Source organism: Homalodisca vitripennis, chromosome 1, assembly GCF_021130785.1.
Source record: "Homalodisca vitripennis isolate AUS2020 chromosome 1, UT_GWSS_2.1, whole genome shotgun sequence".
NCBI classification, from domain to species: Eukaryota; Metazoa; Arthropoda; class Insecta; order Hemiptera; family Cicadellidae; genus Homalodisca; species Homalodisca vitripennis.
Genome location: NC_060207.1, coordinates 55,527,140 through 55,671,318, shown reverse-complemented (window position 1 = coordinate 55,671,318; position 144,179 = coordinate 55,527,140). Strand labels below are relative to the sequence as shown.

Genomic DNA, 144,179 nt, shown 5'->3' with positions numbered 1-144,179 from the left:
TCTAATAATTCTCTTTTACACCAGACCGAAAAACTATTAAAAGCTCTGCAATTGTGGTGTGGTTTCAATGGCGAAACTGAAGTGATATTGGTTTTGTAACAGACAGATAAAATTTCATCTAAAAATTTATATTTCTAAAAATATATCATAACAATTTTCCTGTTCAAACTGCGTCGAAAAACCTCTTTCACAATTCAAATCTTGAAATATTCGGCCTCGCAGTGGAGTGCCCTCTTCAGTCATCAAATGTTGGATTCTCCTGAAAAGCCTAAGAATTAGCAAAAACCGTTTCATCATAACATGTAACACGATAAAGTTCATCGTTATGACTCGCCTGGGATTTTTCTAACACCTGTCCTGCAGTTTAAATACATTTAAGCGCAAATATTATTATAGAGCTTATTATAACAAATACATATTCAATTTGAAGGTATTGGAACAACATTATTGTTCGTGTTTATATTATTATGTGTGGCTTAAAAAGTTTGCTACTAATATTGCCATTCTTATCTTAAGTATCCTTTCCATATAACAAGTCCACAAGTAATATGCATTTTAAAAGCACGTTTGTTGATAATTCCAAAATTGGATGGATGAAAATATAGAGTTTATTGGTTTATGTTAAGTATAGCTCATATGTTTCGTAAAATCAATGCATCTAAACTGTTAAAAATCTAATGCTACATTAATGTAGCATCCACCGAATAAATGTCCGGCTGAATTTTATGGACAGTTAAAACTTTAAAAGAATCAACTTAGCTCTTAGGAAATGTCTAGGAATACTATTTAAACCAATATATTTTATTTGACAAAATTTCTTGTAATAAACTCGTAATAGGATATGTTGGGTGAACAAGCATGGTAAACGTCACATAATGATTACATTTGGAAAGAAACAACAAATTTTTCAATATCAGGTTTTATATTGTCAGCAACATTAATAAAATAACTGTTGAAAATCTCTTCTGAGATTTACTTTTGTTCCCCATACTTAACTTGTCTTCATATCCTGTCAGTATAGACCTTCCAGTTTCTCTTTTAACAATATTCCACATTGCTCTGGGTTTACCTTCCTCCTCCAAGATATACCACCATATCCAAGAAATTCACCATTTTTTGCAGCTTGAAAAACATTCTTCTATATTTTATAATATTTCTTATAAAATGCGAAGAGCGCAGAGACACATGTAGTTGACATTTATGTTTATATGCTTTTATTACAACCTGGGAAACACACATGCTTTTATGTTCACATGAAACTAAAGGAAATGATGCGTTAAAACTATAATAAAACGATATAGGAAATAATTCAAAATTGTAGTTTATTTCGCTGTTGTTATCAAGTTTGGCTAAGGTAAAAACTGTCATAAGGTTGGCTATTATTTCTTCAACTTTAGGAGTAAAGTCCAGATAATTACTGTCAGGTGGTCTGTAAATTGAGACAACTAAAAAGATTTATAACTGCATTCTTGGTTTCACGTGCAGTGTACTCAGAATATTTGACATGCTTCAGTTGTGCAGTAATTTCACTTGTCAATGATGATTTTACAGTATCGCCACTCCTCCACTCAATGTACTTCTACACGAAGAGAGAGATGCCAGAACAAACTCATTACAAGTGTTCAGAACGGCCTCTGTAATTTAATTCGTCCAAGTCTCTTGCAAACAAATCACATCTGGTGAATAAGGGCGTAGAATTTAGAAACCAACAAGTTCCGACATTTGTTTCTTACGCTTCTGATATTATTACTCGATAACAGGCAATGTTCAGGGTGTGTGCTGGGATGTCAGGGAGGATATCCGCTATGGCGTGCCCTGCACACGTTTCCCGGATCCAGCTCCTGACTCACTAGAGCTGCAACCAGCTGAATCAGGTCACTCGTTTAGTCCGTTCGACAGTTCAAAACCATTTTTTTTTTTTATTAAATTGTCTTGGGGATCAACATTTAGACAGTTTAGATGGAAAAATGGAATTTGAGAATGCTGATCTTGGAGCTTGTCTAGTTGATGGTGACATTGAGAATCGCGAACGAAGCAAAATAGGCATTGTCGTGTACTTTTTTATTTCATGATAAATCTAATTATAGCCGGTCTACAGACCGGTTATTATTGGACTATGTTGGACTTATTGATTGCCAATTCCAGCATCTCATCAAATTGCCTCCTCTCTCCATTATTTGATGAGCCTGCTTGATCCTGTTCACTTTCAGACAAGCATTTCTCAAGCTATGCTCAGGTCTCTTAACTTTCCTAGACTTCCTGTTATCCACAACAATCTTCAATTATATTTCAAGCAAAATTTTAAATCACTTATTAAAGATATAGACCAAATCTAACACTATAGGTTTAACATTCAGATTCAAACTATCAAGATTGATTAGTAAATCAACGCCCCTTGTCACATAATTTAGATTTAATGATCCAGTTTTTACAGTATGGTAATAACAGGGAGCAGTGTCATATAATTATTTTAATACGAATAACTATACAAATAATAAAACTAACAACACATACGACAAAGATAACTATAAGAAGAAATATATAGAGTAAAATATAGTTAATACGGCCACAAACACTGAATAAATTAACAGGAGTTAAAATTGAAAACAAACGATTTATTTAAAATTACAATAAATTTAGTATAAAAAATAATATATTAATAAATATTATATTAATAATAAATTATATATTAATAACATTTATATTCTATGGTGAATAAATAACAAATAAAACAGGAATTGGAGACGTTTACAAGAAAAACAAATAGTAAAACAACTAAACTTAAATTTAAATTTGTACGTAAAAAAACAAAACCGTAACTAAACAATCGAAAAAATAGAACACTTCATTGAAATCCCTAAGACCAATCCTTAAGGTGCAATCTGATATGATCATAGCTGTAACAAACACCCTATGCAGTGCCTGGAAAATGTAGCTGGCAAAATATAGCCGTGGCGTGAGAATGCTGATTTAAAATTGACGGTGTCTTTGAATCGGTTGGGAAGGACGCTCAAGAAAATAGGTCGTGGGAGTGGGACAGTTAGGTAAAGTAAAGTAAGATTATTTTTAAATTTACTACCCTTGTATTCTAAATTTTTAGCCATTAAATAAATGTTAACATGTAATTAGTAAAGTTATTCCTTTTATAAAAAAAAAACTTCTACAAAATTACACAATATTCACACTTACAGACTCTTATTTTTTATTTTTAGCAGATATTATTATATTAAAATATATTAATACAAATAATTAAATTACTTTTGAAATGAAAAGATTCATTTTACAGGCAAAATATTCTATTAACTCAGAGTACGCCATAACCAGAAACTCCTCACCAGACAAACTGAGAGATATGTTCTATTAATCTGGTTCATATAACTATTAAAATATATTTAACTTATATTCTAAGTGTGTGTGTGTGTGCGCGCGCGTGTGTGCGTGTGTGTGTGTGTGCGTGTGCGTGCGTGTGTGTGCGTGCGTGTGTGCGTGCGTGCGTGTGCGTGTGCGTGTGTGCGTGTGTGTGTGTGTGTGTGTGTGTGTGTGTGTGTGTGTGTGTGTGTGTGTGTGTGTGTGTGTGTGTGTGTGTGTGTGTGTGTGTGTGTGTTGTGTGTGTGTGTGTGTGTGTGTGTGTGTGTGTGTGTGTGTGTGTGTGTGTGTGTGTGTGTGTGTGTGTGTGTGTGTGTGTGTGTGTGTGTGTGTGTGTGGTGTGTGTGTGTGTGTGTGTGTGTGTGTGTGTGTGTGTGTGTGTGTGTGTGTGTGTGTGTGTGTGTGTGTGTGTGTGTGTGTGTGTGTGTGTGTGTGTAAAATACATATCATGAATATTAACATACTGGTTAACTATAATGTCTAACCACTGCATGATGCCGAGCGTCTGGGACTGTTGTAGCCAGCACTTTGTGCCGTGGTTGGCTGTTAGGAATTTACTTTTCGACACTAATCTGATTCGATAGGCTACTATTCCGACACGAAAATACGATTTCTATAACTTTTCGACAGTTATCACGTTTGACGGTTTAAAAACAGATATTTTTAAATTCTATAATTTGTTATGTTAAAACACGAAAAATGCGTTTCGACACTAATATGATTTGACTCTATTATGCATTCCCCTTTAATTTGTCCTACCAAAAAACAACTTTAATCCAGCTACTTTTTCTTATTGTTTACCTTTTAGGCTAAGCGTTTAACAATGGCTCCTACACCAGTTGCTGATGACGAAATCCGACTTATGTCTGTATAACGGACTAGTATGCATACCATCGCATGTGTTGGACGAACGAGTATGCATACCATCGCATGTGTTGGACGAACGAGTATGCATACCATCGCATGTGTTGGACGAACGAGTATGCATACCATCGCATGTGTTGGACGAACGAGTATGCATACCATCGCATGTGTTGGACGAACGAGTATGCATACCATCGCATGTGTTTAAACGAACGAGTATGCATACCATCGCATGTGTTGGACGAACGAGTATGCATACCATCGCATGTGTTGGACGAACGAGTATGCATACCATCGCATGTGTTGGACGAACGAGTATGCATACCATCGCATGTGTTGGACGAACGAGTATGCATACCATCGTATGTGTTGGATTGATTGATTTCGTACAAAGCTTAAACATTTCAGCTTAATCTATAATGACAATTGCAAAGTAAAAGGTTTATTTTTTGGCTGATATTACTGATGAAAATTAAATGGACAGAGTGTGGTTGTCATTTATAGTAGATCGAAAGGTTCTATTAGCTCACTTTCTTGTCTGTGTGTTAAGTACAAATATTTGGTTGATTTCAACGCGACATTTGCAAAAACCTTAACTCTTGAAGTTTGGAACATAGCTCAAAAAGTTGATAACAATTCTATCTTGTATAACATGCAATTATATTCTAATAGTCTGGCATACCTTTACCTTGCCATTATTGATTCACCTGAAGTTATAGATGAGGTAACTACATCTATAACTTTCTTGCTGTTTTTTGTTTTACCTATAAATTCTCGTAACCCACAATTTATACCAAAATTCGACAAGACTAAGCAAGATCTGCATTTTCTCCAGTTTAAACTGAAGTAGCTGGGTAGAACAAGAAATGCTCATCGTCAACAATTGCATACTTATTGTTTTGAAAATGACCAAAGTTTTGAAGTAGATTAACAGTGGCGTCAGCATGGATCTCGTGTAGAACTCTCGGTATAGGTTCGATCGCTGCCAACTCCACCAGCTGGTTGAAGTAGATCCTGTCCTCGTCAGCCCAGGTACGAAATAAAGCCTTCTTCGGAGCCCCGTCCACCAACTTCCTATCTATATTCTCTTTAATATCCTCTAACATCTCTTTATGTCCTGGCAAAATGTTGTTGGATAGTGTTTTCATGAAGAAGCGAACCTTCCACATAAAAACATTCTGTGAGTTCCATCCGCTCAATTTCTCTTATCAGCTAAGAATTTATTACTATCTTTATTTGGATTATGTCTATTTTATTAAGAGTAACATGGTTTTTAATTTTGCCCTTCTTTTTCTTTTTGGGTGACAGTACTTCTCAAAGGGCTCAAATCTAGTGAGTGTGAGTTCAACTTTAATTTGTTACATGTTATTACATCTCATATTCTAAACGAATGATCTGTATGAGAAAAAGAGAGCTTTACCTGTTATTTACATTTGTCATTGAACAGTTTATCCTACTAGAAGAGTATAAGGTCAAGAGTAACATATGGAAAGATAATATTTGTTATATAAAAAAAAGGTATTCAAGAAGTAAAGTATTTAGAAAATACGCAAACGGGCGAAAGCCCAAATTTTGTAATCTTTTAAATGTTTGATGTTAAATTCTGAAACGCTTAAACTAAATGCTTAAACAGTGAACTCGTTTTAGAACAGTGCTATTTCAAACTATTATATTATAATTGTTGAATTTACGTTGATTTACATAATTAATGGATATTATCAATCATACACTGACAGAACACTGATTAAATGTATAAAAGCCTCAAAGAAAGAATTATGTTACAGTCACCTGTATGTCAAAAGTAGGAAACTGCATGCTGTACACCAGGTTTCCCAAGACACACATGGAAGGATGGTTGGCGTTGATGCAATGCTTTTACAGAGGATAAACGAGTCCTTGGTCCTCTGTGATCTCACATGACTCGTCCAGGAATTTATAGTTCTTACTGAACCCTGAGAATCCCATGTGTAAGTGCATGTAAAGGAAAAGATCTTCCATATTATATTAGATACCAATAAATATAAATCTACAGTTTTTTATTTCATCATCAATAAATAGTATTAAATATAAATTGTTCACATGGTCCAATTCCACTTTCTAGTCCCCTAGTAACGGTTTTATTATGCTCTGTTTAAATTTAGAACTGCTTTATAGTAACAAGAAACCTTTGCCTGAGACGTATCAATCAATTGATAAAAATAATTAAACGATTTTGGGTTTGGAAATTGTTTTTTTTTATTTTAAATTCCATAGCCCGTTAAAATAACCTTTAGTGTGGAATATAAATTAAATAAAGTATTCCATTTCGTCTCTGGTAACTAAGAAGAGGAATAAGGACACGAAAAAGTGCTTTATTTGTACAATAAGCAAAAAAATATTACCCTCACTAACCTAGGAACTAGCATTATTTCTCTAGAAGTAAATTACTATTAATTTAGTCCAAAGTAAGGAACAAGTATTAATACTTAAGCACTAAATACAATGGCCATTTCGACCGTCTGTCTGGTTAGCAATTCTGCAGACTTCTTGTAACTACAATTAATACAAATCATGTAATTAAAAATAACTCATTTTAACTTTGGCAATTTAAATAAGCTTCAAAATATTACTTGCAATCAGAAAAAAGAGAAGGAAAAAGTAATATTTCGTAAGTCCAATAGATGTATATATATATATATCCAGATACATACATACGCGTATACACATACACAGACAGGCAGACACACACGCCCACACGCCCACACACACACACACACACACACACACACACACACACACACACACACACACACACACACACACACACACACACACACACACACACACACATATGTATATTTGTTTTTATTTTTGTTTTGGGCTCCTTTATACTGTTATCTCAAAGTTTTTCATTTATATTTTAAAATTTACAAATTAAATTCCCATCGCATTCTCCGTGCATCTCTCACAAATTGAAGCCAATCCTTTCCAACAAGGTAGTAAAAAATGTCTTCTTCGCTTAGTATGATACTCCCAAACTATTTTATCCGAATCTTTGCCAGAATAGGACAAATACTCACAAAGTGAAAGACCGTCTCATATTCATTCCGGTTACACAAAGAACAAACATGACTTTTATCAGGAAACCAAGGTTTGTATGTAATTCAAACCAACCAGGCCTGCCCGCGCCTTAATTGCTCAAGACATAATATCTTTCAGGAATGCCTTATCTCCAAAGTCAAGTTTGATTATTAGATAATGTGGATGATAGATAGACGTACATGCACGGCCTGTTTGCATCGCCTCAATCACTCTTGTCAACTCGCCCACCAACTCAACGCTGTTATCAACATTAAAATTTACCTCGATTCCACACTTACTTCCTAAGCTCTTCCACTCCCTGAACCACAATACATTTTTTAATACAATCTCTTTTGCTAATATATTTGGCGTCATACTCCAGATTCTTCCGAGGTAATTTACTCGTAGATTTAATTTAAGGATAAAGTAGTATAAGGTTTATAAGCCGGTTTCGATGAAAAGTGTGGAATTTGATGTGTTAAAGGGCAGTCTAAAAAGTTTTTTTTTTTCAAATCATTCTTTGAAATCCCTCAAATGCGTTGAATTCTCTGTATCCCCATACTTGGGCTCCGTAGCACAAAACTGTCCTGACAAAAGCATTAAATAGTGTGAATTTTGCTAACCGAGGCATATTCTTATCTTTTAAAAGACCTTTCCAGATTTTATTTATAATTAAATTTGATACTCTTGATTTTTTTAATATTGTGATGTAAATATGACACCCAAGTATTTGTATTTCCCTTGGTACCGCCACCTCTCATTTTACTCAGTTTTCCCCCTTTTCTGAACACCATTATTTTTTATTTATTCAAATTTACAATTAGATTCCAGTTTTAACAGTAATTTTCTAAATTATTAATCATAAATTGCAAGCTTGTTGCTGTAGGTGCGAGTAGAAATATCATCCGAGTAAAGCAACATAATCATCCTGGTTTTCCCGAAAATCTCTGATCTCTGGTAACAAATTTATTTGTGTTCCGATCAAAAGCCTTGCTCATAAGACGTAAACTCTAACAACCCATCTAACAGCGTATGATAGTATTCCAAAATATCATGTGACCTATAGCTATGAATGTCAAAGAGACCAGTCCATGTCGTCTCTAGTAACCAAGTGATGTGTCTTGCTCAACGGTCTTGATATGCTCATTTGACGTAAACTCTAACAACCCACCTAACAGCGTATGATAGTATTCCAAAATATCATGTGACCTATAGCAATGAATGTCAAAGAGACCAGTCCATGTCGTCTCTAGTAACCATGTGATGTGTCTTGCTCAACGGTCTTGATATGCTCATTTGACGTGAACTCTAACAACCCACCTAACAGCGTATGATAGTATTCCAAAATATCATGTGACCTATAGCAATGAATTTCAAAGAGACCAGACCATGTCGTCTCTAGTAACCATTTGATGTGTCTTGCTCAACGGTCTTGATATGCTCATTTGACGTAAACTCTAAAAACCCACCTAACAGCGTATGATAGTATTCCAAAATATCATGTGACCTATAGCAATGAATGTCAAAGAGACCAGTCCATGTCGTTTCTAGTAACCATTTGATGTGTCTTGCTCAACGGTCTTGATATGCTCATTTGACGTAAACTCTAACAACCCACCTAACAGCGTATGATAGTATTCCAAAATATCATGTGACCTATAGCAATGAATTTCAAAGAGACCAGTCCATGTCGTCTCTAGTAACCATGTGATGTGTCTTGCTCAACGGTCTTGATATGCTCATTTGACGTAAACTCTATTCTATCAGGTTATTTATCCTCAATTTCTTTCATTACTAAACATTTAAGGTATATTGAGTTTTATGACTTTTTTTAATTTGCGGGGTTAATTAATTAACATCAATAGTCCAATCATGCGAGTGCGTTGGTAGATGGCACGAGCCTGCTTTATCTGATTTGAGTGCGTCCATGTTTTCTTTAGTCATTCCTACTAAACATTTAAACTTATTGCTAGAGCTTTCTTATACCACACCTAAAATAAGTTGGCTCGTGAGTGACTTATAATTAATCAACGTTTTCTGATATTGTATCTCGGCTTATAATTATATCATTCAAACCCGGTTCGGAAATGACTTTTCTTTCTGCTGCAAATAATCCTCTCAACCATCCGTAAAATGATGTGAAACACTGTTTCAGGCATAATATGAAATCTACAAAAACAAACAATAACTACATTTTGAAAAGCATTCCCACTCTTAAAAAGTCACACAATTTACGATCAATGATCACTACATACCCTACCTGTGCAGTACACCAAAGTGTCTATGTCCTCGACCGAGTCATCTGTGAACTCTACAGAATGCTCCAACAAACGCCGGACATCGGGTTTTATCTCCACATTGGATCGAAAGCGAAGGTTCTTTATAGTCTTGCTGTGATGTGACATGAATACCTGTAATTTTATAACCCATACATTGTTAGGTAGTTCCTAAATACCTAAATATTAGGCCTTATCCAGTAACATTTTTTATTTCAAATTCTTATCTAGGACTCGGAATAGGTAGAAAAAGTGCGAGTTCGTATAATGATTATGCCATGAACAACATCTCTGAACAATACTTGTCTCTTCTATCCAAGTAAATTATAATGTCATACATTTTTTTCTTTCAAGGTACAAAAATGTTTTTGTAGAAAAAAGTGTAGACAATGTTCTAATACAATCCATAACACTACTTTTGTCTAGGTCCATAAATAGCAAAGCACATAATAAACAGTGGAACGAGGGCAGTTTTGGGATATGGCACCCAAGCTCGGTGAATTTATGCAGAAACAATTAGTAGGCCTAATAATTCTCTACAATTAGGTTACATTAGTATATGGCGATTAATATTACATGTTTAATATAGACCTGACATTATTAACCTATTAATAATAATTTAAATATTTGTTTAATGAAATTCCGAATAGTCGTGCTAATCAGTTAATTATAAATAAACTTATTTTTTATATAAATTAAAAAATAAGGTAATAATACCTGATTGAGGTTTGAAACTTTCCTTGTGGGTATTTATAGGATGCTTCCTATATTATTTAATTATTTATAGGAATCTTTATATTTTTATTAAGAGAATTGTAAATTAATATAATAAGTGAATTGTAAGATTGTGAGCCTTCCAGCAGTGCTGAATTTCTTGTCAATTCGGGTTCGAGGAATGCTAGAAGCTTCCTTTTGTATCTAGGTATTGAGCATAGGTTACAGGTCTGGGTTGGATAGGTACCATCCAATTCAGACATTGTGTTTGCTCAACTTTGATTGGCTAATGTTAGGTTGATTAGATGGTGGGAGGGACTTCTAGATCCTTCCGGTGGCTTCAACCACGTTTTTCAGGAGATTCTTTGCTGTGTGCTCAGAGAGAGAAGTACGTGTAGAAGTGATAGCCTACTCTTGTCGTATTGATTTTTCGGGAAGGAGGTTGAGTTTAAGATTAAAATTTCTTTTCAAAATTTAAAGTCTCAAGTTTAAATTAATTAATCTATAATAGTCATTTTGGTTACTTGGTGAAGTCTTCAGCAGATGTGTGAGATACTGTGAAAGTTACAATTTAATATTGAAATAGAAAATTACTTGATGATATTTTCCTGTTCAATTTGGTTTAATCAGGAATAGCCTACTAAAAAAGAAAATTCATTTAATGTTCTGAGATTCTATAGATATTTTAACAAGTTCCTAAATTTAACCTTCAAAGCCAAGCGGATAATTCTGGATAATTCAATAATTTGTAATTGGAAATTTACAGAAAATAAGTAGTTTGAAATTTATACAATTTTGAGTTAACTGGTTGGACATTGTCTTTGTTCATTTATTAAATATTAATATTACCTTAATTTGTTTGATTTTTATTTTGAGAAGAAGTATTATTTTATTATTTGTTTCATTTTATATTTGAAGAAGATTATTTTATTTTGAAGTTTAATGAAGATTTTGATTTTGAGTTTGTGTTAAAAAAAAATTAGCACTGAGAACTTGAAGGACACAATTATTGAATGATTGATTGATTGTTAATTTTAAGACTGGACTTGTGAACTTTTGATGGGTTATAATTAAGATTTAATTGAGAATAAATTCAAAGTAAAAGAAAGATAGCTTGGCGTTGCTGTATTATTGATTTCATATTTTTATTAAAATTACAGTTAATTTTATACTGAGTTTAATTATTGAATTCCATTGGAACTTGTGCATTCTTAGAATAAAGGGTTATTAGTTCAGAACACAATTGATCGCTCTTATACTAAAACAAAAATAGTTGTAATTGGTTTATAGAAGATAACCCTACTATAGACACGTTACAGTATTGATCTTTTTATTAGCGTCATATTAAGAAATAAATATTCACCATTTCGAATAGACAGTATCCATTCTTATTCGTTGTCTATACAGCATATCAGTCTTGGCTAAACACTGTTGACTGGGGAACGGATGGCCGACCTTTACTTTTATCTTGAAAATCGATTAAAAACTAGAAAATCAGCTACTTTAGTTTTACCTAAGACTGCATTAAAACTTATTCGGCCACTCAAAACTCAATTAGGAACGTAGAAAATTACTACTATAATCTTTGCAAATTAACGGAACACGGACACGTTCACGGATTACCCAAGAAATTTAGTTAACATATACGGTTTTTGCCAATATTAGTGTTTGAACTTGCGTTTAAAACTAACCACAGGTACATACAAATTAAACCACTAGTATGGTAATGCTACGCTGGTAATGTAGCAAGTAGTGTTTATTTGACTGACGTTCACACGACATTGTAAGACTTTTCGCATTGCTAATGACGAGATTTTTCTATCAAAATATCTGATGTTTGCAAATAATATGTTCCAGCTCCAATTTCAACAATTGCTTGAATGTCTTACTATCAGTCTCAATTACATATAGCCTATCACACGAATTACATCCTGTTCAATACGTAAATATTATACAGCTATTACTAACACCAAATTAGGATAAAATCATCCGTCATTCACCTTACAAAAAGTACATCAAGTATTTGAAACCAAATGTGCCATGCACAAATAAACTGTACCAGCTACTATAGTCGTACCAAACCTTGTCTGCACAGCGTGATATATGCTCGGTGAGGTCCATGCCCGAGGGTCCGCCACCTACAACAAGCACCCGCTGGCCAAGAAATGACTCCGACTTCCTGTACTCGTGACTGTGCATACTACAACCCCTGAAGTGTTCCACTCCCTCTATGTGGGCTGTGAAAGGCGTATTGTTTACCCTAATAAACATTCCACAAACACAAATCGTTTATTTAAAATAGCCAGGTTTATCATAATGTTGGGATAAAATAAAGCTAAAATGTTAAACTGATCACATTTTTAGAGAAATATATAATACTAGCGGACCCGGCGCGCTTCGCTGCGCATTTCAATAAGTTACCCACGGCTTCGCACGCAAATCTTAAGAACCGAAGTCCTTATATTACTTAGTAATTTTTTTTTTTACTATAATAAATTTTAGATTAAATTAGTTATATCTCCGATGCCACGATTGAGCTTGCTTTGTTGTCTCGATCGAGAGAATATGTACACACGGAGTTTTGACAACCATACTTCTGTCAAAAAAAAACAACTAAGGTTGATTTTATAACATTCTTTATATTTGTAGCCAACGTAAGATAGTAATTATGATATCTGCAATGCTCTTCTGATCAAGCATGAGCATGGTTTATATTAAATAAATATTGCAGTTAAAGGTGAATTTTTACGTCAAATTTGAATTGTATTATCTGGATAGTAAAGTCTATGTTTAACAGTGATTGCAGAAACAGTTTAAACAAAATTTGTCGTTTCTCTTAAGCTTACTCTATGCTTTAAAACTATAAGTGTAATATATGTTTACAAAGAACAGCTGATTAAAAATTTGAAAAGACTCTTTCACTTAATAACATATGTTTGCTGCAATGCATTTCTTACGGGTATTTCTGTAACCAGTGGGGCGGAATCCTGAATCGGGAAAGGGATAAAAAGTATCCTATAACCTTCTACAGATCAAGACGAACAAATTTTAAAAAAAATTAGGCGAATCCGTCCAGCCGTTTGTGAGTGATGCTGTTACACACGAACAGTTTCATTTTTATATTATAGATCTCATGAGTTATTTTTAGCAAAAAACATAATAATCACATAAAAAAGAATGAGCCTAATATAACTACCACTTCGGGATTTGGAAATGTGCTACAGTTCTAGTTCAGTAAACTGTATAAATACGTCAGTTTTTTAAAAAGTCTGAAGCTAATCAGTAAATCGATTCTCTTTATACTGGAATATTGATTTTTATATCAAAGCTAATTAAAATACTATAATTCTGTACGGTTAACGATCGTTTTACGATCAGTATCTTACACCAACTGTTTTCGTATAGAGAGTGTTCCAACACAATTACTACAAGCTTTAGGATATTTCTCTTTGGATTAATTAAGAAAGGCCAAAAACTAAATACTAAATGTAAAAGCAATAGTATCCCTCTCAGTCTATCTGTATGTGTTATACTTAAGAAAATCGTAATTTTAAAACTAATCATTTTTACCAAACAGTAGAACAAACTATATGTTGACAGGTTTGATCAATGAAGTTTCGTTCAATATTCGAATAGCAAAAATTTCAAATATTTAAACTTAAATGGATAAAAACGTATAATTGTAACATTACTAATTAACATTTACAAAAGTTAATTTTTGTAGAAAATGTATCTAAAAATAAAACACTTTAAGTGTTGCCATCGGATAACAAATAACAGACTTATTGCAAGTTTAGTCCGATCATGAATGTGCAATCTCAGTTTCTTCACAATAAGATAAAATGGAATATTGTAAGTAAATTAACACGATCAAAATAAGTTTTAGCTGTTATTTATTCCATTAACTAAACTAATAACTTATTGTGCACAACATGGCTCGAACGATCAACAAAATAATAGGTAGCATACAGTTTTATATAATCCAACATATCGTTTCATTTTTCATTTCTGTGTGAGGCTTTAAAGGCTACGATTGCTAAATGACATGTGTATTAAACTATTATCTGTCCCTAACTGCTAAAATGCGTTGTTAATACGTTCACTATTTCCACAGTGGCATTCATAACCTCAAACTTTATGAACAATAATTCATGCTTCATTTACAATAGGTAACCTATGCAAATTATTACAACTCACCCGTTACAGATGAACAAAATATCAAAATAATAGGTGCAAGACGCCTTGTTTTGTAGATCCTCTACTGTCACTTCCCATTCCGATTCTCTCCGGCTGATCTTCGTGACGAGATGATGGAACTGTGATATAACACATTCATTGTCTCAAAAACAGTTGAATTAACTTGTTTTTAGTAGTTTAATCTAAAATGATAACCATTCTTCTTATTAAAACATGGGACATTTCGGATAGAGAAATGGCGTATCCAATGGGCTATTAGTTGGTCTGGAACCTTCTCCGAAATTTATTTTATCACATGTGTATTTTCAGTCAGATACAACTAAAACCATTAAAATGGCTAACAATATGCTAACGCAGACATCTACACAAAGTCGTTTTCACAAAATTATCATTTTAACATAGTTGCAAATATTTTTGTCATCTTCTTTTTTCTAACATACTGTATTTACGTACACTATTAAACGCCTAAACATTGTCTTTATAAAACGCCCATATCTAGTAATAATGCCCAGTGTTTTGTCTCAACCATTCACTTGTTAACATTTCTTCAAGAACTTCAGATTTAGATATTCTTGTAAAGTGTGGAGAGCTTTTACATAGAGTAATGTGAACAAAAGCAAGCTTTGCTTCTTTGCCACGCAGTTTGATTAGAATAAACAATGGTCCTGCTGTACCTGTACATCACAGATATGCCAACGCCTTTATATACACGATTCAGTTTTCGTCAGAATATTGTTAAATATTTGCTACCTTTAGCAAATATTGAAACAAATCACTTGCTGAAAACAAACACGTTTTTAGCAAATGTTTGTTTTGCTATTCACTTTATTCACTTTTATTCAACTTAGTTGGATGAAGTTTTGTTTCATCAAAATTATTGTGAAAGGGTTGTAAAAATTGATCGCATTTTCTATTATAGAAAAATGTTTTACATAACACAAGAGCGATTTAATATATTTTTAATAGTTTAACTTACATAAACATAATATACATACAATTAACGATGTTTTCTATTTAAATTTAACTACGGCACGAGATTAGAATGCTAAATACTTGATGGTAGGTAATATGACTGTATATAAATGTTTACCTTGCACAAACTTCGAAGTTGGAATTTGTCGGCATAATCATTTATATATTCCAAGACTTCTTCTGATGTCAAATATGAATCCTTTTCGTTCTTGTATGGTATGCCGGGAAACATCATAACTTCTTTCGGCAAATTAGTTCTGCAAACAGAAATAATCAAGGATAATTTGGATTATTCCACCAGAGTTCTGATAAAATTATTCTATTCGCAGTACTGAAGCGGTTAATTAATATAAATGGCAAACATATATTTACTCTTTGTAAACGCGTATTGGCTTCTGGACAACCAGACTGTGGAAAGTAGCACAATTTGTACAGTGTTTAGGTTTTTTCTTCTCTGGCTATGAGCGCTAATTTGGTAGAACATCAGAAGGAGCAGTTTCCAAGCCTAAACGTGAGAGATATATCTCTCCTGGTCGCTTGGCCTGATAGATATGGAACAGAGTCTGTCCTTCTTCCAATGTAGACCTTGCAAAGTAACACAATTAGTACTAAATAAATTCTCGTTAAAATCATTTACTATCAAGAATTATTAAATAATAACTAATAAAAATTAGAAGTCAATAATAGAATGACAGTCATACTTACAAATAAACAGAAGACAGATAAATGTTTTAATATCGTCGCATGCCAGTGTTGGTTTTACCAAATCAGTGAATATATATATCAATCAATTTGGATATAGATCAATCAATGTTTATATATATATGTATATATATATATATATATATATATATATATATATATATATATATATATATATATATATAAGCGACGCGGCGCGGCGCGCTCTAGTGTGCGCACTCCCATTTGAACACATGCAAACTATTAAGCCGGAATTATTTCCAAAAGGCGGCGGCGCGGTTCGGCGCGGCGCGGCGCGTCTACAGTGTGCGCCATGCTTTAAAGTCGATCTAAAATGTATGCTAAATTATTGAACGATATCTTCTGTACACTCTAAATGTTCAGTTATTAAATGTAAGTGAATATTTATAAATGTAGAATAGTATGAAACCCTCAAGTCATCACAATTCAAAGGAAGAATCAGATAAGAGTTCTTGGATACAGATGAGTTTAAAAAGTTGTTTAAAAAATGTCTAAATACCCCATGTGAAAACCTATTGTATCACCTCTGATGTCCTGATTCCAATTTATATCACAGGAAATACAAGTCCAGTCTTGAGAGGAAAACAGAACATAACGTTATCTATGTTAACTCACTTGAGATTGCTGTACATGCTCGTGTGGATGGGAGCTCCATACTCGTCAGTGCGTGTACAGTCTGTGTACCGCCAAGTGCCACCGAGATACCCGGATTGCTCGAACACGGTACAGTCAAAGCTCGCGTCTCGGCAGTGTTTAGCGGCACACAGACCTGCCGGTCCGGCACCCACCACCGCAACTCGCTTTGACTCTGTAGCTGCTGCCATCGCCGTGCACTATTCCCTGATCTATGACAGACAGGCTATCCTTCGCCGTAGTTAACTGAACTCTGGCTCCTGCTAATCTTATAAATGTGCCAAGGTTCTCGGCATCTTGTACGCGCAAGCGCACCACTCCCCTTTCCACACTAGCAGAGACTGTACACTATACAGTCTAGTCTGGTCTGTATTCCGCTAAACGATAGTAAATGTTTTTTTTTTTTCGGAGAAGTAAAGTGCACAACGCAATGTATTTGATTTTTATCCAAACTTCACTATTTCCGATGATTTCGGAAATAAAGAAAATGCAATTACTGGCACTGCCCAAAATAAAATACCAAGAACACGTATATACATACTGCATGATTTTGTTCAGTAGGAATAAATTGCTACAGTGAAAAATTTATAAAAATTATATTTTTTTGTCAATATGTACTTCGAATAAATAAAAATTACACAAAAAGTTATTGTTTACGTTCAGACACAAGTGCACTACTAATTGCATCCTGAATCTAATGAGCTCACTTCACTGCAGAAACGTTGTTTCTATTAACATTTCGATGTATGCTAGTGCACTTTTAACGCCATGAGTTGTTATTGTTGGTATAGTAATAATAATAATACAGTGTTTACATAATTTGGACTGAATGTCACAACAGTGATATAATGTTGTTACTCAATGGTAGCGCTGTGTGTATCTAGCTTAATTCCCCCCACTCAATACTTATTCTATTTTCTGTTATCTTAGAAGCTGTAACACCTTTTCCTTATCTTGAAACTTGTATACTCCTTATCAGTAACTCTAAATTCAATTTTACTACGCATTTAGTAACTGAAACACTGTTTATATTATTAGAAAAAGTGTTTCGACTAATTAAATCCAGAGGAATTCGTTTAAAAGATATAACTGAGTAGGTAAAATAGTTTTGTTCAAACAGTTTTTTATTGTCATAGTCTTTTAAAAAAATAAGCAAATTTAAATATTTTCTGGCACATAAAAATGACAATTTTATGTTGTTTGTATTTCCATCTTCTGCATGTAGGTTTATTTCATAGGACGAATTATATTTTTAATATTCTTAATAAATGTTAGAGGATTCTGCTATCTAACTTGTTCAAGAATTGTATAATATAGAACAGGTAACAGAGTTAGGACAGTAGGAGGAGTAGACAGTATCCTCTGACCGTAAGTTACAAGAAAACAGTAGGCTATATAGTAATTAACAGTAATAATGAAAAATCACACATAGGATTCAAATCTGCCCCACAATATCTTTAACTCAGGCCATAAGGAAGTCTTTATTTTAACTTCAATAAAGAAATTTGATATTTTTATACAGAGGGATATAATAACTCATAATCAAGGATTGAATTTCCCGTTTAAAATTCCAAATACAGATTGTCTGGATTTTCATATTAAAATTAAATATCATCCAACAAGGCAGTTGTCCAATACTCAGCTGTTGTCATGGCCCATATGCGAAAAGAACTGCCAAGCACTTCTTTTATAGTCTAATATGTTTTTGCACAATTCTTTTGATTTTACAAAAGGATATAGTTGTATATAAGGATTGTGTAATACAAATTTTATGCAGTACAGCCAGTTCCATACAGCAATGTGTAGATAGGCCTAATTAATATTTAGTAATCTATTTATAGTTACCATACCGTTTTTTTTTTTTTTTTTTTTGTTTTTTTTGTTTTTTTAGATAGCTATGCAACCAGAATTTTTCAAGCGGAAAAAGATTTTAATATTGGATAACATAAATCTTTTAATAATTAGACTATTAAATAATTGAAGGTTTATTCTTACTATTGACCAAGTAAGTGGCAATCCTAGTTTTTTTTATCAAGTAAATTTATAAACTCTTAAGGTACGACAGTATCTTGTTATGTGGCTGAATTATCATTCCATTGTTTCTCTGGTACAGGAGTTCTACAATTCTAACGAGATTATCATTAGCACATGGTCTGCAAAATGTCCAACACTTTTATATTTGGTTGTATAATTATGAAAGTTGTCTTATTACAAATACATAATATGTATTACATATATTATATGATTCATGATCATCCAAAAGCTTGGAGTCATCCAAACATTTTAAATAATTATTGTTATTTGGTTTTCAGAAAAATGTTGAGTTAATTTTTACATATTCAACGGGTAAGCACTGTACATGAAAGGCTTAGATGCTTGTGTATGCTTCATATCTTTAAAATCCTTTTTTACAATTTTATTACAAAAAATGTAGAGTGAAACATTTTTTGAAGATTAACATTGATTTTACGGACTAAAATCTGTTTCAGTACAGCCAGCTCTGAGTACTCTTATAGCAAGGGAAACAATTAGAGACATTTTACCATGGCATGGATGATATGCCAGTTATTGAGTACGGTAGGAGTTATAAAAAGTTGCACTAGTATTATGACTAATATCTGTTTCAGTACAGCCAGCTCTGAGTACTCTTTATCAAGGGAAACAATTAGAGAAATTTTACCATGGCATGGATGATATGCCAGTTATTGAGTACGGTAGGAGTTATAAAGAGTTGCACTAGCATTATGACTAATATCTATAAAAAGTTAAGCATATTTCTATTAGTAAACATGAGCAAATTTATAGAATATGCAGACAATTTGAGATTTCCTTAAAACTAAAAAAAAAAAAAAACAGTTTAGTTAATTTTTAAAGCATTTAGTTTACAATACTTTTAAAATTTGACAAAAAATTCTAAACCAATTTTTAATAGTACCCAATATTTTAAAATGTTTAATTTGCTGAATTAAAATTTTTTATGTTTTGTTATATTTTAAAATCAAAATTATCATTAATAAGCAAGCATTCCAAATCATCACTGTTCTAATTTTTCCTAAACGTTTTGTTGGAGTTTATAATCTATATCTATAGTTTAACATACATTGTGTCAAATTTTCATTTATAGTCAAAAATGTTTAAAAAAATAGTGCTCTCATGTCGCAAAAGAAAACAGTATAAGTTACTGCTGGTCTACTTTAATTTTATGTAAGTATTTCTTATAAAATCATGAGTGTTAGACTCTTGATTAATCAGTAATCAAGTAATCTTGCACTACTCAAACCAATCAAACAATGTATTCTCTAATATACCTATTTATTTATCAAGCTAAATTAAAACACCCTGTACAATACAATAACTTTTTAAGACTTGCCACTTTTCTGACTAAGATATTTATTATCCTGTCTTATATTTTTGTAACAAATCCCAAACAAGGACTTCTTTGCCCCTGAACATTGAATATACATTATTTTGTTATTTAAATTTTATATATTATGAAAACTACCAATACTGAATGTACTTTTGATGTTCTTATTTTTAGAACATAACACCCTGCAGCTTATATAACAATGGTATTATTGGCAACCTAGATTAAAATGTTTGTATAGAGCCAAATATTTGGGAGGTTATCACTAGAAGATAACCCTACTTTGCTAACCACTGAATATTCAGAGACCTTACCGATGACTTGGTGGGGACTTATTCTACAATACGGATGTTTATACAAATTACATAATATTTGTTTTAGAATTGTATAAGATTACAGCATTTGTAAACTTTAAGATCCTAGAGGCTACAGGGTTTGGAAATCCATTCCTAAGAGAACACAATTAAACATCAAGAACTTTCATTTCATTGTATTTTGGTTTATTAGAACCAGTTGGTGGTCAACTAGAATTTTGTTCTTCAGACGATTAATCTACATTTTGTTTGAATAAAATACCACTAGTGACAGTCAAATAACTTGCTGCACTTATTTAATCTTGAACATTTAACAAAATTAGTGCTTAGTGTTACACAGCCAGTGTCATTACTATTGAAGTTTTCTGGTTCACACATCTTCAAAACATTGCTTACAAAATTATATTCTTGAAATATTCCAGCCATGATGTGGAGAGCCATCTCAGTTAACATATATTAAACCTAAACATGTTAGTCATGTCTTTGTTTAAAGTCTGTTATTGATGAAGGAAGGTTTGAAAGGATGTCAAGATTTCGGACATTTGCCATCCTTGTATGTTAGATATAATACGACGTTTTGAGGGTTGGAATCTATCCTCTTTAGCAAGTAGAGAGAGGTATTAATACATACAAAAATAAAGAACAGAAAGAAGAAAAACAGGAAAGAAAAGGATTCAAACGTACACAAGAGCTGCTTGGAGTCCAGCATAGGCATTGTCACTGCACAGAATGCAAGTCCCAAGCACAAGTCACGTGTACGAGTATCACAATCACACATCAGACCAGCACAGGCAAAAGGGGGTTACTGCACGAAACTCAATGTCGGTTCTTTCTTCAGCACCGTATCGTGTCATCTGAAACAATGAACAGGAAGGGGGCAGAGATAAAGGCAAGCCACTTCTGCCCTATTTTTTGGTCCTAGAACTTACTGCTGACAGGTGTTAATCATTGTTGACTAATAATGGCTCTCCTCAGTGAGGATGAAATATTCCAAGAATGTAATAACATTTTGAAATCAATGTTTCGATGCGTTGTGAAACAGTACCTTATATGTTAGGTACAACATGAACAAATCAAAATTTGTCCCTTTGTTTATTCACTATTCATTACTATGTTAGTTTTGTAATTCAGCACATTAATCAAATCAACCTTTGGTACTTTGGGATTATACCGACCACACCCAGACATGAATCGTTATTTGAAATTTTGCTTCTACTGATTACTAGATTAGCGTAGAACAATATTTCGTCAATATAAAACAGGAATTGTCTTATCGCAAACCCCTCCCCATCCTCAGACAGAGGTCAAAGTCGAGCGGTCTAGTAGATAACGTGATTGCAGAGTACCGCCGCCCGTTCAGCTGGTGCGTCGCTTTGTTGTACTTCCGTGTTTTATCCCTACATTTCTCTTAACACAAAAATTCAACAAAAACAAACAAACTTGCTTTTATTCTTGATCACACTCCACCACCTAAAATGCGAGTGCCTCCGGCCCCGCGCTGATGTCAACCAGTAGCGTAGCCAGAAATTTCGTTCGGGGGGGGGGTCCGAAAATTTGAGTCCGAAACCGGGGGATCCGGGGGACGTTTTGTGTGTTATTTGCCAATGAGTTCACTGGTAAAAGGTAAATACCAGAAATATGGAGCCTTAGTAACTACGCCTTATAGAAAGTGGAAAGATGTAATAGGCAAATTCAACACTCACAGCGACTCTAGTACCACATATTTTCTTGTATAGCTACAGAAACTTTACGAAGTTCGATAATGGCCGAGTAGAACGCACTAAAGTGATGTTGGATTCACTGGATAAGAAAGAAAAAGGTCAAAACAGAGCTTCACTCAAGCGTATAATTGACACAGCTATATTCTGTGGAGAAAATGAAATATCCCTTCGGGGACATTGGCCCACTGACGGCCGAAAACCCTTTAGAAAAGAAGGGCAATTTTCGAGCATTGCTCGGGTACAGATCAAACTAACAGTCGTAAAATGCACCGGAAAACTCTACTGATTAGAAGTTCGGCCACTTTGGATTTCACTGATTGAGGTATTTATGAAAGAGTTATAATGAAGATTTTTTTGTATCATTACACTGTAGACGAGTATATATTATCGGAAAAAAATCAAAAAAATCACTTTCGGTCGGAAATAAAATACACCTGAAAAACTCTAATGATTAGAACTTCAACTACTTTGGACTTCAGTTATTGAGGTAAACGTGGTATTTTTGATTGAGTTTGGACGACGATTTTTTGTTATCATTAAACTGTACTCGACTACCTATATAATTATCGAGAAAAATATCACTTTCGGTTGGTAAATACCGAGGAAAAGCTCTACTAATTCATATTTTGACGATTTTGGATTTCACTGGTTGAGTGGTTGAGGTAAAAGTGGTACTTATAATTATGTTAGGACATTGATTTTAGGTATTAATTCAAAGCCGACTAATAAATTTATTTATAATTATCGAGAGTAAAAAATCACTTCCGATCAGAATATAGGTACTAAGGAAAATGAAATAATACCTCCAAAGTAGTTGGAACTTCTTATCAGTAGAGTTTTTCCGGTGTATTATCTGACCGGAAGTGATTTTTTTCAATTTTTCTTCGAGAATTATATAGGTATTAGTCGACGTTGAATTAATACCTAAAATAAACGTCCTAACATAATTATAAGTACCACTTTTACCTCAACCACTCAACCAGTGAAATCCAAAATCGTCAAAACTTGAATCTGTAGAGAGCTTTTCTTCGGTATTTACCGACCGACAGTTATTTGTTTCTCGATAATTATATAGGTAGTCGAGTACAGTTTAATGATAACAAAAATCGTCGTCCTAACTCAATTGAAAACACCACGTTTACCTCAAACACTGAAGTCCAAATTAGTTGAAGTTCTAATCAGTAGAGTTTTTCAAGTGTATTTTCCGACCGAAAGTGACTATCTATATTTTTTTCGATAATTATATACACGTCTACAGTTTAATGACACCTAAAATCAACGTCATAACTTAATTCTAAGCTGTCATTTTACGTCCCCAAGACGAATTTGAACGAAGTGGTCGCTAATTTAAACTGTTCGCCGTGTTACGGTTCAGGTTACTTTGCGATTTATACTTTTACTCGTTTGATACTTTATGATTTAAACGAAAGGACGATTATATTTTTAACAGCGGTCAATTTAATCAATTAAATCAATCAATTTAATCTTTATAGACAAGAGTAATGATAACTCTCCTTTTTTTCTCCTGCTCTATGCTTTATTTTTTAAAGTCTTAAAATTTCGGGGGGGGGGGGTCCGGACCCCCTGGACCCCCCCCTCGCTACGACACTGAGAGCAACTGATATAGTAATTCATTTAATTCACATGTATACCTATATTATCCCTTACAGTCATGGAGACTAGTGGTAAAAAACAAACTACACAATTAAATATAACAGATAGTTCCGTATGTGTTATTAGTTTCAATGCAACATTAATATTTTTGCGTAATGAGGGTAATAGAAATTGTATTTTTATAACTAAAATGAGTTGTTTCCAAAATTTGAAGAAAGATGTTAGAGACATTTAATTCATTTTGCATCTAATCCAGTATACAGGGTGAGTGGCTCTTGGTGTGTGACAACATTTTTTGGGTTATAATGCAGTGTAAATGTGATACAATGGTGGTTATAAAAAGTCTAACTCCAAAAATTAGGTCTGAAATGAATTATTTTCAGTTTTTCTAAAAAAAACCCGCGTTTTTGTACGTAAATCTGATATTTCTCAGCAAAGTATGTGAGCAAACTGCAACATTTTTAGATTTTCCGTTAAATTTTCAATTTGAAAAAGTTATCGGTTCAAACGGTAAGAAAAGAAAATTAAGCTTCAGGTCGATTCAAATGGCACAGTTGCTAAGTTTAAGAAAAACTAAAATATCATTGAACCCCATCTTTTTACCACACTCTGTACACAAGAATGTGTCAAGCCATATTAAAAACTTTGCCATTTAATAGGCTTTAATGGTATGCCATATGACCATAGTTAAGTATTCTGTTATCTACTTTTATCGGTTTGAATATTAAAAACGCGCAAACTACAAAAAGATTAAAACAATTTAATAACAACTGTACTTAATTTTTATGTTTTATAAAATGCCTCATAAAACAAGGAATTGAAGATTACAAAAAAGTAAAGCAGTTTAAAATAATTTTGTGGATACTAGTTACAGATTAATGGTCACATCCTTTATCAATGTTTTAATTCCTTATCTGATCACTTTATACAGTATTGTACATTCATTCCTTATCTTGTTTTGTAAGACCAGTGTCCGCATGAATTACTTCTACCTCCAATAAACAATTTTCTGCTCAATTTAGTCAAGTGTAGGCTGCCATGGAGTTCCCTAATGGAGAATACGCTGATATGCACTTTATTTACGGGTTTTGTGATGGAAATGCGCATTGAACTCCATGACAGATTTACGTACAAAAACACGGGTTTTTTAGAAAAACTGAAAATAATTCATTTTAGACCTAATTTTTGGAGTTATACTTTTTTATAACCACCATTGTATCACATTTACATTGCATTATAACCCAAAAAATGCTGTCACACCAAGAGCCACTCATCCTGTATATACTCAGTGTAATATACTCAGGTAAATTTTTATCCTATACAATTTGCTAAGTAAAAACTGTAATTTCTCTCATGTTGGTCTTGTGATATTTTGCTTGATTGTAATTTTAATGTCTTGTTGTGACTTTGTTTTTTGTTGCTGAATTTTGTTATGTTACTATTGTTCAATTCTGTAAAGTTTATTGTTGTTACAAAGTTATAATTACATTCTAATTTGGCAGACGCACAGAGAGTGACATGTAGCTGTGTGTATTAAGTCGTAAATATATGAACTGAGCTCATAAAATATGTAATTTTTTAATATACTGTTGCTGGTAGCGTGGTTAGTTAGTCTTAAAAATCTTATGTGATCTGATAATTCTAAAAACATGAAAGAATGATTGTATTTACAAGAAAATGTGTGGGTTTACATTATGTATCAAAGAATTAATAAAATTATGTTAGGTTTGTTGATAACATTACAATTATTTAAATTTTCTATGGTTTTCATAACAATTCCTGCCTTGCCCAGTTTTTCCACGTATTCCAGATCGGTAGACACTCTGATCTGACAATATCACTGGAATGATTACGTTTCTGTTCGTTTTCAAATATTTCAGTAGACCGAATTTAAATTAACAAAAATTAAATATATTTTACTAAAACGTTTTATTGCATAATAATAAAAGTATGTTGTACCAACGAGTAACGGTAGGAAAAGTACCGGTTACAGTTTCATACTGATTTAGCCGATCTCCACACTACGTGGCGCGAGTGCGTTGTTACGAGCCGAACGCATTTTCTTTCGGCAAATAACTGAGATGCTTCGTACAGTAGTCCCGATACTCGGGTCCCTCGCTCGGCAAATGTCGGAGGCGCTCGGTAAGTTCCGATCCCTTCCACAGCAACTACTCATTGCCCTCCCTACAACCGATTTTGCCAGCAGCGCTCCAAGCGGATTTTTGAAACATCGTACTGCGATTTCTGGCCTGTGGTAGAGCGCACCCTTAATTCTAAGCAGTCATTTTACGTCCTCAAGACGAATTTGAACGAAGTGGTCGCTAATTTAAACTGTTCGCCGTGTTACAGTTCAGGTTACATTGCGACGTCACGTGACTGCGCCCTATAGAAAGAAATACCGTGATTACACTACACTATCCGAAAGGCCGAGCCCAAAAGTATCGTTTGTTACTTTATGATTTAAACGAAAGGACAATTATATTTTTAACAACGGTCTCTTTAATCAATTAAATCAATCAATTTAATGTTTGTAGACAAGAGTAATGATAACTCTCCTTTTTTCTCCTGCTCCATGCTTTATTTTTTAATATGTCTTTCCGGACCCCCTGGACCCCCCCTTCGCTACGCCACTAATGTCAACGAAAGAAAAACATCCCTCGAGATAGTACCTATCAGTAAAATATCAAATTCTAGAGGGGCTGATCAGAAATATAAATTGAATTGTAATGGAAAGGCAGTACTGCCGTAATCGCCGTAATCGGGATTCTCGAGAAAGATAAGATAACAGCGACAACAATACAGATCACAATACCTGGAAATGCTTGTTGATTGATGGAATGTTAGTTCTGATACTCAACTACATCCTTTATAACGTTCTAAGTTCATTGAAAAAAGTTAAAGCGTTGGGGGCATATAACGGAATCTGACCCCATTAACAATTGATAATCGTTGTAAGTTTGTAATTCTGTAATTAAAGAGTTGTTTTTTCGTTCTATCAAATTTGTTTCTATAAATTTATATTTTTGTGTTCTTCATACTGGTGTGGTCGGTATAATCCCAAAGTACCCAAACTTTAAAATAAGAGTACTTATAAACTACCGGTACCTAAATTGTTATTTAACGCTTGTTTAGGACTGTAGTCACATAAAACAAAATACTTGAATCAAAATTCGGTTAATAATAACAATACTGTATTTATCTACTCAATATACATGATCACAATATTAAAATTGCCCAGTCATGTAATGAAAAATATTGAAATAATTTATATTTCATAAAAAAACTGATAAACCAGGACAGTGAGATGACTTTAGGGTGGTTTTAAATTTAAATGCATAAGTTTATTTTATAATCTTAAATATTTTATATCCCACTCATTTAACGTTAGATGGTGTATTGGGTAATGTAGTTTGCCATGTCTTAGCCACTAGTAATGAGTGACTTAGTTCTTGTGAGGAGAGTATAGTACTCCTCACAACAGCTTGTTTATATAATACAGGTCGATATTATCAGTAGATAATATCAAACAATATTATGTAAACTGTAAAATAATGACAGTTCATAAATATAAATAAAAGGCAGTGTTAAAGGTGCATAAGTGTTCATTGTGGGTCTACAGAGATGCCCCATATATCAGATAAGAGTAATACAGCCTTTAGCATATTTAAGTTAACAACTAGACTTAAAGCCCTCAAAGTAAAAGAGTTGAGATTAATTTAACTGCAAGGAAATAATGAGAGGTTTCCAGTCAATACGTCTTTTGACTAAAACACACAAAAACTTTCACAGACACTAATTCTGTACCTTTACATTGAAAGTTTTCATAAGAGTTTAGTCTGGTAGAAAAATGTATAATTGACCTTTTGATCTATTTTATTTGACACCATTTTAAAAAACCAAAAGTTTGCTTCATTTTAAGTTAGTGCCAATGAATTTTTGAGGTCTACTACTTATGAATCTGTAACTGTTAGTGCGGTGTTATATGCATTATTTTAAGTTTGATGGCAAGACAGTAATAAGGTTGTTAAGGACCTTTCCACAAGGTGTTTCAGTTTAAATGGACAGATACTTTACCTCGGAAGATCTCCTAGACTTGCTCCACTCGGAGTGTGGAGCGTCAGGAACAGGAACACTCCAAAAGCAAAGAATCCCTCTCAATTCAAAGTTGAAAGAAGACAAGGAAATGAGAAAAGAAGGAAGAGGAACACAAAGTGTAAGGTCAGATGGGCAGATAAGTGTTATAAATGGTTTGATAACAAAGCTGTTCTGTTAATTTCAAGTAAAGACGGTGTAGAACCTGTCGACAAATGCAGGAGGTGGTGTAGGGTAACAAGAACATTTCTTGATGTTGACAGGCCTTTTGCTGTAAAATGCTACAACACCTACATGGGAGGAGTAGACTTTCAGGATCAGACAGACTGATCAGTTACTCAGGCCCGGCGACAGGATTCTCGGGCCCCTATGCAATCATGAAGACCGGGGGCCCCCCCCCCAAAGATTCAACAGGCAACCAACCTAATTACATTTAAAATTTCACCCCCCCCCCAACGTTAGAACAAAATTCCCATATTGGTTATATTAACATAGCAAGCATTATTTTATTCCAAAACTTACTACTCCATTACTTGATTTACTTATTTGTTAAATGATTCACTTCTTCAAAATTATGCCAAATCCGTGATTTTTCCTGTATTTACTTCAATTTAAGTTATATAAATAAATGTTGCTAAACAAATGGAAAGAATTGAGGTTTATAATTATGTAGTGATTATTTTTTTACTATTAAATCAATACAAAACAAAACTCACTGAACTTAATTAAAAAATCAAAAACACCATCCTTAAAAAATATACACTTAATGAACTAAATGGACAAAACATAATTAACAAAGAATAAAATCATTAAAATTAAAGTTCAACTCGTGTCGCTCTCCTTTTTAGTAGAAAACAAAACTTAATGATAGGTTCCTGGAAAACCTAATGAAACAAAAACTAAATATCATTGAACAATCACTTAACGAACAAAACTAAAAAAAATTAAATGAACAAAACCTAATGAAACATTGTACAAAACATAAATTGAAAATTAATAAAGAAACATTGGGCTATGTTACTCACTAACATTAAAACATGACTAAAACACAACTCGTCGGGCCTTCTTCCAGCAAAGTCTTCTTAAATGTCGTCATATTTTCAAACTACGTGCCAAATCTGACTCCATGGCTAGAATACTCAGGTCATTCATGCGGTCTTGCGTCATCGTAGAAACGATTTGCACTTTTAATTCTTTCATCAAACTGAAGCTCCTCTCCCCTTGGCTGACAGATACAGGTATGCAACAGAACAACCGGATCGCTGTAGTGATATTTGGAAATAACTATCTAGTTTGTTCTTCCTTAGAGCGTTTATTAGACTTAATGGTTGAAGAGTTTGTTCCCCCAAGTTAGTGCGATGAATCGATTTCAAATGTTTAAATTCATTTTAAAATTTTCCATCTCAATATCCTCTTTGTATGTTTGACACAGACTCAAACATTGCTGCTCAATAAAACTGTCGTCTTCCTCAATATATTTCCAAAGACATTGGAAAAAGGTTGCTGATTTTTCCAGCAAACTCGAATCTCTGAGACAGTCCCCCTAAGACTGAGTCTAAGATCTTGAAGAAGACATCAATCCTAAAACGTTCCTCTTCGTTTTTTAATTGATGTTCCGTGCCGTCCCTTGTTTCGTCATGAAAAATCTTTCTTTTCTTTAATCTTTTTTCCTTAAAATCAGTTTCGCAATCTACACTCTCAGCCATGTTGCCTGCCACTAGCTTGGCCTCAGTGTAGAGATTGCTCCATCTGTCTCTCAGTACTTTTAGTTCCTCTATTAAATCATTCAGATTTTTTGTTTCAAACGTCTAGAGTTGTTGATCGGGCTTGTAATACTTTATTTTTGTTGTCTATTGCAACAAGCACCTTTAGCCATATTGTCGACATCATGATACATTCGAACGATTGTAGATATTTCAATAGCCCTTTCAGATCTGTCTTGCATTCTGCAGATAGATTCAGTTCTTTACAATCATTGAGGGCATTGATGATGAGAGGCAAATGCTTTACGAAAGGGCGCACACTATCTACTCGGGCTGACCATCTCGTTTGAGAAATACTGTGCAGAGAAGAGCCTATTCTGTTTTCTAAGTACTCCCATCTTTGAGGGCTTCTAGAAAAGAAGTTATACGTCTTTTTGCAGCCATGCCAAAAAATGTTGTAGCTTCCCTCGCAGCATTCAGCAGCATTAACCCCACACAGGTTGAGGCTATGTGCGGCACAGTTATTATAAAAAGCCAAATTGTTGGTCTCCATTATGATGGCTTGGGCACCTTTGTATATTCCAGCCATATTGGATCCATTGTCGTACCCCTGGCCTCTGCATTCCTTCAACGGAATTGAGTGTTTGTTGAGCTCGCTAATAATCAAACTTAGCCACATCCATTCCAGTTTTTTTGTTACAGTCAACAAAATTTTAAAAATCGTTCGCAAATTTTAAATTCTGATTCACAATCTAAGAGATATCTCAAGATCAACGTTGTTTGCTCAGTATGTGAGGCATCGGGGGTAGAGTCAGCAAATAATAGCATAATATTTTTGATTTCTTCCTTTCTTCCAATACCTTCTGTCGAACTCTTTCCCCCACAAACTTGAATGAATTCATTTTGAGAGTCTTTAGACAGATAATGAGCTTGAACACGTTTCCCTCTTCTTGGGCCTTTTTTACTTTTGCAATATGTTCTCTTAGTAAAGGGTCATATTCCGCTAACAGCTCTATCAGACCCAGAAAGTTTTCCATTGTTGGGATCCCCAATTTTTCAGAGGTCCCTCTGAGAGCTAATCCTCGCTCTCCAAGGAACATGACCACGGAGAGCAATCTTTGAAATATAATCCCTCCAATATTTGGTTCTTGAAGCCAGTTCTGAGTCGAGTTGAGAATGTATGTCTGATCCATCACTTAGCCTCCTTTCTAACTCTCTCCATTGGATGTAGCAATTTTTGTGGGAAGCGCTGGTTTCATGCAAAGGTAGCTTGTTGTAAAGCTTCCGCCATCCATATTCCTTTTTCCATCCATCGTTACTTAACAAAACTGACTTATTTGAATCGTGTTTTTTCACCCCAACTATTATTATTGAAAAGTCTACATGGAAAACAAAATAAGGACTCAGCAGTCTCACTCCATACAAGCCAATCTCTTCTGACGCCTCTCTCCGTTCGGCCTTTTTGAAAAAAGAACCGTTTTTGGAAACGCTCTTTTTCCATCACTTGGCAGATCTGACGGCATCAAAGATGGACCCATTTTCACTAAAGTCTCAATCACACTGTCAGTCACCACCTTGTTTTTCAGAAGTCCCAAATCTGAACTGGTAATTATAGTTCCTAACCCCCGAATCTACATTAGCATTTAGAATGTCACGATTGTGATCTTCCAAAAACAATATCATCTTTAGGATCAGGTTCTGAGGTAAAGCTATCTACCATTGTTTCTCCTTCATCAGCATTAGGCCTACAGCTTTCAAGATCTTCGCTGTCTTCAGTATTAGGGTGTTCATGAAAACTGTGAGAAACTTCGCAAAGTTTCTCCCTGGCGGCGCCAGGGTCGTTAGGCCGCTGTTAGAACTAGTTGTAGCTACGTCTACTTTGATTCCAACGTCAAATAATGTCCTGGATCCTTTATTTGAACTTTCAATTTTCTTTTGCCTTTCTTTACGTTTTTGAGCACCAGATTTATGTTTGTAAGTGTCCATTTTGAGATATAACGGTGTTTTTTATGCGAAAGTATGATAAAATAACTGTGAATGGACCTAAAAATAATATCTTGGGATTAGTCAAGAATAATAAATTGATGTGGGCAGATCATAAAATAATATTTGAAATAGAATTTTAGAAACCTAAATATCAAAATACAAATTTTAAAAATGTATCAAATTGATCATAAAACACTATTAGACAATTAAAAATTAGTATTGATTACTAGGCCTAAACCGAGCAGTTGCTAAAATAAATACGGAATGTAAATTATCAAACGCTGCGTTTAAAGTAGTAATGTATCTCAAACTGGGCTAAACTAATCAAAAACCGACAGGTGCAATCACAGGACACGTGAGGGGATGTGATGAGTCATTGAGCTATTTTCGGATACTGTATCGCTTGCTGCGCTCTCACTCAGATTTCCAAGGTCAAGTTTTTTAAGACGTTCACACCCAGCGATCTCTATTGTTTACCTGTCTTGCCAACATATTGGGGGTTTACTTCCTGTTTCTCTCTCTGTTTATCCTGTCCTCACTCCCCATTCCCTCTCGTAAACTGCGCAACTAGTGATGCGATGCGTCGCCTCAAGTTGGTTGTCATAACAACCAATTATATCAGCCAACGAGCCAACCACGAAAACAATACCAAACTATGTCGTCATTGAATAATATTTTCTACGTGCTAACGTGCATACTGCATACAAGCATGTGAACAACCACAAAAGAGTGAGCGATGAGCCGTCGTTCTCTCTGATTTAATAGGATAAACTTGATTAATTGAAACTTAAAACGACGTTCAGTAGCAGTAGCAAACCGAATTTATGTGTTGTTTTTTTAATTTTTAACCATCCTACTCCTCATATGTTTTAGTTTAGATTTAGATACACAGTAACGTCAGTAACATTTATAATTTCACGTCTTATTACATAGGTACGTTTATAAGGACGATTACAACGTCTCAAATTTGCAGCCCAGTAATAATTAAGTTTATTTGTATTTTTTGCTGTTATGGAACCTTGTTGATCGTCTTAAAGGTTAACCAGCCCCTTGGATAATCGGGAGTTAACTGTAGCCTAATTTATTTTATGAAACTGATTACTGTATAATTCAAATTTTATAATGAGGGGTAAAAAATCATGGCTCCACATGGGTTGGGCTGGTGGACCCCTGGTCCCAGGCCTGGGCCCCTGGGGCCGGCTCTGTCCCTAATTTTATATATTTTACAATTTTTATTTTATTATGTTTATATTATAATCATCAGTTAAAATAAAAATCTGCGTTACATTAAAATTAAAAAATCTCATGTTTTAATTATGCCCTACAGCATGACAAGTGAACAGAAGGAGCGGGCCCTGAGCCTGATCCTGGTAACAGGGCCCGCAATCAAAATGTGGGATCCATGGTAAAATTTATTCAGTTTTTTTAATTTTTTCGGAAATTTGGAACTTATTTTCTAAAATTAAATGATAAAAATATTTTACTAACTCACCTGTATGTTTCTTTAATTCACGGTTTAAATCAATCTCAATCTCCTTACAAACAACAACAACAACAACAAACCTAATTAAGCACGACAACAAACTAAAACTAGAAGTGTACAAAACAACCAATCACGATAACTTAATAAAACCATTACCACCAGCAACCAGCATAGAAATGCAAGATTGAAAGAAACATTAGTTTATTATCGTGTCGGTATCACTGTCATCCGACGCTCAGGTTGCAACTTGTAGTGAGCAAGGAGGGGAGGGGCCGGGAGGGGAGGGGGTGGAGAAGAGTCACTGCCTTCGCGTCTGGGCGATGCGGACCCCGGGCCCGACGTCTGACAGCCACAACCACAACGGTTTCGCGCCACCTCAGTGTTTACAATTTTATTGGTTTAAATCGGAGCAAAGAAAGTAGTTTAAATTAACATTGCATGTTATTTTCCTGAATATTTTCACCGCACAGGCCCTGGGCCGATGGTAATGGGCAATGATAAAAAAAAATAAAAATACATATTTTTAGTCGTCGGCCGGGCCCCCTGTGGCCCCGGGCCCCTATGCATTTGCCCCCCTTGCCCCCCCCTGTCGCCGGGCCTGGCTCTCACTCAGATTTCCAAGGTCAAGTTTTTTAAGACGTTCCACCCAGCGATCTCTATTGTTTACCTGTCTTGCCAACATATTGGGGGTTTACTTCCTGTTTCTCTCTCTCTGTTTATCCTGTCCTCACTCCCCATTCCCTCTCGTAAACTGCGCAACTAGTGATGCGATGCGTCGCCTCAAGTTGGTTGTCATAACAACCAATATATCAGCCAACGAGCCAACCACGAAACAATACCAAACTATGTCGTCATTGAATAATATTTTCTACGTGCTAACGTGCATACTGCATACAAGCATGTGAACAACCACAAAAGAGTGAGCGATGAGCCGTCGTTCTCTCTGATTTAATAGGATAAACTTGATTAATTGAAACTTAAAACGACGTTCAGTAGCAGTAGCAAACCGAATTTATGTGTTGTTTTTTTAATTTTTAACCATCCTACTCCTCATATGTTTTAGTTTAGATTTAGATACACAGTAACGTCAGTAACATTTATAATTTCACGTCTTATTACATAGGTACGTTTATAAGACGATTACAACGTCTCAAATTTTGCAGCCCAGTAAATAATTAAGTTTATTTGTATTTTTTTTATTGCTGTTATGGAACCTTGTTGATCGTCTTAAAGGTTAACCAGCCCTTGGATAATCGGGAGTTAACTGTAGCCTAATTTATTTTATGAAACTGATTACTGTATAATTCAAATTTATAATGAGGGGTAAAAATCATGGCTCCACATGGGTTGGGCTGGTGGACCCCTGGTCCCAGGCCTGGGCCCCTGGGGGCCCGGCTCTGTCCCTAATTTTTATATATTTTACAATTTTTATTTTATTATGTTTATATTATAATCATCAGTTAAAATAAAAATCTGCGTTACATTAAAATTAGAAAATCTCATGTTTTAATTATGCCCTACAGCATGACAAGTGAACAGAAGGAGCGGGCCCTGAGCCTGATCCTGGTAACAGGGCCCGCAATCAAATGTGGGATCCATGGTAAAATTTATTCAGTTTTTTAATTTTTTCGGAAAATTTTGGAACTTATTTTCTAAAATTAAATGATAAAAAATATTTACTAACTCACCTGTATGTTTCTTTAATTCACGGTTAAATCAATCTCAATCTCCTTACAACAACAACAACAACAACAAACCTAATTAAGCACGACAACAAACTAAAACTAGAAGTGTACAAAACAACCAATCACGATAACTTAATAAAACCATTACCACCAGCAACCAGCATAGAAATGCAAGATTGAAAGAAACATTAGTTTATTATCGTGTCGGTATCACTGTCATCCGACGCTCAGGTTGCAACTTGTAGTGAGCAAGGAGGGGAGGGGCCGGGAGGGGAGGGGGTGGAGAAGAGTCACTGCCTTCGCGTCTGGGCGATGCGGACCCCCGGGCCCGACGTCTGACAGCCACAACCACAACGGTTCGCGCCACCTCAGTGTTTACAATTTTATTGGTTTAAATCGGAGCAAAGAAAGTAGTTTAAATTAACATTGCATGTTATTTCCTGAATATTTTCACCGCACAGGCCCTGGGCCGATGGTAATGGGCAATGATAAAAAAAAATAAAAATACATATTTTAGTCGGCACCCGGGCCCCCTGTGGCCCCGGGCCCCTATGCATTTGCCCCCCTTGCCCCCCCCCTGTCGCCGGGCCCTGCAGTTACTATAGAATTTCAGTAAGAACAAGAAAATGGACAGTTCGTGTGATAATGCACTTTTTTGATTTTGCAATTGCGGCAGGTTGGATCGAGTACAGAAGAGATCAACGAGCCTTGGGAACACAAAAAAGGATATTCTCGACTCGATGAAGTTTAAAGACAAGTATTCCTAGTTCTTGATCCACGGTCATCGTAATGAAGACAGTGATTACACCTGTGTAATGCCCAAACCGAGAAAACAACCAAGAATTGCCCATCCACCTGATGTTTTGCGAACAAAAAATACCCTCCATCTGCCAGAAATTCCATCACCTTCTTCAAAAAAACCGTATGGAGCACACATACGGTGTGCTACGTGCAAAGTATTTTTGTGCATACAAGAAACCAGGAATTGCTTCAAGCTCTATCACAAACTTTGAAATTTACAGGTTTTATTGTAAAAATTAGTTTTGTATTAACAATATTTTCATTTTGAAACTAATTTATAAATCAATAAATCTGTCTGTACATGATTTATTGTCCTTATTATCCTTTTCTACTCTAAAACTTGACAGAAATCACAATACAAATATAAATCACCTGCAGGGGTCTTAGTCCAAATGTCTACTATACTCGACGTTAGTTTTTTCCATGGTATTGCTGAAATAATTTTTTGAGCATTTTTGGGAACTATTACAACTCCTAGTACCACACAAAAATAACAACATTTCAAAAATCAAAAAGAAAAATTTTCATTTGGAATGAGGAGGTTAAGCTGTTAAAGTACAACACAGTTGCTACTTATGTATAAAAACTGTATAATTCTGAGAACACTTAAACAGAAACTGGAAATTAGACATACTGCTAAACACAGTACATTTAAATAATTTAATACAAAACAATTAAATCGTTTCTATTACCACAAACAATTGCATTTGTAAGTCTACATCAATAAAAAGTTTTCTTTTTACTGTAATGACATATAATTTTAGCAATATGGTATGGATTACTATTGATTAAAAATTACTTTAAATCAACTATAGTATAAGATTTTAAAACCTGAAAATAACTAATGGTTTTACTTACAATTTTTTATTTAAATTCTTAAAGTTACCACAAAACATAAAAATATTACAAAAGTTGTTGAACTAAAGGATAGAAAACATATACCGGTAGATACTTGTAAAAATTATTCTTCCGAACATTTTTTTTTTTTTCAAATGTTTGAGTTTCAGATAACCATAGTTTGAGCAAAGAACAATGCTTCTGGATAGAATTTGTAATTAGTTTTTAACTGAGAATTGCAAACAAAGCGCAATGGGCATTGTCTGTTCTTTTTTATTGAAACACTGAAATCTAATTTTAGCCGGCCTACTTCAGAAGACAATTCTATGTTGGATTTTTCTTTATTGATTGTGAATTCCAGCATCTCATCAAATTTCCTCCTCTCTCCATTAAGTGATGAGAACCTGTCTCTATTGCTCACTTTCAGACAAGAATTTCTCAAGAGTTTAACGCTCTTGTCACTTAACATTCCTAAACTTTCTGTTATCAAGAGCACCACATCTTCAACTACATTATAACCAAAATGTGAAATCACCTCTTAGAGATATGAACAAAATCTAATAATATAGGATTAACGTTTAGATACAAAGAATCAAGATGAATTAGTGGATAAACGTCCCTGGTCGCATCATTTAGTTTTGCTGATCCAGTTTTTACTATGCTGATAATAGGGAATCGGGCCACTTATGATAAATATTTTAATACGAACAACTATACAAATAATAAAACTATCAACTTATAATAACATTTATATTCTATGGTGAATAAATAGCAATTAAAACATGAACTAAAGGCCTTAAAACAAAAACAAATTGTCAAACAACCAAAATTATATTTCTAAATACATATCGTTGAAATTAACTTGCTGATTAATTATAATACTAAACCACTGAATGATGCCAAACATCAGGTATTGTTGTCCTGTGAAGACTACTTTTTGACAGTAATTCAAGTCGATACTATTCTGACGCGAAAATAAGGTTTATATAACTTTTCAACACTATTCAAATTTGCCACTTTCAAACATATATTTTTAATGCAATAATTTTCAACACTAAAACAAAAAATATATTTTGTCACTAATATGACTTGACACTACTGCACATTCCCCTTCAATTTGTCCTTCCAAAAAATAAACTTTAATTCAGCTATTTTCTCTTATTATTCTTTTTGGCTGAGCAATTATTAAAGGTTCTCGCGCTAGCTGCTCATGACGAAATCCGATTTCTGTTTGTATAATGAACAAGTTGGTGTAGAGGGTTAAAATTTGCGGTTACACTCTTCCTCTAATAGATCTATCTATATCGGCACTGGAAATGGTACACATCAGTTCATTGCGATTCTCAAAATATATCTATCAAAAAGTGAATGGTTATGGCATTGGATACATACAGGTGGATATTGGCAATGGACTGCCGTCACATATGTTGGATTGGTTCATTTCGTACAGAGTTTTAACATTTTAGTTTAACCTGCAATGATAGGCTATAATTGCAAGCTAGTTGATTAATTATTTTTTGTAGACTGATGTCACTGATAAAAATAATACAAATAGAGCATGGATGTATGAATGTACAAATGGTAGTTCGAAAGGTTCTATTAACTTGCTTTCTTGTTTGTATATTACGTACAAATATTGAGTCGATTTAAACTAACTTTGCAAAGCCCTAATCTTGTAATTTGGAACATAGCTCAACTTTATTGATAATTAGTACTACTTATACAATATGCAATTATATTATAATAGTCACATCAATTTACCTTGTCATAATTGGTTCATTTAATTAAATGAGGTTCACAGTAGAAAAGTGACAATATTTTAACTACAAATATAACTTTCTATCTATTTTTGTGTTTTATCTATAATTCTTGAATCCACAATTTATACGAAAATTCAACAATATTAAGCAAGAGCTACACATTCTCCAGTTTAAACTGAAGTAGCTGGGTAGAACAAGAAATTTTCATCATCAACGATTTCGTACTTATTGTTGCGGAACTGGCCAAAGTTTTGAAGTAGTTGAACAACAGCGTCAGCATGGATGTTGGTTAGGACTCTCGGTATAGGTTCTATCTTTGTCAACTCCACCAGCTGGTTGAAGTAGATCCTGTCTTCGTCAGTCCGAGTACGAAAGAAAGCCTTCTTCGAAGCTCCATCCGCCAGCTTCCTATCCATATTCTCTTTTATGTCCTCCAACATCTCTTTATGTCCTGGCAAAATGTTGTTGGATAGTGTTTTCATGAAGAAGCGAACCTTTCACAGAGAAACATTCTGTGAGTTCCATCCACACAATTTCTTTTATTATTATTTAGTATTGTATATTACTATTTTAATTGGTGTACTCGTATACCTAGTTTATAAAGACTGGCATTTTGTTTAACTTTGGCGTTGGGTGAGAACTAAAATTCTAATGAGTCAGACTTCAATAGTGATTTCAATTTTAATTTGTTACATATTATGAAAAAAACATCTTGTAGTGAATATGAATAGTCTGAGTAACTAATAGAGAGCTGTGTTTCTTATTTGATTTTGTCATTAAACAATTTACCCTACAAGAAAACTAATCAGAGACTTAGAGAACCCAATAATTGAGTGTATGAATAACTCAATACTAGAACTATTTTAGTCACCTGTATGTCAAAAGTAGGAAACTGCATGCTGTACACCAGGTTTCCCAAGACACACATGGAAGGATGGTTGGCGTTGATGCAATGCTTGTACAGAGGATAAACGAGTCCTTGGTCCTCTGTGATCCCACATGATTCGTCCAGGAATTTATAGTTCTTACTGAACCCTGAGAATCCAATGTGTAAATGCACATAATGGAAAGGATTTTCCGTGTTTTTTTAGATACCAATAAAAGTATATCCAAAGTGTTTTATTTCATCAGCAATAAATAATATTAAATATGAATTGTTCATATGGTTCAATTCCACTTTCTGGACCCCTAGTAACGATTTTATTATACTCTGTATAAATTAAGAACTGTTTTACAGTGACAAGACACTGTTATCTTAGACATTGGTTAAAAGTGTGATCAATTGATGTATTTGGACATTTTTTTATATTAAATTCCATAGCCCATTAAGAAGACTTTAAAATAATGAAAATAATTATTTATTCCAATAATTGTATACACATGGTTAACAAAACTTAAAAAACTCTGGAATGACTGACCACTTTTACAAGTAATGTGTCTTGAGCCCAGGTGTAATGTTCATGTTGCTGCCAGTTGAGCAGCACTCTGTGGCGTCTGTCAGACTTAGCTGACTCTATTCCAGCAAATAAGACTTATACAAAACATAATTGCTTAATAACTAAAATTACAGTATAAAAATTATGTATTATTTGGAGTACAAAATATGAAGGCACAGCTAATTGTAATAAAAACAAAAAAGTTCTTAAAATATTTTTTTACATTAAAAAGAACAAAAATAGTTAAGCATTTAGGCCTACATCTGTTTTAAAAACGCAATATCGTGATAACAAAACAACCAAAATGTTACTTTCAGACAAAAATGCTTTATATTATTAGTTTCTTTAATATGTTGAGGTAATCTATTAAAAAAGGTGGTCCACTATACATATAAAAGAATTTTGTTAAATGATTTATTAACTTTATGAATTCTGAAATTTCTTCTACTTCCCTGAAAAACTCCATGTAAAATTGCAAGTATTTAAATTATGCAATTTAGGCCATTTTGTAATCAGGCTCAAATAAAAACTACAAACAATAAAAATGTGAAATATCTGAAAATATGTACAAGAGATTGCTTCAGAGAGTGACATGTTTTTCATTCATTTGTTACTTAAGGAAATTATATTTTACTTATCACATATAATTTAAGAAAATGGTGTGTTTTAAACATTTCTGTATGAATAAAAAATCATGTTTTAAAAGCCTAGAAATTTAATATCCTAATAATATAAATGCGAAAGTGTCTTTGTTTGTTTGTTTGCTTCCAAGCGTAAAATATTCAATTGATTGTACTGAAATTTTATATGAACATTCATACGTTTCCAGGGATAAATATAAGTCTATTCTTATTTCAAAAATCTCTCTGGGCTACGCCCCACTGGTCCTTAAAGTGGCGAAAATCCCATCTGGGTCTCTAAAGTTGTGAATTATTAATTGAAAACCCCTGTCAAATGCAATCAACTGTTCTATGAAAACGTTGTTTTATGACAGCACAACCATGTTTAATTCATTCAATCATTATATTCAATATGTTACATTTATAGTGTGTAAATTCAATAAAGAGTAATAATTAGTTTCCACACCGTTTTTGTATTTCAACGATTATGTTAGGTTTAACTCATGTACGTTAAAAAATGTCCTAAAACATAAGATGGTTATAGAATTTGACTTCGAAAACTCCCTTTGAAGCAGTCGGCAAGAACTATGCAAGATGACAGTTCGCTGGATTGTGCTTTAGAACTAATGTACCAATTCCAGCTCTAAATGTTCTAAAACCCTAAAATTTATTTTTCAGTTTATAAAAAAACAAACAGGTAAATAGTGTCATTGTTAATGTTCTTTTAAGCATACATCCTTAGCAAATATTAAGTATTAGATCTTAAAGACAAAGTTACTCTCTAACTTTTACTATACATTTAAAGACTGTTACAAATCCCAACTTAGTTGTCTTTTGAAAGAAGCAGGCTCTTCTGATCTGTGATACGTATTTTCTTAATCAGGAAAAAGGCAGAATTAACAATAGAAACAAGTACTAAAATCTAACTAAGTTATAAAGGTCATAAATGTATGTAGACTTTTTAACATAATATTGTCTTGATCGTGGAAAAAATTCAAACTCAACATTGGCGTTGTAAATATAATTCACTTGAACCAGAAGTGCGCATACAGGTGTAAAACGTACGAAATTGCTTATGAAACCGAGGATAACTGCTTGTACAATTTTTTCCGAACGTAAAATTGATTGCACCACCTTAAGCTTAGTCTTGAAACTGTAATTACCTAACGGAAAAGTCCGAAGAACTAGCTTGCACTAATACTATTTTACAAATCTCTAATATTTAGAAACCAATTAAAATTATTTAAATGTGAAGAATTTTCGTCTTTTAATGGTCTTATCGGGAATGTTGTTACTTTCCTCAGCGGAATAATGAATGGTACAGTTAGTCTGTCTGTTTATCACTGCGAACACTTTCCTCTCCAGCTCTTATCATGTAATGTATCAGATAATAATTGAAGTCGTTATACACCTACGATGTAGCGTTGGGTTAAGGTGACTATCACAACTAGGATAAAGTACAGGTTACGTATGATCAGTTGTACGGAGTAGGCCTTTGGCTTCTCTAGTGATGATAAAACTTTCCTGAATGAGATCGAAGCAAGACAAGGCAGGCGAAATCACGTTTCTCAATTAAACAACCGGAAGCTTTTCAACTGCCATAAGCTCCTGAGATATCAGAAATCCGCTAACAAACACAGTGTTCCACGACTCATGGCTATTCCCCTCCGTATTCATTAGATAGGTATAACAGACGTATCGTTCAGCACTTTTTACCCGTTTCCTACAGCTCTTCTGGCTTCAGGATATCGAAGTGTACTCGGGAAATTTCTCTATGAGACTCTCCTTAACCTAGAAGATAATAAAATAGTTTAATCATAACATGTATGCCCATTCATAAATAATAATTATAACGAAGCTCAATATCTCGCTAACATGCGCTAGGCTATTTATTAACTTAGCAATAGCATTGTGTAAGTTTACAATTTTGTTGTAAAAGGAAACCTAAATCTCCCTTACTGAATATTCTATTTTAAAAATAAGTTTTCCAGAACATTTATTAGGTTATTATAACTCTCAGAAACATTATGTTTAATGAGAGAGCCCCAGGACACACCTATCAGCCTAGTTGAGTTTAGCTCCAGTTCACCTTCCTCTGTGTGAAGCATCTGAAATCTTTTGCTGTTGCAGACTTCACTCCTGAAATCTGGAGTCATGTTTATTTTAAGGGATAAAAAACAATGCGGGGGGGTTCGTTTTTTGCTTCATCCAAAAATAGTCGTTGACAATGAACGAAGAAGCTAATAACGAACCCCCCCCGCATTGTTTTTTTATCCCTTCAAATAAACATGACTCCAGATTTCAGGAGTTAAGTCTGCAACAGCAAAAGATTTCAGATGTTCCACTTAAGAGGAAGGGGAACTGGAGCTAAACTCAACATTCGCATTGAATCAGCCCAACCCACCATAGCTGCGTTATGTGTGTCAGCGTAGGATTGAATTCCAAAACGCGTGTGACATACAGCGTCAAATCTCAAAGAGACCTGTCCGTGTTGCATCTGGTATCTACTAGATTAATGTCTTGGTAAAAGAACTTGATATCCTCATAAGACGTAAATTGTATTCTACCAGGTTATTCATTCTCGATTTCGTTTATTACTAGACATCACAGTGAAGGATATTAAAGTTTATGAAATTGTTTGTGAAATTGCAGATGTTTATCAACTTCAATCGTCCAACTAAGAACTGGGAGTGCGTGTCATGGATGTAAATGTTTACTTTAATCATCAATCCTAAAATCGTCAGCTTTTACACCTCATTTAAATAAATTGTCTCCTGGGTGTTTGACGATTAATCAACGGTATCTGATCAAGTCTATCCGCTTTTATTATTCTATAACTTAAATCCTGGTTGATAAATGACTTCTTTCTGTTTGCAAATAACCTTCTCAGGCAAGCATGAAATGGTGTGAAAAACTGTTTCAGATATAATATGAAATCATCTACAAAAACAAACAAAAATTACATTTTGAAAAGCATTCCCACTCTTAAAAAGTCACACAATTTTCGATCAATGATCACAACATACCCTACCTGTGCAGTACACCAAAGTGTCTATGTCCTCGACCGAGTCATCTGTGAACTCTACAGAATGCTCCAACAAACGCCGGACATCGGGTTTTATCTCCACATTGGATCGAAAGCGAAGGTTCTTTATAGTCTTGCTGTGATGTGACATGAATACCTGTAATTTTAAAACCCATACATTGTTAAGTAGTTACTAAATAACTAAATATTAGGCCTGCTCCTGTAAAATGTTTTGTTTCAAATTTTATCTAGAACCCGGAATTAGTAGAAAAAGTTCGAGTTCGTGTAATGATTATGCCATGTACAATATCACTGAATAATACTGCCCATCTATCTAAATAAAGGTTAATGTTATATAATGTTTTCCTACCAGATATAAACTTGTTTTGTGGAAAAAACTATGAAACATTTTTTATGAATTCTAAAATACCATTTTTGTTTGTCTAGGTCCATATAAATAACAAAGTTATGACGTTTTATCAGCGACGTATGAAATATATGTATATACATATATAGGGTCGTTTTGGTGTCTAGCGACCACGTTCAGTGGTTATGCAGAAATAATCAATACCGTAGACTAACACTCCAAACAATTAGGTAACATTACCATATTGCAGTTCACATTGCTTCTTTAATAGAGAGCTTTGATTATTAATCTATTAATGAAACCCTAAATAATCAGTTCATGAAATTTTGAATAGTCGTGCTAATCAATTAATTACACATAAACAGTTTTAACTTGATTTTTTCATTTATTACCTGATTGAGGTTTGAAACTTTCTCTTTGGGTATAATTTTTAATAAGGTGTTTTAATGAAGTAATAAATATCCCTTTTTGAATAGACAGTATTCAAACAAGCTCGTTCGTTGTCTATACAGGCAAACAATATTGGTTGGTGAATAGTTGACCGACATATCCTTTTATCTTGGAAATCAACGATAAAGGAAGAAAAACAGCTACTTCAGTTTGACCTACGAATACATAACTCATGAACAAATAATTAACATATCAGTTTTATATTCTGCCATTTAAAGTCAAATTAGGAATACAGACAATTAATACTATAATCTTCGTAATTTAACGGAGCACAGACACGACGTGTAGGGATTACCCACTCACGTTATCTAATCCCAGTCGCAGGGCTTTTGAAGGCGATTTAAAAGAAAATTAGCTAACATATCAGGTTTCAGCCAATATTGGTGTTTGATCTTGCATTTAAAACAAACAACGTCTTAATTAAACCGGCAGAACCCCATAAATAAAGTAATGCTGCTCTACTAATGTAGTAAGTGTCGTTACTTTGACTGACGACGACAAGGAATTGTAAGTGTTTCCGCTTTGAAAATGTCGAGACTTTTCTATAAAAATGCTATCTAAGATTTGCAAATAATATGTTCCAGCTTCAATTTCAACTATTGCACAAGTTTTCTACTATCAATCTTAATTACATGTAGCCTATCATACGAATTACATCCTGTTGTATACGTAAATATTATACAGTGCCACTAACACCAAATTAGGATAAAATCATCCGGCTTGTGATTGGCCCAGCTGGATTGACTCTTGACCTTACACAAAGTACAAAGAATGACATCAAGTATTTTAAACCAAATGTGTCATGCACAAATAAACTGTACCAGCTACTATAGTCGTACCAAACCTTGTCTGCACAGCGTGATATATGCTCGGTGAGGTCCATGCCTGAGGGTCCGCCACCTACAACAAGCACCCGCTGGCCAAGAAATGACTCCGACTTCCTGTACTCGTGACTGTGCATACTACAACCCCTGAAGTGTTCCACTCCCTCTATGTGGGCTGTGAAAGGCGTATTGTTTACCCTAATAAACATTCCACAAACACAAATCGTTTATTTAAAATAGCCAGGTTTATCGTGTTGTTGGGATAAAAAAAAAACTTAAATATGAAGTTGATAGAGTTGTTACAGAAATGTGGAATATCTCATGAGTTATTTACAACAAAAAATATAACAATCACATAAAAATTCTAAGCCTAATGTAAATACTGCTTCGGGTTTTGTAAATATACCACAGTTCTGTTCTAGTTTAGTAAAATATACAAATATAACAGTTTTTTTAAAGTCTGAAACTAATCTGTAAATCGATTCTCTTTATACTGGAATATTTATTTTTATACCCAAGTAATTGAATTACTGTAATCCTGTACGGTTAACGATCATATTAAGATCCAATCGTATTTTATACAATCGATATCCTACACCAACACGTTTTCGTAAACAGAGTGTATCAAAACACTAACTATAAACTTTAGGATATTGTTCCTTGAATTAAGAGAAGGCGGCAACTAATTGCAACCAATAGTATATCTTTTTTGTTCCTTGTTTGTCTGACTGTACGCGTTTCTTCTTAAAAAAATCATAATTTTAAAACTAATCAAATGTTTTAACCAACCCGTAACAACATATGTATGTTGACAGAATCTTTTTTGTATGATAAAGAAAGTTTGGTTCAATATGCAAATAGCAACCATTTCAAATATATAAACTAAAATGTATAGAAAAAACATACTAATTATTTACGAAAATCAATTTTTTAGAATTTGTATCTAAAAATAAAACACTTTAAAAGTTATAATCGGATAACAAATAACATAGTTATTGTACGTTTAGTCCGATCATGCATATACAATCTCAGTTTCTTCGCAATAAGATAAAAGGGTACTTTGGGATTATACCGACCACACCCAGACATGAATCGTTATTTGACATTTTGCTTCTACTGATTACTAGATTAGCGTAAAACAATATTTCGTCAATATAAAACAGGAATTGTCTTATCGCAAACCCCTCTCCATCCTCAGACAGAGGTCAAAGTCGAGCGGTCTAGTAGATAACGTGATTGCAGAGTCTCGCCGCCCGTTCAGCTGGTTCGTCGCTTTGTTGTACTTCCGTGTTTTACCTCTACATTTCTCCAAACACAAAAATTCAACAAAAACAAACATTACCAAACTAAAACTAAACTCTTTATTGAAAAAACACTCAAAACTTGTTTTTATTCTTGATCACATTCCGCCACCCAAAATGCGAGTGCCTCCGGCTAAGGTGCTGCCGAAGCCCGCGCTGATGTCAAGGAAAGAAAAACATCCCTCGAGATAGTAGGCTACCTATCAGTAAAATATCAAATTCTAGAGGGGCTGATCAGAAATATAAATTGAATTGCAATGGAAAGGCAATTATGTACAGTGCAAATCATGTGATGCCGCGCGGCCTGCCGTAATCGGGATTCTCGAGAAAGATAAGGTAACAGCGACAAAAATACCGATCACAATACCTGGAAATGCTTGTAAGTTTGTAATTTTGCAATTAAAGAGTTGTTTTTTCTTTCTATCATGTCTATTTCTATAAATTTATATTTTTGTGTTCTTCATACTGGTGTGGTCGGTATAATCCCAAAGTACCGATAAAAGTTCCGAAATGGAAAAGTTGAAGTAAATTAACACGTTCAAAATATGTTTTACCTGTTGTTGCTAAACTGGTAACTTATTGCGCACTACATCGCTCGAACGATTAACAATATAAGAAGTAACCTACAGTTTTATATACTCTAACACATCGTTTCATTTTTCATTTCTGTATTAAAGACTGCGATTTAAATGCCACTGCTCATGGACATGCACACTAAACTATGATATGTCCCTAATTGCAAAAATAAGTTGTTAATACATTCACTATTACCACAGTGGCATTCATAACCTGAAACTTCATGAAGAATAATTCATGCTTCATTTACAATAGGTAACCTATGCAAATTATTACAACTCACCCGTTACAGATGAACAAAATATCGAAATAATAGGTGCAAGACGCCTTGTTTTGTAGATCTTCTACTGTCATTTCCCATTCCGATTCTCTCCGGCAGATCTTCGTCACAAGATGATGGAACTGTGATATAACACGTTCAGTTGTCTTAAATTCAGTACGTCATTTATAATACGAGTATGTATACAATCTTAAGGGGATCCGCCACCTTTAGGGCATTTTTTTTTTTTTTTTTTTATTTCACATTTTAGACTGTTTTTATATTGTCAAACACAACTAGAAAGAAGGTTATTGAGTGTTTAAAAAAAATATAAAAAATTCCATGAGGTAGCAAAATTTAAAATTCGCTTAATTTTTCGTCTTTTTCGCGTTTTTTTTTGATTTTTTAATAACTTTTTTAATTTTTAACCAATTTTGTTCTTTGTTTTTTTAATTTGTTCCTTATAAGATAAAGAAACTTTTTGGGTATGCATTTGACATTAGCATCAAAATTAAAAAAACTGTACGCTAATAAAATTTTAGATTTAAAGTTTTTTTTCATCGTAAATGTATGAACATATGAAAAAATATTAATTATTGTAGGAAATGGATTTCCATACCCAAAAATCTTTATTATAATATTAAGAATAAGGTGTAAAAATTAGAAAGCTCTAAGACAATTATTTTAGATTTTATTCAAACATTGATGTATAAAAAAATGAAAAATCAATTTACGGGAAATAGCCGCTAAAGATAAAAGTTCTATCCTTACTACTAAAACTGTCCAGCACCATATGTAGTATCTTCATTTTCTTTTTTCTTCTCCTCCTCAGCAAGTTGGGCAGATTTTAGGAGTTTTCTGTACCTCTTATACTTCTCTGAGGCTACACTAAAATAATATTGTCTGTAAATAACGCGTTGCCTTTTTACTAAGAATTGAAGTAAATCAGGATCAACTGTAAAACATGAAAGTGAAACCTAGGTTATACACATGTGCACATAACCTAAAGTGACAATTACTAGGCATCAACAAATCAATCTCAAACATCTGATTGATCAGCTGGGAAACAATGCAGACTCAGTGCAGCCAACCTCCGGAAACTAAATAAAAATAAAAGTAGGTCAATATATGATTATAATAATATAAAATGAGTGTTATAAATACTTTACCATTCTTATAAGCATATAAATAAGTTAGTCTACTATTTATAAATAAAAAATATTCAAGATAGCTGGTGAATAAACCATTGTAAGCCACTAAAATTTAATATTATGGTAAAGTAGGCAAAATTACGATTTGCGAATATTTTGTTATTTGCATTTTTTTTAGAAAAAAATGTCAGAATGGCTTAAAAATTAGTAAAAATGTTCAGAATAGTATGTACAACAAGAAAATATGATTTTCAGAAAAAGTCAAAAATTTCAAAAAAAAATGCCGTGGCGGATCCCCTTAAAAGAGTAACAACTGCAAATATTCTTTTCATTTCAGACCCACCTCTTCCCTGCTGTCTTGCCTCTATAGAGACAAGGGCGTCCTTTTCTAATACTACTAAGCTTATGAAAGAATGTAACTTATTTAAATTAAATTACCTACCCTTTTCCGATTTTTTTAAATGTTATGTGTTTCGAAATTGTTCCATTTTCCTAAAACGAGTGGGCGGAGATAAGTGTAAACTCACTTAGTAGAATCTTCCGAAAGGATCCATCCTTAACACATATGATTTAGCATGATTAGGAAAAAACCAACGAACATATTAAAGTACATTCTATCGACTATGTCCCAAGTTATAGCCATTTTATTCCTTAGGTCGGAATCAAAGTTGATAAATGACAACACTTTTTCGTAGCATTAAAACGTACCGAAATACCACAAATAAAAAATCCAATGCCAACAACATAAAACTGGCTATAGTGAGACGATTACGATTTTTCCTCCCATAAGATCAATGGGGGTTTTAGTATTTTTAGTTTATTAATGTGTATACTGTTTGTATGTTTGAAAGATGGATTGCAAAAATAAAAATATTTTTTATAAATATCCCTTACAAATATCGAAATAAATTTGAAAAGGATGCGTATTAATTATATATTTTTAATCAACTCCTATAATTCTAAGACAAAAATAAGGTTGTAAAAGTGCATGAGATTTAACATTATTCTTATGGGATAAAACTGAAGATGGTTGCCAGTTCAGTCGGTTCTAAATACTTAATTACAGTAGTGTAATCTAAATCGATAATCATTCTTCATATTCAAACATGGGACATTTCGGAAAAAGAAACGGCGTATCTAATGGAATATGGGGTATGTATCCCTTCCCCGAATTTCTTTTTACCTCATGTGTTTTTTACTCAGTCTAACTAAAACTATTTAAATTATTAACAATATGCTAACACAGACATATCGTTTAGACAGAATGATCATTTTAACATAGTTACAAATATTTTTGTGATCTTATTTCTAATATATTTACATACACAATTAAACGCCTAAATATTAAGTTACTTTATATAAAACGCCCAAATCATGCCGTGTTTTGTCACAACGTTGTTAACGTTTCTTCACGAACTTAAAATTTAGACATTCTTGTACAATTTGGTGTTGGTGTGTGTTGTTTATTGTGTAATGTGTGTATTTTAGCTGGAGTAATGTGAATAAAAACAAGCTATGCTTCTTCCACCTGTAGGCAGTTTGACAAGAAAAACAATGGTCCTGCTGTACCTCTACATCACAGATATGCCAACGCCTTTATACGTATACTTTATACGCTCGTATACACGAATTAGTTTTCGTCCGAATATTGTTAAGTATTTGATATCCTGAGGAAATATTGAAACAAAGCACTTGCTAACAACATACACGTTTAAGGCAAATGCTTGTTTTTATTCAAACTACCCCAACTTGAACAAGTTGCTTAACATTTTTGTTTCATCAAAATTATTATGGAGGGGTGTTAAAAATTGATCACAGTTTTTATTATAGAAAAATGTTTTACACAACGTAGGAGCGATTTAATATATTTTTAATAGTTTAACTTACATAAAACAAATGTACGTAAAATTAACTATGTTTTCTATTTAAATTTAACTACGGCACGAGATTATAATGCTAAATACTTGATGGTAGGTAATATGACTGTATACATGTTTACCTTGCACAAACTTCGAAGTTGGAATTTGTCGGCATAATCATTTATATATTCCAAGACTTCTTCTGATGTCAAATATGAATCTTTTTCGTTCTTGTATGGTATGCCGGGAAACATCATAACTTCTTTCGGCAAATTAGTTCTGCAAACAGAAATAACCAAGCAAAGTTAATGAATCATTCTTCCAGAATTCCGATAAAATTATTCAATTCGCACCACTGAAGCGGTGAATTAATTAAATGGCAAACATATATTTACTCTCTGTAAACACGTATTGACTTCTGGACAACCAAACTGTGGAAAGTAGCACAATTTGTACCGTGTCTATGAGTTTTCTTCTCGGGCTTTGGACGTTAATGTAGTACCTACCACATCAAAAGGAGCAGTTTTCAAGCCTAAACGTGAGAGCGATATCTCTTCTGGCCGCTTTGGCTGATAGATAATGAAACAGAGCCTGTCCTTCTTCCAGTAGACCTTAGAAAGTAACACAATTTGTACTACATAATATCATGTTAAAATAATTTACCATCGAGAATTGTTAAATAATTAGTGAGTTATAGAAATGTATTTTAGCAAAAGTTATACAATTTAGAAATTGGGTGTCATGAGTTGTTAACCTAGTGATGATAAAAAAAGCATAGTGGGTGAATTGACAAAATACGAATTTTAGGATGGAACGAAATTCCAAAATTATAATGCTTGTAGGATTATTAAATTCAATGTAAAGTTTATGGTAAATTATTAAGCGATATCTTATACACACTCTAAATTTTAAATTATTAAATTTAAGTGAGGAGTTATATTGTAGAATAGTGTGAGACTCACGAGTCGGCACAGTTCAAAAACAAAGAAAGAGACATGTCAGGGTTCTTGGGTACAATTGAAAGTAAAAAGTTGTTTAATATTTAAACAATTACACCATTCGAAAACCTATTGCATCACCTTTGATGACCTAATTCTAAATTTATATCACAGGAAATACAAATCCAGCCTTGAGAGGATAACAGAACATAACGTTATCTATGTCAACTCACTTGAGATTGCTGTACATGCTCGTGTGGATGGGAGCTCCATACTCGTCAGTGCGTGTACAGTCTGTGTACAGCCAAGTGCCACCGAGATACCCGGATTGCTCGAACACGGTACAGTCAAAGCTTGCGTCTCGGCAGTGTTTAGCGGCACACAGACCCGCCGGTCCGGCACCCACCACCGCAACTCGCTTTGACTCTGTAGCTGCTGCCATCACCGTGCACTCTTTCCTGATCTGTCCTTCGCTGTAGTTAACTCAACTCTGGCTCCTGCTAATCTTATAAACGTGCCAAGGTTCTCCGCGTCTTGTACGCGCATGCGCACCACTCCCCTTCCCACACTAGCAGAGACTGTACACTGTACAGTCTAGTTTGAGCTGCATACCACTAAACGATAGCAAATGATTTTTTTTCGCAGAAGGAAATTGCACATCTCAATGTATTTGATTTTTACCCAATCTTCAATATTTCCGATGATTTCGGATTTAAAGAAAATGCAATTACTGGCACTGCCCGAAATAAAATACCCAGAACACGTTGTACATACTACATGATTTTGTTCAGTAGGAAAATTGCTATTGTGAATAAAATGTATACATATTATATCGTTTTGTCAATATATACCTCGAACAAATAAAAATTTTACAGGAAGTTATTGTTTACGTTCAGACACAAGTGCACTACTTCTTGAATTCTGGATCTAATGAGCTCACTTCACTTGTATTAGGCCTACACGTTGTTTTTCTATCAATACTTTCAATATATGCTAGCAGGTGCGCTTTTTAACTCCTTGAGTTATTGTTAGTTTAATAATAATACTGTGTTTACATAATTTGGAATGAATATCATAACACTTATATAATATAGTTACTCATTGGTAGCGCTGTGTGTATCATCGTAATTCCCACCACTCAATTCTTATTCTGTTATGTGTCATCGAAGCTGTAACCCGTTACCTTATCTTGCAACTTTAAATACTCCTTATCAGTAACACTAAATTTATCTGCTTTACTACGCATTTAGTACCTGAGACATTTTTTATATTATTATAAAAACGTGTTTTAACGACCTTAAATAAGTCAAAAGGAATTAATTATTAAAATAGAAGAACTAACTGAGTAAATAAAATAATTTTGTTCAAACAGTTTTGATTGTCAAAATCATTTAAAAAAATACACACATTACAAAATTCTCTTTCATCTAAAGATGCCAATTATAAGTTGTTTGTATTTACATTTTCTGCATATAGTTTGAGATTACAGGGTGAATTATTTATAACACATTTTGTACCGTATCTAGGCTTTATCTCCGACTATGAGCTCTAGTTTGGTACCATATAAAAAGGAGCACTGGTCAAGCCTAAACAGGAAATATCTCTGCTGGCTGTAAAACATTTTTCTTACCCGTTTTTTACTTTTACCTGCTTTTATAAAATGTTTGTAAAATTGGTTGCATTTTTTATGTTTTGTGTTGTATTAAAATCAAATTATTATTAATAAATGATCATTCCCAACCATCACTGTCCTAATTTTGCCTTAAATATATATTTTTAGAAAACATATAATGTTCTTTAGGCTATATGTCCAGAAATTTAAAAATATGGGTGTATTTAGAGCAACTGATTATTTTAAATGTTATTTGTTTACTAGCATTTCAGTTTTTAATCAAGTTTAAATATTGTGTACATACAGCCCAGCTTTTAATGTGACGACTTTCTAATGTGAGTCTGAGCTTCAGTATTAGAGCAGTTAGAAATATTTTTCTGTGGTTTTCAATTTGAGATTGCTTTCATTAATGCTTGGAATTTGCACTCCACATAACTTGCAGGTTATTAACAAAATATTGTTTACAATATTTCAATAAAACTGCTGTTAATGAAATATAAAAAGATATAAATCTAAACTGAGATTGGAATCTATGTCTATAGCTTATCATACATCGCTGTATATAATTTTCATTTATAATCAAAATTGTTTAATAAAAGTGCTATCAGACCGAAAAGGAAATTAAGACTTGTAGTACAAGTTACTGCTCGTCTAGTTTAATTTTATGTAAGTATTTCTTATTAAATCATGAGTGTTAGAGACTGTTTAAGAGTAATACTTCCCTACCCAAAACCAACCAAACAATGTATTTTTAATTTATGTATTTTAATAATGTATTCTACTTATTTATTAATCAGGGTAGATGAAAATGCCGAGTACACTACAATAGCATTTTTTAAAGATATAGACATACCACTGTTCTAAGTAACTATGTAGCTACTATATTTAATTTCCTGTCTCGTACTTTCTTAGCAAATCCCAAACAAGGACTTCTTTGCTCCTGAACACTGAATGTAGAATATTTAGTTATTTACCCCTCAACTGTTGTTCATCAAAATTTTGATGAACACAACCCATTAATGATTGTTGTTCATCAAAATTTTGATGAACAAACATTCCCTTGCATAATCACTCATTACAGTATATTCCGGCAACGTATCGATTCGATTCATGCACCATTGGATTCGGAAAAAAAGCCTAAGGAATACTATTCCTCTTTGTATTGTAGATGCAACGTACCAAGTTCGTAGTATGGAACGTAAAAGATGTGACCGCCATGTTGTCGATGCCGTCTGAATTGTTGGTGTGACGAGTCGTGTTTATTAGTAAGTTTTAGTAGGTTTATTTGTGTTTAGTGTGTGGTGAATTGTTAAATATTGCAGTAGTGCAAATAAATATATTTTAGAATAAATAAATTTCTCGAAAATTTTTCGCAAAAGTTTTGAGTAATGACAAAATAAAACTTTTTTCGACTATTCAAAAAAAAAAAAAAATGTTATGGAATTTATTTTACTACTGCTGTATAGTTTACTTCATTCTGAGTAATAAAATATGCAATATAACATGTATTGAAGTAAACTGTATTAGTAAAACTTTTATTAGCAAACTCTTACATATACACCCTATTTTCACAATTTATGCACATCGCTGCATTTTGTTATATAGTGTTATTATAGTTTCATAAATTTGTATAATGCTTATGTGTTTCTGAAACTAGAATAAATTTGACACAAAATGGCTATCTCACTTTTATAGTTTTCTTACTATAACTTGGTTTGCTAGGTATGGTCCCCCCCAAATAAAAAAAAATTTTAATTTTGAATTTAATGGAAAAACATTTTTAGTCAACATTTTTTTAAGGCCAAATTTAAATACTAATATTATTATATGTTTAATTCTGAACACAAAAATATATACTTCTATATATATTATTTTTAATTTATATTTTTAATAAATTTTTTTTTAAACCCTTGCACGAGGCTCGAAAACATGCCGCCACTACAGGAAAAAAATGACCGCCAGTTGGAGGGTTAAATGTTATTTTCTTATAAAATCTACCAATACTGTATGTACTTTCGGTGATCTTATTTTTAGAACATAATATCCTGCAGTTTCACTTCTACAGTACAACAAGAGTATTATTGTCAACCTAGTTTTAAATTTTTTGTACACAGGCAAATAGTTAGGAGGTTATCATTGGAAGATAACCCTACTTTGCTAACCACTGAATAGGCAGAGTCCAGGTCAGAGACCTTTCCCAAAGCTTGGTTGGGACTTATTATGCAATACGGATGTAAACACAGAAAAATAATAGGCACTTGTTTTAGTATTGTACGATACTACAGCATATGTTAACTTTAAAAGCCTAGCGGCTACAAAGTTTTGAAATCCATTTCTAAAAGAACACAAAGAAATATAAAAAAACTTTTGAAATTTCATTGCGTTTTGGTTTAGTAGTACAAGTTGGTGGTTGACTAGAGTTTTGTTCTTCAGTTGATTCATAAAAATTGTTGACTGGAGAATACTTACTCATTAGTTTAGTATATTTTAATTAACCACTGTTTCACCAAATTAGAAAGATTATAATTTATTTAATTCGCGTAATTGATTTAGAGTTAATCCACTTTAACAGTCATTGTATGGAGACGGAATGTGAGAGTGAAAGAGGATCAGGCAATGCTTAGCCCTCTAGGAACAATACCTAAAACAACCAGGCGTACTGACGCTACCGCTCAGTCCTTCTTTAGATGTCTAGAATAATGTATCTGCTATAAGCCATTCCTCAACCCACCGCATTTGACGGCTTTAATGAGTTCTCTCTCCTAGTATATTTAAACGTCCCTCTGTAATTTAAACATTATTACTTGTCAAAACCCCTTTCAAACAGTGACTTATGCAATTGTTAGGCTACTACAAGATGAATTTTAAAGACTTCCGCACGCGACTACCGCGGCTGTTGTGTACTACTGACAATGTGCGTTAAAGCGTTATGCGTTCGTTATCCGTCCTCTCAGTGCTATGTCTCTTCAACCCCTTTGGACACTCTCCCAGGTGTGGACTCTGAGTGGTCTAATGGTCCTCCGAAATAAAGTACTGAAATACTGTGAACCAACCCATTTTAACTTTAAATATTGCTCTTTATTCTATGTTAAATGCCCTATAACTGCATAGCTTGTATTATTCTTATTCAGTTAATATCAACGCCCCTCACGAAACAAATGGTCACACTGATCCGGATCATGTTTCAGTCCTATAGAAATACAGAATAAAAATTGTTGTCTTTAAAATTATGTAACGCTGAACATTGGCGCCAAAACACACAATTAATTCCATAGTGTCTCTTGCGTCAATGTTGAATGACGCTCAAGCCCCATTGCACATTCCTTGGATTGGACTGTTTCAATTTTCCATCTCTTCCGCCGTTGAACTTTCTCTCTCAGTTCTTATCTAATGCAAATAAATAATAAACATTGTTTATTGAATTTATTATTTTGTCATAGTATTGACTTTTGTTCGGTTATAATTAATATTTATCTTGAAAGGATTAACATTTTTTTTGTTTTCTAATGTTTTGATAACTTTGTGCTAAGTGCTAATTATCTTTGTTTTATGTGACTTAATTAACATTTTTTATGTTAACGAATTAACATTTCATCTTACAGAGTTAGTTAACTTGAATTGTGAAAAGATTAATTTTATTCAAGCTAACAAGCAAATTGTAACATGGTTTGAATAAAGATTCCCCATGGTTGAAGCATAATCAATTCTCTGCTCTATTTCCATTTCAAAATTTATTCTTGGCCGCACAGCTCAGTGACTGACGTTGGCTCTTTGTTTGCAAACAATAAATGTATCAGCAATGACATGTTTTTTATCCTTCCAGTAAGTAGGCTATATATTTAGTGGTTTAGCTATCATAAAAATCTCAAATTAAAAAAAGTGTAATCATATTAAGCTAGGTGCTGTGCACTGTTTTATTTAAGAAGAATACTATTACTATTTTATTGTTAGACTTGGCGTAATAACAGGTAAATACATAGAGACAATTAAATAAAGTTCTAAAACGTTTTACATTCAAAATATTGTTATAGTAACTATTGTAGATTCACACATATTACAGGAGTTCACTTTGAACCCTGTCTTTAACAAAGTATCTGTTTGGACTCTTTGTCAAAATCAGTTGTTAACTCTTTTCAATGTTTAGATGTAGTATTCCTTCTTTGTATGGATTTGGTTCACACATTTCAGAGTTGACATCATTGATAGGAAGATATTTATCAAAATGCACTCTCAATTTGTAACGGTATTGCAAAAACACAATATTAGGCTGGTTTTCCATGGTCAAATCATTTTCTTCAAATAAACTATTGAAATCACCTTTAGCCATGATAGCCTTCCACAGATCAAGTTTCTTTTAAAACCTTACACTCTGTCTGACATATGTATATTTATGTTAAGTTCAACTTTTCAAACAAATAATTAAGAAAAACTAGCTTAAACAGAAAGTTCATATCAATAAATATATATTCAAGTAAGCATATATTTCGTCTGTCAGTTCAAACACCCTAGAGAGCGAAAAGTGGTAACTGTGCTTGGGAGTCTCTCACCAGAACGCTAGTCTTGCGATGATGCAGTAATCTCTTTTGTTTATGCTTAATTTTCTTAATATAAGGGTAATTTTAAGAACTACAATAAAACATGAGCGGTCAGATCCCATGTCCTTGCACATTTCTTCCAAAAACTCTTTAATTTTTAGGAGTGTTTTTCATGTAGATGAATTCACAATGTATACAACATTCAGAATGTTCGAATTTTTGATGAATGCTTTTCTATGGATCATGCAATGTGTTCACATTACAATGGTTGCTTTCGCACGAACGGAGCTTGAAGCTTCCTTTATCTACCTGCTACTATTAGTACACTACTTATTAAAACACATTTTTGTCAATCAATATCATTTTTTGATATCACTTTTGTGATGTGTCTGACGAAGATAGACTTGCTATCAAAAGACCTCACAAAAATAAAAGTTTTAAATATTGGTTTATGTGTTTAAATGCAATTACGTTAACAGTAGCTAATACAAGCTCCATCTTCAACATTTCAACAATCAATATCATGCTTATTGGCTTGTCTGGGTGGAGTGATGTAGCGTTCACACGTTCCATGAAAAAGTGGTAAGTGTGCTTGGGAGTCTCTCACCAGAACGCTAGTCTTGCAATGATGCAGTAATCTATTTTGTTTATGCTTAATTTTCTTAATATAAAGGTAATTTAAGTAATTTATGTAGCTGTAGGTATATTAATGAAAATTAAATAATTCCTCGATATGACATTATAAATTTAGTCTGGCATGAAGTTAATAGTAATAATATATATTTTTAATATTTACACACAATATATTTTCATTACTGACTCTAGCTCAACCGCAGCGCCCCTGGCAGGACTTCGAGGTGGTGCCCAGGGTGCCCCGGTGCATATTTTGGGAAACACTGCCTTAACCCATAAAACGGAAACTTTAGTAAAAGTAAACAATTAAACATGGTTGACACAGTTCAAGGACTTTGAGTGACCACACAGCAAGGATGCAATGCAATCTCCTGGATACAATGGATAGTTGAAGATTTTTAATTTCAAATTGGTATTTAGTCTAGTTTTTACCAGTTTTACTGTAGTCTTGTAAAAAGCAGTTTTTCAAAGATTTTTTACAAAACTAGAAAGATTGCTCCCAGATAATAACTAATCAAGATTTGATTTCAGCATATTTTTAATGTTTGGGAAAAAAGCTGGACTAAAAATCATTGATTATTGCTGCTATCTAGCAGTTTATAAATCAAATCCACAGAGGCATTCACAACAGGTTTAAGAAAAAAATGTTCAAACTCATTAAATTTCTGTTTTTAAAGCTTTTGTAGCTTTGCCTGTGTTAGTTAGAAAATAAAACAGACAAATTTGATTATCCTTTCTGATTATTGTAAAATTCAATTGTTTGAGATAAATCCTGTAGAGATCCAATAGTATTAATGAAAAAATCGTTAAACTGAAGTAAGTCCCCTTTGTGTTTCAAACTATAAGTCTTCTCTCTCCCTGACTTTCCCATTTCTTGATCAACAACTTCCCATCTGATCCTTGACTTTTTAGTCGCATCCGAGATAAGGACCTCAGTTGTCCTTATGCACAGTTATCTTTGCACTGTCTTTATGGCTTTCTTTAAAACTTTACTATATCTTATGTAATGAACAGTTATCAAAGGGCAATTCAGATTACAATGGGTCTCATGTACAATTTGCTTGAGTTTACGAGTTTTAAATACCAAATGTCATCTAAGATATCAGTGCAGTTTCAGGTATAATATTTTGTATTAAAACTTGGATTACAAGATTCGTTCATGATGAACAAAGAATATTTTAGGATTAAAATTGATATTTTAAATCAAGATTTTGTAACACATCAATAAAACTAATTTCATTAAATTTAATAAAGGATAAAAAAAACTGTGTATTAAACCAATTTTATCAATAAGAATGTACATTAATAATCAGAAGTGTATCAAATAAATGAAAAGCTTACCATACTTCATCAAAACCATGTGTTTTAATGCCACTTAGAAATAGCAGAAGCAGTTCCATCTTTTACTTTTGTTCTAAGCTCTCGGAAATTGAGCTAAAAATTTCCTGTACATTTTATATACAACTTAGGAGTTTCTCGACCAACTAAACTGACAGTTTGTGCAAGTATTTTTGAGAATTTTGAAAGTGTTCTAAAGGTTGCAGTGCGTAAAGACTTTAAAATTCTTTCATAGATAAAAGAAAAGACAAAACCAGAAATGTAGTGCAGTTAACAAATTGACAACAATATTTTGACATAGTTTAGAATTGTAAATATCACTTTGACCTTTTAGATGAGTCAAAGTCACTGAATCAGAGTGTTTATTCTATTGAGTTATCATGTGATAAAACCTTAGTTATTGGAAGCAGAATTTTAGTCTCTTTGACATTGGGACACTTCTTTTTTATTCTGAAGTTAGAGGTTGGTTACAATAAAAAGAATACAAAGAATAACATTGCAGAGAAATCTCAATTTATTAGTTCCTTGTATGATATTTTACAAATAACTACTATATTATAATACTACAATAATAATTATGGTAATGAAAACATCTATGTGTGTAGCAATATTAATGCATTGTACAAAACGTATCAGTAGACTAAAGGTTTGAAACTACTTTTGTGTTTCGTAATAAACAAAGCATTACAACAAATATTTACAAGATGTTACAATAAAATTCCATCTACAGGATTCAAACAATTCCATTCAATGAATATCTATCTACAGTATTGCAATACAAATTTTTATTACTAAAGTTTTCAATTAACACGGTGACTATTAAACCTTGTGCATGTGGACACTCAAAAGTTTTCTGCTGACCAATACTTATTACCGACCTACCTCTAACAAACTATCTTATTCGTGGATTTATTATTATTTTTATACTACTTTTGTTGTATGTTAAAAAGAGAAAACAATAACTCAAAATATAGTTTATAGCTGTAGTCTACGGCAACTTATACGGTTCTCCAAATGTGAATAAACATATACATATTCATCCGTTACAGACTTCTTACACTATCATCCGTGTAGAAATAAATATCACACATTATTTCTTCATAAGTATTTCTTCAAATTATTTTTAAGAATTTTTAATTTACTATATTATTTTCTTACATTTTGTTGTCTGAGCATTAGCGAACTCTATAACTCAAAGTAAGAGGACAAATCTTATTTCGGTCTGTCTGCACAATATGTTGAGAACGACGATTTCATAGACTTAAAATTTTGCATGAAGCTTTATTTATATATGAGCAACATAGAGTTTGATATTGAGTGTGTGTGTCACTCCATGGCATTTTGCTGGCCGTTAGTGAATATTTATAATTGGTCTTATGGGTCACAATGATAGCAATGAGAAAATCATGGAATAAATAAATGTATAAACAATCTGAGTTCAACCATATGACATAGTAACACATGTAAGTTGCGAGCCACATTGTATGACATACCTTGTACTATTTAGAAATAAAGATGGTCAATATTACAAAAATAACTCAATCTAAATACGATTCTGTACAATGTTATTATTATTCCTTACTTTCATGCGCAATAAATTATATTAACCACTTAAGTGACCACAACGCACTATTTAACCCATATGTTTTACCAGAGAACATCAAATAGTTTTACAAAACTTATCCTACATTTTCTTCAGTTTGACAGTCCGCTAAATAGGTTTGCTCAAGTCAAGTTCTGCAGAGAATGAAATTTTAGCTGTAGAAGGGATTATCCTCAATCTCATTTATATGCTGATGAAATACATAAATTCTGTCACACACAAGTTTTAAAATTCAAGTCCCTTAGCGGACCAAGTGACTCATAAATGTGACAGACTTTCCTACATTCAACAGATCACAATTAATAAGTCTGCATTAAGTTAGTCACAAAATAACAAGAATCTCACTGCACTCAAGGAATGTCATATTGCAGAATACTATCCCAGCTTCACAAATAAGTGAAAATCCAATTCTATTAATGTTGAATGTCCACATTTTAAGTTCAGTAGTAAACGTGTAAAGTGAATATTATTTTTCTGCCAGTAAGTGTTGGCTAAAATATCTTCAAAATACCCTGTGAAATCTGAATATTTTATTTATGAGAAATGAAAATAAGTGGAAATTTAAGATTGCACAATCTGGCTAGAAGATGAAAAATGTACATCACATAGCAAAGCTACTTTCAAGTAATATTGGAACAACACAAGTTTTCACATAAACAATCAAGACATGACTAGAATAAGAAACATAGCATAACTTGTTAAGCACAATATCAAGTTGAAAATTTTGTTTTATGTGTGTTATTATTTCACATACGGTATTGTAATATAGATAGATAATGAAACTTAATTTTAAACAGCTATCTAATGATTTAACGTGAACATTTTCAGACATAATGCTGTTGTTTTTAATCATTTTAAAATGGCCAACACATATGTTTCTACTAAACATTACCATAGACATAATGGTATTGCATTTATTTATTTTTAAATGACCAATACATCTGTGTCTAGAAAAAAGTACCATTATTTAACAGACAAAATAATTATTCCAATTAGAAAATAATTATGATAAGTATATAGTTTTAGCAAAATAGAACTTCCAAAATTGAATGAATATGCTTGCAATACATGATCACAAACAAAAAACCAATTTGGTTACTAAAGTAATGATATATACTAATTTATTGATTAAGTGTATCACCATCTGTAGGACAATTTTCAGTACTTAACAAATTATGTAAAAGAATCATCACAAATCATTAATCTACAAAAGCAATATCTTGTAATTACAACAACTAAAATCCAAGTTGCCTGTTATAGTTGTACTAACAATTTATTGCAATAACAAACATTTACAACATTTATACAAAAACACCATTGTAAAATACTTAAAGGTACTGTAATATCACAAAAGTTAAACTGAAATAAAGCAATGTTTACATACTAAAGCAATTTTGTAGAATTATATGTCTGTAAAAGTGCAGCTGTGCATAGTATACATTAACGATTGTTAAAAAAAGAATTTCGTTATTAAACATTATTAATTATTTCATTTCAAAAAGTAGATATGTAAGGACCGTCATGAACTAAAAAATTGGAAAAGCTCATAAGGTAGTACATATTGCCTAATACTTAAACGCAACACTTTTTTTAAAATACAGCATTATAAATAAGAATCACATTTACTTCAGTGTTTTTGTTTCCCCTCACGGTCTGCACATACCTAGACTTATATAAAAATTAATATTACTTGGCTACTGAGTAATCTATGCCTATTACGATAGATGAGAGTTTTAATGTTATAAGGTCAACTAGAAGTAACTTGGATGTCTACCATACCTGATAACATCAGTATTTTTTTTTAATTCTTCAGTACTTTTGAAGATTCTGATTCAAAACATTGCTGACCAGCATCATAGCACTAAGAAGCTGACAAGACCCATATGAACAATGTTAAAGTACTACCTTATTTTCAGTCATAGAAATACGGGAGATGTTTCATTTCAAAGTATGATTAAATACACATTGAAACATTTAGTATTTTTTTTTATTTTAGGTTGTTCAGAAAAAATGTAAAATATTTGTGTATAATTCGTTTTTAAATATTTAAAAGGAATATTATACCTTACAAGAAAAACTAAATAGCATTTGGACGAGCATTAAACATATCTTTGAAATGAGACATCTCTATAACTTTGTGATCATAAATGAGGATGTAAAATTATTTTAAGTTTAATATTTTTCTTACGGGGTAAAACTCAACTTTGTTTAAATAGTAAAAAGCGTTCTTAAATGCAAGTTTATATCAAATCAACAGCACTAGACTGTAAAAAAAATTTACATTATAATCATAGTAAATACAACTGATTGAAGTGGTAATTCTAATATGCACTTGCTTCCTTCACAAGATTACATAATAATTTTAATACAGTGTGGGTCAAAAGCATTTGTTTCTGGATTACGCTCACAAAAAAAAGCAAAATCAACTAAAAAAGTTGCAATTTGACTAAGTTACACAGTACAATTGGAAGACCTAAACTATTATTGTTACATGCAGAAGAACTGTGCACAGAAAAAATACTGAGCCAAATACACAGTGGACTTATGACATCTGTAATACTACAAAATGCAAAGTTGACACATCAAAATATTATTTTTGCATCACACTATTGCTGCAATGCAATACCTGTATCAAAGCAGATTTACTAATTAGCTTTTTTAACCACTTTTGTTACATATAAGCACATAATTTACCCATCAATAAATACAAATGTATAAAAAATCTTTTAGAAACTAAAACCCACTACGACCAGGGTTAACCTAAATATTTTTTTCTTTAGATCTGATAATCAAGGTGAGATTTGTAATTGGTTCTTCTAATACTCGAGACGATGAACTCTAAAATGTGCCCTTACATACAAATAATTTAACTCATTATTACATTACAATAAAAAAACTCTCATGATTGGTACTTAAGTATTTTATTTAAATATTCTTAATTTATAACAAAGAAATTAATTAGTTTCATGAGGCCTTCAAGAAAATTAAAATTACCACCATCATATAATTGTTATTTCATATCTCTAACAAAACCAGACATGCAAGATAAAAACTATCCATACTTGCTAAATTACAATTAATTAATTTAATTACATAAGTATATTATTAATCACACAATAGTATCTCTTACTACACAACTTGGTATTTCATAGTTACTCACCTTACTGACAAACAATTGGATGATTCAAATATAACGAATCAATTTCTTAATTAGTATAGGAATTTGAAGCATATATAACATAAATATCCATAATTGATGTTATCACAAAAATAAATGTTAGTTACCATTTAGCACTGCATAACATAATATTGAAATTTCAAAGCAAAAAATTATGTAAGCCTAAGTAAGGATTTTTAACTTTTGAAGAAGTGTATTCAAATACAAATAACTAGTACAGTTATATACAATAGTTTTAATTCAACCAGTTAAGCTGTTAAAATACAATACAGTAGCTAACGTAAAAATAACAAATGTATAAACACTTTATTAAATATATTTTGAGAACACAAAAACACAAACTGGAAATTAGACACACTGCTAACTAGAGTACATTTAAATAATTTAATACAAAACAATCAAATGCATTCTATTACTACAAACAATTGCATTTGTAATTCTACATCAATAAAAAGTTTTCTTCTTATTGTAATGACATAATTTTAGTACATAATATGATATGGATTATTTGATATGAAATATATTGGTTAAAAAATTACTTTAAACCAACTATACAATTGTATATAATTTTTAAAATGTAAAATAATAAATAGTTTTACTTATTATTTTTAAATGCTTGAATTAGATTTACATAAATTATTAAAATTACCACAAAACGTTACAATAATACAGAAGTTGTTGAAATGTAGGATAGAAAACCTATAGATAATTATAACAAAGATTTCTCTCAAAAGTTAACTTTTGAAAATGTTACTTAATGAAATATATTACACTTTGTAAATGTATTGCTATTTTAAATTCTAAGGTTAAATGTAATTTTTTTTTAGATCTTAATTTTCACTATTAAGAAAACTCCTTCTATTTTACTAATAGCCTCTTTAAAAGAATTTAAAAATCAAAGTTTATTATTTATAAAACAACTCTACTATTAATTTTAGTGTTCAGTTTCATCTATAATTTAATTTTGGTCTGGATTTTTACTCTATATAAAACCTACAGAAAGTTAAAAAATAGTTAGGCACTGATATTTGATAGTCTGATTCAAGCTTTTACTACAAGAAAAGTAAACATTTGATTAGGCACTAGAGAAAATACTGCATTATTTAATACCTACAGATAGGTTGATTCCAAATGAGCCTTGAATAAATCGATTCTTATAGCTCTCCTCAATACATTGAAATTTTTTCATGGCAGTTTACAACAGGTTTATCACATGCATCAAAAATAGATTTGAAGTAAAAAATCAAAATTATACTCAGAATTAAGATGTAAGATTATATGTGATTATTCATGTTGAAACCAACTTATCTCTATTTAATATTACAGTGAAGTATTAAGTAAAAAGCTGATATTTGAGTTAATAAAATACTAATTTCACTAACACAAAAATATTGCTTACTACCATATGCAGCTGTTTGTAATCACAAATTACAATATGCTATATTGATAAAATTGATTAATTTCCATATTTTTTTATTTTAAAAACTTTGAATATAGATAAAAATTTGATTTAGAACTGTTAAAATATTTTCAAACTTTTTCAACAAATGTTTTGTTATTTATTAATTTTTTATCTATGGATAAACACAATTAGTACTGTCTAACATGTACAGGGAAGAATTTTAAACTGTACACATATGATTTATTTCATTGTGCCACAAAAAGATCTTGTACAGTCAGATAGTTGAAAAACTATCAAGTCTGGTATCATGTAGTATAAAATAGAAAGTAAGTCATCTATATTATGTCACAAAGTAAGATTAAACTTCCTCCAAAATTTATATTTCTGAAACTTTAGTTACCATAGTGATATATTAGCACCAATAGGATATAACAGTCCATCCAGAAATATAAATTTTAAGAAGGTTAAGGATAGTATTTAACTTGGAAACATAAAATATAGAATCAGAATAACTAATCAGTAGATAGAAGTGTTTGCCTCACAGTGTGGCGGTGGTCCATCGACTTGTACCCCTGGAACAGAAAAATAAGACAATTTAACTATTTAAACTATTGCATGAATATATGACCAGCTGATTAAAATATGTTAGTCAATTCAGAAAGCAAGTGCACTGATTGGATGTAAAATTCAGAAAAAGGAGTTTAATTGTTTAACACTTCACTACCATGTACAAACCTTTTTGTTTCATACATTAAGACAATACCTGTATTGTGTGTTTTTTTGTCTATGAGAATAGAAAAATAGGGAAGACTACTATTAATATGTTGTATGTGAAGCTGAGTAAAATAATTCACTTCACTTAGGGAGACCGAACAGACATCTCAGCCTCTGTCCCATAAGGCATCTACTGCAGTCAACTAGTTAAGTAAAGCTTTTAATGTTAAAGGAATGAATTTATAGCTGTACAAATAGTTCTGCAAATCAACATGGTCTTTTCCAATGTAGTCAAAAAGCTCAAAATCATCATAGATATTTATTTATTTTGGTATATGGACTCACCAAAAAGATCTTATGCATAAGACTAATGTATATAACCCCTTATTACACTTAGTCCTAAAAGGACCTTTGCGCTTGCTCCCAGAGTGATAGGATTTTCAGGACGGGTAAGGCCTGCTGTTGAGATCCCATGAGTAGAGGTAGCAGGCTCTACACCTCAGTGTTGTCACCTTGGAAGAAGGGACTAGCTATGTTCCACCCTCTTCCAATCAGAGCAGCTAGATGGATAACACTCCCTCATGTTTAGGCTAGCAAGAGCCTTTATCATTAAGGGAGTTCCACCCTCTTCCAGTCAGAGCAGCTAGGTGGATAACACTCCCTCACGTTTAGGCTAGCAAGAGCCTTTATCATTAAGGGAGTTTCACCCTCTTCCAATCAGAGCGGCTAGGTGGATAACACTCCCTCACGTTTAGGCTAGCAAGAGCTTTTATCATTAAGAGAGTTCCACCCTCTTCCAGTCAGAGCAGCTATGTGGATAACACTCCCTCATGTTTAGGCTAGCAAGAGCCTTTATCATTAAGGCAGTTCTACCCTCTTTAACAGTCATCATCTGCTGCAGCAGACTCATAGAACCATATCAGTAGACTAATTATAAACTTATTAATCAGCTATACAGAGCTATCTATGAGCCAACCTTCACAAATCATTTTAAAAACTATATCAGAATTCTGTAAACATTTATACCACAAAAATAAAATTCACCAATCAGGGATAAAAGATATTGAACATTTAACAGTCATTTCACAATTCTATGAGTAAAAGCACAAATATACTGAAAATAAACTTCACAATATTTTTTTACCAATTCTTTACAATACCGTACATTATTTGTACTTTACCTAAGATACCTGTTCTGTTATTGATAAATGTGAATAAAGATTACTATATCTGTTATCTTAATTTATTACAATATGTTATGTTACTACATATGATGATCTTTAACAGCAAAATCAACAAATTAAAAGTAAATGTTAGATAAGTTAGAGGTTATTTTAAGCAATCAACACTCCTAGTATTTCTAATATGTATTCTAAAGTTGTTTTAACAAATTTCACAAAACTCAAAAACATAATTTCAACTAAACTATCTAAAAATAAAAGCATATTTCTAGGGTCGCTTCCTAAAAGTCATAGCATTCAACAAATAGCAAAACAAAAAGCAAAAAGTTTCTTACATTATGTTAAATTTACAATTTTGTAATAATGGAATAGCTTCTTTATTTTCTTCCAGATTGCAAAGCAGTAGACTCCTAAAACAACAACAATTTTAAGAAAGAATGAAATCCTGACTTTTTTCTTACTATAACATATATTGGTTTTGGATGCTGAACTACATTGGTTAAGATAAAACTACAAATTTTATCACCTATCCAATTTTTATCACGTCTACACAGTAGTTTTAAAAATAAACTTAACTGTTATTTACATATTAAGAAATTGGAATAATCTCAAACTGCATTTTTTCCTCTACGCCATAGAATACGTCATCACATTTTATTTAGTTGTGATGTTATATGTTTGAAGAGACAGCTGACAATTATCAATTCAGGTAAGTTTCTTAACGATTATCACTAGGAAAGACAAGTACTCCTTAAGCAAACATGTGCCCCTAAAAGCTGAACAAAACACAATATTCATACTGATATATATTATTAATTTTAATGACTAATGAAAATCAGATCTAGAATACTATATTCCATTCAATTGTCTATTCTGACAAAATTGAGTTTTGTATTAAAAAGATGGAATCTATTTTTGTCACTTTGTACAATTGTAATTTTATAACGATTTTATATTATACTTTTATACATAGATCAAGTCCAATAACATTGCTATCTAATCAGAAATACACATTTTCCTGCTACAAAATTGTTTATGATTTAACCACATCTGTAAGGAATTACAAGTATATTTTCCATCATAAAAAGTCACTTTATCTATACAGTAATCAAATTGTTTTTTATTTATGATCTCTTGCAACCTTTTCTTTGTAATTTTTACAGGATGGCTACAAATGGACAGTCTGCAAAAAACAAACAATACAGCAATGCATACATGCACGAGGCAATATTGGCTGTTATAAATGGAAAGTAATTAACTGCAGCTGATCGGCAGTTTGGTATTCCGAGGAATACCCTAAGTTATCCAGGAAAGCCCCTATTATCTTTAAATGAGACAAAAACCTATTATTTCCATTGAAGATGAAAATGCTCTTGTTCAATGGATTTTGAGATTGTGTACTGCTTGTTTGTTACGTACGAGGAATTAACCACGAGTGTTGGGGATTTCGTCCAAAGATTGGGCAGAGAAAATTCCTTCACTGATTCAATGCCAGGTAAGTGATCCTATGACTTATTTATAAGACACCATCACCAGATTTCAGAGCGAGAAGAGCAAACCCTTACTTTAGCTAGGAGCTCAACCACAAAAGAACAGTTAGAAAAGTGTTTCCAGGAGGTTCATTCCCTTTTGAAATACATAACCTCATAGATTTGTTGCAATACCTAAGCTGAATTTGTAACTGCATAAGCCTTGTTTTGTACAAATACAAGCATTTACCTTCAAGCGTACCAGTTTTCCTAATGGTCGGAACATAAAGAAATTCAAAACTGGCTGGATGACGGGGAAATTCTTCTATGAATCACACGTTTTAGAGCCATATCTGACCATAAACAACGTGGAGTAGCCTGTGGTCCTTTTCATGGATGGACACATCACACATGACCCTCCACTTGAATCAATTTTACAGTGAAACATGATTGAAATTCTCACTCTTCTTTTCAACTCTACACACATCCTTAAACCATTAGACATACTGTTGCCAAAAGGTTTTTCAAATAAGATGGAGATAAATTGATTCTAGAACGAGGGTTTTGCTCTAATGCTGTGGGGGAACAGGTTATTCAGAAAACTATAACATTGAACACTATACAGAATGGTTTCCAGACATTAAGTTAATGACGTCAGTGGGTTCATGACGCTGAAAGCAGGCGATTGTGACATTACAAAAATAATTGGTCGTGTCCCAAAAACTTCTTGAATATATCCATTCTAGAACTAAAATCCATCTGATGTTTCTTGAATGGAGGGTAGACCCAGAAACCCTTGAAAGCCCAGAAAAAACAAACCCCAGCACTTGAACACTGAGAAAAATGTTGAGCCAGGTTTGATTATTGTATCAGTGCAACCACAAAATACAAGTTCTGATGTTCAAGATCTTGGAATAGTATTCAACGATGATAACATCAATGACTTAATATGGAAGTTGATGAGTAAAATGATATTCTTGGAGATGACATAGAAGTACCAGTGCTTGAAGTAAAACCAAGAAACTATTGTTTTATGGAATAATAAAACTATTTTACACTACTTTGTAGACTTTTTTTTTTTTTTTTTTTTGTTCTCTTAGGACAAGAAGCTTATAAATTGCACTTAGTCCTGTAAGGACCTTTGCGCTGCTTCCGGAGTGATAGGATATTCAGGATGGGTAAGGTTAGGGAGTAGGGGCCGCCTCCTATCGAGATCCATGAGGAAGAATTAGGGCACTACATCTCAAAGTCATCCCGGAAGAAGGGAGGCCAGCTGTGAACCAGCCTCTCCAGTCAAAGTAGGCAGGGGGTGGCACACCCTTGTTGAGGTTAACAAGAGCCTCTGAGGTAAGGGAACAAACCCCACCAACTCCAACAGCCATCCTCCACAGTAGGCTAGACCTATCGAATTGCCCATGAATCCCAGAATCTCAACATTTGCGGTTAGTGATGTGCCGCTACTGGACATCCATAAGGTTGCCCAGATTGAAGTGGCACATCGGTTTTTGCTGTGCCCAGTGGTGGGTTCAACTGGTAGGTATAAACCAGCCAGAAGTGATCCCTGCTGGGTTACTTTGTAGACTTACTACATGCATAAAAATTCATTATACCATATCATAGCTTTTAACCTTTAACCCTTTAACACATTCGGTGCGGCGCGGTCACCGGTGACCGCCACGTGGCACCACTGGGTAGCGGCGGGGTCGCCGGCGACCCCGCGCTCTACCGCTTGTTTACCGTTTCAGTGTGGTGTAGCCACTTGCTAGAGCGGGGTGAAACTACGCCGCAGCCAATGTGTTAAGGAGTATGGACGTCATATGACGTCTTCCTTTGATAGTCTAAAATGAGTAATGGATGAAATCCAAAAAAGTAATCTTTAAAATCTCTTAAAAAATGTTTATTTACATTTGAAAGCTTAATAAAAAAGGACTACGTGTTCTACAAGCCAATATTTCAGTACTTTTTCAAAATCAAATGTCTTATTTCCTCACTACGGCAGACTCAATCAGTATTGTCTGCCATTTGGACAACAGTAACAAACTAGATGGTTGTTTAACAAATATGTCACTCTCACAAGATAAATATGGCCACAGTATGCAGTATTCAAGGAATGGCTATTATAATGTGGGGGCATATTCTGACAGCAAAGCGAAGCGCACGACGCAACCTTGAGTCTGTGGCTTCTACCGGGTGTCTACTGCGATCTGGTCGTAAAATCAGATTACAAGTGAATGCGAGCACAAACATGAAAGTTAAGTATGTTGGATAGATGGAACCACTTTACAGACTAATCTACCTAAAGGCAATCAGTAATAGCAATGCATTTACGATAATACAAAAATACAGAGGCTAAACGTCATATGACGTCCTTACTCATTATGTAGCGTTTACACACACTCCTTAAAGGGTTTATATACAGGGTGATTCATGAAGTTCTCCCCCCACTTCTACAGCACATTGTACTAGTAAAAATAATGAAAAAATGTTATATAAACATAGGTCCGAAAACGCTTCGTTAGCGAGTTACAGCTAGCGAAAGATTTCGCCTGAATTCCTGGGTAAAGAGTAAAATAAAGCAATACTGAACTTTTGGAAAGGTTAATTAAGTAAGAAATATCGTGGATTCTTATGTATTTTTACCTGATAAAGCTAATAAAATAGGTTTCAGAACTGTACCTGTAGTAGTTTTTGAGGGATTCAGGGTTAAATGCAAACAATTGGAGCACGAAACAATGTTTTTTTTAAGTTTGATGTACAATAACTTTGTTAAATTGGTAATAAATACATAAAATCAACAAACATTAATTGTAGAGAATTTAATTCTGAGAAAATTGATATAATCAAAGTCTAAAATAAAACAGAAATAAGTACCAAAAAATCGATTTTATTCAGTATAATACATTACTAGCTGTAAAGAAATACCGTACGGTATTTAGTTAAAATAAAACAAAAACAAAATGTTTGTTCATTAACTGTTAAATAAATTTGTTTGTAAATAAAAATATCATGTTTTATTACGTTGTATTTTTTTTAATAAAAATTTACATGAAATGTTCGAAAATAAATGAAGCAAACATTTTCCCATTATTGCTTACTAATCATCGAAATGCAGTTTTTTGTTTTATTAATTTCTAAGTTGGTAACGCACGAATAACAATGGTATTCTGTACTGTTACGTTAGAACTGTGTATTAGTGGTGTTTTGCAAGCTACAGCAGGAGATCAGGTTTTGTAAATCGTGTTATTAAATGCAATTTTTCTGTGAGTTATAATTCGATTGTTTATTCAGCGAAAAAATGCCTTACTCATTTACATCAGAGGAATACGCTGATATGGTTTTTATTTTGGGTTACTGTAATGGTAATGCTAGAGCTGCTGTAGAAGAATATGAACTACGTTACCCTAATAGGAGGATTCCAGATACCAAAACAATTTCAGGAACTTTTCGTACTCTTCGGGAAACAGGATCACTACCAAGTACTAGAACCAATTATAAACGAGCTGTCCAACTTGATGATGATATTGTTATTAATGCTGTTCATCGCAGTCCAGGTGTAAGGACACGACGTATTTCTAGGCGGATAGGAGTTTCGCAGTCAACGGTGTGGAGGTCACTTAATCGAAACAAATTTTATCCGTTTCATAAACAAAAGGTTCAACATCTACAGCTAGGGGATGGTCCGCTTCGCTTGGAGTTTTGCAACTTTTTGAATATTAATAATCAACTCTACAAGCGTATTTTGTTTACGGATGAGGCACAATTCACTCGGGATGGTGTCAATAACTTGCACAATGAACACTCATGGGCAGAAGAAAATCCACATGAGGTAGTGGAACAGAACTTTCAACACCGATTTAGCGTCAATGTCTGGTATGGCCTTTTGCACAATCGGCTGATTGGACCTTTCATATTACCTGGACGCCTAAATGCTGAGTTCTATTTGCATTTCCTTCAAGAAGAGTTGCCGCAGCTGTTAGAGAATGTTCCTTTACATCTCAGACAAAATTTGTACTTCCAGCATGACGGAGTACCTCCCCACTTTTCACGTGCCGTTTCTGCTTACTTAAATCATCAATTTCCTGGACACTGGATTGGTCGTGGAGGGCCTCACCCTTGGCCACCAAGATCACCAGATCTATCTCCATTGGATTATTGCATCTGGGGATGGATGAAAGACATTGTATACAAGACAAAAGTGAATTCTCGTGATGAATTAATTGCCCGTATTATGGATTCGGCTGTGCAGATACAGGGAAGTCCTGAAAAATTAAGAAACGCAACAAAAGCAATACACAAACGTGCTGCAAAATGTATTGATAATGATGGCCTCATTTTCGAACATCTATTATAAAAAGGTGCGTACGGTTGGCCCAACCTGATTAATTTTGCTTAAAACTAGTAATGTATTATACTGAATAAAATCGATTTTTTGGTACTTATTTCTGTTTTATTTTAGACTTTGATTATATAAATTTTCTCAGAATTAAATTCTCTACAATTAATGTTCGTTGATTTTATGTATTTATTACCAATTTAACAAAGTTATTGTACATCAAACTTAAAAAAACATTGTTTCGTGCCCCAATTTTTTGCATTTAACCCTGAATCCCTCAAAAACTACTACAGGTACAGTCCTGAAACCTATTTTATTAGCTTTATCAGGTAAAAATACATAAGAATCCACGATATTTCTTACTTAATTAACCTTTCCAAAAGTTCAGTATGGCTTTATTTTACTCTTTACCCAGGAATTCAGGCGAAATCTTTCGCTAGCTGTAACTCGCTAACGAAGCGTTTTCGGACCTATGTTTATATAACATTTTTTCATTATTTTGACTAGTAAAATGTGCTGTAGAAGTGGAGGGAGAACTTCATGAATCACCCTGTATACACTATACCAAAGGAACTATTTGAATTTTTTCCTGAATTTCATAAAATATCCCTTTATTACACAATTCACCACTTTATATGACTTCACTTTATTTGCATTAATATTTATTAAACTTAAACCATTACTACTGACACTAGACTAAACAAGAAACTGATTGAGGCATTACTTCTAAAATGAACAATTTTCGGTGGAAAGAGATTCCAAGCAACAAAGGCAAGAGATGTTCTGGTAGAGGAGTAGTGTATATACAGCAACCACTACCACCAACCTTCTCAAGTTTCACAAGTTTGGACATGCATCCATTGAGCCGCTGTTACAGCAGGATCCACTTCAATTATTTAAGATCGGCTGTGAAAGATACTTTCAGAAAAATATTGGTGCCAATCAATGGGGAGAAATTGGAGGGAAGATGCTGTCATTTATGTCATTTCCACGACCAGTGTTCTGTTACACCACACCTATACGTGTCCTTACACTCAAACATCTCCTTAAAAGATCAGGTAATGGGCCTGCTCCTTATAAGTTATTGTTGTCCACCGTTCTACTACGCCTATTTGAAAAACATCAGTATTACATAGTAAGTTTTAGTTTGGATTTAAAATATAACACAACCTTCCAAAAATTGTGTTTAATTAATTTAAATTATTGTTGTGAAATTAAACCATTTACATAGCTTAGGAAACACCAAATTTCAGATTTAAAAAAACAGATAAAAAATAGTTATTCATTACAAAACTTTCTTAGAGTTAAAATGCCTAGTTTAATTGAATCCAAGTTCACTGCTAAGTAAAACACAAACAGAGGTCTTTCAGAAAAACAATTGAAAGCGATAAATTATGGACAAATGATAATACTTAAATAAATTTATATAATATTTATGTATTAGTGAAATCACACCATCTTTTATTACGGAGAAAAATGTTCTGTTTGCAAACTGAAAAGTATTTATGAATATCATTATGATTTGACTTTACTGGTAGTTTCCTTCTAGAAAATTATGAAACAATTTCAAGTTCATTTAGATAAACTATGATTTTATAGCTATTAAAAATTAACGATTAGTTCGATAAATTTGTAAAATCTCATATATTAAAAATCCACATTAATAAGTAAAATACACAAATGTAATTAGCTTTGTGATGATTTCCTAGATTAGAATAAAATATTGGTGTTGTTGTATACTGCATGAACAGGAAATAAGATACTCACCAAAGCCACTTAACTTTACACCACTAGTTTGGATTTACTTTTTAATCAGATATATCAAAGCACTCATCAAAATAAAAATGTTGAAATCAATAGGAATTTGATATTCTGTAATATTGAATAATACAGTAATCAATTTCAGACCAATACTACCTTCATGTTGTTATAATCCCCGTTTTCTTCTAGAAGTTCAGTTTCCCAATCTTCTCCCTCTTCTCCAGGGTCAAAGTTATAAAAAGGCATCAAATGGTGGCGTAACCGATCCAGTCGTTTCTTCCTCAAGAACAGTAATACCTGGAAAAAATAAAGTTATAAGAGCTTCTACAAATAACTGGTTGTTTATTTTAAAAAAAAAACAAATGCTTTTGTAGAACTAAAGCATCAGCTTACTTCATAATCATAATTTTGGTCCATGATCCAGATGAAAATGTATCACCTTTAGTGAAAGATTAAACACATCAATATTATTTAATCCTCAAATCAGAAGAGCTTGAAGATTCCATTTATGAAAATAAGCTGCTATACTGTATACATTAATTTCCTGTGTCAGATGACATAAAATGGAGTGAAATCTCTAGGATTTATTAAACTTATTTAAAAACTGAATTCCGGACTAATGAGTATCCTGAAACAATTTGTATTAATTGTCGTTATAAAAAAACGGAACTTTAGGTAACTCTAGCCTATCCAGATTTAAACTCTGATTATCCCTCTTTCGAGTAATTTTTCAGAATGCAACATTTCAACAAGCCAAAATACCCTGCCTACACTATGGAATTCCTTGAAAATAAAAACTTTAGAGAATTTGTACCTAACATACAGACAAGAAAGAAACTTTCACTTTGGGACTATTGTACATTGAATGCATGCTACAATCATCCTTTATACATAATAAACAATTCCAGTCGATAAGACCACAGCAAAAAACAATTACACTCCCTATACTTTGACCACATTGCTATAACATTTATTTCTGCTGATATGAAGATGACATTGCAATTTAAGTTAAAATGTTGAAGCTTTTTAAAAAACAAAGTAATCCCACACAGAAACTTCATCACCTGAGTTGGTAACTTAATCATTAAGGTTCATCAATTACGATTAAGAATCAAAGTGTTAATTTAACTAGACAAAGTAGAGTCACATAAGTTAAAAGTGACTAGGCTCAGCTGTGTTCGCAAAAATATCCCATTATTAATAAACTTTAATGCTTAAAATTAAAGTAGGCTATAATAATTTAATGTAGCACAAGCTACTCTGCCGTTCTTCAAATTTTCTGTTCCCTTGCTACTCCTCCTGTCACTTCAGAGATTTACACAGATCAATTCCTGATAAACGAACTATGTCATAGCCTATGGATAAAAAGATGCAATTCTAACTCACCACAACGGTTAAGACAACCACAAATCCAAGAGCACATATCGGGACAATGATAAACCTCAGGGAGTGGTCCTCCTTGTCATCCACAGTGTGATCACCTGGTGTAGTGGATGTATTAAAGATGCTGGTACTTGTTGAGATGGGTATAGTAGAAACAATCTCAGTGGTATTGATATCATTGGTCAGCATGTTGATTGCATCTAAACATTAAACAATTCTCTATAAAAGGATGTTGAATACTACAGTAACATAAACTTAAATGCACAAAAAGTGTTAACCCAAGAGAAAGATCTACAAGAATTGTGGATATATAACAACTGATTTATTTTAAGGTAAATCTGCACTGAAGTTTTTGACAAATTTAAATTAACTTGTTTCTTCCTTTTTTCTAAGAATTAGATTAATATTAAATACTTTATTTTGATCTACATTTTGAAATAAACAATTGTCTATCCCACAAATAACTCTTGTATATTGTGGATTTTTTTATCACAAATAAAAGGTGAATATAATTTTTTTATTAAAAACCCACAAATAAATCAAGAATTTTCTATTAAATAATGGTTTTTTTAAGAAAGAAGAAAGCATATTAGGAGGCGTAAGAAGGATATTAAGGAATTAAGCGTAGTATATTTTATAGGGAGTGAAGTTCATCTTTAAGGAATAAAAAGAAATAGAGAAATAGTACATTTCTATAACAGTAAGGCGTTTTTTCACTAAATGTAATTTTTATTATTTTTCGGTCAAAATCTTTTTATTTTTTTTCTGTAAATTTTGTTTTTGCGCTCATACTGAAAATTTATTTTTTTTTATTAAAAAAAATTGTTAAGCATGTGGACATGTTTAAATTGTTGACTATGTATAATGTTATTTAACTAAATCAAGGACAGTATCAATTATTTAGGTGGATTTTTTCAGTAAATGTTCACTAAACCATACACACAGTGTATGTTTAAATAGGCCCATTCTGAGTAACCTCTCCATGTACTACAAGCAGGGTTGCCAACCAAATAAAGACCTTGAAAATAAGGGACAGTATGTTTAACATTGCAAATTATAAATACAAATAATACACTCACAATAATACAAATATATGGAGTTCTGTATGTATCACGTTTTCTCTTTCAGCACTTTTAGGGTGCATATATAATTGTATATTTGTTTGTTTGTCAAGTAGATGAATCATGGATAAAATTAAAAGATTCATTATTTTAAAATTAATTTTATTATATTTATTACAATAAAAGAAATATAAAATAATAAATTAACAATTACTTATCTCATTTATATTAAGAAGAAATAAAGTATTCAGTAGTTAAAAACTGGAATTAAACTATTGAAACTAAGATTAAACATAACGAATTATTATTCAGTTACTATCGAAAAAGTGGTTTATGATCAGTTTTTAAAACAGCTAGAGTCTAATGAACTGTTGGACAAACATCAACATGGCTTTCATCGTGGAAAATCAATAATAACAGCCGGTATAGAATTTATCCAGTCCATTATTGACTCAGTTGATAAAAGAAAAAAAGTAATTGGGATATTTTTAGATCTTACCAGAGAATTTGATAGTGTCTGTCATGTAAAGTTGATAAAGAAATTAAACAGCTTCGGTATATATGGAAAGGAGCAAACATGGTTTGATTCCTATTTAACAAATAGAAACAATATATAGAAATAGAAGAAACAATAAGCAATTTAGATAGGCTATTAGCCCTAAAAAAAAAAATCTTTGAGAATCATGAAAAATTTAAGATATACAGATTCTGTTAAACATATTTTTTCTGAACTTGGAATTCTGACAGTATATGGTTTACACATATTTGAATCTATAATTTATGTAAAACAATTTTTTGATCCGATACTAAAAACCAATAAACATACATATAATACCTGTTTTAATAGACATATTGATCAACACAATCTCGAATTTTACAAAAAGAATACATATTACAGAGGTGTTAGATATTTACAAAATTTACCAACAAAATTTATAATGGAAACAGATCTGTTAAAATTTAAAAAAGAAGTCAAGGATTATTTAATTAATTTGTCTCTATATTCTTTTGAGGAATATTTCAATACAAAAACCAATTAATTCATTTAAAGAAGAATTGAAGATAAATTGTTAAGATGTTACGATTGTTTTGTTTTTACTTATATTTTAAAATTAATATTAGTATTTAGTTTCATTGTAGTGATGCTATTCTTTGTACCTTGTAAATATTACAGAACTAGCTGTTACCCACGGCTTCGCACGCAATCTTAGAACCAAAGTCCTTATATTACTTAGTAAAAGCAATTATGATGTAATATGATGGGAGTCCTATAAAAATTTTAAAACGTAAGTAGGCATACATCAGGTAGATATTATTTAAGTTCGTGGTAAATAGTATCAGAGTTTAACTTAATTATTATATCATGTTTGGCATGTATAGGAGCATTTCTGGTTCTAATTAATTATATACATAACGTCACAGCTGAATCTGCCTTGTCATCCCGATCAAGAAAACACAAATCTCAGACCACACAGGTCACAGAAACTTACTTTGGTCAAAAAGCGTATATTTCCAGTCCTTGTCATATATTTCAGGTCTAAGATATTTCCAGTACTATAGTAGAGTTTGCCTTGTTATTCTGACGAAGAAGAAATATATATATATATACTTACCTAGGACCGAGATGCCTACTTCGGTTAAATAGTGCCTACTTAAGACCATTTAAATTTACTTACCTACTATGTCACAGTTTAGCTTGCCATATTGCCCCGATCAAATTTTATATACGTTTGATTATCTAGTTCTCGGAAATCTACTTGGTCAAAATCGTGTTGACATAGTTGAGTTTACTAGGACTGAAAAGCCTATTACGACCTGGGGGAAGTCCTACCTACTTCTTATGTACTTTCGGTATAAGGGGGAAATCCTTATTAAGGTTATGCAACATTCCAAAATAATTGTTATTAAAGTTTTATGTTACACTTGTTTTTTGGACTGTAGCCAGGGAAAGAATAAATCGTTAAGGTATGTTAGTATTCATTTCTCTGTTTAAGCCATTGTTAAAATGTAATACAATAATGTCAAGGAAGCCCACCAGTTTAAAGTAACTTATGTGAAAACATTCATAACTTTGTTCATTAAGGTTAGTTTTAGAACAGTATTTAATGCATTAGATAATTTTAATTCGTCACTGGTGCAATCTGGAGTAAAATTTATATATTAATTAATGTTCTATTTACTATCTGTATTACACTACCGATCAAGCACTGTTTACTTATTATTGATAAAATTCAAATGTAAACAGATTTTTCTGAAAGTTTGTCGAAATATAGCTGTCAACAGCTGTCAAAATACATTTTGTTCTTATCATAACATTCGAATGTAAACAAACTAATTTTTCAATTTGAATGCGACTTTATTTGGTGAAATGAATGTGTTATGGGTGGTGAAAAGCACTCTAAATGTTAATTCAGACCAAAAGCTATACCTGTTCCAAATTTCAACACAATCCGTATAGCAGTTTCAGCGTGATTCGAGGACAAACCTCCAAATATCCAAACTTTTGCATTTATAATATTAGTGGGATAAAGTAGTTTGACTATGACTATGACTATCAGTTTCATTCAGAATGATGGTTTCTCGATTTTTTTTAAATGTTTTAAATAATTAATGTATTATTGTAGTTTGATTGAAACAGTTTATTTCTTCAAAAATCATACTTGCTACTTGAATTCTGCACTTTATTCAAGTTTGGATTTTTCTTTGGGGTATAAAATTTGTTTTATATGTTATATAAGTACACTTAATTATTACAATTAATTCAGTTTTTATTAACAGAGCAGAACACCTGTTTCTTGTGTCAGTCCATTTCACGTTCTTTTTCACATATATAAAAGAAACACTCTTTCAACAAATGAGTTGAAGGTGGAACGCTTAAAACTTGAAACTGATTTAAATAAATTTGGTAGTTCAGAGCTTTTCTTACAAATTATTTGCTATTTCCTCAACAACAATCATACGTGTGAAATTGAAACATGAATTTTGGGGGGGGGTGGGGGGGGGGGGGGGTGGGGGGGGGGGGGGGTGGGGGGGGGGGGGGGTGGGGGGGGGGGGGGGTGGGGGGGGGGGGGGGTGGGGGGGGGGAAGTGTCATGCATCTAAGAAGATTCACAGAGTGGTGGGAGTTATGTTGTAAATAATGTAAATGAAAGTTATATGAGGATTTAATTTAGTAAAATGGGACTTTTAGACTAAAAATACTTTCTCTAACTGTTTTCAATCAATATCTACCGCCTTTTGCTGTTGTGTCCGATAGGAGACCCATTTTTTCTAACTGCTTTGTTCTACCATCTCAAATTAGAGGCACAACATACGATGTTACATTTCCGAGGAATTTGGTGCCTGAAATTCTTTTTGTTGCTGTTCCTGGAATTACTCATAATAAGGTATGTTCTACGTAATATATTGTTTGTATGTATAATGAGTTTCAATATTATATGTAAGTAGTGAATGTGTTAATGTAAACATTTAAGTTTATGTTCTTATTAATCATTTGCACTCAAAAAGCCAGCAGCACTGGCCACACAAAGGTTGCATACAGCTCACATTAGTTTTGCCGTAGTAGAAATTTAACTGTAAGTATATTTTTAACAATGATATGTAAATAAAATGTTATAAAGTAGGCCTTTAGAGTTATGTTATACTAAGACATGTATTATTATTTTACATTTTTCTCTATTTTATATATTCATCTTATTTGCGTGGTCAATGTTTAGAGAAGAATTGTAGGCTAATTTAAAATTTACTGCTTTAGTTAAAAATTATTTTAAAATAAAGCTGCTAGATAGATTTTAGCACTCACCATTCTTTATAAAAAAAAGAGAATATTAGAAAATAACTGCTATGTTTAGTGGCCAGTAGTGCTGGCCTTACAAGCTATGGACGTATTACATCTTGGCCAGTACAGCTAGACATACGAGCTGAGATAACATTACGGCAAAAATTCATCCGCGCTTTCAACAAAATGGCAGCGGCCAGTAGAGCTAGCCATATGAGCTCCAAGGCCAAATTATAAATAATGCCTTCAAGTGCATAGGGTTAAATCTACAAGTTTCAAGTTTCAGCAATATCAACAGCTGTTTTTCATTATTTCAAGTATTATTAGTTAATTTTATAACAATATATAAAAATTATATATTGGAAAATGTTGAATTTGTTTTTATACTAGTGATAGTACGGTAAACCTTTTTTCCAATGCTCCAAGATTCTACATTCTACAATTTTATAACAGTTTAATGTTTAAAAATTACAAATAATTAGAAAATAATCAATTGAATTATTCACTATTTCAGTACACTATTTTCTATAATTACCTACTTACATCATATCTGTTTTGGGGTTCAATCTCATAAGCGACTTTCATGGCATCCTCTGGGGTATCACAGACCAGTGCGTTGTTGGTAGCAAAGAGTACCACTCGTTTAATGTCTGGTGGTGAGTAGTTGAGCACATCGTACAACAGCTTCACATTCTTTGGCTCCTTGATGTTCCTGTATCATTTCATATGTTATGTTAAGGATATAAGTAAAAGTTCTAATAGAGCGAATTTTCTTTTATTTAGGCCCTTATTTTATCTGGAGTTCTGTGCAGAAAATGAAGCTCTTGTATGCTGTTTGTCTCAACTTAATGTTTTGTAACATCATTTATAACATTATGTTTTGAGTTGATAACATTTTTAGTACACCTTTTGAGTTTTTGTTTATATTTGTAAAAACATATCAAAGGAAGTATGCTTGCCGAGTTAAAAAATGTGATGATTATAGAACAGATTTGAAGTATGTGAAGATGACACAAGATGATTTAGACTTCCTCAAGGAGCAAGACTGAGGATGGATGTATAAATCTTGCACTTCTGTATGGAGGAAAAGTGTGAGACTGGATGCATGCAGGATGAAGGTGATATTTTAAATGACATCATAGAGACACTAAAGCCATACAAGAGGAACAGAAGATTGCTGGTGTTTTTAACAAGTTATATTAATTGATGAATTTGGTTATTTTTTTATTTATTCAGTTATATCCAGTTTACTTGTGATAGTTTTTCTATCAAAACTACAATTGCTTTGATAATTACATCTCTCACACATTTTGTTATCATACAGCTACTAATATTATCTATTGTAAAAGGTTTAGGAATCTTTAAAAACAACCCTGGATGGTCAAATAAATAAGGCTCTACCACACAACAGTTAAAGTGTGCTCTATCAATGTTTGTGAATACATTATCTTTGCATCACCTTTTGTGGGTTCTTCATTGAGCCAGTATGTCAAAGTCAAAATTTCTTTATTCAAAATTTGTACATATACAGTTACATAAACATACAAACATCGAATGGTGTCAAGCTATAACATACATAACATAACATACATTTACATAATAAAATATACATAATAAATTCCCTCATTTTAACAGTGTATTTCACAACCACCTATCAGTTTTATAAAAAACTCATCAAAAGAATACAAAGATTTACTTATAAGATATTGTTTTACTGTTTTTTTAAAAAGTAAGAAAACTATCAATTTTTAAAATATGTTCTGGTAAGCTATTATAAACTTAATACCTGCTACTTTTGGTTTTTTTGAGGTAATTTTAGATTTATATGTGGAGCTGCAAGCTGATTACGATTCCTAGTTAAATAATTGTGCGAAGCCCCCCAATTTTGGTAATGTGTCATTTACTTTTTTTTTACTACAAGTACCGTTTCCAATATATAAAGTCCGTAAATTGTTAGAATGCCTAAATTCGAAAATAAATGTCTTACCGATTCTTGATGGTGTAGTTTAAGCATAATCCGTATGGCTTTTTTCTGTAATATCAAAATTTTTTGCAAGTTTTTATCACTTTGTTGCTCCATAAAGCACAACGCCAAAGGAAATGTGGGACTGTATATGAGAATAATAAACCATTTTCAAGGTATCAAGTTCACAGTATTTTGAGAGAGTATATAAAACAAATAACCCGAGGATATTTTTCTTTTCAATATGCTGTATATGATTATCCCATGTTAAGTTCTTATCCACAATTAACCCTAGGAACTTAGTCTGGTCTACCTGTTTTTATTTGTGTGTCAAGCACTTCAATTGAAGGTACTACATCATTTCTGTTTTGCCTAGTTCTTGAAAGAAATAAAAATTTGTTTTATTCGGGATTTAACAATAGATTTTTACTACTAAAATAATTAAGTATTGATATTAAGTTTAAGATTGGATACATTTTGAATTTCATTTAAAGATTTATGAGAAACAAGAAGATTGGAATCATCAGCATACAGAAACATCCTACTGTTAATGCTAGATACAGATTTCGGCAGACCGTTAATATAGCACAGGAATAGTATTGGCCCCAAAATAGAACCTTGAGGCACTCCATATTTGATAGTTTTAATTTGTGATTTTACAGAGCTAATTTGGCTGTCCTTCATCAATATAAGATAGTTCAACATACTGGTTTCGATCCTTTAGGTATGACACAAACCACTCTAAAACGATTCCTGATATACCCAAGCTGTTTAAAACTCCGATAAGGCTGCTATGGCAGACACTATCGAATGCTTTTACTGAGTTCCATGAAGATACCAACGGCATGGTCTCCTCTATCGATAGCATCTAGTGTTGATTCAACAAACTCAATGCCAGCAGTAATAACAGACCTACCAGATCGGAATCCATGCTGCTCATCATCAAATTTATTATTGTTCTCAAGAAATTCAACAAGCCTTATATACATGACTCTTTCATAAATTTTAGAGAATGTTTGGTAATATAGACAATGGGCGGTAATTAATTACTTGGGTCAGTTGTGTTACCTTTCTTAAATATTGTTTTAATTTTAGAAATTTTTAATCTGTTAGGGAAAAATGCCACTCACAAAAGAAGAGTTAATTACATGAGCCAAAGGCTTAACCAAAAGATGCTTAACATTCTTAATAATGGGCATAGGAACTTCATCATAACCAGCAGAATATTTATTTTTAAACGATGTTATAATTTTGTCCAGTTCAATTTCGTCAACTGGTGTTATATGGAAACGCTTATCAGATAAATTTTTGAATGACAAAAGGTAAATTGTTAGGATTTGCATCCTTTTGCAAGTTTGGAATTACACATTCATCTACCATACCTATATAATAATTGTTGAAAATTTCAGATACTTTGTAAGGATCAGAGGTGTCCTCACCATCTGTGATCAATCTAATTTTTACTCAAAAATTCCTGATTAGGTTTTGTCTCATTATTTATTACTTTCCATGTAGACTTACAAATATTATCTGAGTTCTTAATTTTTGTTGTTGATGAAATCTTTTTTTAAATTTTGAGCCTTTGTTCGATACATCTTTTTTTTGTAATTTAATATTTTGCTTTGTTGCTCCTGTCTTTTGTTACTCGAATATTCTGGCTTAAGTGAATTAACTCCTCTTTATCCTTCCTAAGTTCATTATTTATCCAGTCATTTTTTATTCCTATAAACTCTAGTTCTTAATAATGGGAAACATACATTAAAATGATAAATAAATATATTGTAGAATAAGTCATATTTTTGATCAACTGGTGCAAGATATAAGCTCAACCATGATTCTGCCTCTAATTTCTTTTGGAATAAGATTGTATTTTGTTTTGTAAATTTTCTTTTTAATTGTGTAACACACTGCTTTTGCTTGACAGTTTTAAAAAGCAACTTCCACCAGTTGAGCATCATGATCTGATAGCTCTGTTATCACACCAGGACACCGCTACTTGTGACCTATTAATATTATTTGTAAAAACATTATCAATTGAGCTTTGGCTTTCCAATGTAACTCTTGTTGGGAAATCAACTAAATATTGAAAACTATGCTGAGTTAAAATATTTTTTAACATATCACAAGCCCTAGAATTCTTTAACATGTCAATATTAATATCTCCTGCAAGTATAACATTGTTATACTTTTTACACAAGATACCCAGCGCAATATCAAGTTTTCCTAAGAACACTTGGTCATTAAGTGGCTCCAGGTGTTCTATACAAGACCAACTACAATAATTGAATATTTCCAAATTTTACCTGCAACTGAGCAGCATTCAAATTCCTTTTCAGTTACAAGTTCTTTAATTTTATGGATATCTACTTTTCTAAATTGATGGGGACACTGAATCTTTACAGAGAATCATAACTCCTCCACCTCGGTAAACTTTGCGACAGTAAAATGATTTGATTGTATAATTGTTAATGGTAGAGTTAATAATTTCTAAGTCGTGTAATTTGTGTCCGAAAGGATGACAATGTCAGAATCAATTTCATCCAGGATAATTTCAAGTGTCAATTTACGTGATTTAAAGTGCTGAATGTTTTGATGAAATATAGTAAAGTGATCAGTATTTCTATTTTTTTTTGCTGTGTTAATAATGAGTTTGGAGGAGCTATTTACATTTTAGGTGCTTTAATTGATCTAGAGTTGGTTATCTCGGGGTAGTCAATATTATTTGAGAGGAGTTTAAAGGTGAGAGGTTTTAAAGAATAAGTGATTACAGGTGGTTGTGAAGTTATTTGAGAATCATCTGTTTGTGAGGTTGAAGGTCCAATCACAGGGGAAGTTAGAAAAAAAAGGACTTGGTGGGAGAGGTGTGCTGCTTGATTGAGGAGTTATTTTCAGATTAGGTTGTTGGGGAGTTACTGGAGATCCAGATGTAGGTAAAGTGGTATCCGCTACAGTTTGTTCTTCCTCACAAGGTGCTGCCATCACTTGTTCCACAGATTCACTTTGGCTGGCGAGTAGTTCTCCAAGTTTCTCCAGGAAAACAGGGTGAGAAAGGCCCCTTCTCAGCTCTCTTGTAGACTCCTGATTGTACAAAATGATGTATACCACTGCCTTGGTTTGTTGTTGGAACTCCATGATCCTCTTGGTGAAATGTTCAGGTTGTACCAGGTCTCTCACACAACCCATCGGGGAACATACTAATGTCTTAAGGCCCTTCTTCTTAAAGTCCTCAATGAGTTGGTAAAAGGCACTGTCATAATCTTCTATTGAAGGTTTCCCGCAGTAATTCGCTTTTGTTACAAGACTGTAGACAGAGGCTTCATCTAACCGTCTCTGAAATGTCAGCTTTTCATCCACATAGTCAGAATAGCGTGGCCTTCCAAACTTGCGTCTGAAGATTACAGCGACACCACCTGACATGTGTCTCGGATGGTCAAAGTCCTTGGAAATTGTATGGCTGAAAGCGACTGCTGGGTCCATTCTCATTTGGTCTATGACATCTTCCATATCAGCATTCACCACGTTGATAGCACTTTTGTGTGTGTGCTTCTGTCAAAACTTTGGAGGTTTTTCTTGCGGTCTCTGAAGCAGATTTTGGCTTGATCGATGATGGATCTCTGCAACAGGTTTCATTGAAATAATCCAATGCCCTGGGTCTGCAGTCACCCGCTTCTCTGTAAGCTCAAGATCTTCAGGCCAAAGCATCAATGATTGTGCAATTATTTCAGCGACTTTTGGATTTGCCCTTTTTATTCAGATGGAGACCATGTCTTGTATAGTAATGTCGGGGCAACTCGTGAAGAGGGAGTAGTTTGTATGTTATATGATCATAATAGATTTATAAATAATTTGATGTCTTCAGTATTACATATTATATTAATTATATACCAATGATTCCATTGTTTCTAGAAAGAGATTAATATTATAATCTGGTGTTCAATATAGTGGGGCAATAATTAAATTACTTTCAGATAAGACCAACACTGTTATTTTTAAATTCCTATCCCTCAAAAATGCAGTGATTGAAGATTGTGAGACAACACCACGAAAAATATTAAACATTATACCTGGAATGAGAGGGACACTCCAAGGGGTAATAAGAGCAAGAGGTGGAAACACAACTTTTGTTATTTATTTTTTCTTTTTTACTTTTGTCTTTTTTTATTTCTTAAGAACAAAACAAAGTAAAAGAGAAAAGTTCTCTTTATCACAGGGATGTCTTGATAGTACAAAGGTTAATAAGGCTGTTGAGGCAGCTGTAGATAATAAAATTTAAGTTCTCAGTTAAAAAATACTGGTATTAGCAAAATTTGCGATGGTACCCAAAAAACAAACTATTGCAAACTTTTCTCTGCTGGTAGTAGTGAAAGGTAGGAGGGGAATTATAAAGATCTTCAGGAAAAAAATAATTATTTAATTTTCTCAACAATGTAAAGTCAAGTTGCTACTAGTTGATAACATCACTGGTTTCTGATTATTATATTTGATTAGTTGGAAGGGAAATATTTCAATTTGGTGATATTAATCTTCCTACTGACCAGCGACTTGTTTAGAGTCGCTATGTCATCTTTACTTCTATGACTTAATTAACCATCAAACAAGACTTTAACCCATACAAAAATGATATCTACTTGTTTCCAATGATCTAAACTATCCCAAAAAGGTATTGAAGTTTCCGATAAACCTCAGCTCTTGACTTCAGCTACTTCTTAAGTACTCGCATAGTTAAAAGTTAGCGCCAGCTGCAAAGTTCCGAGAAGAATAAAAAAACTAACTATACTTCAAAATATCATATCAAAAGGATTTTTTTAATTGCGATGTACGTCACTGGAAAGAGCAGCTCTTTCTAATAATGTGGAGTTTTTGTTACAAGTTTATATGTTATCTTTAGACGTATCAAAAAATTGATTGCGATTGCAAGCATGTTTTTCTATAACAGCAAGCTACTCAAATCTAGTTGTTTTTGTTTTGACAAATAAAAACTGTTTCAATATATGTTTTTTAGGGTGAAACTAATATGTTTTAAAACAAGAAGAATTGAAGTTTTGATTTAGCAGCAGTCTGTGTGTTTTGTTTGCTACCAATGGCCTTGGCTCCACATGAAGAAGTGCAACATTTTTGTGTTTTACTGCCACTATCAGCTGTTGCTCAGGCTGAAAACACTGATTGAAAAGATACCTAATGTGTTGTAGAAAGACTGTATTTGTGTAAACTATGAAAATTACTTGTGCTTTATTTATTGTGACTATATTTTATACTACAACATGACAATTGTTATTAGAACATTGTAGGTATTGTGTTGTAATTTGTTACATATGAATCCTTTATTCCAGTAAAAATACAACATTTACAACATGTATTATATCAATGTAAAGCTTAGTTTCTACACTATAAGATTATTGAATTTACAACAAAAATACCAATCATGTGTTGTGTGCTCATGCAGTATGCACACAACCAATTTAAAGTCATATATTCTGGTAGCTCATACAATGAACTTTGAAATTAAAGTAAAAAGTAAGGAATATGATTTAGTTATTAAAATATAGCTATTTCTCTGAACCTCTGAAAATTCCTTTAAAATTGAGTGGCATTCTCGGATTACTTTTTATGTAATCGTATAGTCTCTAAATATTTAAAAATTGTAAAAATAATAGTAAAAATTGAATTAGTGATTCAAATTATTAAGTTACATATAATGTCACATTCTCATTTCTATTTGAGACAGTTTAGATTCTCACACTCCAAGAAAACCAAAGGAATAACAAGATTTATCAACTAGAAAAGGTTTTGGTTCCATGATTCTTTTTCTTGTTTGAAAATATTTTGTTCATTAATTTCTTAAAATGTTCAGCCAATTCCAAACAAAATCTAACTTCACCTTCACAAAAGTGTTGTGGGAGAGTTCGATAGCCTGAACGTTTTTATGTGTTATTTGCCTAAAATATAAATGAGCGAGGTGAGCTATACCATGATCTCCTGTGCCGGAGAATACGTTTTAGTCTTGTTTTACTGAATAAAGCAAATAAATGCATTTATGGATTATAAGCAAGCTTATAACTGTAATAGCAATAAATAACTATTCTGTATGAGATTTAAATATATCTGACCACTCTGGCTTAATCTAGATGATTGAAATAGGCTTTGTTATTTATATCAAGTTTGAATAATCAGCCCCAGCAAAGATAAACAGTTACCTGAGTCGTTCTTTGAGAGACTTTGTCTGGATGTAATCAATAGGCAGGAAGGTCTCAGGATCCAACATGTGTTCTTTGAGGAACTGAATGCAGTTCCTGGCAGTCTTCTCAGTGTCTACCACAATAGCTTCCATGTATTTTCCGAGTACCTTGGTTACCGCCACATTGTACTTCTTGTTAATGGGCTGACACATGTTGATCATCCGGTCATACTGAGAATATACCAACAATGTTATATACTTGCACTAATCAATTACCAAACAAACACAAAATGGATAATTTTTGTTACAAATAAACTTATCTTTAAATAGGTCACTATTTTCTCACCACTCCAGGAAAATTCTTTTTGAAGTTCTCTACTATCTCCTGTTTTTTTTTGCGTCGAGAGTCCTCATGTTTTGTCAATCTTGGCATCACCAAGTTGTTCCATCACGTTCTCTAGCTCTTTCTGTAGTTCCTGCACCCGGCCCTTTGATGTCCCAACATCAGCCTGCAACTCCTCCCTCAGACGCTTCTGATCCTCTAGAGCCTGCCTCACTCGTCCTAACCAATCACATTTATTTTCATAATGTCCAATTAATAATATATAACTTACTTTATATAAATTTAATGCAAACCAATAAGTGTTAACATGAATATATAACAACAAGAATCTTTTGAACATTTTTATAAAAACATTTGGGTTACCTGATGTGCTCTATAAGTTTATCTACACGTTTCTGTGCCTCCTCCTTCTCATGGCCCTTCTGCTTGATCTTGTTCTCCAGATCTGCACGCACCCTGGCTTCGTTGTCCAGCTTGTCCTGCTCTGCCTTCTGCTCTCGATTGATAGAGTCCAGCTCCTGGAGGTACCGAGCTGACTGCTTCTGAGCCTCTACTTTCAACCTATTGTACTCCACTACCTACAAGTAATAAACAAAATATTTATTATAGGTCTATAGTTTGCATAAAACTTTGATTTGGTACATTACAATGAAAAAAAAAACAAAAACAAAAAACATTATCGATACAAAATTGCTGAAAGGTTGTTTTGGTATTTTAAATTAACTACAAGGCATGTTTTTAAGTAAGGTCTATTTTGTTGTAGACACGAGTAGTTCGCATGCATACCACAACGAACACAGGTGTCATGTACCAGCATGTTAAGGAACAACTATGCTCAGTTTCTGCTCTGTAGCTAATCTGTACGGTTCTGTTCTGTGCTTACAAAATGTTTAAAACTATCAACTCACCCACCACTTGTGAGGTTCGCTCAATGATATGCTTTTGTCAGCAAGAAACCTGCCTGCTGCAAAAATCCATAAAGACAGATTTGCGAAATATATGGTGATACTGTTATGAGTGAAAGCAAAGTACGTAAGTGGGTACTACAATTTTAAGATGGCCATGACAACATCCATGCTTTGGTCACCCTTCTTTGGTTATAGACGATTTGGTGTTGGTGGCTTCAGTTGAAGCAAGGATTCGTGAGATTCGTAAAGGTGAAGGCCAAACAAAAAAAAGAAGGTGAAACTGTTATGTTTCAAATTTTCCTTTCCAAAGTTATAACTAAATCTGATATTTGCAAGCACATTTCTAAGTGGTTTTAAAAGTGAAAATTATTTTTAGTTTTCCAATAGCATTATAAAGAAGATAATCCACTCTATTACACTACCTATAACTTGTCTGTACAACTAAATGTTATTTGAAGGTACTTTCCCTAAATTACTAAAATATTCTAAAGTAGTTATTCTGGTACCTACCATACTATTTCGTTAGTACCCATATTTAATAAAATTTGCATCTACTTTCCTATATTTGATATCAGTTTTTAAAACATGACTTACTAAGAAAATCTTCCTTTGGTCCCAACTCATACCCTCCAACAGTTACACAAAATTTGCTCTTCAGTAATTATACTACAAAATCTTAATTTAGAGTTGTCGCACATGTTTGGGATACAAGTTCGATCCATTACTCTTCCTTGCTCTTTGTGTAACTCACCTACTGCTTCCAGGTATATACTGATGGGATATAAACGGTACAGTTTTACAAATGAGGTAGTAGTTATGATCGGTGCTGTTTCAGTTGCGACAACAGCACTTTCACTCTGATGTTTTTATAAGCTGGTGGATGCATCATAATGTTCTGTGCACTTGGACACAAAAATGTGTTTTCATCAAAATTGTTAAATAGGCGGTCATGTATTTTAAGTAACGATTTAGCAAAGTTACATATATAGCAGTTTAAAATTTAAGTCATAATAATTTTAAAAAACACAAAAAAACCCAACTAATTATGAAATTGTAACTTGTTTTGTTTAACTAGATTTTTCAACCCCCACATTTATTTTTTTAATAACACATGAACAATAATAGTAATAAAAAGGAAAATGAAAAATAAGAAAATCATTACAAGTAATGCTTGTTAACCTGACCTACCTGAGCATCCTCCAATTGTACATCTCTGCCCTGAGACTGACTCTCGCCTGCTACCATGTCCTCATATTGCTGACGCCGAGCTTCCACCTCCTCCAGTTCTGTCTGCAACTCCTGTATGTCCCGCTCGTGAGCCTCATTTGCTTGTCTCGCTTCTGCCAAGGATTTCTTCGCTGTGTTCAACTTTTTCTGAATATGTGCCACACGCTCCTTGGACTTTATAAATGATGGCCGTTTTTTGTTAATCTCAACTTCCTGAAAGAAATTATTAATGGTAGATAACATTTACTTAAGACAGTTTGCATTCATGAGTAACACAGTATGTATATGGGTACTTAACCCTATGAAAGGTACCATTGGATTAAAAGAATCATTAAACTTCTTGCCTCTACCTAGCATCAAATTTGAGATAGTGAATTTATTGTATTAACTCATATTGAACTACATAATAAAATCCATAAATCCAACATACCGCTTCTCTTATTTCTTGCTCTATTTTAGACTGTTCTTTGTTTAGTTTTCCCTGTTCTTTTTTCTTTTCCTTCAGTTGTTCCTCAGCCTTTTCCTTTTTTTTCTCCAACTTTTCTACATCTCTTTTTTTCTTCTCCAACTCATTTTCATAATGCTTGATGTCACTCTCATTATAATACAGTCGGAATAATTGGTATTCAATTTCTTTCTCAATCTGCAAAATAAAAGAATAGTTTAAATAGGATTACTCACCAAATTCATACAGTAAGCAATTTAAAATGTGGGAGTAAACTATAATGTAATGATCTACAGGATAAGAAAATGCAAAGTAAAGATAATAACAAAACCTTGAACAACAAATCTAAAAGCTGTTGGGATATCCAGAATGGGTAAGGGATGATCGTAGTCTTTTTTTTGTCAGGATCTCACATGTAATGAACATCAGAGGTGAAAGTGATCTTGACCTCGACCTTTGTCACCAAGTCTAAATGGACCGGGAAAACATGTCTCCTTGTCTAGACTTCCTTAGAGCACTGAGGGAGACAAACCAACTTAACCATGTGACATGATTGTTTTTGATATGGCAATGACCACTCAGATTTTCATGAGCAAAACTAATATAAATACACAAAGGTTTAGTCAAGCCTGGAGTATATTTATTTATCTTTGTTAAATTAGGTCAAATCTTCATGATTTTTCACTCAAAAAATACTCAAAATAGAACTCAGAATAAATGTAATATAATAATAATAATAATTTAATTGTTTTTGTACACTTTATTTATTTATTACTGTCAGACATCAAAGAAAAATTGTCTATCTAGTACCCATTTTGCCATCCTGCGCTGTAATTTTTATAACTTATCATAACCTTGAGAAAAATATCACAAAAACAAATATAAAGGACGTTAAACCACATAATGAGGTTGTAAGTCAATGCGTCCATATAACATTAAAGGATTAAACTATAATCCAGTAACTGTGTGTACAGTATAACATTTAGTTGAAATAGAGAACACATAAGCGATACAAAAGGACCATTAAACATAAGGATAAAAGAACATAAATAAAATACAAGGAAAGGGCTAACAGAAAAATCAAAAACTGCACATCACTGTTGGTCTGAAGACCGTTATATTTTTATATTTATCTAATAAGAATTGTCACTTAACTTGAGTATAGTTAGGCATGAGTACTGTACTATTTTTTAGGTGTATAGTGTAATACTCGCCTTCGGCTCGCTGGGGGCTACGCCCCCAGGCCCCCAAAATGAGTGCTTAAGATTCGGGGATAAGTGGAATTCGGTGACAGGTTAAATCCGTAAATTAGAATTAGAATTTGTTGATTTTTATCCCAATTTAACCAAATTTTTGACTTTAAGGGCATTTTGTGGCTTAACCGTTAGAGATACGACAAAAAGTGAACCTTTCTTGTCGGAAATTTAATTTTGTTTTCCGAATGTGTCCTCGAATTTGAGCTACGACCTTTGGTTTAGGCAGTACAGGGCTTGTGAGAAAGACTGCACTAGTCAGCTGGTGTAAATTGTTACTGTAAATATAATAAAAAAAACCGACTATATGTCAGTATTTTTAAGTTTTGTAGGGGTTTTAATTTGTTTAGGAGTTTATTTGGTCATGCCAGGAATTTCCCTGGTGGGGGTTTAATGTTAACGGGGGATAAGACATCAGGGAGTTTAATTTACTCAAGAGGTTGTCTAGTAATACAAGAAAATTCTGGGGGGGTAATGTTACGGGGGTTAAGACACACGTGGGTCTCTTTCGGAGGGTGTTGTGTTTGTGAGCAAAAATAAAATTCTCTCTGTCCCTAACTACTATTGAACTTCGGTAACGCTCAGCCAAGTCGCGATGTCCTCTAGTAGACGTACTATTCAGTCGTTTACGAAAGTAAAGTGCCCCAGGCCATCAAAGTGAGTGCTTAAAATAGGAAGGATTTGGTTATTGGTTAAATTCCAACTTGAGGGTTTCAAGTTACGTGATCGCTACTGTGTCCTTTCTCGTGGAATGTAATGCTTCGCTGACGCTCAGCCAAATGATGTGTGGTATGTAAAAATAAACAATGGATTTTGTCGAAACATTAAGTGACGTGTTAGCAAATTTAGTAGAATAAGAATTTGGTGATAACTAATGTCCGAGATTAGGTTTGCCAGGAAGTGAAAAGTAGAGTATTTAATTTTAACCAAACTTTTGTGTTTGTGGGCGTTTTGTTGCTTAACCGTTGGAGATACGAGAAAAAGTTACTGAACCTTTCTTGTCCGAAATTTAATTTTGTCTTTTGATTCTGTCCTTTGTTTTAAAGTAGGACATTTGGTTTAGCCGGTACAGAGGTTGGGGGGAAAAGTGTGCACTGGTCAGATATTGTGAATTGTTTAGTGTAAATGTAATAAAACTCCGACACTAAGACAGTATTTGAGGGGTTTAAAAGTAAAAATATCCGGTTTTCAGACTTTTCCCGGTGGTTTTGAAGGTAAAAGCTACGTGCGTGCAAAATTTGGTGTTTCCAGCACTTCTAGAAGTGGGTTAGAATTTCGTATACCCTATCAGTGAGTGAGTTACATATGCGGCTGTATATATATAGGGATAAACAAGCTAGCACTGAGCTCGAAAGGCGATAAAATAATTGTTCTAGAAAATAAGATTGATACAGTACCGTATGGTTATAAAAAAGAAACAAAATCTGATATATTATATGAATTAAATAAACTGTTTTTAAAAATTAAAAATAACCTTTGCTAACGCTCAGCCAATTCGCGATGTGCTCTATTAGCTACTTATACTAGTCACTGGTTTACGAAGTAATACAAATTCAATCTGGAACTGTTATTAATTGTACCAATTCTATTCGGAAAAAATAAAAAACCCCAAAAATTGCCAATTCACAAAAAAGATTTTGCCATTGAGAGCGTATGGAAAGGTATACAACAAAAAGCTACTGAACCTTTTTTGTGGATCCTAATAATGACTATTTAATAAAGTGTTTAATTTTAAGCTAGGATAAACGGGTCAACCGATATCGTCTCCAGTAAAAACATTTTCACGTCAAAATTACAAAATATTAGCATTTATTGGCCAAACCGATAGAGATAGGGCAAAAGGTCACTGTACCTTTTTTGTAGATCGTCTTATTTTGTATTAAAATCCGCTTTTTAATTTACCTTAACTTTGAAGTTTCTGCTGATATAGAACCCAGAAACAAAATTCTGAAGTAAAAACTTAAAAAAGCGACACATTTAAACGCGTTTTCCGGCCAAACCATTGAGGATAGGGCAAAATGTTACTGGACCTTTTTTGTATATCGCGCTGTTTCCTAACTCCCATTGAAAATTTGTTTTGAGCTGCGACCAACGGTTCGGCCGTTATCGAGCCTGGAAGGTAAATGATTAAGTGAAAATTGCGAAAATTTTACACATAATTGCGTTTTGCGGCCAAACCAATAGAGATAGAGCAAAAATCCACTTGACCTTTATTGTAGATCACTCCATTCCCGATTAACGATTTTTTCTCAGATCCGAGCTAGCTCTAACGGTTCGCCCGCTATCGGGCTTCAAAGAAAAGCCTGCAAGAGTGAAAAGTGCGAAAGTTTGCCAATTTTTTTGAGGGGTTTAAAAGTAAAAATATCTCGTTTTCATACTTTTCCCGGTGGTTTGAAGGTAAAAGCTACGTGCGTGCAAAATTTGGCGTTTCCAGCACTTCTAGAAGTGGGTTAGAATTTTGTATACCCTATCAGTGAGTGAGTTACATATGCGGCTGTATATACCAGGGTGATTCATGAAGTTCTCCCCCCACTTCTACAGCACATTTTGTACTAGTAAAAAATAATGAAAAAATGTCCTTTATAAACATAGCGTCCGAAAAACGCTTCGTTAAGCGAGGTTACAGATAGCGAAAGATTTCGCCTGAATTTTCCTGTTCAACCGTGTCGTATTAATAAAAAGAAGTTTTTATATTAATTTTATAATGTATAAATGAGGTTTTTAATATTAATTTTTAAATAAGTTTTTAATGTAGTTATATATAATTAATGTAATTTTAGTTATTAATCTTTTTTAATTATTAAATTTTTCTTTATGGTTAGTAAAGTATATATAATTCTAATGAAAGATTCCTTTAAAGCTTTCTTAATAATAAATATTTACAAAGAGTTCGCTTTATTATAATATCTTTATAAATTATAGTAAATTTCACTTATTATAAATATGTATATTCGTTAAACCTATTTATTTAATAATATTAAACTTTGTTTATTATTGAATTGCTATAGATTTGATTGTTATAAAATTTACTAAAGTAATTAAAAGACTTAAATAAATTATTTTTCTTATTTTAATGACGCATTTAAAAATTTAATATTTTTTATTGTATTTGTAGGTAAAGTAAATGTATCTAAGTTGATAATCTAAATATTAATTTTGTTTTTTATAAAGAGTAATTAAAGAATTTTTTTATTATTATTACATTTTTTATAATTTATATTTATAGTTTTATCTTATATAATTTAAAAGGAATTTGGTGTATTTAAATCAAAAGAAATAATTATTTTGTTCTTATAAATTAATTTTTTAATTAAAGAACTTAAATTAAAACTTATGTTAAATTTTTAAAAAAGAAATAAATTATATTTATTTATAAAAGCGAAATTTTTAATAAATTTTAAATTTAATCTTGAAACGTACTTGTTTTAAAATTAAAAGAGAATTATGAAGTGTTTTCCTATTTTATAAAAAATTATAAAGTTTATAATGAAAATTTATTTAATAATTTAATTCATGGTTTTTAAATTAATTTTTTTATTATAATTTATTTTTTTATTAGTATTATTTAATCTCTTATTCAATATGTATATTTAAAAAAATTCACCCACCACAACCTACTGAATGATAATTAATAAAAGACAATAATATTAATCTATGTTTTTTTTAAAGATTAATAAAGAGTAAATAAAAGCCATACTGAAACTTTTGAAAAGGTTAATTTAGTAAGAATTTCGTGGATTCTTATGTATTTTTATCCTGATAAAGTAATTAAATATGGTTTCAGAACTTGTACCTGTAGTAGTTTTTGTGGGTAATTCAGAGGTTAAATGCATAAAATTGGGGACGAAAACAATGTTATTTTTTTTAAGTTGATGTACAATAACTTGTTAAATTGAAAAAAAAACTGGTGAATAAATATCATAAACACACATCTCCAACAAACATTAATTGTAGAGGAATTTAATTCTGAGAAAACTTGATATAATCAAAGTCTAAAATAAAACTGAAATAAGTACCAAAACATCAGATTTTTATTCAGTATAATTACTTTACTAGCTGTAAAGTAAATACCGTACGGTATTATTATTTAGTTCAAAATAAATCAAAATCAAAATGTTTGTTCCTTAATATGAGATAAATTGAGAAAGAACAAGATTAAGCTGTTAAATATATTTGTTTGTAAATAAACATAATCATGTTTTATTACGTTGTATTTTTTTTTTATAAAAATTTACATCAAATGTTCGAAAATAAATGAAGCAAACATTTTCCCTTTATTGTTTACTATTCATCGAAATGCAGTTTTTTTGTTGTTTTACTATTTTCTAAGTCGGTAAGCAACGAATAACAGGTGATCAACAACGGTATTCTGTACTGTTACGTTAGAACTGTGTATTAGTAGTGTTTTGCAGCTACAGCAGAGATCGGGTTTGTGAATCGTGTTTGATAAATGCAATTTTTCTGTAAGTTTAATTCGATTGTTCTTCAGCGAAAAAATGCCTTACTTATTTTCATCAGAGGAATACACTGATATGGTTTTTTATTTTGGATTACTGTTAATGGTAATGCTAGGCTGCTGTAGAAGAATATGAAACTACGTTACCTAATAGGAGGATTCCAGATACCAAAACAATTTCAGGAACTTTTCGATACTCTTCGGGAAACAGGATCATTACCACAGTACTAGAAACCAATATTGAACGAGCTGTCGCAACGTGATGATGATATTCGTTATTAATGCTGTTCCATCGCTAGTTCCAGGTGTAAGTACACGACGTATTTATAGCGGGATAGGAGTTTCGCAGTCAGACCGGTGTGGAAGGTCACTAATCGAAACAAATTTTATCTCGTTTGTAAACAAAAAGTTCAACATCTAGCAGCTAGGGGATGATCGCCTTCGTTTGGACGTTTTGAATTTTTTGAATATTAATAATTAACCTACAAGCGTATTTTGTTTACGGATGAGGGCACAATTCACTCGGGGATGGTGTCAATAACTTGCACAATGAACACTCATGGGCAGGAAGAAAATCCACATGAGGTAGGGGAACGGAACTTTCAACACCGATTTAGCGTCAATGTCTGGTGGGGCCTTTTGCACAATCGGCATGAATTGACACTTTCTTATTACCTGGACGCCTAAATGCTGAGTTCTATTTGCATTTCCTTCAAGAAGAGTTGCCGCAAGCTGTTAGAGAATGTTCTCTTTACATCTCAGATAAAAATGTTTGTACTTGACGGGGCCACCTCCCCACTTTTCACGTGCCGTTTTGCTTACTTAAATCATCAATTTCCTGGACACTGGTATTGGTGTGGAGTGGCTCACCTTGGGCCACCAAGATCACCAGATCCTATCTCCATGGATTATTGCATCTGGGGATGGATGAAAGACATTGTATACAAGACAAAAGTGAATTCTGTGAAGAATTAATTGACCGTATTATGGATTCGCTGTGAGTTACAGGGGAAGTTCTCTGAAAAATTAAGAAACGCAACAAAAGCAATACACAAGAAGTGACTGCAAAATGTTTTGATAATGATGGCCTCATTTTGAAAACATCTATTATAAAAAGGTGCGTGTACGGTTGGACCAACCTGATTAATTTTGCTTAAAAACTAGTATTGTATTATACTGTAATAGAATCGATTTTTGGTACTTATTTCTGTTTTATTTTTAGGGACTTTGATTATATCAACTTTTTCAGAATTAAATTCTCTACAATTAATGTTTGTTGATTTTATGTATTTATTACCAATTTAACAAAGTTATTGTACATCAAACTTAAAAAAAAACATTGTTCGTGTGGCCCCCCCCCCCCCCCCCCCCCCCCCCCCCCCCATCCCCTTGGTTTTGTGTGCCCCCAATGTTTGCAATTAACCTGAATCCCTCCAAAATACTACTACAGGTACAGTTTCTGAAAACCTATTTTATTAGCTTTTCAGGTAAAAATACATAAGAATCACGGTATTCTTACTTAATTAACCTTTCCAAAAGTTCAGTATGGCTATTTTTTTACTCTTTATCCAGGATTTCAGGCGAAATCTTCGCTAGCTGTAACTCGCTATCGAAGCGTTTTCGGACCTAGTGTATATATAACATTTTTTCATTATTGTTACTAGTACATTGTGCTGTAGAAGTGGGGGGAGAACATTCATGAATCCCCTGTATTTATAGGGATTTAATACATATAATGTAATATTTAATATTTATAAACTACGTAAATATGTAATAGGAATTGTCTTTTAATTTTGCTACTCTATAAAATTAACAAAATTAGTGTTTAAATATATGAAGTCATCATAGTTCTATTTATTATTCTATTATTCAAATATATGTTTTATCAATGTATTAATAGTTTAGAACATTTTGACTAATTCCATAAGATGTTCATACCTTAATACAGTTATAAAATAATAAAATATATATGTTAACATATGAGTACTGTCTCCAAGTTCAATATTTGTAAATACATCTAAATCTATCTATGTGGATTAACTGATTAGTTTCTTTTCTGACAAATAAACATCAGTTTATCATATTTTTATTCAAATCCATAATAGTTCAAATTAATGTTCTTACTCTGTCAGTGGCCACAGTGCAATAATTGGGTATTAATCAATTGGGCTTAAACGAGAATTTTGCATGAGCGACTCAGAATATTGTTTCAGAGGCCTAAAACAGGCAACGGCTCGTAGTGAAAGAACAGGTAGACAGAGCCGAGCAGTTCCAACTACCACCGACAAATCCCAAACATCATCTGGCCTTTCTTACAGGGCCGTGAATTTTGCGGGTAGGCGAGGAATTAGGGAAGGGAGGGGCTGATGGGTGAAGCGATGATTGAGACTCTGATGGTGGAATGCGAACAACGTAAAACTGGGTAACTAGCTGTTACCACCCATCCCATACGGATGATATATCTAAAAGGATCCATAATCAAGAAGGTAGTTAGAGCCGAGTAGTTCCGACTACCAATGACAAACCCTGAACATTTGCTGGCCTTCTTACAGGGTCGTGAATTTCTCCCAGAAGGATTCATAATCAAGAACTGTACTCAATTTAGGCGGGACAGGTTGAACCCTTCTGAGAAGAAACTTATGGGAAAACATGGAGCTGATTTCATTCATATAGATAAAAGAGGTGAGTTGTCATTTGTCTTAAAAAAACCTGTTGAGTTCTACATAAATAATATTCCATGCTAATATTATTCTGTTTAATTTGATTAGCGTTATAATAGTAGCATATAATTTACAACTTTTATACTCTAGTGAGAACTTGTATCACTATGACTAAAAGGTATTTAAAAATGAAAATCAATCCTCTTTACCAACTCCTCTTTTAATCTCTGGTATTTTTCAGCTTCATCTTTCTCTAATTTTGCTTCCTTCCGTTCTGCAACCACTCCTCTTTTTTTTAAATATGTGTAGTTAGTCTCCTCCTCTGCTTTCAACATCTCAGTCTTGAGCCGATCATACTCTGCTTTCACAGCTCCTGATCTAAATACAAGACAAACATATTGAATACAAATTTGATAATTCTACCTTTACATCATTCTAGAAAATAAATTAACATGTAAAAAATGTTTGTTAACCCTAGAACTGGCGGTCATTTCATCCTGTAGTGTCGGGCTGTTTTGGAGCTTCGCGCAAGGTTTTTTTAAAAAAATTATTAAAAATATAAAATAAAAGCAATATAAATAAGAGTATATATTTTTGTGTTCAGAATTAAACGTAGAATTGCACTATATTGTAAAATTAACCATCAAAAATTTTCTAATAAACACTTTTTTTAATCAAATATAAAAATTTACGAAAAATATTTCTTAAATTTGGGGGGGACCATACCTAGCAAATGAAGTTATAGTGAGAAATATTTATAAGTGAGATAGCCATTCTGTGTCAAATTTTATCTAGTTTCAGAAAAACATAAACATTATACACATTTATGAAAGCATCATAAAGCTATAGAACAAAAAGCAGCGATGCGTATAAATTCTGAAAATCGGGTGTACACGTAAGACTTTGGTAAAACAAGTTTTTCAAATACATTTATCTATGAATACATGTTATTTTGCATATTTTTATTACTTAGAATAAAATAGAATATACAGTAGTAATGAAATAATTACCATAAATTATTTTTTGAAAAGTAAAAAAAGTTAAATTTTGCCATTATTCAAAAATTTTGCGAAAAATTTTCATTCAGCAAAATATAAAATAGTTTCTAAAGCTTGTACTATATCAAAATTTATAAATTTATGGTTTATAAGTAATAGGAAATATTATGTAGTTGGAAAACTATAAATATAACTAAAGATATTAAAAAAATAGAGAATAACCCAAACAGTTATTATATATAACCAAAGAAATTACAGGAAATATATATTTTATTGTGAAAACTATCTATTTACCAAAAATAAATAGTTACTTCAGAGTTAAAAGAGTGCTATAAATAACGTTTAGTAAGTGAAAACAATAACAAACTATGTGAAATGAATTTTAGCCAAGTCATTTTGCCATAGCCTACACAAAGCCGGTAATTTCTCAAACATATTTCAGTAAATAGAAATTGATTTATTCTAAAATATATATGTTTACACTACTACGACATCAAACAACACACTACACATTAAATAAGACACTAAAACACGCGTAAAAAACTATTAAAACCTACAAATATCCACAGCTCGGCACGAAAGTGAAACAGAACGGCAGCGGCAATATGGCGGTCACAACAAACGGCGTCGCGTTTTCTTTTACGTTCAAAAATAACAAGCTTGCTACGTCATAACCATAATACAAAGAGGAATAAAACTCATCTGTTCCTTAGCATTTTTCTTCCCGAATCCAATGGTGCATGAATTATATCGATACATTACCGGAGTATATTATAAAAAGTAATTATAGGAGGGAATGTTTGATCGACAAAATTTTGACGGTTAACACCACAAAAGCGGCATTAACCGACATAATTATGTCGATTAACAGTTCTAGGGTTAAATCCTAATTGTCTTATTATTAAGTTGAAGATAAAAAAGCTATTAAATCTGAAGTATTTCATAACAACTCAAAAAGTGTCTTTTATTCATTACGGTTTCCTCAATTCCAGATATATAAGTAAAATTATCTCTTATGGTTTAGTCAGAACAAAGGTAGATTTCACGTATGGCTATCATCCCAAAATATCAAACAAAAAATTAATTATTAGTTTATAGAATAATTTTTACAACACTCTCTTTGCAAATTACTGTAGGCCACAAACTATCCGAAACTTCAATTAACCAAAAGCACTTCAGAAGGTAGTGTAAATTCAAAATTCCCTTCAGGCTGACATTACACAAGCGGCAAGGAGCATGTATAGGCAGGGCACAGCTGTCTGGTTATTTCACAGTTCCATGTCCACCTGTACATTTTAACTTTACTTTATATCACTGACATCAGTGTTGTTTCAACTCTGCATACTGTTGCTTGTTGTGGTGTGAGAGGTCTAGCAATGTTCAAAGTTCAAAGCGCCTTTCAGTGCCAACATGTGGGTAACCTGGGTTACATGCATAAAGTGCCAACATGTGGGTAACCTGGGTTACATGCATAAAGTGCCAACATGTGGGTAACCTGGGTTACATGCATAAAGTGCCAACATGTGGGTAACCTGGGTTACATGCATAAAGTGCCAACATGTGGGTAACCTGGGTTACATGCATAAAGTGCCAACATGTGGGTAACCTGGGTTACATGCATAAAGTGCCAACATGTGGGTAACCTGGGTTACATGCATAAAGTGCCAACATGTGGGTAACCTGGGTTACATGTATAAAGTGCCAACATGTGGGTAACCTGGGTTACATGCATAAAATGCCAACATCCGGTAGCAGTAGTGTGATAGATAATACAGATAGTGACCCTGACTACACTACTTACTTTTAATAAACAAAACTTATATAAATACACACAACTTTAGTAAAGGCTCAATATCTTTGTTAATTTAGGTGAAATCTTCATGATTTGTCACTCAAATACTCATAATAAAACTCACAATGAATCTAACATAATAATTATGATATTTAATTATTTTTAGTTACATCGGCCTATCGAATTATCGTTTTTTTTTTATTGTACAAAACAAAAAATAATAAATTACACAAAATTTAACAATGTATAAAGAAATGTTATTATTTCAAAAAAACTGTTTGAAGTAACTTACCCACTTATCTCTTCAAACAAAACAGTTCTTTCTTTAGGATTTTTCATGGCAATCGATTCCACTGCTCCTTGAAAAACCAAAAAGTTCTTGGCCTTGACATTAATACCAATAGATTCTAGGTCTTCCATATACTTCTGGGTAGTGACAACCTACAATATATATGTTTACTATTAATCAGAGCCAGTAGCGCCATATGTTGAGGATGAAATGTAAGTAGTTCTCCTCAGGTTTAGTTACTCTTGAGCACATCCATTATTAGTATATTTTTAGTGCCAAACAGTCGCTTATTAAGAAAAATGATCATTCACATGAAAATTACAAAACTGTATAGTAAAAGCAGTTTAAGACATAAAATTTTTACAGTAAGTAAAAGTTTAAAAAATTAAAAATGTATCCGTGTTTTTGCTGAAACTGTGAAACTGAGAAGAAAGCATTAAAATGCTCAAATTTTCTTGAAAGAAAAAAATTAGGGGTTTGAAAATGTATATTCTTGGAAAACTAAAGGTTTACAACCTAATGCACTAGGCCTAATGTTTTACCTTAACTGATAGAAACATTTGTTTAATATTAGAGCACGGCTAAGCTTTCTCTACTTCAACAAGTATATAAATAAATTAATGTAGGCCATATATTAGAGTTTATATTTCATTTAACACTTTATTTATTAAGATTTACACAAATTACTTCCTTAGTATAAAAAAGTTTACAATTAAAAAATTACTTGAACAATTAAATTTAAACAAATTTTTTATATGAGACAAAATTTATTTTCAGTTTTAGTAAATAAAGTCTTGACTCTCAATTATACAAGGTTATTGAGGACACTATAACCACAGATGACACAAAACTACATTTCCAAAACCTTTGACTACACTGACTAGCATAATTTTAATGAAGTGCACAGTACAAATTATTATTGAAGTAAACTGAAAAATATAACTACACACTTATTATTATACAGAGCATTTGTTATAATATAAATAAACATTGTAGTAATGAAATTATCTGTTCTATAATGTATGAAGAAAACAATCCTGTAATGTTTATCAAATAAGCTCAAATAAAAGTTTGATAGACAATATTTGATAGATCAATATTCTTTGATTATTGGTGAATGGATAGAATTTAATGTTTTTGGTCTTTTTGATGGGGTTGACTGACAACCCACGATATTCATATTACTTTTCATCACATGAATATCGTTGATGTTCAGAAAAAATGCGAAAATTCAATATTTTTTTAAAGTTTTACATGTTTGTTTCTGCATAATGTAGAATTTACATTGACATATGACTTTTGCATGTCTTCATTAACCCTTTTGATCCAAACGTCCATATACACGGACATCAAAAATATCTGCATAGTATGGTAGATACAACAAACCCATGCCCAAGAAACCAGGTTTCGCTCAACCCACGTGTCCGAGTCCAACCACTCATTGACCATATGAACTATTATTACACACATAAACTTTACTACACTCCAGGGAAAAACCTCTCCATTGACGAAAGCATAATCACAATAAAATTTCACAATCCTTCAATGCAATACATGCCAAAGAAACACCATAGACTTGGTGTTAATCTCTGGGTGTTATTCGATGCTCTGTCAGGGTTCTGCAACCTTCTTGTACCTATTGGCCGCATATTCAACATGGCAAGGCTAAAAGTGCCACCAGTATGCAAGTTGAAGGGGGGTGGAAGAGGAAAAGTTCAGTGTGTGGGGTAAAAGTCATGCTGTTCTAAGAACATAGGTAACTCAGCCAATCTGCTACCTGCGCTCTGGACTACAAGTTGAGGAACTTGTAGTAGTTTTTAACCATGAGTAATACAACTTTGACCATAAGCACAACTACACGCCGATTACTATACACATGCATCTTTTATTTGTTATTATTCTGTGTTAGGGCTAAGCCCACTATTGTAAATAAAATAGTATTTATAAACATTTTTATGGATTAATAATTGTTAATAGTTGATTGAATAGTAAACATCTTAATGAGGATCCCATAAGCTTAGAAATTTCTATATATTTCTTTAAAAATTTATGTTTCACCGATTACGGTGCGGGCCGCATTACACTGTTTTTGTGCCGTGGGTTACCAACCCCTTCTCTAAGTCATTATTGCCTGAACTTTTTTTATGTATCAAGGTGTCAAAGGTCCTGAAGGGTAAAGGAACAGAACAACAGGTCTAGGCAATACAGTTGTCATGAAACATTTAGAACCAGGTTATTTGAATAAAGGCTATAATTTATCTGTCAACAAGTTTTTTACCTCCTTGTATTTTTCTAAAGATTTGTACTCAAAATTGACATTTTTAACAGGAACTCTGCGTAAAAGTAGAAAGGGCATTCCTCCCAACATATTAACTAAGTATAGTGTAGGTGAAAGTATAAAATAAAAAAAATAACTACATGCTAATGTTAGGCTACAGGCAAAGGAAAAGCAACAAGAAACCAGTGCTCTTGTTATTAACAAATTCAAAAACTTAGAATCAACAAAGATAAAAAAAAGAAATGAGGTTTACATTAAAAATAAACCAACAATAATAAGGCCCTATAACAACTGTATGGGAGGCCTTAACAGTAATGATTAGATGCTCCACCCATACTTCAGTGACAGGAAGACTTTAAAATTTTGAAAGAAAATAACTTTTAATTCAATTGGATGTTGGTTCTGAATATGTGCATTCTTTATAAAGAATATACAGCTAACCCAATGTCTAAATTGCATTTTACTGTGTCACTAATTGATCAGCTAAGTGGTTTGATGTAAGGAGAGTAGACCTAGGAATACCCCAAACGAACGTGACGTAGACAGAGAATGTGGAGCTGCTGATAATCACAACATGTTAATCAAGTTTTTATGACATTTTCAAGTAAAAAAAGAAAAGAACTGCTGGGAGTGTAGTGTAGCAAGCACTAGTAAGGAGGGAAAAGAAGAAAGTCCACTTTTATATGTACAAAGAGTAAGAAAGGCTTGCATCAAAAAGCTACCCGCTCCACAAATTCTTAGCAGATAACATCTGTCTTTTTTATGTAATTTATTTGGAATGTTTCTCAAATAACTATATATCTGTAATAATCTCTTTACTTTGAATTTCTTTTATGTCAGTCCTTTTTTTATTTATGTGAGGCCTATAGTATTTAGTTTGGCTTTTTCTTTTAATACTCAAAAAAGTGCAATTTCTATAAAACGTAATGACAATAAAAAACCTGTATTTTTTTGTATTTGTTGTGATAAAATTTGCTGTGTTGTTTTCTTTTTATGTGCACTTAAATATACAATAATATTAAAAGTGCTGAATAACTTTTTTCTGTACCTCTCATGACAACAAAGTCAAAAATGCTTCAGACATTTTTTCAGGTAAGCTAATTTGTTCTATAATGTTTAATTTATTGCATGAATAAATGTTTTTTACATTTGTTATAATGAAGTATATTTCATACTGAATAAAAAGAAAATATTTGGAACGATATTTGGTTCAAAAATAACTTTAAAATGATTTATTTTTCAAAGCTCTGCAAAACGGGTAAAATAGTGCTGGGATTGATAGTTGATCCCTTGCATTAAATGGTGCGATATCTAGTAGATATTTAAATAAAAATGGTTGGAGTGGAAAGGGTTAAATTGAACAATCATGGTTAATCCATAACTTGGTTGATCCAACCTTGAATAATTGAAAGTAGGTTGTATATAAATATAAGTTTCATTGGTCAAAATAACAAAAATCATGTAAAATAGTTTAAAATGTATTGATGTTAAAACCACACTCAAATACAATATTAATAATTTCTAGTTTTTAACATTTTTATCAGTTTATTAAAATCTCTGTGGTGTTGTTTCAGACAAAATAAAATTATGTTCAGATAATTTTAAGCATTACAAGCAGTTAAAAGATTATCATCAAAAGTGATCAAAGATCATCTGATGATCTATAGCAAAATTTAAAGTAATTGATTACTCACAGTCACACTTACCTCTCTGTTGATCCTGTATCCTGAAGATGTGCCTTCAACAGTGCGAGTGAAAACGCTTCATAGAACCATCTTCCATCCTGAACACAGCTGTCACTGCAGCCCTATAGAACATTAATGCTATAGTTATATTTAGTATTTGTATGGGCATAAATTAAAATATAAATGTTTATACTTGGAAAAAAACAGACTTTTGTGAGTTTGAATTAAAGAAACACAATGTGTCACTATAATGCAATTTATGGTGTGGATGTTAAAACAAATTGACACCGGAAATTTGTTTAAATTTAGGATATTTGTGGAGATTTATGTTTTACAGAAGACTTCAAAAACTGAATAAATATAAATTTGTATTGAGTAAATGAGAAATCCTGTGTACGAGGTATGGCTATTAAATAACGGGACTGACGCTGCAGTGGAACAAGTGCGCATGCGCCAACCAACAATGACCAACAGCTGTGTAGTTTGAGACTTCCTCTTCAGAATGCAGTTAGTCTCGTTTCTGTAAACAACATCGTTGTGTCATAACCTTCATTTATGTAAGTGTTGTTATTTTGTTTTGCCGGAAAAATGGTTAGCATAATAATAGAGCAACGAATTGTTATTAAATTTCACGTTAAACTTGGAAAAACCACTACCGAAACCTATAATTTACTAAAAGAAGTATATGTCAGTGAGTGTTTATCGCGGACTCGTGTTTTTGAATGCTTTAAGCGTTTTCAAGATGGTCGACAAGACGTGGAAGATGATTCGCGGCCAGGTCGTCCTTCAACATCAAAAACGGAAGACAATGTCGAAAAAGTTGCTAATTTGATTCGGTCTGACCGACGATTAAGCATTCGTGCAGTTGCTGAATCTGTAGGCATTGATAAAGAATGTGTATGGCAAATACTATCTTGAGGTACTTAATAAACTATGTGAAACAGTAAGAAAAAAACGACCCGAAATGTGGAAGGACAAATCATGGATTTTGCACCAAGACAATGCGCCAGCTCATTCCGCGTTATCTGTCAAGCGGTTCCTGACCAAGTACAGCATCCCAGTGTTAGAACATCCACCTTACTCGCCAGACCTAGCACCATGCGACTTTTATCTTTTCCCTAAGGTGAAATCTGCATTGAAAGGTACGAGATTTGAATCCGTAGAAGCTGTTCAAGGAAAAGCGGCAAGACTCCTGAAAGAGTTGACAGAAGATGATTTTCAGCATTGTTTCCAACAATGGAAAATTCGCATGGAGCGTTGCAGGGATAGAGAAGGGGTGTGTGTATATTGAAGGTGATAATAAGTAATTATGTTTAAAATGAAAATAAATTTTTTTACAATATCAGTCCCGTTATTTAATAGCCATACCTCGTATGTTTGTACAAGGAACTTTAGTAATTTATGGAGGTAGTTAGGTTGACAGTTTTTCAGACATTGTACAATATATCCCACCAGGATACCATAAAGTTTCTTCCAAAGTTCATAACTTAAATTTGAGATATTAAAAAAACATTTCACTTTTAATGTTATAGTTCCAGAAACTCACCCTTTTGGAGACAAAGTATAATCCATCTTAAAACTTTCAACATATTTTCATAATTTTGGTTTTTTTGCAATAAAATAAAGAATATACATATCTTTTCTGGTGAAAATAAAATACAATATATATTTAATATGTGTTAGTAATTTTTTTAAATATAAACTTTTGAGTTTCAATCAAAACTGTCCATGTATATTATTTTTATAGATTTTTTTGCTATACCACATGAAAGGCCATGAAATTATACACAAAAGTCATGTATAATATTATATTTTCCACAATAAACCAATGTCACAAACAGATCGTCAACCTTTTATGTTCTTCACAGCAATACTGGAAACAATAAAATAAACAAAAGCTTGTTGCTATGGAAACTTCTAAATATCAATATTGATATTTTTTATTACACTAAAGATGTAAATGGTACACTGCTTTGTGATTTGTTTTTACACCAAAACAAAATTACAGAACTAAGTAAACAGTGCTACTTGCAAACGAGTAATTCAAATCTAACAAATTCATTGCCTGACCCTATCAACATCATAGTTAATTATCATTCTAAAGACCTACGAGTTAGAAATCAAAATTAAAACTGGTAAACATCAACACATATTGAATGCAGCTAGGCTATATGGTTACTAAACTGTGTAATTCAAATTATGTAAACTATATTAATATCATCTAAATACAGATCATCAAGCCAATCAACGCCTACAATTTATGAGGTTTTTACCGCATCTGATATGCCGATGCCGCGGCATTCAAAGGGTTAAAAATATTCACATTGTAATGTATTTCATTTTCTTTAAAAAATTTGAAGTTAATATGTCATGTATCACACATAGTAGGTAGAACACACAGAAGACACTTAGTTCTCTTAAATTTTTGGTTATACGTCTTTCTGATACCTGATATTGTCTCATATGTTATCAAAACACTCACTTTGATGTAATATATTTAAATATTAAAGAAATCAAAATTGATACAGTAATTGTAGAGATTATTAATACCCTACAAATCAGCCATAACATGGCAAAGAACTAAAGTCTTAGAAAAATATATACGAATAAATAAATATTGGTACAGTCAATTGGAGACACATTTATTTTCTAATAGATAATAAGTTACAATTGATCAAAACATACACATTTTAAAAGATTTATGTACTTTTAAATGTAAAGTAGGCTACTAGATAGGCTAAAGCTTTTTGTTTGGATTTCTTTTGCAAAACAAAGTTCAGATTATATGAATTTATAATCTGATGATTACAGATGAAATCTAGGTGTTTTTTTTTATTGTTGTATGTGTCCTAATATGAACTCTTTCAGAACTTTTTCACTCAAAGTTCAGAGAGTTATAGCTCTGCACCTTTTTCAAGCATCCTGTCCGTAACAAAAAGATAGGGATATCTCATTTACTCAATAAAAATTTATATTCAGTTTTTCAAAGTCTAATGCAAAACATGATATTGCTTAAGACTTGAATTGTAAAAGCCCTTGAGGTTCCAATTACTTATACATATATCATTATCCAAACACATCTACAAAGATACCTGAATATAAAATATATTACGTATCTTTGATAATCTAAGTGAAGAAAATATTTAATTAGTATATATGTAATCCCATTGTATTTTTTGTAACTAATTTTTGATAACCAGAAAAAGGAAAATGGCATCAACAGAAAAAGAAAATACAAGATTTAGAAAGAAAAAATACAGAGAATTGATACAGGGTAAAGAATTTGAAAACATTCAATGAGATTATTAAATTGCAGTAACATGAAGCTAGGGCCAAAAAGAAAATTGGGGGCTGATACGTATAATAAAGCTGATGTATAAATATAAAGCATGCTTAGAGCTTGATGAGAGTTTGATTCCGACAATACTGATAGAAATCATTCTATTCTATTCACAAAAAAAACTTTTTTGTAATGATGTTTATACAGACTCTGAAGAATTTAAAGCTGACTTTCGAAGAATTTCTAAGGATTACATGAGTCAGATCTTCTTATCCAGCAACTGAGAAAAAATATGAATTATAAACACAATAGATAGCATACACAGTTGTGATACTGAGTATAATAACGGAAGTTAAAGACAGAGTTTTTTTTCTCAAACTCCAAATGACAATACCAGCAGAAAGAAAGTGAATGAAAATAGGTCCTTCATTAAATAGTGAAATCATAGCAATATTGCCATAACTACAACTCAGGCTGGGAATAGTTATGTATCACTTTGTAAAAGAGATTCCTCGACTTTACATTTTTAAGCCTATGCAATCATTATGTACAATTAGTTTTTTCATTAATATTATGTTTGAATACTAAGATTTATGAGAATATTGCTTATTATAATAACTTTAAACATTACTATTCAATAAATTAACTTTTATACATCAATGTATGGTCTTTTAAATAAGGTATACTTCTGTTCCATCCGTAACATGTACATTTTCCTAAGAATAAACTAAAGTTGCTTTTCCTGCTGCAGTATTAACCTGAAATTTTGAAAATATAATATAAATATAAATAAGTTCATAAAAATAAAAATTTACTTTTAACTTACAGGAATGTGGATTATATTTATTTAACAGTTTAATGTGCAATGTCCAAAATAGTCACATCTGTATGTAACAAACTTAAAATCCTCTAGAACTATTCTCATCCCATAAATATATTTTAGACTATGATAATGTTAGGTACTATGTAACATTAGTTTTAAAACATCTACTTTTTAACTATGAAAAAATAATACCACAAAAAAAAGTTTTAAATAGTCATAAATTTGCCTAAATGTCCTGCCCATAATAATTGAATGGCTGAATGGTAACAATAAAGGATTTATAATGTTGCTGTTCTAATATTGACTTTATGAGAATTCTGCTAAACAGGACTAACCACAGAATAACTGCTCTCTCCACAACAGCCATTTATCCAAATCTTTTTAGACTACTTCCTCCAATCTTATGTGCTTAGAAACAAAGGCATTGTTATACTTGTTTCACTTATTTATGTTTACTTTTTACTTACGTTCTAGCCACTGGTTTATTGATAGAGGCTCCATGAATAAGATCACTCAATCGTTTCACTCTTAAGGAAGAAGTCTTCTCACCCATAACAAAACTGATGGCATCCATAAAGTTACTTTTCCCTATAAATAAAGCATAAAAGTTAAAAAATTTAATGAAGGTATTAAGAATGTATAAGTAGCAATAGGCTTATATTTGCTACCATTGGCAACCATAAAGTTGCTTTTCCCTATGTGTACATAAAGCACAAAAGTTAAAAGTTTAACAAATTTCATCATTATTGTCCTGAAATTTTATGAATTTATAAATTTATTCAACATAATAGTGTAAATGTTGAGTTTAGCTCCATTTTGCTTTCCACAGTGCAGCGTCTTAAATCTAGCACTGTCACATACTCCTGGAATCTGGAGTCCATGTCCAGATCCAGCAAAACCAAAACAGCAGTGTATCTTGGCAATACTACTTAATACTTAATAATAATTACATGTCATTATTACAATCGGTTCTTGATTTCTGTCTCCAAAAGGAAGCGATGTTGACGAGGAGGCCACTCTCTCCCTATCCACTATTTGTTAAAAAGCTATATAAGTAGGTAATACCATCATATGTATTATAAATAAAACAAGTTAACACGCGCTCACATGATCTCAGCTTGAATTTTGATACTAGCTCAAGGGATGTTTTTCTTTCTTAACCAGAAGTGCAGAAAGGCGCCACCGAAATCCGGACTGATGGTTAGGGTCATTTCAAACCAGAACTTTTCGTCCTCAGATCACGTGCCAGATCGTTCAACGTAATCAGGTGTTGCAAAATTTGGATGATCTGGGATGTGATCTGAAGTCAGGAATATACTGATCAGAAATGTCACTGGCCATCAGTGCGGGCTTCAGTGATACATAGCGTCATTCTGCACTTCTGGTGAAAAAAGAGAACATCTACGTACGTGATCGTAAAGGTTATCTTCAAATTTGATACTTCTATTAACACACATATGTCAATTTAATCTAAACCTACTAATACTGCGTAATCGAGAACCAATCTTCATAATGATATGTAATTTTCACAAAGGTCTGTTAGGAGTTGACCCAAATAAAAGACGTTTTTGTTCATTTAAACCTTCTAAGAATAAAAGTTCATAACAGCCTGATACAAGTTCTTCCAGTCATCAGCACCAGCTGTGCTGCCGTAGCCCAAGAAGATAGTGACATACGAAAAAACATCCCTCGAGGTTGTACCTATTACTGTAAAACCTATATTACTGTATTACCTATATACTGTAAAATCAAATCCTAAATGGTCTGATCATGAATGACTCTGGCCGTAACTAATTTATAGGAATTGCACCTTGAAAAACCAAACAAATATTGTAAATTTAGCTAAGCATAACTTCCTACTATATTGCAAGAAAATTAGTTTAACTTTTAATGTTCTAAAATTCATCATTTAACATTTTCATGCCCTAAAACCTTATATCGTTTTGTTAAGTAGGACGATAACAATAGGTTACTAACGCGAATCTTGTTTCCGGTGTGCATAAAAATAAATTTGAAAATAATGCATACAAAGTGAACCAAACTTAAAAAAAAAAAATAGTATAAAAAACATACATTTAATAATAAGCAATAATTAAAACCAACGTGACTATAGCTACGTATGTATGTACTATCTACTTACATATCACTTGTAGCTTCCGATCACATACAAATAGCTTTTCTCAATTTAAAATAACATATGAAACAGAGTGAACTCAAATTGGTTGTAGTATAAGTGGTCACCAGGACAATGGAATTATCGATACTCATGATTATCAAATTATTGATATTCATGAGTAATGAATCCTTGATATAACTACTGAAACCAGATTATGTTACAGGTATTACAGTATAGTATAGGCTGTTTTTATATCTTAAAAATTAATAATTCATTGAATAAAAAACTGTTCAGGTTGTATATTTATAAAATATTTATATTTATAAAATACGTATATTTATATTTAAATAAAATGTTAATAAACAAAACAATGTAACAGTTAGTTACTTTTTACTATCTGACACCTTGTGGCACAAATAAAACGTGTACATCGTCAATCTACTTACTGCCACCGACTATTACTCTAATACCAAAACACATGATTTTACTTTATTTGAATTAATTTGGAACAATAATGTCAAACCGTTTTATGTTATAGGTTGTTAAGATTGAATTAAACAATATTGTTTTTCTATACAATACAAACAGCAACAATTAATAATAATGAATACCTATAAATGTTTTTGATGAGACTTTAATAAGCGGCCTACACCTCGTTATTCGATTGCTATTATCGAACAACTCAATGTATTATCCAATATCGATGTATGTAAAAAATCATACACAATAAGAGTTATAAATAATAAATTACCGTAACAAAAAGAATCTCGTTCATTACAATTTTAAATACATCAATTTTACAATAACATTACAAAACAAGAACACCAAGTATGGCCTAGACTTACATATCAAAGAAACCTTACAATATTTATAACTTGTCCAGCTTGTTATCAATAAGTAACTGGTTTTGTGAAAATGGAGGAAAGAATTCTCCCCATGTGTTACCAGGAACCAAACCTCCACATGTTGAAGCTACTTAAAACAAATCTCGGGTAGGGCATGATAAGTGGACCGGTTCTTTATATCGAAGAATGTAATCATCGATACCTAATATTCGCATCTCAAATCCTAGACTATCAATCGATATAAAAGTATCTATAATCCTCAATAACAATCATATGTTTTGAATTAAAATATGAATTTTAATATTTACAGTGATCAAACATATTATTATAACCAAAAGTAGGAAAACTGAAGATGACCATGGGTAGGGTCCAATAAGCGGACCCGGTTTTTTATATCGAAGAATAAATCATCGATACCTAATATTCGCATATCGAATCATAGACTATCAATCGATATAAAAGTAATAACAATCATATGTTTAAATTAAAATGTGAATTTAATGATAACAAATAATAAATGAACATAACCAAAATCAGGGAAACTCATAACTTTAACTAAATGAAACAGAACGAAAACGTTTTTACTAAAGTTGTGTCCACCATTACCTTCTTTTTTTGCATCTGAAGACGACCATGTTAGCTCCTCTGACAGTTACATTTGTTACCTTTCCACAAATATCACATAATGGATTCTTAGGTACTAACCCAACATCCTGAAGCCATAAAAAACATATTTTATCGTCTTTTTAAAAGCAATTTCGTGAAGCTTCCTAAGATTGACGGCCATTTTAATACACAATGTTACGTGAAATTTAAAATATTACCTTGTATTATTTGAAAGTGTTTACAGCTGTTCATATAGATTATTTAAGTTGTTAAAAATAATTCATCAGTATCGATTGATTATATCGATGGTTTACGATGGTAATATCGTTTGCCAATTTCGATATAAAAAACCGGGTCCGCTTATTGGACCGTACCCGACGACCATATTTGTTTCCTCTCACAGTTACAGTTGTTTCTTTTCCACAAATTTCACATAATGGGTTTTTCGGTACGAGTCCAAACTGTTGAAGTCACAAAAAACATGTCTTATCATCTTTTAAAGCAATGTCGTTTAGTTTTCTAAAATTGACTGTCATTTTTAATAATCAAATGTTACTTATATATAATTGAAATATTACATTACGAGTATTATTTGAAAGAGTTTACAGCTGTTGATATAGATTATTTAAGTTAATTGTTCAAAATAATTAATCAGTATCGATTGATTATAACGATGGTTTGGATTAAGTAATATTGTATGCCAATTTCGATAATCAAAAACCGGGTCTGCTTATTGTACCCTACCCCAAATCTCGTCACTTGTGAGAAATATCTTACACATTTTCCTCATATTCTCATAACTAATAATTTGAAATCATAATATGCTAAGTAAAATAAATTGTAATATTGAATTATCCTCCGAATAAAACCAATCGAACCATTCGATAATAGCATTCAAATAACGAGTCTATGCTGCTTATTAAAGTCTACCCAATGTTTTTACATATTCGATAGTTTATATATTAATAATCAATAGCGATTGTCGTGGTGACTGTTTATTATGCTGCAGCTAACTTACTCTCACTCTGAAAAATTACAATAACCAATTAAAAAGGAATAAATTCATCTTCTAATATTTTAACTGCTAATGTAATAAAAGCTAATGCTCTACTAAGCTGTTCTCTGACCACTGAACACACAGTGGAACACTCACTTGCGTAAAACGTCTAAGTAGGCTATAGCATAAAAAGTATGTAAACTTCACAATTTTGAACAAAAAAAACATTTTAACATTTTTTGCAATTTCTCTGTGTACCTAAAAAATGTATGTACCTTAAAAGTAATCAATTGTGCACCCTAAACAGGTACATGAGTCTGAGGTATTTATTTAAGAGCAGGATCAAATTTAACAACCCACCAAGAAGATAGGCAACAATCTAATCGCAATAAGGAAATGCCGTACCAGTAAGATTAAACGCCGGGGCGGCAAATCACGAATTTGACGTTACCAACGTATTCTGCTCACCCTCCTGAACAAAAAATATATATAGTACTATGGGGTGCAAATGACAAATAACATGATTTTAGGGGGTATATTGATAAGTGGTTAAGTTCCTAATGTTTTAATGTTCAGTTTGTGTGCTGTGTCTGGATAATCTGTTTACTTGAATATTATCTGCGGCCGGGACTGATAGCAGCCTGATAACGTACCTGTTATCTGAGTTCTCCGGGGCATGGGTCAGTTCTACACAAGATATCGTGTTCAGTAGGTCGGATTGAGTGAGTGCGTTTACAATGATGAATCAACCATCCACTAGTTCAACCAACCCTAGTGAATTGTGTGTGTCGGAGTGTTTTCGTAGGGCACGTAAAGAGTTTTACGTTTTAACCAAAACGAAAATTATCTCTTTTTTAATTGAACATGGAATTTTTAAAAATGAGTGTATGTGTTCGTCGTGCGGTCGAGTGGTTGTTTTTAAACCGGGAGACTTTGTCGTTTCGTTGTGATAGACGACTTTTTTGTTGCTGCTGCTCAGCTGTATCCGCCAACACACTAATGGTATGTGTTTCTCTGATCCATCTATATATTTGAGTTTTTCATGATTTTATTTAGTTTTTTAACTTTACATAATTGCCTTTGCATTACATTTCAATTTATATTTTTGATCAGCCCCTCTAGTATTTTATATTTTACTGATAGGTACTATCTCGAGGGATGTTTTTCTTTTATTTCTATTATTCTTCGGTGCTGCTGAAGCCCGCGCTGATGGCCGGAGGCACTCGTAATTAATTTTTTTCTCGAAATTAAGAAAAACATTTATTTTTATAAAAATTTTGCTCATTTCTGTATTATTTTTCATTTACGTTTGCAAAGATGGCGGCGCAACCGGTGACGTCATCACGAGGTTCAATCATTGGCCACAAAAGGTCACGTGACGCTAGACGTGGATGTAGAACATGGAGATATTACTGAAAAGTTATTTAATTTTTCATTTTCCTAGAACTTCGTTATTTCTCGATTTCCACCCCATCAAACCTTATACTTTTTTGTTTCTATATGACGATTCCAATAAGTTTTTAACGCAAAACTCAACGCAAAATGTGTAATTTTTCCGCCCCGGCCGTTAATATGATAATTACCGGAAATGCATTAGTAATGTGTAGGCTACTCCATTGGGAGCATAATGCACTTTACGAAAGCCCGGCGTGTACCCAATCGGGTACTCAACAGAAGTTATGAAAGATCTTTTGTACCCGATGGGGTATACGTCATCTTCAACATGTTAAGAGTTAAGACAAAATTACCTGAATTTAACAAATAAGTTACCCAGCCTTTTGAAATGTTCTGAAAAATCATCACTATAAGGAGTTAAAAAATAATCCATTTTAAATATTAATTTCTCTGCTTTTCAACATTTTGTATGCATGAAACTAGACTTAAAGTTAAGATAAAAAACAAGTGTTGTTTACCTGATCCATTAGGGCCTATTACGGCAGTAAATGTTTTCAAAGGTCCTATAGTATACTGTCCCTTGTAGGATTTGAAATTTGTCAACCTCTATACTATCTAAAACCGCAGGCATATTTGATAAAATAATTGTTCTGTGATTAAAACTAAAAATTTAGTCTAAATTTAAAATCAATTAGGTATTAAATTAACCGTCACATCAAACAACCAAATATCCACAAATAACGACGTAAACAAACACAATACTCTTCACTCCTCACTCCCACCGCGATACGTTTACCCGCTTTGACCAAAGAGTAAAAAAGAAAATGTCACCACTAATTGAACTTTTGGCTGTAAGGACAGTCAAAGATAACACTGTTTACACTGAAGCTGATCACTGGTCACTGTACAGATCTGAAACTTGACTATTACTACACTCTATAGCTAATAAACAAATGAGCAAACTCTACATTCCTGTTTTATCATATTTCTATAATTTTTTTTATATTCGTAACATTCCTTTACAGTAAGGACAAACACCCTTTTTCATACTGCAAAACAATGCATAGCATTCGTAATATCAAACAATATATTACAAAAGTTATTTACTAACTTTTCTATAAGCATTATAAATTATCTTCAGGATGTATTTGGTCTAGTATAAAACGTTGGGTCATATTCAGATGACAACTTTAGTATTAACTCACAATATGTTATTATAAGGTGGGCTGACTCAATTCAGGCGATATCCAATAGACTTGGAAATTAACTTCCCAGGGTTGACAATACCTCTAGTGTCACTCTCGACCAAAAGGGGATCAGAGCCCATGATTGGGTCATACCAGCGGGTTGTCAAGCGTTCTGAATGAGGTGGTCTTACTGTAATAAACCACAGAATCAAGATTATAGCCCCGAAAGTATTACTCTTCGACGGTAGTTGTACTTGGTGTGGTGGTACCAGTTTTGGGCATGCCTAGTCTTTACTAGTCTGACCGGAATCGCACCACACATATAAGTTTGTACACACTGGGGCGCTCCACTCACCTGGTGTGAGGCGACCGATGCTAAAGGAATGCATGGGACTGGGGGGCATTGCGTTGTGAACGGAGTAATAGCCTTATTTATTATTTCCTCGGCACTCGTGGGACTTTTATGGAGTTTGAAAAACGAACCAAAAACTAAACAAACATATTTAGATCTGAAAGGGCTAAATTCGAGCAGTTGCATCCAGCAATCTGGCTTAGGGTCATCTGCCTGCTTATCACAATCAATCACCACCGATAAAGCTGGAGTCTATAAAGCTCCCTTTCAAATTTCATAAGCATGTAGTGAAAAAGAAAAATATTGCTAATGGCACTTAGCTTCAAACAACGTAATAGTGAAGACTAAGAGCCAAAACATCTGCCAATTAAAACATATTGAAGAAGCGGAACAAGTCAGCACTTAGTGTTACTTCAGGAATTGACTCCACTCCACGCGGGAAGAGGGCACGCTTGGATGGCTTTCCAACGAAAAAGGCTTCCGTCGTTGAGGCGAACCGACTGCTCATCAAAACCCAACAGGCAGGCAAAATGCTCCTCCAACAGTGGAGAGAGTGTGGGGCATCTTCAATGAAGTATTCACAGAAAAAAAATTGAATGATTGGGAAAGAATTCGGAGCTGTGGTGGCGAACCCTTTATTAAGTATTTTCAGCAGAAGGTGTTTGTTTGAGTTTCAAGAGTTGCTTCCCTCAAAGATGATTTCTGGTTATGCTGTGTGGACAATAACGAGAGCAAGGATTGATTGCAGAGTGTGGCTCTGGGACAGTTCGGGGGCACTAAGGAGATGAGTGTAATCTTTAGGGGACTGTACGAGCCATATGGACATCCACCAAGACCCCCTCAGGGTCAGCGTTCCAGTTGGCCGAAAGGGAATCTGTGAGCATCCTCAAAAGCCATTACCAAAAATTAGTGAAGATATATCGCGGAGTAGAAAAAGTTTTGGGGGAATGTTCAAGAGTCGCAGAATTATGGTAATATAGGTAGATGAGCAGTCTTCAGCGACTCTTAATGTGAGGGACTGGAGTGTGTCCATCGGTTGTTTAGAACAGATATATCTAAGAACTCGAGGACAAAACTGCCATCACAGTAATGGTGGCTTCAGAGGTGTGTTCTGACGATTTTCACGCATCCCTGATACAGGAACCTTGGATTTGCTGGGGTAAGGTATCAGCACTTTCCATGACAGATGTTAAATATGTTACTGCCATGTCTATAATGCCAGAGCATGTATTGATAGAAGCAATAATGTGAACAACATTCTAGTTGTAGAATGTTGTTCCAGGGATATTTCCACCGTCAGATTACCGCGAGGCTATAGCATTGGACGAACTCTGATAGTTTCCTCTCATATCTCCCAAATGACAATGTGGATTCTCCACTCTTCAGGAAGATGGCTCCTTCGGAAGATTATGCTGGGAGGTTGGTGTGGGATTGGTTGATTGGATGGTATGCTAACTAGCATAGTGAGAGACATGACAATACCAAATAGCAGGGGTAAGTGCTCCGAAATATATAATATCTCGTAGTCTAGTATTGGAAAATGTGAGTAACCCTCCTACATTTCCGCTTGCGGTCACAAACGGTAATAGTGTATGGCATGTGTCTGACGAACCCTTTCCCTCTTTGATAATGCACACATATGCTTTAAAAATCATAGACCTAGAACTTAAAAGTACAATAGAACAATGCGAGTAATACGACTGGGTTTTATACAAGGAAACCCTAAGGGAACAACTGGAATTTGATGGTTTTACAATACAAACAGGATTTAGAATACAAACCAGCTGGACAAATCTACTGACAGTATGACATGCGATTGTCGGTTTATTTTATCTCAGTTGCCCCTGTCATTAACAGGAAGAGATCCAAAGTAAGACAAGTGAAGCTCTGAACTGGTCTCGTTGAGGAAAAGAGTAAGAGTTTTACAAGAGTGGTTACATAACTTGTGGTACTCCCAAGTGGGGTTGCGCAAGGCTGAAGAAGCTATTAACAAAAACCCCCATCTCGCCACTAGGTTAGGGTCAAGGACGATGAAGGCAAACATATTACTGAACACGAAGAAATTTCTAACATTTATAATGGGAACGCACTTTCCGTACTGTTATCTACGACAAGGATCAACCACTTAACTGTGGAAGGAGACTAGCAGTGCGTGTAATTTACTCTCAGTGGAATTTAGTGTATCGTGTAATAACCTTCAAAAGGATTGAATGGGTGATGAATTGGTTTAGCAATTACAAATCTTCTAAGCGGAACAGAGTGAGGCCGGTTTTGCTTTAGCAATGGTTTCATTATTCTCTTTCCCCGATTACAAAGGGCTTATGTAACCCTCGGGTATGTTGCTCTTATCTGGATAGTACCCGAGGTGGTGTTTATGCCAGAGCAGGGGAGGCCTAGCCTAGATCGGCCTAAGTCCTTCATGCCGATATGTCTGTCCTCATACGCATATAAAATGTTAAGAGGTTCTATTCTAAAAGACGTTGTTATGGGCAAGACGACACCTTCTGAACACCTGCTCATTGATTTCCCTGCAATAGCAACAGAGTGATGCACCATTTTTGGTAGTCTGGACAATGATGTTGAATTTCTCCAGGAGGACCTATCGAAAGTTTTCGGTGGTTTGTAGAACCGCCGAAACTGTAAACTCTCTGGCCTCATGGAAATATTTCCGCTGTAGTTTAAGTCTTAAACGCATAGCAATAGGCCTCCCTTTAGAAGAAGAACTACCAATATATTAATTAAATATCTCCATTGTTATTATTGTTTGTTATTTCTTTAATTTCAAGGTTTAGAACCCGTGAATCGCAAAACAGGCTTCTTTGAGTTTTACATGCAAAATTTAAATTTTAAAGACCTTTATTTACTTCTCGAGATGTCCTGTGACCAGACAGACAGACAAAAATTCACACAGAAAATAAATGTATAATCCCCTGGTAGACAAAAGAGACATTTAGGCAACCTACTAAGTAATAGGTTTTAATGACATTCTGCCGATTTCTATGGTCGAAAATTTAAGAAATGGAACACATTACGGTCTATGTAAAAATTAGTTTTCATAGTAAATATAAAGTCTAACGTGATTTAATTAATCTGACTATTGGCTCTTTTACATGCAACTGTTATGTATTTGCTACACCGTTGTAGAAATAAAGTACTGTAGTTTTCAATTTTAAAGATAACTGCTTGCTGCTGGTATAGAATTTGTCTACGCTCAAGTTGCACTACAGCTTCAAGAAAGGGTTTGTTTATCATGTCGTGTGTATTTTTTGAACCTTGATTAAGTCCTCATCTACCCTCAAGCAAGCGTCTCTATAATATCCGTTTTATCTCTTTATATTGTAGTTATTACATTTTATTTTTTATTTCTTTATTCTATTATTATTATTAATATTATTCATTACTATTATTTTGGTTTTTTACTTGTTGGTTATTTGTGACAATATTTTCTGTAACTGTTCTTATTTTTTATTATGTCAGCTTAATAACAAGTAACTACGTTGCTACGCATGATAAAATTGGGTGTTTTAAGGACAATGTTATGCAGGATGAAAATATACATAGTTTGTTTACTGAGTATGTCTTTGTTTATCTGTAGTTTTCTATCAAATTTTAAGTAACAGAAAATTTCCAATCTTAAGTACTTAACAGTAAAGACTGTGAGAATTCAACAGGTCGCTGGTGGAAACAGAAATATGTCTGATGCAATGATGGGAGAATTAATTACAAAGCCTCAAGAATTAGTTGGGGAAGATAACCATGCTTGCAATAGGTTCAAATTCCGTTCGGGGGTCCGGCTTCTCTCTAAAGGTGTCAAGCGTCTCAGGTCCTTAAAAACCCAAATGTATTAGTGAGATGTCGGGCCTATATTGAATGGAATGCTCGTTAAATCAGAATCCAAGATGACCTGGATCTATTTTGGGTAAAGGACTACGGATAAAAAATAATAGGTTTTAGCGAAATCAGATATACAGGACTATGTTAGTGAATCACCTTTTTCGCAGCATATTATTAAATTTCAAATTACAAGACTTGAAGTACTATAAGTTTAGACGGAAAAATTTAAAATTCAATAATCCAGTTTTTGAAACATAAAGATGTCATTCAAGAATAGTAAAGATGGCCCTTCAAATGTGTTCTTGCACAGAAAAACAAAAAACATCATTTTTAAGCAGGTTAAGCTTAGGTGATTTAGATACATGTTAGGTCTGAATTCGATAAGGCTTAATCCAAAGCCTCCGCGTCAGCACTCAGATAATAAAACTATCTAAATATGTAAAATGTTTTAAAACGTCTTTTCTTCCAATAACGGGATGATTCATCTGATTTTAATTTCTAAAACTAGAACTTGATATCGTAGCTGCTCATCTCTAAACATTTATTTTGAGTAAGGGATGATATAGGGAATTAATTTATATGGAATAATATGAACTCAAAATTTGAGCAGAAGTGACTTTCAAATAGTGGAACTGCCATTTTTATTTAAATTTGGGGGGGGGGGGGGGTGGGGGGGGGGGGGGGTGGGGGGGGGGGGGGGTGGGGGGGGGGGGGGGTGGGGGGGGGGGGGGGTGGGGGGGGGGGGGGGTGGGTAAAAAGGATTTGGCTGTTGGATACTGTAATTATATTTTTTAGCCTTACATGCATGGTATGGATTTTCACATGGAAATCAAAATTAACTTCTTCATTGTAATTAATTATGTAAGAGAAGGAAACTAAGCTTCAACTAGTGGTGTAATGCATTGTATCTGAATAATTATCTATAAAGCTTTATATATAAAGAAAACATTTTGCATATCGCTACTTGGCTTATTGTGTGACACTACATATTCCCAGCTAAATATGTTTTTTACACAATCTAAATTCGACCACATAGAGTTTCATAAACTTAATTTACGATTTTGGAGTATTAATTGAGAATATAAAGAAAATTGTGAAATTATCAGTAAATCTACGTTATCTTAAAAATGTATTTATTACTCATATATGATGATTGTATATCATATATAGGAATACAATACCGATTATTTTTCAAGCCAATAAAATACACTGGATTATCTATTTTCACAAAAAAATAGGCTAAACCTTTACAGTTAAGTATACTGATTCCAAGACAATTTAAGGTCTATATTAGTTAATAATTTAAATAACAAACTTTTAAAGTCACTTATAGCTAGATATTTATTGTATACTTGTTTATCACGTTGACTATGGCAGGAGCTATAGTGTGCTTGTTGTGGTACTACACTACTAAAGATCACTCAGTATAGTGCCGCAGTGAAGATGTTAACTATGAGTATATTTTGTCCCAGATCATATAATATTGGTCTTAACACAATGAATTATTGTGTCTGAATTAAATTAATAATTGTTGGGGATTGGGAAAATGATTCAGAAAAACAGATATATCATTTGTGATTATTATTATTAGGATTATTTCAAATACTTTATAAATGAAGACAAAAACATTTCAATTACACTCTGATAATTCAAAATGTGTTATAAACTACTATTTTATTCTGGTCAATGTACAATTTTGAAAATAATTCTATAAGTATGACAAACTAGTAAATTTACATTTCTGAAATATTACTTTACTGATACTGTTTAGTGATACTTGGGTTATTTATATAATAACAATATATCAATAATCAATGGCTTTAGTTTATAACGGGTAACAAAGTTTATACTCATAAGATACACAGTTTACAATGGTTTATAATTTAACAGAATAAAGATTGTAAGGAGTACTACAGATTAATGCATAAGTTACGTTGTTTTTTTAATACACAATGTCAATACATTTTACTAGATTTCTCCAATTTTAACAGAATTAATCATTCCTTACACACAGACACATGTGCGCATATATATTGGTATGTATCCAATCAATTGCAGTTCAGTAAGGTATTGTGACATAATAAGTTACCTCTCACTTATGTGCCTTGTTGAATCAGTGATGTAATGTAAACCATGGATGGAACTTTCAGAGAAATACTCAACAAGTCGCCTCAGCATTATGTGCTGTGTCATTGATCAACTGCTGAATGTGCTATCAGCAGGCACAGGGTAGGTCTTATCTGTCATTACAATCTGACAGTGCTTTTAGTTTAAAAGGGTTGCAATGTTACTCTACTGAAATCCATTTGATCACATCCATGCCATAAATAAACGGATTTATGATAAAGTAAACTCTAAATACTGTAAGTAATAAATAAACTCATCACTTGTTTTAAAAAAAATAAAATTATATGTAATTAAATAACTCATTTTTTCTACTATTAAAAATAAGAGTTATTAATTTATTGGAAGATTATTTTGTTTATGTTAAAAAACTTTGATACACTCAAATAGTCAAAATCATTTTTAAATTCATATTAATATTAATGCTATATTTTGACCTAATGTTTTTATTCATTTGGGTGATATTTTCAAAATACACAATTTGGAAAATACTTCTTCTTCTGACCCTTTCTTGTATAAAGGTTACCAAAGTACAAACAATTTACACCATTTATATCTCTTACATTGAAAATCAAGTACAAGTTAAATTATATAAATAGTTAGAAAAACACAATGAGAAAGCTCAGTAGTGCATAGTTTTTCAGGAAATATAATGAAATTAAATAAATTGTCTTTTTACATTACTTAATATTTAATCTAAAACTTGCCTATTACAACATAATTGTTACAAATCCCAAAGCTCCATTGTTCAAATCTGTTTCTAAACCTGGAACATGATTAATCAAAATTTGTAAGTTTTGGTAATTACTAAATAATGTTAAAATTGTTACCATTCAACTAGAAATTCCAAAATTTTATAAACTACCGTACATTGTAATCTATGCATTTCTATTGTGGACACTGCCAATGACTGTTGTAAACTCAACAGAAGATGTGACATGTCAACTGCTAAGTAAATACATACATTGCTGTAGTGGAGAACATAGTACCTACCAGTGCATGTCAGGCCTGCACATTATAAAAGCTGTATCAATATATTATACAGTATTTATGCGGATGCAGCACATATGACACTTCTGTATTTATATACTTCATACATATAACACTAATATTCTAAGGTTCTTTTTTAAGTACATAGGATATACAATTTTAAAGTATACTAAAAAACCATTTATACAGCTTTTTTGAGCTCATAATTCGAAAGAGTGGGTTAAAATTAGCCATACTGTATACATAACTCTGTAAATCAATTATTTGTTCATGCAGCGTTTTTTCTTAGTTGGGTAGTCTTGTCTTGTCAGAAGTGTCTAAACACTAAACAATTCAATAAAACAACAATGTTATTCGAGTACCAAATCAACCCCCAGTTTCTCAGTACAACACACCATCTCAAACTTAGTAGTGGAACATGTGTGCACACTCACTCTACATTATAACTTAATCTATAATATCTTCAGACTAACTCATAATAATTAACACCAAAAGTTAAATATGTTTAAGGCAAACTTGAAGACGGCTCAGGAACCAATCTCAACAGTCAATATTAAGAAGAATATATCTTTGTCAAAATGTGTTTAATTGATTGAAATAGAGGACGAAGCAACCAGAAGATAATCTCTACGAAGCTAAGAACACTACAACCGAGGAAAAGGCCAGCACTCCCTCCGATTGCGACTATAAACAAAACAAATTCAGATATAATTGTAAGCTTAATAAATAATTAATCTCAATATAAACTTGAAATTCTTTAAAATTCTAAGTAGATTTGAGTTGACATAAATTACAATATCTATATGATTAAGATTAAAGTACTAGTAATTTTGTTAACATAGACTTGACAATATGTTACAAATTTTAAACCAATGGTTTTGACCATTGTAAGACATTTTGTTAATTCTATTTTTTCAGTTTCTATTGTTTCATGAGAAACTGTTTTCATTAGAGATTAAACTAGCAGGTTTTCATATACTATATACAGTATACAAAACCACAATATGAAAGATAGGAGCACACCAGACCACATGTCAAATATGTTTCGCTGAAGTTCTATGTAAAATTTCAAGTTTATAGCTCATTTTATTTTTGAGGTAGTCAGTAGACAGACACACATATTAAAAATTGGACAGAAAAGAAATATTAACAGCCTCTAGACAGATAGAACAGACATTTTTAAGCCCTCATTGAAATTTAGCTAAATCCCATGAATGGACAAGTACCATTGTTGTACATGTTCATCGAAATATCATTCTTGTCTGTATAAATGTAGTTTCGTGCAAAATTTAAAATCTATAAATGAAATCTTTCTCCAGATTTCTTATAAATAGTTAAACTACATAAACACTCAGCTAAATCCCATAGAGTGACATGCCCATCATAAAACATGCAAAATTCAAGTCCATAGCTCAATTTGGTGAGATATCCAGCGGACACACATACACGTAGACAAAAGAGGAATTTGCCAGAAGCCTTAGAAATAGCTAAGCAAAGTATACAAAAGTTCAAGTTTATACCTCAGACTTATTCATTCTCAAGATATCACCCTGAGTTATAGTGTTCATAGAACTCAGTGTTACATATATATAGAAATGAAGCATCATGCAAAATTTCAATTCATTTGCGAAATATAAAACAAACAAAATATAAACTTAATTTATACAAACAGGAGCATTCCATTATAGATTATATTTTATATTAGTTTATCTTTAAAAATAGCAAAGAATTAAATTTAGACAAACTATTAGCCAATAAAAGGAAAAATAATAAACATCTAAATTCACAACTCAACTGATAATCAATAAATCAATTCTTTATTTGTAATTCTAGAAGGATATAATTGTTGTCATAAATTTGTCTACATATTGTGTAAAAAAATCTAAAAAGTCAATGGAAATCAGACATTTTGTTATTATTAGTTACTTCTTGTTACTTAAATATTTTAACAATAAAATTTATTACACAATTACGTTGATTGAATCAGTATAAAAACACTGGTAGAGCTGAATAAGAGCTCAATATTGTATTTACATTTGATTTTTAGTTTAATTTATCAGTTGAAACATTTTGAAGTTAGTTTTGTAGATAACCTAACATACCATTTTTACATTTTATATAATATAAAGTACAGTCATTTAACAAATCCAAGGCTAAGCTTAGTTGAAAAAATTGAAATGAAAATAAACAGACATATACATACAAATTCACATTATGTGTGAGCAGTAGTTTTTCAGTTGGTTATTGATAGAGTATGTGCCAATTATAATGGGGATAATTACAATGACAAAGATAAAGTAATTCTTCCCCCAATTCATTTCTATTCTGATCATATTGTACAATGTGAGAAACCATACCAATTGGAAGTTGTTTAGCGAAAGAGTGAAGAAATGAGAATAAGTAGATCACAATCTATTCCACAATCTTTAAAACAGTTTCCTTATTTACATAAATAGAGAATAATTAATGAATAATTATGATGCAGGATATAGTCAACCTAGGAAGCTCTTATTTAAATTTTGTTATGTAACTATATCGCTCTATTGTATATAAGACATTTAAAAAAAACCTGATTCTGTATTTTCAAAAGCATCTTTCAGAAATAAACTTCTGCCTTTGTTTTTTTCTTTCATAAATAACAATAGCCATGTGATATGAATGATAAAAATGATCTATCTAGTATTGTAGTATATTTAGTTATAGCAATATTATACATATACTTTTCAAGCACAATTAATTAATTGGGTAATTTACCTAAGAAGTCTGTAAATCCAAACAGAATATCTCTCTTGTAGCGAATCCGAGGATACTTAATGATGCTTAATTTAAAATTTGCTCCCAAGTGCCTGAAAATGATTTACCACGAGTTGAAATCTTAAACATAAAAGAGTTTTGAAAGGCATGCAGTATTCAGTTATTATTTGAGTTTTAAAATATCTGTTAAGCCAAAATAGTGCTTATACAGTTTAACGAATAGTATTAAAATATTTTAAAATTATATAATAACAATAAATTATTGGTCATCTAAGGTCTATAAACTACTTCTCCACTATGTTATTGGCTATATATCTCCTTAGACACAAGAAGTTATGGAACAATTTTAAAGTAGGTAGGTACCTATAGGATAATCTTATTACTTAGGCTTCTTACTGGTATCATTATTAACATCTAAGTTTTCCGGTTCACAGCTCATCGAAAATGTTGTTGAAGCAATTAAATTCTCGAAATATTTAAACCTCACTATGGAGACACAAAAAGTAGTCTATTAATATATATATAAAGAGGTGAGAGCTAAAAATCACATGTAATCAATAATAATCGTAAACAAGAGTTTTAACAACCCAGTAAGTTATATCTTGTTTATTTATCCTAAACAACAAAAAAATTTATATTTTTACATAATGCATGTTACAAACTGATACCAAAAATTTCTGAACATCAAATAATAATCACCTTTTCATAGATTTAAACAAAAAGCACAAACAGCATTGAGTGGTAGTTAAATCGTGTAAGATATGTGACTCACACTAGGCCTATTCAATATCCATAACTAGACAAGCATCACTCTAGTGAACATTTACACAAATTTTCTGATATTAATAATTGATACTTTTAAAATAAGTGGAGAGTTGAATGAGTAAAAATATACTGTTGATAACTTCTTAGTAACTGTTTTGTCACTAACCAATCTATCCCACTGTTTGTGTCCACGAGGTAGGTGGTATCGTCACAGGGGGGCAGACACCTGCATGTTCCCGCCACCTCATGTTGCAGCAGCCTTTCTGTAAAGAGAGATTGATTTAGCATCCAATTCCATTATTCAGTGATGTTTTAATAAAACATTAACATTCAAAATAAACTAAATGTAATTTTAATACCTGGTGGTGGTTCTAGACACTAAAGCTACTATGTACAAAATTTAAACTGAACATATCTCATTTAGAAATTAGTCATTGTAATAGTGCTGTTTTAAAAGGTTTTACAAACTTTATTCAAAATAAGTATTGAATAAACAAATAGATAATCTTAATGTACCTTTGTTATGTGCGATACATTGCATTTCCTCTACATTGCAGGTTCTGAACGTGTTACGATCTGCAATTATAAATAATAATAGTGAGCAGTTTTAATAGCAGTTATGGATGAATTTTATTGGCAGGAAAATCAACATTCTTGAGATAAGATATTTACATTAGATTGGGAATTGTTGCTTCATATAAGAGACAAGTACAGGGATTGTTTATGTAACTGTCATCCATAATTCTTTGGTGATCTAACAATAATTTATTTTACAACTTCAAACTCAGTCAGATTAATGAATTTGAAGTTCTTGTCTTAATATTTAATTTTATTTAATCGCAACTTTCCCCTATAATTAATTTCTCAATGTTTAATAGTTTAATACATTTTTAACTTCTTTAGCATACCTCAATTAATCAGATGATTGTATCAAGGCTGTATTTTTACAACATGGGTTATTATTGTCATGACACTTGATCAATGCATTATGATATGATGGAATTATTATCATATTAACCCATCAAGGAGTTTTGTAAAGAGAATATAATTAGTTATTGATAATGTAAAAAATATCATGAGCTTAAATAGTAACACAAAGTGTGAGGTGGAGGGGAAACAAAGTATAACTGTTTGGAAAATTTGGATATAATTACTGTATTGATTTATGGTAAAGAGATGTTTCACAATAGCATCCATATTATAATATATTGTGGTATAAAATGTATGATCATTGTAATTTTATTGCATGAAAAATCAATCAGATAAATCTGGATGAGAGTTGTAGTGTTTAGCCATCAGTAACCATGTTTAACATTTACTATAGCAAATGATTTTAGTGATATATAAATTAATTTCGCCTTTTCAATTATTTTGATGATTTCTAGCCTCTATAAATAATTTTTTTTTTTAATTCTAGGATCACCATCAATGTGGGAATAATAGTATTGACAAAATTAATCAATGAATGCCCACCTACAATTGGAGATACATCTTTATTACTGTATGAAAAACAGTAATTTTAAAATAATGTAAGCCACAAAATTGTATGAATTAATAAATAAAAAATATTCAACAATCTTTAGTGTAGAAGAAGTTTGAATGAAATAGGTTATCTCAAAAGCACAAATTATCACTAGACACTATATTATTACATCACTGGACTTATCATCAGAAGTGAAGAGTACTTTAGGCAAAGAAGCTAACAATGAACTACTGCATAGAAAATAGTATATTGTGCCTTGCTGCTGTTAGAGTGTAAAAAAATGTTAACTTTCAGTGGATTTTAAGAATACATCCTTAAAATCCATGCAAGGATCTTTTTACCTTGCTCAGCAGCAATGTGCTTTCATGTGGATACTGACACCTCTATTGCTGTGTGCTGAAGGATGTGATCTATGCTGTACTCACCTACAGTCCAGTATAAGTAAGGGACACAGCCACACAGCTGGTGAATGAGTCATATCTGACAATCCATGTGGCAGAGATTGTAAGAAAAACAGGGCTCAGCATCAAGGTGCTTTCTTATGGATACTGAAACCTCTATTGCTGCATGCTGAAGGATGTGATCTATGCTGTACTCACCTACAGTCCAGTAGAAGTAAGGGACACAGCCACACAGCTGGTGGATGAGTCGCACCCGACAATCCATGCGGCAGAGATTGTAAGAATAAACAGGGTTCAGCAGCAAGGTGCTTTCATGTAGATACTGACATCTCCGTTGCTGTATGCTGAGGGTGGTTAGCTCTGCAGCACTCACAATACTTAATGCTGTCACATCCACTACCCTAAAGTGGGCGGCAGGAATGTCATCTCCTTTACTGGCAATGTCGGGTATCTCTTGATTGTTGTGAAGGTACATCTAAAGAACGAGATGGCTCGGAATTGTAATACACAAATAAAATTAACTTTGTGATACAACTTAGATAAAAATTAGAAACAATCCAGGGGAAACGTTTACTTGTAAACAAATGCGATGTTCAGCAGGAGTAAAATGTTTAAATACCAAAGAAGTGGTATTTACCACTAATAAAACATAATAACCATAATTTTATAAAACAACTAATTATTATTAGTTTTTGGAATGAAAACCTTAAAATAGTATTCACAGCATATAGAGACCATGGATAGTGTAATTAGTTAAATGAATTAAAATAATCTGCTGAATTACTTACAGCTATGTATAATATAAATTTTGACATATGATGGTCTATCAGCAGAGAGAGGAGAAAAATAATCATAAAAGTCTCTGAACAATTTGTCAAAAAAAAGATATATCTTGTAAATGGAGTGATTGTTTGCTGGTCAAGTCAACAGATTTAGTGAACAGACATCACGTCCATATTAAAAGGCAAATTTTATCACTATTGACTAAACAAACGTTACAAATGATTTTAGAAAAAAGCTGGATTTTGAATCCTTGCATAGGAGAAAATATCACTTTCACAATATTAGTATAAATTGTAATGTGTAATTTCTTTTCCCTAGAAATTTAGTATTTTTTCCTCTAAACATGTCTTTTTGAAAAGACAGTTGCATTATTAACCTGACAGAGTAAGCGTTCTCCAGGGGGTGAAAATGGAGAATACCAACATTCTCCAGTGAACACTCCAGAGGCAATGGAATCCTTTCACTCTAGAATGCTATCAGAGTTTACTAGGTGTACTTCTGTGTGATTAGAAGGTAGTGATCTAGATTGGGGGAGAGGATCAATCCCGGGGGATGTATGAACACTGAGCTGGATCAGATGAGTTGTCCAGTGCCAAAAAGTCCAGTTTTGGAATGTGGTAGCTAAAGTACCTAGGTCAAGACATGACCCCTGCACTGTAAACTGAAGTGAGCTTTTGCACAACGTGGCAGAGTCTAAATATAGCCTACGTATTTCATGCCCAACGTAAGCAGGGGTGGACGAATGGGACCTGTCCTCCCCCCCCCCTAAGAGCATTTTACTTCAAAACGATTTTGTCCAAAACTCTAAATATTACAATTTCACAGTCATGCAGCAACAACTAAAATAAAGGTTAGTTCTTACCATTTCTTGTGGCTTCTACCTGTGCTCCATACTTTCAGTAACCGATTTGTACTCATACTGATTTAAAATCATATTTTACAAAATTACTCTTAAAACGGTACAGGTATATGTTCCAGTTACTATTACTGCTAAACGAGTTCGAGTACTTTGTAACATGAATGGCAGTAAACCTGAAAAGTATCTGTATTGTAGTCAATAGTCAAATATTGCTGTAGTCAATAGTCAATAGATGTTTGCTGTACAAAAAGTACATTTGTATTGCAAAAGTCAAGTATGTAATAATTTTGACACCTGCCACACCGGACTTTCATTTATACATACATTTTGAAACACACTCTATTCCATTCATCGCCAATTTTTTTCCCACCTCAATTCAGGAGTAAGTATTCTGATTGTGCACTCTCCCAGTTATACGCTATAAACTTATTCATGCCATAAAACGAATTCAACGCTAAACAGTGTTTCAAATGAGTTTTAAATGGTTTAAGCGTAGACAAATTTTTAATTTTATTTTTGAAACTGTTGATGTGATGAGATGAACCCCTGCTTTTGAGGTCAAATGTTTATGAACTACCGTCTTGTGTCTTCCAGTTCAGTAGTTTTCTCTGCCTCTTGTCTCATACGAGTGAACATCTCGTCCGTTGGTCAAGGTATATTTAAACATACAATATGTACATCCAAAATGTAGAGACTTGGAAGAGTCAACAGTTGCAATCTTTTGGAAATTGGCCTGCATGAGTTTCTTAATAAAATTGTAATTTTGCAATGATGTGTAAAACTCGTTTTTGAAGTTTTAACACTTACAAAAATTGGTTACCTGCACATGCATCCTACAGCACTAGTCTGTACTTTGTTTGAAGTTTACTTTTGACGATGGAAGGATTGTGAAGGAATCAAGATTTTTTAATTACAAATTAGGACGTAATTGTTCCCATTTTTTACTGCAGAATTAGAATTGGTACCTAACACAGTAAGTAGTTATTAACAAAATAGTAGTGGCCGAGCCAAGTAACATGCCAGCCTGTCCTTGTCAGGATTTCTTTACAAAAATTATATTATTCTTTGTTACTAATTATGAACTTATTTGTATATAGTATAAACATTTGCACCTAACACAGTAAAAAATAATTAACAAATGTGTAATGGTTAAGCCAATAATTTATCTTGATGAAGGTTTGACATAGAATGTTCATATCAATGCTGTAAATTAGCTTCAGGCATTTATGTTTTGAAGTCTCTAGCTAAATACTGCCCTATTCAGGTTATAATGATGGCTATTATAGCTTGATATATTCAGATCTCACCTACAGACTAGTGAAGGAAACAGGATTTTCCCAGACATCTGCCATTCTTGAAAAAACAACAAAAAAAAAAAACAAAAAATCAGTTAAAAAATCATTAAAACTTAACTACAGTCAGCATGTTTTAGAGTTAGTGAAGTTGACACACAACATGGTGGTTGTGATTGCTGACTTAGGCGTGCCACAATGTTTTGGTATGATTTGTTTATTTTAACCTAGTTTGTAATTATGTATTTGGGACCTCAATCCCATTCTGTAAACAGATATGTCTGCATACAGTTTACTTCAGAGGAACAAAAATGTTAATTGGCCACCATATCCCACTGAAAATAGTAATAAGCTCTCAATCACAAAATAATCAGAGAAGTGTGTGCTCATCAAAAGTTTTAGCGCATCCTGAGGTCGTTTTTGGTCTTCTTGCACCTGAAGGTCTATTGAGCACTGAAACAAGATCTTTTATAAGAGCTACAAATCTATATGAATTGTCTGATTGACATCCCAGAGGTTTTTGGCACACCACATAGATCATTACATAACCTTCTGCATAAGCCTCTCTTATGGCTTTGTTGTACTGAGTCAGCACCCTGTGATATAAATGCATCCTAGAGACCACGCCATTAAAAAGGATCCTTGCCCTCCTCCTCAATGAAGCAAAATCAGCAGTCCACCAGGTTATATCCTATAGTTTCTAGCCAACAGGGGACAGTTCTCTTTAAAATAAGAAACCATGGTCTTCCTAATATCAAGATTCCTGATGACTTGTACAAAGTGATACTTCACAGACAAACCCCAATTACTTCTTATGAGATTCTTAAAGTTGAGAACTTTGAGAAAGAAATCACTACGACAATCCATTCTTAGTAACAGAATTTTCTCATCTGCGTATGGATATAGCCAATGTTGTACTGAGAGCATAATTCCTGCAGTACTCACCTATAGTCCAGTAGAAGTAAGGAACACAGCCATACAGCTGAGGGATGTCGCACCAGCAATCCACGCTCGGCAACAGAATGTTCCATATGCATAATAATTTTAGGGTCTGATTTTAATGTATGTACATTAAGTGATTCAAAGGAGAGTAGAATGCTTAACAACTTGCTTAAGTCTTTTGACCTCCACTTAACAAATTTTACTCCTACTAGGGATAACTACTGCCTTAACAATCTGGCAACTAATATTAGATTACAGTCCAACATAGGCTGCAGTATCTGACCATGATTTTATCTGGTTAAATACAGATGCTATAGTTGTAAGACAGCCTGAACATGTCCCAAAAAGAATTCGCTTTAGGCTAATGGGAAAAGGCAATATTGATCAATTTGTCAGTAGTTTAAATAATCTGAACTGGCTGAGATTGTTTGAGGTTGAAGATGCTGGTGCTGCCTTTGATCATTTTATGGATGTTGTATGTACTAACTTTAATATTTATTGTCCTTTAAAAAATAAAAAAGTAAATTTAATTAATGGTAGAAGCAAGAAAACGAAATAATAAATGGTTTACACCTGAACTAAATAGGGTTAGGAATACTATGATAAATTTGTACAATAGATATAAGTATACTAAGGATACTAGAGACAAAAATTGTTATTTAAATTGTAGGGCAACTTATAGAAATCTTATCAGGAGGGCTAAGTATAAGTATAATGAAAACCTGATCAATAATGCAACAAACAAGTGTCAAACTGCTTGGAAGGTAATTAAAGACGAAGTTGGTGTAAAGAAACAGCAACCTTCTTCAATAATACTTTAATAGTATTAATTTTCTGAGATATAGCCTTATTATTAATATCTGTTTTCATTCTTGATTCAGGTTTTTTTACATTTTTATGTAACAATAAATGGAAAAATAATGTAGTAATATTTCATCAGAATATTAGAAGCATAAGAGCAAACTTTGATCTATTTTCAGCTGAAATGATAAGTAACAATTTTTCTCCTGACATAATAATTTTATCTGAAATTTGGATAAATTCTAATGAAGTTAATTTATACAATTTTAAATAATTATAATGTATATTTTAAATGTAATGAACAACACAGGGCGGGTGGTATAGCAATTTATTTTAAAAAGTCATTGATAAATGTTAGTAAATTAGATCTATCTTGTCAATCAGCTGATTTGCTCCTGTTTTCGTTTTGAAATAATGGGTAAAAAGTTTTCATTGATCGCTATTTATAGATTGCAGTCCTTTACAGCGGATGTTTTTGTTGATGATATGAAAATGTTGTTCAGCAGAATGAATAATACTTTTAAAAATATTAAAAATTTATTGTGGGTCGGAGATGTAAATATAAATATTTGGATTGTTATAATTTTAAAACAGCAACGTATGAATACAGTACTTTTATGGCAATTAATGGTTTAGAAAACTGTTTGAAATGAACCAACTAGAATAACTAATGAGTCAAAAACTTGTATAGATCATTGTGTTTGTTAGTGCTTTCTGATAAAGGTGTTTGTAAATGTAGAAGCAAGTGTTAGGCATCTGGACATAACTGACCACTCACTCACTCGTGCAAGTACAAGTGTGCGTGTTGGGAGGGGCGGAGGGGAGCGGAGCTGTGCCTCCCCGTCCCTCCGCCCGCTCCTCGCTGCCGCACTGATTACAAACGTTTGGAACAGTTGATAGACAACGCTGACCTGGACACCGGTGTATGGTCGGCTTGATGCGTCATCTGCATTCGATAAGTTTTTTGACGTATTGGAGACGTTCATAATTGAAAGTAAGGGTTGAAGTTAAATCTAATTATTCATCTTTCACTAAAATCAAGCCTTGGATTAATGATTACATTTGCATGAAAATAAAGAAAAGAAATCATCTATTTAAATTAGTAAAAAAGCACCCTCAAAATGTGGAATTAAAAAAATATTATTCAGCGTTTAGAAATAAGTTAAAAATAGATATTAAGGACCTCAAAAATAAATATTACAAATATCAATTTGAGCAAAGTAAAGGAAACTCGAAATCTACATGGAAATTAGTGAATAAATTAACAGGTCAAGGAAGAGAAAATGATTGTCCAGATAAAAGTTCAAATTAATGATGATGATGTTGTTGATGAACCCTTTGTAGTAAGCTAATGAATTTAACTCTTTCTTTTTTGGATATAGTAAATCAAATAAATTTAAATTCACAAATCAGTAATAATTTCTTAAATCTGCCTTATAAAAACCAGTTTTTAAATAGAATTGAAAGAAAGTCAATATATTTAGAACCAGTATTACCACAAGAGATTATACTTACAATTGATTCTCTAAAAAACAACAGTGCTGCAGGTGTAGATTGGAATTAGTTCTGTCTTATTGAAGAAAATAAAAACTAAAATTATTGATGTTTCTAACGTATATCATAAACTTAAGTTTTACTACGGTACTGGAGTTTTTCCAGAAAAACTTAAAACTTGCTGTAGTGATACCTATATACAAGAATGGATCCAAAACACAATGTAACAGTTACAGGCCAATATCCTTGTTGTCATGTTTCTCCAAGGTATTTGAGAAATTAATGAAAAAAAGAATAATAGGTTTTTTGCAAAAATACAAACTTTTTTTAGCTGCAAACCAATTTGGATTTAGATCTGGCTAAATACTGAGCATGCTTTAAATTAATTTTATGACTGATGTACACAATGGTTTAAAATGAAGGGAAGTGCGTGGAGAGGATTATTTTTGGACATTAGGAAGGCATTTGATACGGTTTAATCATAAAATTCTTCTGGACAAACTTAATTCGTGTGGTATTAGAGGTAATGTTTCATAAATGGTTTGAAAGCTATCTTTTAAAGAGAAAACAATGCGTTAAAGTGAGTTCAGTTATGAGTAACTTGGGCGAGATAACAAGTGGTGTTTCCGCAGGGTTCGGTATTGGGTGCACTGTTGTTTATAATCTATATAAATGATTGTGCGGAGCTACATTTAAGGATAACTTGACATCTTTTGCTGACGATACGGCCATGTCTTACAAAGGACTTGAGTGGAATACAGTAGAAATAGCAATGGAGGAAGATCTTAAAGCATTAAAGTGGTGGTTTTCAACTAAATTGTATGGTCTTGAGTTCAGAAAAAACCAAATTTATTACTTTTACCTTAAAACAAAACCCAACTGTCTTCAAAAAAGTTAGATACATGTGTGCGTTCTGCCTTGAAAATAATTGTATGGTAACGTGTTTAAGAGATGAGTGCACATTTGTCAAATCCACAAATGAGATAAAATACTTGGTGTTATATTAGAAAGTGATGTTTTCTTGGAAAGCACACATAACTAAATTAAGGGCTAAATTAAACAACATAACAAGATATTTTTATTTTTTAAGGAACTTATGTGATATAGATGTTTTGCGTATGCTATATTTTTCATTGTTCAAAGTCGTTTGGAATATGGAATCGTGATTTGGGGTAGTACTTATAAAGACTTACTTAGACATAAATATACATACAGCAAAAGCATATATTAAGATTGATGTGTCTTAAAAATAAATTTGAACATACAAGCCCGCTTTTTAAAACACTTAAAATTCTCAAACTTTTATCATTTGTTTGCTTATAAGGAATATGTTCATTTTACTCTAAGAGTGGTATCAATCCTCAACCAGCAAATAAGTAAAGAACAAAACTTAGAAACTGTAGCAATTTCATTGTTCCCAAACCAAACAATGCATACTTTACTAGAACTTACAACTTTATCGCGCCTCGCATGTTTAATAAATTACCAGACAATATAAAAAATTCATCCACTAAATTCACTTTAAAAAAAAAAATTAAATGATTATCTTGTAGAAGTAAATAGTGTTGATTTTCTTTTTAATATACAGCAGTAAACATAATATAGTGACAAATGAGTAGTTTTTTATGGTACAACTGACTACAGCCTGTATTTTTCCCAAAATATTACAAAATAATAAATTCACAATGATGTCTGGTGATTAATAATTATTTTTTATTAATTCTTTTTTAACCGATTTTGTTTTTTTGTTGAAGTTTTTGCAGAGTTTAGGTATGGCAACAATTCAAGTAAAGTTGACCGTTTGTTTTTAAAGTTAGTATAATTTTTTTTCCTCTCTGTTAGCTGAGATTTTTTTTTGTTAATTTAAATTGTAGGAACCTCAAAACAGGCATTGCCTAAGAGGCCCTAGATTTCCTTTTATCCATAATTGTAAATTTTTAAATATAGTACGAGTATAATGTGTAGTTTAAGTATATAGGTAAGAACTCATTGGTTATATTAATTTTGTAAATAATTTACTGTTTTGTATAATACTGTACCATTGTATAAAAAAAAAAGGAAATAAATCTATTCTTATTCATATTCTTATTATTTCAACAGATACGTTTAATGACTACTTTGTTAGTGTAGGTGAATCTGTTGCTAAGGATGGTCCAAACAGTAGTGGCAATTCTGTGAAGCATAGTCATATTGACTATATGAATAATGTCAACGAAATAAAATCTAATCCAGATGCTAGACAGGCCTGGGATCCAGCGTCAGAGGCAGAGGTGTTGCATATAACTTCTAACTTGAAAGGTTCTATTAGTCAGGACTACTATGGTCTCTCAAACAAGATGATAAAGTGTATAATGCCAGCTATTGTATCTCCTGTTACATATTTAATAAATAAAATTTTAGATCAAGGAATATTTCCTGAAAGTTTAAAAGTGACTAAAGTTATCCCAGTTCAAAAGAAGAAGAATGTAGATGAACTTGCTAATTTTAGACCAATTACTCTGGTACCAATTTTTTCTAAAATTATTGAGCACTTTATCAAAAAACGACTATATTCTTTTTTTGTAAAAAATAATTACTTTACGAATGCACAATTTGGTTTTTTAGCTGGTAAGTCTACCATTGATGCAGTTGAAAAGGTTGTTACTGAAGTTCTTAAGGCATTTGAAAAAAATTCTTTCTTGGCTTTGACTCTGTTGGATTTAAGAAAAGCTTTTGATATTATATCGCACAAAATACTGCTTAAAAAGCTCTCTAAGTATGGTGTAATGGGCAAAGAATTAAACCTTATACGTTCGTACCTTGTGAACAGAAAACAGGTGGTTGTAATGGGGGATCAGGTGTCTCGTTTGCGGGAAGTGGTTAGAGGTGTTCCCCAAGGGTCTGTTTTGGGGCCACTCCTGTTTGTCATGATGATTAATGATCTTCCATCCAACCTCCCCCATGAGTCTGTCCTCTTTGCAGATGATACATCAGCACTGGTTAAGGGTTACTCTCTGGATTATGTGAAACATGAATCTGCTCTATTAGTGGAAAGGGCTGGTTACAGGTTCTCAGCAAATGAGTTAATACTTAATGATGATAAGTCAGAATAAATCATCTTTACATTAAGGAAAGTAGATGGAGAGTTAGTCAATCAGCATGTCAAGTTGCTCGGTATTCATCTAGACTCAAAACTTAGTTGGCATTATCATACTGAGCAGCTAATTACTAAACTATCTAGAGTGTTATACTTATTGTTTAAGCTTAAGTATAATGTTGAATCTGATTGTTTGCGTATGGCCTATTTTGCATTTTTTAATTGTCACTTGAACTATGGCATATTGCTATGGGGAAATAGTCCTGGAGCTAACGATGTATTTTTATATGGCAAAAAAGGGCAATTCGAGTTATGGCTGGTATAAGTCAGATAGAAAGTTGTAAGCCATATTTTATTAGTTTTAAGATTTTAACTGTACCTAGCTTGTATATATTGTGTAATTTATTATATGTTAAAAAACATTTATCTGATTTTGTTAAGCGCAATGTGTATCATAGCCACTATACTAGGAATTGTGATAATCTTAATTTACCAAGTACCAGACTCCAAAAAGTGATAAACAGTCATAAATATATGTAAATTAAATTGTATAATAGTTTACCTGAATATGTAAAAAAAATTAAGTATTAATGTATTCAAAACAATAATTACAAGTTTTTTGGTGAGGACTGCACCATATTCTATTGAAGATTTTTATCATTATTGTAGTTATGACAATTTGTATACTGCATAGTATATTTAATATTAGTATGACAATGTCTATTGCTTGTAATATAGCCTAATGACAAATAAAGATTTGAATTGAATTTGAATTTGGATATAGCCTCTGTTGTACTGAGGACTTGATCTCTGCAGTACTCACCTACAGTCCAGTAGAAGTAAGGAACACAGCCACACAGCTGGGGGATGTTGCACCAGCAATCTATGCTCAGCAACAGAATGTTCCATATACATATGGATATAGCCTCTGTTGTACTGAGGACTTGATCTCTGCAGTACTCACCTATAGTCCAGTAGAAGTAAAGAACACAGCCATACAGCTGGCGGATATCGCACCAGCAAACCATGCTCAGCAACAGAATGTTCCATGTGCATATGGATATAGCCTCTGTTGTACTGAGGACTTGATCTCTGCAGTACTCACCTATAGTCCAGTAGAAGTAAGGAACACAGCCATACAGCTGAGGGATGTCGCACCAGCAATCTATGCTCGGCAACAGAATGTTCCATATGCATATGGATACAGCCTCTGTTGTACTGAGGGCATGATTCCTGCAGTACTCACCTACAGTCCAGTAGAAGTAAGGGACACAGCCACACAGCTGGTGGATGAGTCGCACCCGACAATCCATACGGCAAAGATTGTAAGAGTAGATAGGACTCAGCAGTAGGTTGTTCTCGTGAGGATAATGACACTTTCGCTGTTTTACACTCAAGGTGGATAGTTCTGCAGCACTCACAATACTTAATGCTGTTGCCTCCACTATCCTAATATGGAGGGCAGGAATTTCTTCTCCCTTACTGGCAATGCCGGGCACCTCTTGGTTATTGTGGTGGTACATCTACAGAAGTTGTGGTAAAAAAATAGTTTAAAATTTTATGTTCTGTGATGTACAATAGTTATATATCAGTCACTACTTTACTTTACTTTACTTTGTATCTAGCATCTTAGCTGAATGATCCTCTTGCATTTTGTCAAATGTAATGTTGCGTATATCTCCTCCTTGTACAGTTAGTCAGAGACTATAATTTTAAAAATGTTTTGAAGAAACTATTGAGGAATGTCTCTTTTAAAATTTGAAGATTTCTAGTTAATACTGTAACAATTTTTAAGAATTAAGTTCAACTATTGATTTATATATTTATTTTTGTTTTGTTTGAGTATTCAATAAAAGTGTAGGCCTATTCCAGTTTTACAAAATATGTAGTTTTAAAATACTCTTGCATAGTTCAGCCAATCACACTTACAAATTTTTAATTTCAGAGTTTAATTTTCACACATAATTTTAATTCTATTTGAATACAAATTAATGTCATAAAATTTCTTTTATCATACCTTATAGAAAATATTGATTATGGTATAAAAATATTTTATAGAAAATTATAGAAAAAATAAATTATAAGTTGTTAATGTTTCATAATGTTTCAACTGTTTTAAATCAAATTTATATTTATATGCTATTTCTTTAAAAAGGGCTTTTTATATTGGTATTTGGTATTTTAAATGGCCTTAAGATTAGTTTAAGATTAAGCTTAATGCAATATCTTAAACTAAATCAATTGTTGTCAATTCAATAATTTATGTAGTACAAATACTTATGGTTTCTTTTAAAAATATATTATAAATTGTTATTTAATTGGTCACAAAGTTTTTACAATAATAAAATATGAATACACTACACCAACTAGTTTGTATAATCTAAACCTGAATGTTAAAATTCATTATTTTATTGCATTTAACTCTTTACTGCTCTGTTCTGTTAAATTTAAAATAGGACTTTGTTGATTATTTTATGGTGCATTGGAAAAACTAAGCTATTTAGGCTTGGACAATAAAGTTATGAATATTTGTGAGACATGCTCTTTTTTATTTTTTCAACGCTATGTCCAATTAATCTTTTATTTATACTAATATATATTTATAGTGATATAATTTTTCCCTCAATTTAAAGGTTCACTTTTGACCGGTTTACACCTTGTAGTTAAACCTACTCTAGGTACAACAAAACTGATGTGTCACTTATATCTGTTCAACCCTATAGATTTCTAAGAGTGGCATATCACTATTCGATAATGTCGAGATTTTGGGAAAGAAAGTTTGATCAACAGATCTAGTCTACTATGAAGGGTAACTGTTAGGGTGGGTGGAGGGAGAGAGTGCTGTCCCCTGTAAGCTTTGGAAGATGCTGAAACAGAGCTACCATTCCCTTCTTCCAAGGTGAAAAAGTTATAGTGTCCGCTATCCCTCCTCATGGGATCAGAGATTGTCAGGGGATATCATTTCACTCCAGCAATCACAAATAATGTTCTTTAAGGATTAAGTGCAAGAGGGATTTCTCAGTTTTTTGTCCCAAGTGAACAAAAAAATATGTATATAATTGTGTTATATCAAATTCCAAATGGTCATGATTCAATAGGTGCTGACTTAAGCCAGTGTTTGTAAAATAAGCCATCTCTCCATTTTTCCTTTACCACTATGATTGTTTATCTCACTTCTCTGATGTTAGAGTATTGACTGTAGATTTGTATCATATGTAATTCAGCAGACCAATAGTATACCTATATTCTGTTTATTTTACTACGTTGTTGAGTTTTTATTACAAATTAGTATTAATTCAAATATGGTGATGATTAATTTTGTTAGGTTATATTATTTATCGCCTTCTGAAGCATTATATTCTTTATTCCTACTGACCATTACACTTGACATAATTTGAGAGATTTTATTGAATCTTGTAACTTTGATCTGTATTTTAAAATGTGTGAACAGTTTTAAATTTGATTTAATTTGCATGTTTCTCTAAAGGTGACATTTCAAAAATCCTGCATAATAACACAGAAATTATTTATGGCTTTCAACTGAAAGAATAGAAATA

At 32.6% G+C, this 144,179-nt stretch overlaps 4 protein-coding genes across 5 annotated transcripts; all 4 read right to left on the bottom strand.

Annotated features, from left to right (window-relative positions):
• Nucleotides 1-5,130: 5,130 nt before the first annotated feature.
• LOC124361792 (senecionine N-oxygenase-like) lies at nt 5,131-17,111 on the bottom strand. Its single transcript, XM_046815773.1, has 7 exons — nt 16,788-17,111; nt 15,568-15,706; nt 14,478-14,596; nt 12,363-12,540; nt 9,551-9,701; nt 6,019-6,182; nt 5,131-5,390 (listed from the first exon to the last, which is right to left on the bottom strand). Exons 1-6 carry the CDS (start codon nt 16,994-16,996, stop codon nt 6,106-6,108), a joined length of 873 nt encoding a protein of 290 aa, XP_046671729.1. The 5' UTR covers nt 16,997-17,111; the 3' UTR covers nt 5,131-5,390; nt 6,019-6,105.
• A 19,027-nt stretch (nt 17,112-36,138) lies between these two features.
• Nucleotides 36,139-52,096, bottom strand: LOC124361778 (putative dimethylaniline monooxygenase [N-oxide-forming] 6). 2 transcript variants are annotated; one of them, XM_046815752.1, is made up of 7 exons: nt 51,205-52,096; nt 50,174-50,312; nt 47,048-47,166; nt 44,908-45,085; nt 43,253-43,403; nt 39,037-39,200; nt 36,139-38,659 (listed from the first exon to the last, which is right to left on the bottom strand). In XM_046815752.1, exons 1-7 carry the CDS (start codon nt 51,411-51,413, stop codon nt 38,336-38,338), a joined length of 1,284 nt encoding a protein of 427 aa, XP_046671708.1. In that variant the 5' UTR covers nt 51,414-52,096; the 3' UTR covers nt 36,139-38,335. The 2 variants fall into 2 exon arrangements, with proteins under 2 accessions (XP_046671708.1, XP_046671716.1); XM_046815760.1 differs by lacking the exon at nt 51,205-52,096 and adding an exon at nt 50,540-50,636.
• A 7,484-nt stretch (nt 52,097-59,580) lies between these two features.
• Nucleotides 59,581-76,331, bottom strand: LOC124361769 (small integral membrane protein 29-like). Its single transcript, XM_046815739.1, has 3 exons — nt 76,117-76,331; nt 74,887-75,027; nt 59,581-65,844 (listed from the first exon to the last, which is right to left on the bottom strand). The coding sequence occupies exons 1-3, from the start codon at nt 76,300-76,302 to the stop codon at nt 65,785-65,787; spliced, it is 387 nt and encodes a 128-aa protein (XP_046671695.1). The 5' UTR covers nt 76,303-76,331; the 3' UTR covers nt 59,581-65,784.
• A 5,151-nt stretch (nt 76,332-81,482) lies between these two features.
• LOC124362034 (structural maintenance of chromosomes protein 1A-like) lies at nt 81,483-118,131 on the bottom strand. Its single transcript, XM_046816223.1, is given in 15 exon segments — nt 81,483-81,663; nt 89,109-89,320; nt 89,436-89,507; nt 89,509-89,637; nt 89,639-89,651; nt 89,796-90,010; nt 91,529-91,780; nt 91,998-92,210; nt 100,591-100,759; nt 103,464-103,612; nt 107,445-107,495; nt 107,497-107,545; nt 111,994-112,114; nt 118,004-118,082; nt 118,084-118,131. Coding segments are annotated over 15 exon segments (1,938 nt in total). The 5' UTR covers nt 118,117-118,131.
• Nucleotides 118,132-144,179: the final 26,048 nt, after the last annotated feature.

Excerpts from the sequence above, each read along its gene's own strand:
- LOC124361792 (XM_046815773.1), bottom strand. The coding sequence starts at position 16,996 with ATGGCAGCAGCTACAGAGTCAAAGCGAGTTGCGGTGGTGGGTGCCGGA. Across the intron at positions 12,541-14,477 it reads ATTTTGTTCATCTGTAACGG|GGTAAACAATACGCCTTTCA; the intron begins GTGAGTTGTAAT and ends AATGTTTATTAG. Across the intron at positions 9,702-12,362 it reads TATCACGCTGTGCAGACAAG|GTATTCATGTCACATCACAG; the intron begins GTTTGGTACGAC and ends ATAAAATTACAG.
- LOC124361778 (XM_046815752.1), bottom strand. The coding sequence starts at position 51,413 with ATGGCAGCAGCTACAGAGTCAAAGCGAGTTGCGGTGGTGGGTGCCGGA. Across the intron at positions 47,167-50,173 it reads AACTTCGAAGTTTGTGCAAG|TTCCATCATCTTGTGACGAA; the intron begins GTAAACATGTAT and ends GTTATATCACAG. Across the intron at positions 39,201-43,252 it reads CACTTTGGTGTACTGCACAG|GGTTCAGTAAGAACTATAAA; the intron begins GTAGGGTATGTT and ends TTGGATTCTCAG.
- LOC124361769 (XM_046815739.1), bottom strand. The coding sequence starts at position 76,302 with ATGCTGACCAATGATATCAATACCACTGAGATTGTTTCTACTATACCC. Across the intron at positions 75,028-76,116 it reads TGGTTGTCTTAACCGTTGTG|GTATTACTGTTCTTGAGGAA; the intron begins GTGAGTTAGAAT and ends TATTTTTTCCAG. Across the intron at positions 65,845-74,886 it reads GGGATTATAACAACATGAAG|GGGTACAAGTCGATGGACCA; the intron begins GTAGTATTGGTC and ends TTTCTGTTCCAG.